This window comes from Spermophilus citellus (assembly GCF_964194105.1).
Source record: "Spermophilus citellus genome assembly, chromosome: 7".
NCBI lineage: Eukaryota > Metazoa > Chordata > Mammalia > Rodentia > Sciuridae > Spermophilus > Spermophilus citellus.
The window spans coordinates 120,427,604-120,571,782 of record NC_138188.1 but is presented as its reverse complement, the minus strand read 5'-3'; the positions used below and the strand labels follow the sequence as shown (position 1 = coordinate 120,571,782).

The window sequence follows — 144,179 nt, the reverse complement described above, 5'->3', positions numbered from 1 at the left end:
GTGGTGCTGGGGATTGAACCCAGGACCTTGTGCTGCATGTGAGTCAAACACTCTACCAGCTGATTTATATCCCCAGCCCACGTTGATATCTTTCATATGAAAAACAAAAATACAAAAGACAAACCTATATGAGGAAAAATAAGCTTACTAAGGGAAAGTATTTAGGGCCCATTCTAATCCTAAAGAAAGTTATGTTGATCATGTTTTCTAAATAATCAAATTATAGTACATGCTTTGATCTCTGTGGGGATCTACAGGGACAATGGATATGTGTGTTGGCAATGCCTCTGGATATGTATCCTTTCTGTAAATGTAATGCTGCAAACCTGAGTGTTTTTCCTATGTAGCAAGGTTTAATTTTAACATCTCAACCCTTGTCTTATTATAGTGGGTGTTTGGGCCTTCTTACTTTGTGGAATACCTAATCAAAGAGTCACCCTGTACCAGATCCCAGGCCAGTAGCTGCACACTCCAGTCCTCTGATTCTGCAGTGAGTATTCTAGAATGTCTTCATAATTTAAGATTGTGTTCACAGTCACCTCTAAGTATTTGCAACATAAATTTTACATAAAATGTTGCAAAGCATGTGCCTTTTTTATTCCCCTTAAGAACAACTGAGAAGTTAGGAATCAGGCAGGCCTAGATGCATTGATAAGGGGTTTTATTCAACTATAAGTACAATTTTCATTTTCAATATGATGCCATATTGCAAAAATTGGTCATGGGGACCATAAAATATAGATGAACTGGTGATGATCCTACTTCTACCTGAACAAATCTCCTTACATTTGGAATACACCATGGTGTTCCATTCCTTAGACCACTCTTTAAGAAAGATTAAGTCAAGTAAAAAGTCAAAGAAGCCAGGTGTGGTGGCACACACCTGTAATCCCAAAGGCTCAGAGGCTGAGACAGAGGATAGTAAGTTTAAAGCCAGCCTCAGCAAAGGCAAGGTGTTCAGCAACTCAGTGAGACCCTGTCTCTAAATAAAATACAAAATGCCCAGAGTTTAATCTCTGGTACCCTACCGAAAAAAAAAAAAAAAGTCAAAGAAAGCATATATAATGGGGAGAGCAACTTGAGGCCATCTGAGACACCACTGGTGGGAATGTACATTGGTACAATGTGTTGGAGCAAAGCTCGGCAAAATGCACCAAAAGTAATTTTCCCCTTATTCACAATAACAGCTTTATTAAGACATAATTCATGTACCATAACATTCATCCTTTTAAGGTGTACGATTCCTAGTTTTTATTATATTCACAGAGTTGTGTCACCAACACTTTATTACATTAGAATATTTTCATTAGCTTCCAAAAGAAACCCCATAGCCATTTTCACAGCTATTCCTCATTGCTGCCCCTGGCAACTGCTAATTTATTATAATATCCTACTATACCTGAAAATGTACATACTCTATGAATCTACAATTCCTCTTCTAGAAATTTGCTCTAAGGAACTAACTAGAGATATGTGAAAAGATAGAGCTGGATACTTAAACAAAAAAGTTGCATTCAATGTGGTTGTCATACAAAAAAGCTTGCTAAGATAATACAGAGGAATATTAGATAGCCATTATAAAGATAATCACAGAAGAATATCTAACACCATAAAGGGATTTTCATAATATACTGTTCAGTGACAAAATATTTATAAAATAATATGTATAATATAATACTAGTTTTGTGGAAATAATATATATAATATGAAAAAACTTTGGAAGAAAAGACATCAAATGACTTGTTGCAGGCAACAAGTATGTTTTTTTTTTTTTCTATTTTCTTTTTCTTTCTTTCTTTTTTTTTTTTTTTTTTTTTTGGCGCTGGGGACTAAAGCCAGTGGTGCTTTACCATTGAGATACATCCCCAGTCCTTTTGATTTTTTGATTTTTGGAAAGGGTCACACTAAGTTGCGTAGGGCCTCGTTTAGCTACTAAGCCTGGCCCAGAACTTGTGATCCTTCTGCCTCAACCTCCCAGGTTGCTGGGATTACAGGCATGCCACTACACCCAGTTTATTTTCTTTTGTCTGTATTCTAAATAACTATTTATTACATTTGTGATAAGAAAACAAAGTTATTTTAGTTTGCTATAAACAGAGGTTGAAGGAAACTGAGAATGGTTTTGTCTGAAAAGAGGAAATTCAAGTGAGACATACATAAAGGGCTGCTGTATGAAAGATGAAGCAGATTTTATTTAAAAGATAAAAACAAGCTTTATATAGAACTAAGACCAAGAGGTAAAATTTTATAGCCACAACTTTCTGCTCAATACAAAAAAAAATATCTAATAATCAGAGATCTGTTCATCAAGGAATACTAAATACTGAATACTGAATTTTGGAAGCAATTTGACCTAGTTTATATAATTTCTAGGGATGACAGAATTGGCTCAAAAATCTGCCATTTTATGGTAAGAGCATAAAATATTGATTGGCTGTGTGTCTTCAAAAGCCAAAAATAAGTTGATTTCCATTTATGATCATCAGTAATCTTAATACTTAACATAGTTTTGTGTTTTCTTTCTTTCAGCCCGTTGGTCTTTGCGAAGGTTCTCTGGCTCAAAGAGCATCAGAAAAATATGTCTCTGTGACTTGTGATTTATTCCCACAAGTAGGTATTTTTCATCCTAATTATCTTTTTGTGAAGAGCTGATTATTTACATTTAGTAGCCACCATCCCATCCCCTTTGATTTTCCCCAAGATCCCCGATTACCACTTCACTAAGGCTACCCTGAGGCCACACCCATGTGGTAGCTCATCAGAGACCTGTCACATTTCGTTTTAGTCACATTTATGGTCCTGCAGAATTAGGAAGACACACTCAGAAACAGGGCACTACCAGCTCAGAAGGCTTGAGCCTCTGAAGCATTAAACTCAGTTTCCCTAAGAAATCTTATTCCCAAATTCAGGGAGAAGTCATCCATGAAAACATCCCATCCCCCTCCAACAATGTTTATTGAGCTCTAAGACTGCGAGGCAGCCTGGTTGAGTTGCGACAAGCCACCGGTGCTGGTCCTGGTCTGCATTCATGAGCCGTGTGGCCTGATTCTTGCTTCCTCATCTATAGAGTGGGACTGCAACAGTGACCTCATTCAGATCCCAGAGGGACAAGTGAGAGGACTGGACAAAGGGCATTGTGTAGGGCCTGGCACAGAATATACACTAGAAGGTGCCTGCAGCTGCCCCTACGAGGAACAGAGAGAGCGCTCACCAGGGACTTTTAGCCTCTCTGGACAGTTGTTCAGCTCTGAAATCAGGAGGCTTGCAGTCAGTCCTCTACAGGCCCTGGTTCCCCTGGCCCTTTTCTGTTTTTCTTTTTTAACCCCTTCACCAGGAGACCCATCCCTCTAGCTGGTCTCCTTTTAAAATGTTCTTCCTGAAAGGTATAGACCAGCTTAGCCTGCCACCAGATGTGGCTTATGGAATTCTGCATTTAAAACATTGTTATTTCAGATTCAGTCCCCTGGGGGTGACAACGTAGAAGAGCCCCCCAAAAGAAATGCAGTCTCCTCCGAGGCTTCCTACAAAACGGCACCAACCTCTATCCAGTACCTTCCTGACCTGGATGATGAGAAGCCTGAAGATCCCCAGAGCACAGGCCTTCAGGAGGCCTTCCCAGTGCAGCTGGATCTAACCACCAATCCCCAGGGAGACACCCTGGATGTGTCCTTCCTCTTCCTAGAACCCGAGGAGAAGAAGCTGGTTGTCCTTCCTTTCCCCAAAGAAAAGCAGCACTCTGATGAGTGCCCAGGACCTGCCCAAAATAATAGTCCTCTTCTCCTCCCACCCTGAGAATCACAAAGAAGTTTCCTTGGGGATATAGTACCCTGTGTGAGATGAGAGGTGGTGGGATAGGATGGAGAAAGAACGGGTTCAGATGTAGAAAATAGCTAATAAAGTGTGGCTTCCATTTTTCTTGGTCTCAATTATTGGCTGGAAATGGAAATAATGAGACTCCCCCACTTGGGCTGCCTTGGCCTCTGGACACGGTGCTACATGGTGTGCTGCATCCTTTTCCAAAATGTGATCTTATGCCATGGACCGAGGTTTATCCTTTCAGTGTATCTGTGTGCTCAGCAACCTGTACTAAAGCTCTCCATGAGTAAAGATACTTCCCTAAGTGCAAGAGGTACATGAAACAGGCTCAGCAGCTTCCCTCTTGACCTCCCCTTACAAGACCAAGTCTAGCTGTGTATTGCTCATGCCATTTCCAACACTCAGCCTCTTTTCATCTTCCTGAAGGTCTCTGTGTCTCAACAGATGACTAAAATGGAAGAGAAATGTCCCTATGATCTGTGCAGTGCCCTATAGGAACATCAGGCCACAAGAGTTCTTATTGTCACAGATTCTTAGAACAGAAGTTGAAGGGCCCATCAATTGTAGTCTTTTTTTTTTCCATATTTAAAAAACACTGGGACAAGCTGGGCGTGGTGGTGCTGTCCTGTAATCGCAGCATCTTGGGAGGCTGAGGCAGGAGGATCACAAGTTAGAGGCCAGGACAACTTAGTGAGATCCTGTTTCAAAATAGATGAATAAAAAGGGCTGGGGATGTAGCTCAGTGGCATAGCACCCCTGGATTCAATACCCAGTACCAGAAAAACAAACACACCAAACAGTGGAACCAATTTCCCCGTAATCAGAAGTATATCTGTGTGCACACACTCACACACACACACTCAGGATATGACTTTTGACATCTTGTCAAATAATTTGCCCATATAATGATTGCCCTTCATCTTGGTGGCCATTTCTTAGAAGTGATGCACAGCCCTTGGCCTAATTTATGTAAAAGAAGTAGATAAAACTCACACCCCATTACTCTTACCTATTGCCCATAATAAGTTAGAAGTTGGGGAGCGAATGTCATGTGGGTTCAGTCAGGAAAGAGGCAGAATGGTCATCAAATAGCTCAACTGAAGATCCATCAGTGAAGGAACATTTAATGAACGCTTGTGGGCCAGGTCAGGGAAGGACAGGGGAGGCTGAGGCATGGAGAAATAGAAACCACAGGGAAGGCAGAGGAGACGTGGCTGGCTTACCCAAGCCCAGCACAAATTGGAGCTGTGGAAGAGGGGCCACCTGGCAGGAGCTACCCTGGTGGTGGTGCAGCCATTGCTGAACTCGCTGCTGATGTGTGGGAAGGAGCATGGCATCAACATGGTGCCCTCTCCCTGCCTCCCTCTCTTCTTTCAATCTTCTCTTCCCTTTGGCTCCTTGAACCCCATGGTAAACCAATAAGCTGGGGAACCTAGATTCATCATTCTCCTCAGGTCCTGACTTGGGTTCTTCTCTGGCTTGCTTCTTGCTGTTTCTCTAGTTTTTTATTCTTGCCCTTCTTTTCTTACCCTGCAAACTCCATGCAGGCTAGCTAATCCAAATGCCAGCTAATAGTTTCAAAATGCTACAAACATTATTCATTTGAGGCTTTGTATTAAAATAATCAGTGGTTTCAAATTGTCTCTGTTGAAACACCAATCTCCTATGCAGAAACCTCTGGTGTTGAGCATTTCTAGTTATGTGGAATTAAGACTTAATGCTGATGCATCTTTAAAAGTAACTTCTTAGCCAGGTAGGGGGACACATGTTTGTAATCTCAGCTAATTGGGAGGCTGAGGCAGGAAGGTCACAAGTTTAAGTCCAGCCTATGTAATTTAGGGAGATCCTGTCTCAAAATAAAATATAAAAAGACTGGGGATATAGCTTAGTAGTAGAACACTTGCGTACCATGCACAAGGCCCTGGGTTCAATTCCTCCCCTCCCCAAAACAAAACACAAACAAATAATGAGACCACTACACACCTATGAGATTGTCCAAAATACAGAACATTGACAATAACATCAAATGCTGCTGAGGATGTGAAGCAACAGGAACTTTTAGCCACTGCTGGTGGAAATGCAAATTTGTACAGCCACTTTGGAAAATAGTTTGGCAATTTCTAAAAAAAAAAAAAAAGCTAAACATGTTCTTACCATGTGATCCAGTAATCACACTCCTTAGTATTGATCCAAATGAGTTAAAAATATACATCCACAAAAACCCATACATGGATGTTTATAGCAGATCTACTCATCATTGCCAATACTTAGAGGGAACCAAAATGACCTTTAGTAGGAGAATAAATAAATACAATGTGTACATCCAGACAATGGAATATTACTTGTCACTAAAAAATATAAACAATCAAGTTATGAAAAGACATGGAGGAAATTTAAGTGCTTATTACTAAGTGAAAGAAATCAATCTAAAGACTGCCAACTGTTTGATTCCAACTATACGACACTCTGGAAAAGACAGAATTGTGAAGACAGTGAAAAAATATCAGTGGTTGACAGAAGCTAGAGGGGAGAGAGGGGAGGGAGATAAATTAATAATGGAGCACAGAGGATTTTTAAGGCAGATAAATTATTCTGCGTGATGCTATAATGGTGGATACAAACATTGCACATTTGTCAAAACCCATGCTAGGTACCCTACTGAGTGAAGAGGAAACCCTGATGCAAACTATGGACTTCCGGTGAAAATGATGTGTCATTGTAAGTTCTTTGGAGGGAACAAATGTGACCGTCTGGGTTCAGATGTTTATCATGGGGCGGGGGAGTTTGTGAGCATGGGACGAGAAAGTAAAGAGTACTTAGGAACTCGCTGTACTTTCCACTTAGTTTTGCTGCAAACCTAAACCTGCTTTAAAAAATAATGTCTATTTTTTGAAAGTAAAGTAACAAAATAATACATTAAAAATCTGACCAAAATTGACTTCTTTTTTCTTAAAAGAAGTGATTCCTATTACCAAAAAATAAAAAATAAAAACCCTGATGCTAAAAAATTATATTAACTGATCCAGTGATTCTCAAAGAAATAATCAGAGATGTACAAGGATATTTACTGTAGCACTATTTATAAAAACAAATAAATAGAAACAACATAAATGACCAAAAATGAGGAATGTTGAATATATTAATATTTATATAACTTGCAATATACCATGAACTCTGAAAATAATTTTCCTGAAGAATATTTAATGATCTTGACAAGTCCTCACAGTGTAACCTTAAAGGAAAAGACAATATTTAAGCTACATATTATAGGAAATTGTTTAAAGTCTTTCCCTAGGGAAGGGATTGTATGAAATGAAAGGGAGAGAGACTTAATTTTATTTAATAATATTGTTTGTTTTATTTTATGTGAGGTTTATGTTTAAAATTAAAAATTATATGATTAGAATAACCCAAATATTTAAGATCCTATAAAATACCCGAAACAATACTTTAAAATGTTATATAGTTTCTACTAATACCTGAAAAATTAAGTTATAAGTAAATAAATACTTAACAACAGTGAAGGAAAAAAAATCCGTATGTACAGAATAATTCCAACAACATAAAAAAATCTGTGTTGTATATATCCAAATAGAAAACATTCTATAAAGAAATTATGTTATAGTTGATTTTTCTCATGGGTAGTGGAATTTGAGATGAATTTTCTTTATACTTTTTGTACTTTTCATACTTTTTTTTGCAAAGATTGTGTATTCTATTATGAGCAAAAAAAATCTTATTAGATGAATGGATAAAAAAAATGTGGCATCTATACACAATGGAGTACTATGCAGCAATAAAAAATGACAAAATCATAGAATTTTCAGGGAAATGGATGGCACTAGAGCAGATTATGCTTAGTGAAGCTAGCCAATCCCTAAAAAACAAATACCAAATGTCTTCTTTGATATAATGAGAGCAACTATGAACAGAGCAGGGAGGAAGAGTAGGAAGAAAAGAGTAACATTAAACAGAGACATGAGATGGGAGGGAAAGGGAGAGAAAAGGAAAATTGCATGGAAATGAAGGGAGACCCTCATTGCTATACAAAATTACATATAAGAGGTTGTGAGGGGAATGGGAAAATAAACAAGGAGAGAAATGAATTACAGTAGATGGGGTAGAGAGAGAAGATGTGAGGGAAGGGGAGGGGGGATAGTAGAGGATAGGAAAGGTAGCAGAATACAACAATTACTAATAGGGCATTATGTAAAATTGTGGATGTGTAACCGACATGATTCTGCAATCTGCATTTGGGGTAAAATTGGGGGTTCATAACCCACTTCAATCTAATGTATGAAATGTGATATGTCAAGAGCTTTGTAATGTTGTGAACAACCAATAAAAAATAAATAAAAGAAAAAAAAGAATAAAAAAAAAAAAAAAAAGAGGCTGGGGATGTGGCTCAAGCGGTAGCGCACTCGCCTGGCATGTGTGCGGCCCGGGTTCGATCCTCAGCACCACATACCAACAAAGATGTTGTGTCTGCCGAGAACTAAAAAATAAATATTAAAAATTCTCTCTCTCTCTCTCTCTCTCTCTCTCTCTCTCTCTCCTCTCTCACTCTCTCTAAAAAAAAAAAAATCTTAAAAGAACGAAAGTTCTGTTAGGTGACTTTTCCTGAAAACATGGTTAAAACACCTAGAAAGTACCTAAATGCCAGAACGAGACCGTGGAGGTGAAGATCTGTGTACTTCAGTCTGCCCCAAAAGCCATCCTGTGAAGTCACCTCCACTCCTCTTCCTCTATCACATCTAAGGCCATTCTCTGGTTCTAGACCATCTGGGAAGCTTTCCCAAAGCCAATGTCAATGCCTAGAGCATTTGACAGTTCTCAGAACTGAACATACACTTTGTGCTCCCTGAGACACCTCAACCTGAAGCTTCCCTGGTTACTGGAAAGGCATCGTTAGCACTGCATGTCTTAAATATTCATTAAAGCCAGGGGAAGGGAATGCCTGGGTCCTGCAAGTACCCCCAAATCTCAGCAAAACAGTACTGTAGGAAAAGCATAAATTGTCCTTCCTTTTTCCCAGTCCCAGCATTCCCATCCCTTAATTTACTCCAGCATCTGATTTGCCCAGGCACTCCATATTGGGTGAAAGACTTGATTAAGGAGCTCAACTCATTAGAATATAAACTGTTTTTGTTTTAATCAATAATTTCCCCCTGCCCCACTGGGTTGGAGCCCTTAAGGATACCTACAGCAGATTCCATACTATTTATATCCTTCTGAGTTATACTATAGTGGTCCCATTCAGTTGTTTAAAAGCCAGTTGTTGTTCACACTAAAAGTTCAGTCTCAAACATTATCCTAAACATGTTTCTTCCACTTTAGCACTCACTAAACCAACCTGTGACCCTTGGAAGTGAAGTCTATTTTTCATATAACTCCTCCCTTTTCTTTCTTCTAATTCTTTCCTTCAATTCAGTTCTGTCTGGACGCTCAGTTATTCTCAATTTTGACTGCACACTGGAATTACTTGGGAATCTAAAAACTATCCAAACCCAGATCCATTCTGATTGAATTGTTTTGAAGAGTCCTGATCCTAGGATTCTTTTTAAACTCCTTGGGCATTTCTAATATGAAATCAAGATTGAGAACTATTACTGTAGAACCTTACTGTAGAGAAAGTACAAGGAGGAAGGGAGATGCTGTCTTCTGATTGTTCGTTGGTAGTAGGGAGGGAAGTGAAGTTGATTCCCTTTAGTCTTTTCAGAAGCTGCTGGCCTCTGCAGGTATGAAGGTTCCATAGGTAGATAGGTTTCTTTGGAGGGTTAGTGGCAGGGGGTCAAGTGTATCCCAGCCCTGTCTTCCAATGCTGAGCCCTCCCCACTATGGGACAGGTATTCAATTGCTTGACTCCTGCTCTCACCCTTCTCCTCTTGCACATGAACGAGTTCTGTTTGGCATGCTTTAAGAGCCACAGAGAATTGGGATGATATAGGAATGCTCCCCACTTCTTCCCAGGTACCCTAATAAACAGCATTAATAATAACACATAGCATCATTTATTCAGCACCTAGTCTGTGCCAAGATTTGTATTAGTTGCTTTATACGTGCTTTCTTATTTAACTATCACATAAGCCTACAAAGAAGTATTAATCCTCATTTTATTAGTGAAGAAAACTAAAAATCAGAGGAGTTTGTGAGTTAACACAGTATCACACAATAAGAAAGTGACAGAGCTAGGGTTAGAAATTTACATCTGACTCCAAGGCCACTGTCCATTAATCATGCTATTCTACCTGAAGTCAATTTCTTGTATAATGTTAACTACTAAACGTGTTACCAAGGATTCTTTTTAAAGAACTCTAGCGGTAGAGCACTTGCTTAGCATGTGGGAGGCACTGGGTTCCATTCTCAGCCCTGGAAATAAATTAGTGAATTAATTAACTAAAGATCCATTGACAACTAAAAAAAATCTACTGATTGCATTCTACTGAGTTTTAGTGCCATAATTCAAAGAGGGGCTGATGGTGGAGATTTCTGGCTGAGACTGACAGGCTGATGGAGGAAAATTACCTTAGCACAAACCTCACCACTGGGCACACACATTGGCAGTGCTTAAGGTCAAAAATAGACTTTGGATCTGCAACATACTAAAAATATCCAGATTTGGGAAGGGGAGGAGACAGGGGGGCAGGAATGAAGGTGGAATGAGTGGACATTATTACCCTAGGTACATGTATGACTGCACATATAGTGCTATACTACATCATGTATAGAGAAATGAAAAGTTGTGCTGTAATATGTACAATTTTTTAAAAATCCAGATTTGTGTAGATAATGGTTTTACTGGATCACCAGTGGCATGTCTCAGCTTTCTGTCCCCAGGATCCACTAATCATTTACAGATTGTTGACAGATATTTGAACCAGGGGTCAAAGTGAACATTCCCAGTTGCACAACAAAAATGTATAAAGTTTCATCAATTGTGTGTGTGTGTATAAATTCTCTGCTATGGTAGACCACAGCAGGGGGAGTGTAGCAAAATGAAGGTGCTCACTGCCCTACTACTTTTGATTTCACTGCAATGTTCATGTGCTGTGAGTCCCACCGACTGCAATGCTGTCGAGCCTGAGGCTGAGAAAGCTGTAGACCTTATCAATAAATGGCGACGGAATGGCTATCTTTTCCAGTTGCTGCGGGTCGCTGATGCCCACTTGGACACAGTGGTGAGAAATCGCCCATGTCAGAGCTGAGCTGGGAGACCATGCCCCAGGGCAAATGAGACTAGCTCCTCAGCACAACAAATGGCTTCAGTCAGGGTCTTCTGTTTAGTTTCTGTGGCTGCTCTAGATTGTTTATTTTTCCTTCCAACTCCACGTTTGTTATTGGAATAGATTAACTAGGGATCAATCTGTAAGCACTTAGAAGCACTATGCAAAAGGCTTCAAGAGAAAAATCAGAATTAACTGGCAGGCTTTGCCCTTGAGGAAAGAACAATCTTCTGATGCACAAAGGTAAACTGGGTAACAAAGGATGTATTTAGTGATCAAGTGCTGATTTGGAGCACTTTCAGTGAAAGGAGAGCTATTAAGATTGGGTGCGAGAAGACTTCAGTTGAATCTGAAGAATGGGTAGGATGTGAATAGGAAGAGGCCTGGAGAAAGGCATTTCAAGAGAATTCCAGGTACATCAAGGTAGACAGGGAATCAAAGAAGGAGGCCCTAAGGAGTAATTGAATAGGCTGGGCAGGGCAAGGGGTGTGATCCAGAAGTTCTCCTCGGGCTCTAGAGAGGCCAGAATTCAATGTGAAGTTGGAAAAGAGACTGAGCTTATCTTGAAGACGTTTAAACAAGACTTCACTTAGATTATATGATGATTTGAAGTAGATTTGCTGGGCTGATAGAGATTATGGAAGGCCAATGAAGTCTCCTTGCAAAATATAATAACCTACCTTCTCTTTGGTGGAGTGACTGAAATCAGAGAGGTCACTATGGACTACTACAGAGGATGAGCAGAGTAATATACCCTTTTTAAGGTGTTAGGAAAGTACTGAAGAATGCAGAGAATAGAAATCCAGGAGTTTAGCAATGTAATGATCATCAACAACAAGCAATTCATGATCAGCAAGTAATTTAATGATCATCAGTTCCATTTCAGGGTCTTTGCCACATGTGTAGGGCACAGAATGAATGGGCATGGTGCTACCTCTGAGTGGCAGTATGGGTTTGTGGCAGTGGGGTGAACAGGAGAACACAATGTGCCTGGAGAGATGTAAGAAGGTGACAGGAAAGTGAAGTAGGAAGCTATTTCATGTGTTCAGGAACGAAGAAATGATGGTCAGACCCAGGTAGTTGGAATTCAGCAAGAGAATTAAAAAAACACATGAGAACGTTTCAAAGAAAGACCATTGATGGCTTGATTTCTGTGTAGCCAAGGTAAAGCAAAGCCTATACATATTTTCTAAACTAGAACCTAAAGCAGTAAGTAATTAATAGCTTCTGACAAAGAAGAGGGAAGTTGAGAGAGGAAGCAAATCTGTAAGAGAAGAGAATTTAAGTTGAAATCAAGATCAGAAGTCCAGATTCAGGAAGAGAGCTGGGTGAGAGGACACCACCACCACAGCAGATTGCACATGGTGATATGGCGATCTCCACTTACCATTCGAGGCTTGTATTGTCAACACCTCCACCTACCCAACACTGCCCTTCAGTGACAACTTTTTAAAGTTTGGGGGCATAAGAAACCTTACAATGAGTTAAAAAGAACATTTGGAAATAACTATTTGAAGCCATTTATCCAAATAAATAGATCAAATGACATAGAGGTAGGACATCTGCAAAGACTCTGAGATAAGCAGGAATTCTGTTTAAGAAATAAAGAGATTGTTTTTATTTTAAAAACCTCCTGAGCTCCCTCATCCTACTCACCTTTTGCTTTCTTGGCATTCTTCAGGGATCTGCGACTGTCTATTATTTAGTCTTGGATGTAAAAGAATCTGACTGTTGGGTCCTCTCCAGGAACCAGGAGGACTGTACACCAGCTCATTTTAGACGGCCATCTGATATAGTAAGTATACAGGGTACCATTCTCCTCTTATCCTACTTACCTTCTATCAGCTTACACAGGGAAACCATATGTCTGGTCTAACCTGGAAAAGAGTAAGAGCAGCTTATGCCTTGAGACTCATGAAGATTATGTTTACCTTGAGTGACACCCTGTAGAGAGCCCTTCATGGGAACCCAGGGCAAGATAAGTCAACAAGGCTTGTGATTCCTTGGGATAGTGTGATCAGCTGTGAGTCCCTAGGAAAAATCATCTAATATTCCTAGACTTCAGTCTCTTCAATTGTAAAATAAGAGGAGAGTCTTGAAATAGATAGACTCAAAATCCTTTCCAGGCCTCACAATCTATGGTCAATGAAGCTATGTATCCCATCAAAATTGGTCTCATTATCAGGAATGGCAAAAGGGCTTAGTTGCAATGAGGAAGGGGGTCTTGCTGTGCACATTGGAGGTGGGTACTGATATGCCAGAATCTCTGTCACAGGTGTAAAACACAAAGATGAATAAGCACAGATAAAAGATTTCGTTTCCAAAAAAAATAAGAGGCTTAAAAACGCACCAAGGTATCTTAGTGCTTCTTCCTTCATAAATGTTTGAGATAGGGTCATAATCCATTTAAACAGTCTCTCCTTCATTTTCCTAAGGGTTTTGGGTTCTGATAGTATGCAGCACACAGGAGCAAGGTAAGAAAATGCAGGGTTTGAGACAGGCTTTGATTAAGGAAACCCCAAATACAATTTTCTCTGTGTGTGGTGCTGAGGATGGAAGCCAGGGCTTTTGTGTGTGTACAAATACAGTTTAAATGGATAGCAGGAGTATGTGGCATTCCCTTCATGTTCCCTCATAAAGGACGGTGGTATGCAATGAGTCAAAAGCCACTTTTTTTTCAATATTTATTTTTTAGATTTAGGTGGACACAATATCTTTATTTTATTTTTATGTGGTGCTTTTTAAGATTGAACCCAGTGCCTCATGCACGCTAGGTGAGCACTCTACCACTGATCCTCAATCCCAGCCCAAAACTCTCTTTTCTTTTTACAGGTGATCGGGCAATGTAAGGTAATAGTTACAAGATATTCAAAAGAATCTCAGGACCTCCGAATGAATGACTTTAACTGCACCACCAGTTCTGGTATGTTAATCTGTTAAATTGCTAAATAAATTTCCGATTAATACAGAACTCAGTCATAGAGTGGTATTTATCATATTAATACCATGATGTACATCAGAAAGGATCCCTGTTCTCATGGTCTTCATTATTACTCTCCTGAGAATAGAAGGAGGACAGTTTTCCCCTGTTACTGATACATCTTCCTTTAAAAAAAAATCAATACAAGAAAATATAGCTTTCCAAAGTGCCATATAGCAACATTGTGTAGACATAGGCTCTGGGGTCAGACTTGCTTGTGTTAGAATCCCAACCTCATCATTTACTAGTTCTGTGGTTTTTGAGGCCAAGTTATTTAACCTAAGAGTTTTCTCATTTTAAAATAGAGATAATAGTAGTAGTATCTGTTAGGATTCTTGTTAGAATCAAATAAAATGGTCTATATAATATGCTTTGTGGAACTTTTACCACTCATAAGTATTGGCTTCATATTTAAAAATTATATATTACTCTATAGTTTACAAAGTGATTGTTTATAAATAATTTCATTCACCCTCACCCAAGGCTATGAAATAAAGATTGTGTTGCTTTCTATTTTAGAGATAAAATAATTTAGGCAGAGGTTCAATGACATGGCCTCAGGCACATGGTCAAGATGTGATGAAGGCATGACTATCAACAACCATGGTGACTCTAAAGTCCATGCTCTTTATATTTGCTTTTTCAAAAAGAATTATTACAGAATGCCTTTAAAAATGCTAAATCTCAACCTGGTTCAATATAGGCCACAGTGGAGCAACTTCTACAGGAGGTTGCCTTAAAGGATTGAGCTGTATCTTCTCTCTCTGGACCAAATTTTATGTTAAGGAAGCCTCTTTCCTCCTTGGCAAAGACAGGAAGAATTAAAATATTTGCATTTTATGAATGGCAGGGCATCAGAACAGTGGTCACAATAGGGACCTGAGTGTTAGAACAAATGGAAAGAAAGACTAATGGTTTAGCTCAGCTGCTGACTGGCTGATTGATCAACAAGCTACTTAGTTTCTCCAACCCTGGATTTGCCCATGTTTTAGATGCAAGTTCCTGTTACTCTTACCACCATGAATTTATGTATCACATGGAGTCTAAACATTGACATCCTATTTCCCACTTGTAATTACAATATTGCCGTCTTCTTTCTCTAGTGTCTTCAGCACTGAGCAATAACAAAGACAGTCCTGTAATCCTGGATTTCTTTGAGGACACGGAGCAATACAGAAAACAGGCTGACAAAGCCCTTGACAAGTACAAAAGCGAGAACAGTGATTTTGCCTCTTTCAGAGTGGACCGAGTAGAGAGAGTCGCGAGAGGGGTGAGTCACCACTAGTGTCTAGCTAGAGTGTGAGGACCCAGGCACCCACCTGGCAGGCAAGAACTGTTGACAACCCTCTCCACTTGCCCCAAGTGACCAGCTGCCTTTGAAACTGTGGCAGCCTTTTGGCTATCACAAAGAACTGCTCTTCTGCAAGGGTTTTATTTTTTTCGAGAGGCAGAAAGGGAGGGTAGACATCTGAAAGAGAGAAGAGAAAATCCAAAAAGGAAAGAGGGAAGGACAAGAGCATATTAGGGTTAAGTGAATTATTCAATCATTGAATTTTAATCTTCTTATATTATGTAGAAACTGTTTAAATGGATTATGACCCTATCCCAAACATTTCTGAAGGAAAAAGCACTAAGATATCTTGGTATGTAAACCTCTCAGTATTTGGAAACAAAATTTTTTATCTGTGCTTATATGGTTATATTATGAGGCTTCGAGAAATAATCTCATAATATTTGGTGTGTTTAGGGAGCTAGACTCAAGTGCCTTCCACCCAGAGTTGTCTTGAGGAGCAGCTGGTTGATATTCGCTGTGCATTCCAAAAATGCAAAGTTAAATGGATCACGGTACATACCAACAATGGAATGCATTTAATACAATTCCAAAAATAATGTGTTGGACCCAGAGGCACTGGAAAGAGTTCAAGACATATTAATAAGACAAGCAGGTTACAGAACAATACTCAGCACATGAACCCACTGAAGTTAAATACTTAGGTCGCCATGGATACGTGGCAAAAGGCTAGAAGGAGAAATATATCAAGTGGACCATGGTGCTCACTCTGAGAAGGAGAGGCTAGGGTGCAGCAAGAGTGATTTTTCACACTACGCTTATCATGTCTGCATATTTGAACCCTTACAGTGAAATAGTGTTCACCCTATCACTTACGTGATACTTTTTCCTCCCTGTGCTATGGATGAAACCCAGAGCCTGGTGAGTGTAGGCAAAACCACTGAGTTACATCCCAGTAAAATAAAATTACAGTAACTAATGTAATTAGTTACATTAATTTTATTTTATTTTGAGATGGGGCTTCACTAAGTGGTCCAGGCTGGCCTTAAACTTGTGATCCTCCTGCCTTAGTCTTCTGAGCAACTGGGGTTACAAGCATGCACCACTTTGCCCAACTTATGTGATACATTTTTAAAAGGCAAAAACCATAAGAAAAATATCATTTATTGGTGATTTAAGCATTCCAGTGTTTTACAATACATTGGATAGTTACTGTTCTCTTTTTCTACTTTTTCTGTTCCTGAAACTATGTTGATCCTATCTGTTCTAGAGAGGAGGGGAAAGAACCAAATACTATCTGGACTTCTCTGTGAGGAACTGCTCCACACAACATTTCCCCAGACCCCCTAAAGTGAGTGAGTATAACAAATGTCTGTGAAATACTAAGTGTCATCTAGAGAGTTCTTGCTCCCTGACAGGCACTCTTCTAAGTGCTTTATACATTAACTTATTAACACACCACCCTATGGGGTAGAAATTCTTTGTCCCTGATTTGCAGATGGGGAAACGGAAGCATGGAAAAGTTAAACAAATCATGAGAAAATACCTTTATAATATACATGATATATAACTAAACCTAAAACAGGTTTTTAACATGTTAGAATTAAAAGTTTAACTAAAACTAATAACCAGCTTATATTAAGACCCCCCTACGATGTGCTCTCACTCATTCCAATGCATTGACACCCACAGGGATTGCATTTGACAAGTAAGGAGGTAACAGGTTCGACAAAGGAAGGGTCTTGCCAATGTTCACAACCCAGCTGAGACTATAATCCAGTTCTTCTCATGCCCAGTCCAGTGGGATTTTTTCCTAATTATTTACAAATTAATCTGTATTTCTACTAGAGAATCTTATTAATGATTCCTGACATTTGCTTGGTGACTCACAGTTTATAAAACACCCCTGCATATATGATTGTCTTGTGGGAACTTTGTGATAACCTACTGAGGGGAAGAAAATGCCTGCCTCCATTTCTTTGTGGCAAGTGGGCCTAGAATTTCAATCACTTACTTAAGGCACTTGGCTAGAAAGTGCACACAAGACTTTAATTCTAATTTCAAGTCCAGGATTTTGCTGAGGTTTAGTAACACATTCTCTCTCTGGCTGAAGGGAGGAGGCATTTGTTATTTCCTTTTCTGACTGCTCAAAATTTTAACCTGAATTAATTTTAGATTCCTGCTCAGTGGCTACCAGAAAAAAATGCTTCCCTCCTCTATCCAAGAAACTCAGCTATCATTGTGTGGGTAATAAAAGACCAGTGCAGAACCAAGAGAGTTGGTGATTAGAAGTTGGTGATAATATTACCCTGATTTTCTAAATCCTCTCACCATGTGAGTAGATAGCATTGTACTTGTTTATAGTCTGAGTTTCAGAAAATGTGTGTAACCTGTGACTCACACAAGTAGAAAATGGTGAAGCCAGGGTTAGCACAGACCTCTCTCCAAAACCATACTCAGAGCCTCAATACTTAATAGCTTGGTTTTTGTTTGTTTGTTTGTTTGTTTTCTAGAGAAGAATTGTCAACTTGTCTTTGTCTAGCTTTGATGGCTGAACTTAGGGGACTTTGGAGCATCGAGCTAGTCAGTTCAGCCCTCATACTTAGGATTGGGCCAGCAGACTCTTTACCTTGACAGGGTCCTTGCAAACCTGTCTTTATACTGGCTCCCTCCTTTCTAACACTTTCAAGGGACCAGTTAAAGTCATACAAATTTATCTTCTAAACCATTCCTCATTTTCTCTAGGCACTGACAACTCAGATCTTCAGGGCAGAAGTGTTGGCCTAAAGGAAAAGCAGTAATGACATGAGCAACCGCCACACACATGGGGAAGCCCCCAGTGTTTGTGACCGCTCACAGGAGAGAAGTGGCAATGAAATCCTTTGTAACCTGTACCTTCCCCAATGGTTCACTAGGAAAGATTGCTAAGTAACTGGTGGAGATGTCTGATAATATTACTACCTGATTTTTCTAAAGCTCTTCTTCCTTCTCAGTTCATAAGTCTGGGTGGGAACCCTCATACCCCTTGATAACACACACACCCACTACAGACTTCTTTCTCTTTTGTAGGTTTTTGGATTCTGCAGAGCAGATTTGTCCTATGATATAGGAGCCTCTGACTTGGAAGCCCCAGAATACCTTGAAGTAACTTGTGAAGTCTTTAACTTTGAGGTAGGTTGTCAGAGTACACTTTGTTATGAACAGTGCCAGACTAAATATTTTCACACACACAGTGTATTTCGTTCTTAGAGTTGTGTGTGTGTGTGTGTGTGTGTGTGTGTGTGTGTGTGTGTGTGTGTGAGAGAGAGAGAGAGAGAGAGAGAGAGAGAGAGAGATTGATTTGGAGAGAATAGAATAGGCCTCTGGGAAAAGGAGTAAAATTTTTGGCATGACACTGAAAAAAGTATGAATTTTTTCTCAAGAATTGGGGAGGGGCAAGATTTGGCAGAAAAGTACAATGACCAATTCAGTCAACCTTAAATGAATATAAAAATGGTCCTTATAGTTAGAACTTCCAGTGCTGAGACTTCATAATTCTTGGCTTTAATTGTTAGACGTTGAACCTAAGAGGAATTATTTGGCCTCAAGCTTATCGTGTAAAGGTATATAAAATAAGATTCAAAATGATATTTTATAACCATCCCAGAAATCTTTATGCTTTTTATGAGTGAGCACAAAAATGTTCTTCATAGTAATTTTTATATTAGCAAAAAAAATTAAAAATTAAAAAGAAAAGAAGGAAGAAGAGGAAAAAGGAATGGTAGGTTTGTTACCTCTGTATTCTTATACAGCTCCATAGACTTTTTTGAAAGTTAAAGTCTGGATGAGGAGGAAAGTAAAGAGGCAGGTGTCCATCCTGTAGAAGTAAGGATTTTATATCATCCCTCAGAACTCTGTTGAGAGTCTAAGTTTTAAGACACAAGTTTTCCAAAGGCTGGTCTACAAATGGGTGCCATTCCTTAATGTAGTTTCACCAATATATGTTAAAGTAAGAAAGCTTAAGTATAATTCAAAAATTTTTCATAATACAACATATATTCCATCCAAAAATTATTCTTTACTCTATAGTTATTTTCTGACTCCTGTTGTCAAGATATCATTCCTTTTGTGAAATAATAATGGTGTTAGTGGGCAGTTTTGTCTGCATTTTAAATGTTGATTTGGCTAGATAAAAATTGGACACCCTTTTTTAGTATCTGACTTTTTAAATTGATTTGTGAAGTCCAAAAGTTTGGAAGCCATTGCCCTAAGTCAAGCTAAACATCTAATTTCTCCTTTTGCGTTACATGATAACATACACTTTTCTGTTCTTTTACCAGGAACATAGAAACATCAGTGATGTGAGACCCCACTGGGGCCCTCCCCACCACTTTGATGGGCATGGACATTCACATCATCATCCTCAGAAGCCACATAAATTTGGATTCCGACCTCCCCCAGAAGGAAAAGATAACTCTGACAGACCACCACTTCAAGAAGGAGATTTTCCACCATTTTTGCCACCTCCAGGATCAAGATGTCATCACCCTCCTTTTGGCACCAATGAGACCCAAAGACACCCTCATAATCATAGTTCCAGTGATCAGCATCACCATGGACCCCATTCCCATGAACATGGTCCCCATGGACACAGTCCTCATGGACATGGGCCCCATAAACATGATCCCCATGGACACGGTCCTCATGGGCACGGTCCTCATGGACATGGACCCCATAAACATGGTCCCCATGGACACAGTCCTCATGGACATGGACCCCATGGACATGGTCCTCATGGAAACAGTTCTCATGGACATGGACCCCATGGACATGGGCCTCATGGACATGGGCCTCATGGCCATGGTCCCCGTGGCCATGATTTCGATGACTATGGACCCTGTGATCCACCTTCCCTTGGCCAAGGTCCCCCAGATCACCATCACCGTGGCCATGGCCCACCACATAGGCACCCAGGAAAAAGAGGCCCAGGTAAAGGACACTTTCCTTTCCATCCAAGACAAATTGGATCCATTGTTCGACTCCCTCCACTAAACATAAATGAAGTTCTTCCTCTTCCTGAAGCCAATTTCCCCAACTTCTCACTGCCAAACTGCAATAATTCCCTAAACACGAAGATTCAGCCCTTCCCTCAGTCAGCCTCTGGATCGTGTCCAGGGACGTTCAAGAGTGAGTTTCCACACCTTTCCAAGTTTTTTGCATATCGATCTCCAAAATAAAATTTAATTCTTTGATGGGCATCCTCAGAAGCCACATAAACTTGGATTCCGACAGAAGTAAATCATATTCTAAATTAGAGCCATCTGTGAAATTGCAGTTGTTTTAATCATACTTTTATACTCAGGATAGGGCAATATGTGGGTGTGGAAGGAAATGGTGCAAGAAGAGACAGATAGATGGAAAGATGAGGAAAGATTTCATGCTACAAATCAGAAGTTAATTAGGTCACTGGACACTGTATTGCTTGCAGTAAATTTCTAATTCTCAGAGTTTCCTTCTTTAGTGGATTGAACTTCTCTAACTCTAGATTGTCCATTACTACTTGTGCTATGTTTAGGCATACCAACAAGATATGTATTATTACTTAAAGGGTTATTATGAAAGTGACCCAAACTGTCTCCTAGTGGTTATTTCTATTTGTCTAAATTTCCTCTTGGAAAAATACTATCTAAGTTCAACTAAGAAGCAAATAAAGTCCCAGCTATAAATTGCAAAGGAAGGGCTGGGGATGTGGCTCAAGCGGTAGCCTGGGTTCGATCCTCAGCACCACATACCAACAAAGATGTTGTGTCCACCGAGAACTAAAAAATAAATATTAAAAAATTCTCTCTCTCTCTCTCTTTAAAAAAAAATAATAAAATAAATAAATAAATAAATTGCAAAGGAAGTTGCAGGCATGAGTCATGACCCTAAATTCACATGCACAATAAATATCACTTTATTTTCAGAACCAATTAATTTCTACTTCAGGTCACCATCCTCCTGGACTAAAGGGAAACTTAATCCCAGTCCTTCCTGGCATTTTTGCTCTGCCCCGTGATTCCCCACACAAAGTTGGTTGTCTCATATAGTGCCAGGATGTTTGGGTGGGCACAAGTAGGTCTGATTCTTGATCACTGGCTCAAGATCAAGAATCCTGGGCCCCGCTGCTGAGGCCTATTCACTACCCTGTTCACATTGCTCTCTAATCCTCTTTCTTTTTCCTTCTTTCCAAATCAGAGCTCAAGAAATTAGAAACAGGTTGATAAGACTTCAGGTTCTCTCTACTTTCCTGTCACAATGATGATTGATAATCTAAATATCTAATAGCCAACATGACACAAGACCAGATACAACAACCAATAAGAATAATTCCCAGCCATAAACAACCAGTGTGGACATACTAGTGAGGACCAGCTGAACGTTGGCTTACAGAATTGCATTCTTTCAGGCAGCATGAACATAGGATGAGCTGCTTGAATTAGGTCTTGAGAAAGGTGAAATCCAGGGATTTCAGGTCAATAGCTCAAAATGTTTTCTCCCACAGAATCATTTATTTTATAACTTCTAAGGTACTTTCACAAATATTGCTTGAGTTAATGAAAATGTTACCTGGAAAGCATAGGAATCAAAAAGCTCTCCGTTCATTTTAATTAAATTCATTTGTTATATGCAAACAGTTGCCGCAGGCAAATAGTGCTGCAAAAAAAAAAAAAAAATTATTTCTACCCCAGGGAGCATATATGCTACTAGAGGTTTTAGACAACATGCCACAGGTTGTTGCTTTTCTAGATTTTTTTATATCAAGATGGCTAAAATGGATATGTTTGTTTGCAACTATGCTATCTACATTCAAAAGTGATATTAACAGAGGCAATATAAGGTTGCTGACTCCTCAAATGCCTAAAGTCTGAACTCCTTACCCTTCTCTAGAAAAATCCTACTTTCAAACATCACCCTTCTCTTTGTAGCACCCTACCATTCTTTAAGACTTAAAGACTAGAAATATTTGTTGATCCTTTCCTTTTCTTTATCCCCAGTAAATTCTATGTCAGTACAGATTTTGCCGATTTTATTCACTAAAGTGCCTAGCTCATACTGCAGTTTCATAAATGTTTGTTTAATGAATTGATATGATATAGTAAACATTTACTATAAATCTAGAGATTTTCCATGTTTTTTTATTTTAAAAAATTTTTATACAATATAATTATACATAGTATTTGGGTTCATTTTGTCAAAATAATACATGTGAGGAATATGATTTCAATCTCTATTCCCCTCCGCTTTACCTTCCTTCCTCATGCCCCCTGTTCTCTCTTCTTTCTATTGATCCTTCTATTGATCTTCCCTTTTTTTTAGAGAGAGAGAGAGAGAGAGAGAGAGAGAGAGAGAGAGAGAGAGAGAATTTTTTAATATTTATTATTTAGTTTTTGGCGGACACAACATCTTTGTTGGTATGTGGTGCTGAGGATCGAACCCAGGCCGCACACATGCCAGGCGAGCGCGCTACCGCTTGAGCCACATCCCCAGCCCTTGATCTTCCTTTTATTCCTTTATTTTTGATTGGTATTTTATATTTGTGTGTGTGTGTGTGTGTGTGTGTGTGTGTGTGTGTAAACTTATTTTGGTGCATTTATATGTGTGTGAACCAAGATATTATTTATTTCATTCCATGTTTCTACCCCTTTCTCTTCTTTCCTCCCTCCTGTTCTCCTTCTTCTACTCTACTGATCTTATATCTTTTCGATATTCAAACTCCTTTCCTGCCACTTCTTTCCCTTATTTTCCTCTACCTTCCACACAGGAGAGAAAACATTCAGCTTTTGATTTTCTGAGTCTGTCTTATTTCACTTAACATGATTTTCAGAATTTCCATCCATTTACCACCAAGTACCTCCATGATGATCAGCCTCAAATGTTCCTTTCCAATTCATCCTGGACAGTGACTGTTGCTCATCTCCCCATCCTCCCACCTTTCAACTCCTACATTTCTGTTGCTTTCTCCTTTCTCTCAGCCTAAACTCTTACCCAAGCTCTTTTGCCTTTAATTTCCACCCCCCTCTCCCTAATAGAACCTACCTTCTGCCATTAACAAGCACTTGAAACTGGTGAGTCAGAGATTCTTAACCATTCCCTTCTAGTAATAGATATAACTAATAAGACATAATTAATTCTCAGGCCCCGACCATATGTCACCTCACTCACTTCTCAAAACAACCCCAATAAGATATTATGATTCTCTGTCAGGAGCAATGGTGCAGAATTGCAAGTTTGATGCCAGCCTCAACAACTTAGCCAGACCCAAAATAAAAAAGTTAAAAGGTTTAGAGATGTAGCTTAGTGGTAGAACACCCATGAATTCCATCTCTGGTACCACTTGTGCACGTGTGCACACATACACACACACACGCAGATGTTGTGGTTTTCTACATTTTATAGGTGAGAAAACCAAGGTGGGAATATTATGTGACCTTGACTTGCTCAGGGTCACATAGCAGTTAAGTATCAGAGCAAGACAGGAATCCAGGTTAGACATTTCCAAGCACATGTTCCTCCATCAGCACTGTAAAGCCACCATTCAGCCCATATTGACCCCATTTTTCCCACGACTCTCAGGGAGACGACATTGCCAATTTAGAGATCCAGTACGTACTAACAAAGACTCAATCTTTATCTTCTTCTTCTTTCTTTCTGCTTTTTTTTTTTACTTGAAGGCAAACATCTACTGAGTATTAAGTCATATCTTTAACCTACCCTGAGACCTTCTTTCTTTGAATATTTTCCCTCTCTTTCTTTCTTTCTTTCTTTCTTTCTTTCTTTCTTTCTTTCTTTCTTTCTTTCTTTCTAAATTTACTTTGTCTCTTACTCAAGGAAGCTTTTCCTTTATAGAACTAATACAATTGAGCAGAGAGAGGCTGGCTTGGCCAAAGGCCAGATAAGATGCCAAGAGTTTATATCCAGTCATGCTAATCTCCTAGGTAAAATTCCCAGAACTCACTTGATACCCCTGTGCTTAGGTTCCCAAGCATACAATATAATTAATAGCAGCCTGCTTCTAGGCTGATAAACATCCTGCAAAGAAATTTTATGTGAAAAGTGTCTGCAGGTTGCCCTCATTGTTGCTTTGTTTACACACCCAGTGACCTTCACAAATGGCTTTGGGAAAGTCACAAGGAAATAACAGAGCTACTTTTCTCTCCTCCTTTATTAGACCCTGCTCTAATTTGTTATGCAAACTTGTGCAATCACTGGAAAATGTGCTATGTGCTCCTATGTGCTTTTCAAAGGCAAACAGTCAGGTCAGTGACCCAAGTGTTGTAATGTTAGAGGCTGAAATTTGCTTGGATAACCGGCAGAGCTATTTGTCCTTTTGGAAGAGAGCAAATAGTGTATGGCAGAAGGGCCCCAAGTGTTGAGGTCCCAAGTGTTGAGGTAGAGAGAGAAGAGAACAGAGGAAACAAGAGACTGGAGACTGTTAAAATCAACATCCAAGTTGGCTCCCAATTCTAAGGGAAACCATCTCTCAGATTCTACAGGGAGACTGTTGAATCATGAAACTAATAACCATCCTTTTCCTCTGCTCCAGGCTGCTAGCAAGTTTATCCCAGGAATCTGTCACTGAGGAAATTGATTGTGATGATGAGGATGTATTTAAGGCTGTGGATGCTGCTCTGAAGAATTATAACAATAAGATACAAAGTGGCAACCAGTTTGTGTTGTACCGTGTGACTGAGGTCAATAAGACGGTAAGTTATGTTTTACCTTGAAGTCACTTGGGATTTGTGCAATCACTCAGAGCCCAGTTCTCTCTCTCTCTCTCTCTCTCTCTCTCTCTCTGTCACACACACACACACACACACACACACACACACACACACATACACACACACACACACACACTATACAACACCACCACAACCACCACCAATAACAGTTGCCAAAGACTGATAATCAGTTGGAAAAGACCAGAGCTACTTGGTGTTTTTTTTCTCTCTCTCCTAGTATATGGGGAGAGAAAAAAAAAAAAAAAAAAAAACAGCAAGTAGGGGTAGAGAGCAGGGTATGGCTAGTCCTTGGGCATACCTAGCCATACCCTGCTCTCTACCCCTCACAACCTCAGGAAGGCAGAGCCAGGGGTAGAAGGCAAGGTATGGCTAGTCCTTGGGCAAACAAAGTTGGCTTTTTGGATAGAAAAAGTAGTATCCTAGTGGTATATAATACCAGAGACCAAGGAAGCTGAGGCAGGAGGATCACAAGTTTGAGGCCAGTCTCAACAACTTAGTAAGATGCTGTCTCAAAATAAAAGATAAAAAAGGCTGGGGTTGTAGTTCCATAGTGAAGTGCCCCTGGATTGAATCTTCAATACCAGTGGGGCGGGAGCAGGGGAGCAGTATACTAGAAAGAAAAATGGAGAAAGGTTAAAGGGGCTACAGGAGAATCCAAGAACTCAGTGAGCCTGCAGAAAGAGGATTGATTCACTAGGTGTCTGGCCTGAGGATACAATCTAAAGACCTCTAAACCTTAAATGAGAGGGGGTTCTCTGTGCGGTGTATTTAAGAGGAGTCAGGAGTGAGATTAGCATGGTTCTACCGCATTAGGCAAAATATCTGCCATGATGTCTTTGTGGCTGAGTGCACCAAGGTTAATAGTAATGTTTGGGTTGACTTTTAATATACTTTTATCTCTGCCCTGATGAACTCAGGTAGGAGAAAATGCTGTCAGGATGTATAAGTTCAAGGGTATACAAATCTTTCAAGAGTTAGTTTAAATTTCACTATAAAAGACTATTTCTCTGGATTAGTTAGGCAAATGTTTTACTTCAGTATAAATAAACTACCACCCTGTGACATCAGGAGGATAAAGGAGAAAACCCTAGGCGACATGGTTTTTTATTTTATCATTTTTTTGGAAAGCAAAATCGAGTCATTTTGTTTCACAACCTAGTATGTTTGTGTAAGGAATTCTGTTTCCTGCTGCTTGCAAGCAACAATTCATTGGTAGTGCCTTCATCAACTAATTTTGTGGCAAATTTGGACTTTATGCTAAAATGTCCATATAATCCTATTTTATCTTTACTTTGCCATGTGGGTACAGCTCCTATCACCACCTACTCTTCAGCAGGAAGAAATCTTGGAGATAATGGTTTTTTTTTTGTTTTGTTTTGTTTTGTTTTGTTTTGTTTGTTTTTTTGAGAGAGAGAGAGAGAGAGAGAGAGAGAGAGAGAGAGAATTTTTAATATTTATTTTTTAGTTCTTGGCGGACACAACATCTTTGTTGGTATGTGGTGCTGAGGATCGAACCCAGGCCGCACACATGCCAGGCAAGCGCACTACCGCTTGAGCCACATCCCCAGCCCCGAGATAATGTTGTTTGACTCCATCATCTCCCAGATACAGATACTGTGACCAGGCAGGCTTAGAGGACACTACCCTGGGCTCTAGGGGACTAAGGAGGTGTGGCTAGCTCTGCCTTCCTGAGGTTATGAGGCGGTCTGAGACATGCCCTGTCTTCTGGGAGACCTCCTGCTCTTAGCTGCAACATGAGTGGTTGGACAACATCGACTCCTGGGCCCCTTGGTGCTCTGACATGCCAGAGTTCTGTATCTGAAAACTCATCTAATTCACCTCTGCACATTAAAATTCATTGTATGACATCTTAGAAAAATTATGTTTCCCCAAAAAAGGAATGAAGCACTGATATAGTTCACGACATCACTCATCCTTTCAGGCTAAGGATTCTTTTTTTTTTTTCCAGTGATAGAAAAATCTTTATTTTTTAAATTTATTTTTTATTACTTCTAATCAGTTATACATGACAGCAGAAAGCTTTTCCATTCATTGTACACAAATGGAGTACAACTTTTCATTTCTCTGGTTGTACATGATGCAGAGTTGCACCACATGTACACAAGGTAATGATGTTTGTCTCATTCCACCGTCTTTCCTGCCTGCCCCCTCCCCATCCCTCCCTCCCCTTGGCCCAATCAAAGTTCTTCCATTCTCCCTACACTCACCCTCATTATGGGTCAGCATCCACTTATAAGAGAGAACATTCAGCCTTTGGTTTTTTGGGATTGGCTTACTTTGCATAGCATGATATTTTTCCAACTCCATCCATTTACCTGCAAATTTCATGATTTTATTCTCTTTTAATGCTGAGTAATTTTCCATTGTGTATATATACTACAGTTTCTTTATCTATTCATCTATCGGAGGGCATCTAGGTTGGTTCCACAGTTTAGCTATTGTGAATTGTGCAGCTATAAACATTGAAGTGGCTGCTTTACCATAGTATGCTATTTTTTAAGTCTTTAGGATATACACTGAAGAGTGGGAAAGCTAGGTCAAATGGTGGTTCCATTCCAAGTTTTCTAAGGAATCGTCATACTGCTTTCCAGATTGGCTGCACCAATTTGCAGTCCCACCAACATGTTTGAGTGTGTCTTTTCTCCAACATCCTCATCAATAATTATTGTTGTTTGTATTCTTGATAACTGCCATTCTGACTGGTGTGAGATGAAATCTTAAGAGTAGTTTTGATTTGTATTTCTCTAATTACTAGAGATATTGAACATTTTTTCATATATTTGATGATTGATTGTATATCCTCTTCTGAGAAGTGTCTTTCAGCTCCTTAGCCCATTTATTGATTGGGTTGTTTGTTTGTTTGTTTGTTTGGCGTTAAGCTTTTTGAGTTCTTCATATATACAGGTTAAGGATTCTTAGCATTCTTTCAAGGCTTTGAAGACATTATGAAAAGTGAAAGAAGAACCACATGTTATGTGATTCCACTGATACGAAATATCTTCAATAAGCAAATATGGACAGACAGAAAGTAGATTATTGACTTCCAGGGAGATGGAGAGAGGAAGAATAGGAAGTAACTGTTAATAACTAAGAACAGGTGCAGGGTTTCTTTTGCAGGGGAGATCAAATGGTCTAAGATGGATTAAGGCAATTGTTGTAAATACATTAAAAAACATTGAATTGTACTGTTTAGGTGGATGAATTATATGACGTGATTTTATCTCAAAAAAGCTGCTTTAAAAAATGTGCTGGGGGGAAGGAGGAAAAAATAGAAAATAAAGTAAATAAACTCTAAAATCATGCATTATTAATCCTACCACACAGAAATAATTATTAATAATTTTTAATTTAAATATCTCTCATTCTTTAGAATTATCAAATGTATGTTTATTAGGAAAAAAGTCAGAAAACTTAGAAATGTTTGCTTAAAGAAGAAAGTAAAAGATAATTATAATCCAACTGAGAGACAAATATTTTAATGGATTGCTACATATCTTTCCCAGCTTTTTCAAAGACATATGTACATGTAAATTAGTTTTCACCAAAAAAAAAATAAGCTAACGTTTTTGTAAATATAATATGAATTTTCCTCTGTGGAAATATTTATAAAGATGTAAGTATTTATATTTTTAGTGAATGTGTGGATCTCATTGAATCAAATCAGATCAAGGCCAATATTAATAACTATCTCAGAACCCACTCAGATTATTCTTGGTGGGCCAGCTGTATGAACTCCATGATATGTGGTTGCTCTTTTCAGGTTGGCTCTGAAACATTTTATTCCCTCAAGTATCAAATCAAGGAGGGTGATTGTCCTGTTCAAAATGGCAAAACCTGGCAGGATTGTGACTACAAGGGAGCGGAGGAAGCTGTGAGTATGTAGGTGATTCCCAACATGAAAACATAAAAATTGTACGTATTCATGGGCGACCGTGTGCTGTTCTGATGCTGTATCCATTATGTAATGTTTAAATCAGGTTAAACATATCTACCTCCTCAAACATGCATGCTTTTCTTTATGGTGACAATATTCAAAATCCTTTCTTCTAATCTTTTGAAATCCACAGTTCATAACTATTACCTACAGTCACCCTCCTGTGCAACGGCACATCAGAACTTCTTGCTCTCACTGATCGAAATTCAGTACCCACTGACCAACCTTTCCCCACTCCCCCACCCTCCATCCCCCTCCACACCCGGCACTGCTCTCCTCAGCCTCCAGTAAACACTGTTCTACCCTCAACTTCTATGAGATAAAAATTTTTTTTTATATTCCACATATGAGTGAGGTCACATGGTCCCTGCCTTTCTGTGCTTGGCTTATTTCACTAGCATAATGATCCTCAGCTCCATCCACATTGTTGCAAATGATAAATCTACCTTTTTAAATGACTGAATTAAAAAGGTATTCTCTTGTGTATATGTACCAGGTGTTGTTCTGTATCCATTTATCAGTTGTGGATGTCTCACTGGGACTATTAATATTATTGAGCCTGTTTTTGAGGGAGGCACACAAACCTTCAAATTTGTAGAAAAGTCAGATTCTTAATTAATATCTGGGCTCTTCTTTTTTTTTAGATTTTTTTTTTTAGTTATCTTATTTATTTATTTATATGTGGTGCTAAGAATCAAACCCAGTGCCTCACACATGCGAGGCAAGCATTCTGCCATTGAGCCACAACCCCAGCCCAATATCTGTGTTCTTGCATAGATAGAAAAATCATGGATAAGCCTTCCCATGAGAAGGAGATCCTAGTGATTACCCAGGACTTGGGGGTCAGACCTCAGAGAGATAGCAGATCAACATTTGGGCTGAGCTCAAGGTCCAATGAGAGAAGAATGCAGGTACTTCATCTACTTGGGCCTGTGTACAAATCTTGACTTCGCCTTCAAGTACCTGGGTGGTGGCAGGAAAGCTACTTGACCTCTCTGATTTGATGTTCTCCCCTATAAAGAAATGATATTGACCTCATTGTATTGTTGGAAGATGAAATAAGACAAATTATGAAAAGGACCTTGTTAAGAAAGGCTATCCTTAAAAGGGGGGATTAGAAAATGAAACAAAACAAATAAACATACTAAAATCACCCATAACTAACCAAACACCTACCACATGCCTGGTGCACCACAGAAGTTATTTTATCTTAAGGAAAGTTGGAATTACTGTCTGCCTGAGAAGCAAGTCTCTCTTTTCACAGTCCAGGATTTCCCCTCTTTGATATCAGAATATTGTCATACTCTGTGCATTTTGAACATGACAGTCACCTGTAGTTATAAAATGTCTCAGGATGGTGGTGCTGTTCTGCCCCCTCATTGAGCATTCTGGTAGTCAGGGCTAATGAGCTGCCCTGCCCACCTCCTGAGCTGTGGGGATGAAGATGTGCTTTATCCTAATAGAATAATGTCTGGTGCTTAGGGTAAGTCCAATGGGTGTGACTGAAAAATGACAGGACAGAAAAATAACAAAAAAATTCTGTTCAACAAGAAGTGGAAAGCCGCCAAAGTGCTCATGGTGTGGTGGGCCTCCGAGGGTCACCTTATTGTGAGTTTGCACACTTCCTCTTCACAACAAGTGTGGCAGAGCTCCTATGAAATGGGTAAACTGAGACTCTGAGGGGCAAAGAGACTTGTCAGAGGGAACAGTGAGCAAGTGGCAGATGCCAAGGTCCTTGCTCTTTCTCATAGGTCAATTTGAACCTTTTGCAAATGGTGTTAATCCACTGAAATTGAGAGGTAAAGCAAGCAGAGAGTTTAGCAGGAGGTTCTAAGGCTCTGTGAATATCTTGGTGAAAAAGAAGTGTCTCTGAGGCTCTTAAAAGCCTCCCCATTCATATTGCCTCTCCTCTGACACATCATGAATATCAGTGGGCTATAAAACACAATCACTAGGCTACAAAAGGAAAAAAATGCTCATTCTCATGTCTTAAAACTCTGTTAGAAAAAAAAAACTTCGCAAGTTTTTTTTAATTTTTATTTTTAAAGACAGACATATTTAGTAACAGTACTGGGTGGACTTCTCTGTAGAAAAGATTGGGGTAAATGGTCTCTATCTTTTCTTTTAGGCCAGAGGAGAATGCACAGCAACCGTGGGGCAGAGGGAGAGTACGAAATTGTCCGTGGCTACCCAGATCTGCCAGATTATTCCAGGTAGTTGATATATCTGGTGACACTGCCCAGAGGAGATTAGCCATTTCTATGTATCTGGAACACAACCCAGGCCAGGTGACTGTCCCCTCCCAGAAGGTGGCAGTTGCAATGACATTTGCAATGCTTAGGAGCGTAGCTATATGGGTGGGTGGAGCTGCAGAGCCCTGATGTTGGGCCATCATATGCCAATCATCATGCCAGACCCATTCCAACTCTATTCCTCACCTGTCACTTTGGATCAGGTGTGTGGGGGTGGGGGAGGGGGTCCCCTGCTAAAAGGGCGGGAAGACAGACCTGCCCTCAACTGTAGGCAGTATCCCAGAATAAGGCAAGCAGAGGCTCTGAGGTTGGTGCTGCCTGGAACTTTCAGAGATCTTTGTCACCTATTTCACTGTCACTTGGGAGATAGCAGTGCTTCCTGCTGCACAGGAGCTCTGTGAGACTGAAAGGAGACAGGAGGCCTGAAGGCGCCATGTCTAGCTATATTGATAATTATTAATGATAATCTGGACAAAAATAATAATTAATATCTATTGGGCACTCGTGTTCCAGGCATGGTTCTAGGCATTTCACGTGCATGAACTTATTTAATCCTCAGAGCAACTCTTTGAGGTAGATATTAACATCACCATTTTTCAGGTGAGGAAACAGAAAGAGCAGTTAAATAACTTGCCCAGGATCCCACAGATAGGAAGTAATGGAGTTGGTAGAATAGAACATCAATAAATGAAATTGCTTAAGAACATAATTATGGAGCAACTTGTCAACAAGTAAGACCACTATTAGCCTTTTGCTAATGTGGCAGAGGTACCAAGTATCTCCATAGATATGTGTCAGGAAAATATTAACTGGGCAAATATGCAACTTCTCATTGCAGAAGTTATATTGTATTGGGATAATAGGCAAAGTTAGAAATCTAGAGGGGACTGCTGGGTGTGCTGGTGCATGCCTGTAATCCCAGCAACTCAGAGGCTAAAGTGGGAGGATTGCAAGTTTGAGGCTAACCTCAGCAGTTTAGCAAGACCCTGAGACCCTGTCTCACAATAAAAGATCAAAAGAGCTGGAGATGTAGCTCAGTGGTATAACACCCTGGATTCAACTCCCCAATACCAAAAAAAAAAAAAAAAAAAAAAAAAAAAAAAAAAAAAAAGGAAAGGAAAGGAAGAAAGAAAAACTAGATAGGGTGGGAAATTATTTGGTCACCCAGAAAAGCTGAGTGTACTTCTTTCTCTATTCTTCTCACCCTCAAAAAGCTATCCTTCTCTTCTCTCCCTCCCACTCAATCTTCTGAATAAAAACGGGTTGGAGACAAGGCAAACTGCTGGTCTTGTCTCTATCTCCTCTTCTACCTTCTGTGTTTGTCTCATCTCTCTATATATCTTTTTTTTTAATAATAATTAGTGATTCTCTCATTTTCCCCACTGATTTCCTCTCCAGTTTTGTTGTTGTTGTTGTTTGGGGGTATTGGGAGTTGAATCCAAGTGGTTCTACCACTAAACTACACCTCTATCCCTTTTGATCTTTTATTGTGAGACAGGGTCTTAGGGTCTTGCTAAGCTTCTGAGGTTATCCTCAAACTTGCAATCCTCCCGCCTTAGCCTCTGAGTTGCTGGGATTATTTATTGAGAGAAATCCAAGAAAGAGGTGTGAGGACAGTCATGTTGAAAAGCTAACCACTGAGGGGCGGCACTGTCCACCACGGCTGGCCTCCTGCCTGTGTTAGGTTCTTCCATACCCACTGGGTGAGGAAGCCTCAGGCTCTCAGGGGGTGACCCTGCCAAGTGCGACTCTCCTTCTGCAGCTATGTCCCCCTTTCCGGGTTAGGGCTGCCTGTGGTGAAATTTACTTGATAATTTAATACAGGCTCTTTTTCAAATATCTCACACCATTTATCAGAAACCCTTCTGCAATTCCCCATTCTTACAGCACACTCTTCTTCAGGCACTTCTGGAGGTCTCTGATGCCCTGGACTTATGTGGAGAATGTTGAATATGTGCATTTTCCTGGGGGAGGGGGCCATAATTTTCATCATCCACCATGGAGTCTGTGTCTCTTTGAATATAGTTGAATATGAAGGCAGTTGGGTACCCTGACCTAGGGAATGAGAACCCGGCTCAGCAGCCCAAGTCGTCTCTACCGACTGTTCCCAAAGCTCTGGTAACATGTGTATGCCACATTCCACGCTACTGTGCCACAACTATCCTGTTTCCTTGGGAGCCTCTCCTCCCTTCTCTTAGGCCCTCAGACCTGATGGTGACACCTCAGGTCACCCCCACCTGCCTTAGTTCAGGCATCTTCACTTTTTTCTTAGAGACCTCCTTGACCTCACTCTGGGTCTTTACAAGCTCTTGCTGAATCATATTGAAAGGATCTGTCTACACTTCTGTCTCTCCCATCCTTCATAAAAGTGACCATTACTAACACATGGAGGTCTCCCTACAGCCCAGCTTAGCGCTGGGCCTATCATAGCAGGTGCAGACCAGCCTCAAAGGAAAGGGTGTGATACCTTTGCCCCTTCACACGTGCACCATCCCAGTCACCTTGACTAACAAGAAAGCTCTTGGCCTTCAGCACTCTTCATATAAAAACACAGCCAGGCAGCCACATGTATTCCTTCCCCCAGTGGTTTCTTTTAGGTGATACATGAAATCCTAAACATAAATATCTAAGAAATTTTTAACAATATGTGTAACATAAAAATTTTTAAATGAATCTGTATTTGCACTGGCTCTTTTTCTCTTAGAGCAAAGAGCACATTTGTCAGATTGAATTGATATGAAACACCTTAAACTCTGAGTTAGGCTTCTGCTTTCATTATCACTGAAAAATAAGCAATATATCTGCAATGTTTTAATTTTTAATAAAAGGATATATTCATGTGTAATTTTTGTAATTTAAAAATACTTTTAATAAATGTAAGGGCTGGAGATATAGTTCAGTGGTAGAGCACTTGCCTATCATACATAGGGCTTTGAATTCAATCCCTAAGAACTGTCAAAAAAATAAATAAACTAATTAATTAATTTAATTCAATACATTAAAAATAATTTTGCATGATATTATATAGATAAGATGTTTCTGAGTGAATGATAGTCCCCTCCAAGCTAAAAAGCAGTTTTATATTCTTGTTTTTCCTTCTGCATAGAGAGTTTACTGCAAAATTTGTTAGAGCTTTCTAAATTATATTCTTGGCTGGGTGAAGTAGCACATACCTGTAATTCCAGTGACTCAGGAGGTTGAGGCAGGAGAATTGGAAGTTCAAAGCCAGCCTCAGCAGTTTAGTAAGATCCTGTCTCAGAATTTCAAAAATAAATTTAAAAGTTGGAGATGGAGCTCAGTAGTAAAGTGCCCCTGGGTTTAATCCCCAGTACTGGAGGAGAAAAAAATCAAAGAATTAAATTTAAATAAATGATTAATGAATGAATGAAGTATCTTCTTGGTTTAGGACAAGACAATGTATCAGATGCTGGTTTTGATAGCTAACACTGCCTTTTTGCCTTCTCTCCGTTCAGCTGAGGGCCCTGTGGTGACAGCTCAGTACACCTGCCGGGGCTGTGTGCATCCCATATCAACTGAGAGCCCTGACCTGGAGCCCATTTTGAAACATGCCATTCAACATTTTAACAACAACACGAAGCATTCCCACCTCTTTGCTCTTGGAGAAGTAAAAAGAGCCCAAAGACAGGTTTGTTTTGAAATTTTTCATGTCACATGATGTAGATCTTTACTTTCAGGGTTTAGATTTCTTAGATTTTTACTTTCAGGGTTTCATCACCTGAAATAAATCATTGGTGGAAGGACAACATAAGATTGTGGCTGTGTTTTCATGTAAAGAGCACCAAAGGCAAAGAGTGGGGAGTGTAATATGCAAAGGAAAATGGGTAGCTAATAACTCATCCTTCCTTTCAAACTGTTTTAATGAGCAAGTAGTCATCACTACATATTTTTCCCAGAGAAAGAGAAATGGAAAAGTCATTCTGGCTTTAGAGTTTAAAAATCCATATCTTAAAAAGGCTGGCTGATTGTTTTTTTTATGTTGCCCCTAAATTACATTTCCATATCATCATGGAGAAAGCAGTAAATACCTAATAATCTCTATTTTTTTTTTTTATTGGTTCAGTTCACCAAGTCTTTTCTGCTAATTCACTGGGACCCTTGCTTTTCAGATGCTTATGAGTGATTCATTTTGGTCAGTAAAATTCTCTGAATTTAAGACACCTATGACTTGCCTGGAGGCAAGACACACTTTTTACTCAATTCTGTCCATATACAACTATCAGGGTGGGGCCAGCCCAGAATAAAGAAGGAAAATTCCACTACCTGGTATTCTCAGAACCTATAAAGGCCACTCCCCCTCTAAAGTTTTCTTATCTAGAAGAGAGAGCATTATTGTTTCACAAAATTTACTAAAACTTTTTTTAATGCAGACTGGCAGAGGAAGTATTGCTAGGTTTTATTAAAGGAAATGTAGCAAGTTCATCTATTATTGCTTTTCATTTGTAGATGTGCATGAGAGTGTGTGTGTAAATGTGTGTGTTGTGTGTGTGTGTGTGTGTGTGTGTGTGTTTAAGTGTTTTGTTTGAGTCTCAGGGTACTCTATATTTACTCAGTAACGACTTTTGTCAGGTAAGAGTAATAGTTTTCTTGAGCACTTATGCTATGCAGTACTTTAAATTTCTCATAACTTTTATATCTCACTGTGAATAGTATTTAAATTTTATTTTAAACTCTTATCTCCAAATTATTGCAGGTGGTGGCTGGATGGAACTATGGAATTACCTACTCAATTGTTCAAACTAATTGTCTCAAAAAGGATTTTCTACTCTTAACTCCAGACTGCAAGTCCCTTTCCGATGGTGTGAGTGAGCAAAAGTCTAATTATAAAGTTCTTCAATTTTGTTTACCGTATTCAGGGGCATAGACACTATCAAGGCTATGTGAGAAGATTATCCCTAAAACGTAAATGACATTTAGCAATTCATAGTTACATTCACTCAGTATCCCTGAAGTGAACAATAACCTAACCTTTGATAAGGGTCAAATTTGCCCCATCAAAGAATCTGCATATCTAGCAATTAAGTATAGAGTATACCGTATTTCACCACATAATCGTTGCACTCTAATTTTCAGTCCAAAAATTGGTGCATAACGTTTCATCCGTAAAGATCGCAAGGTATACTTTTGTTCTCCAGACGCTTAAAAGGAAAACGGAGCAGCATTGCTATTGCGGGTGGTACGCGAATGAGCGTTTTGTCTTGCGCTCAGCAAGCGCTGAGCCTAGAATTCTCAGCCCCCGCGCGCTATCTATGTGTTTCCAAAAGACAATTCGCGGGATTTCTTTAGAGCGCTGCGGTGTTAACGGTATTGTCAGTCAACCTATTGAAGAGCCATAGCCACAAGGGAAGGCTGCTGGCGAGGCTGCCACAGGACTTGGCAAGCCTTGCATCTCGCGGTGATAGCTAAACCGTACAGTTCGTCTGTCAGCAATAAGTCAACGTCCGAAGCATTTCTTTCTGATTGTGGGTAAATATAAAAAAAAAATTCTTCCTGCTTCAAACTGAAAGTGATTATAGTCGCTGTGGAGCACAGAAACAGACCGTAGAAAGAGTTTTCCGTGAACGAAAAGTTGAACAACAATAAAAACAAACAACAAACAAAACGACTTCTCATAAGATCAGCAAAAAATTGGGGGCATAAAATCTGCGACGATTGCGAGGGGAAATACGGTAACCAAAGACTAGGAAAGGCCCTAAACAAATGATGAAATTGCTAGGTTTATCTTTGTTATGTCTCCACACTTTCCTGTCTTCTGGGGAGACCTGAAGGGCACTGAATTCAAATGCGTTCTCCAGCTCCACACAGGACAGTTCCTGACTTCAAACTTTTCTCTGCTGGTTTTCTCACCTTCCCTCTTCTACCTTTGTCTTTTAATAAGCACATTCTGAGTCTCTATCCCTTAGTGGCCTTTTATAGGATGATATCTTGTCATCCCAACCACAAAATGTAAAAATGGTGTTGGCAATCTTTGGTGAGTGTTAAAATGGCTAAAGGCATCTTTCCCCAGGGATATTTTCATTGTAGCAGAAGACTGTCTTTAACCAAGGAATTGCTGCAAGTCCTTTAATCTACTTCTAAAATTCTATTAGATGGGGGCGGGGAGGTGGGGAGGGAGGGAGGATGGAAAGTCCAGACCACAGGATGTTAATTTTGGTGGTGTTTTTAATAGGATAATGTTGGGAATGAATTATATATGCAGCATTAGGAAATGGTTAAGTAAATGGCAGTATAAATATAGAGTAGAATACTGTTTATAGAGTTTTTAGTAGAATAATAGAATGGTCACAATATATTCAGTGAAAAAAAAATCAGGTTACAGAACTATACATACAGATTTACACTGTTACAGATCTGGGGCTTTCTGAGAAGCTGAGGCAGCATGAAGACACCCTCTTCAAATCTCAGTTCTTGAGATCAAGTCAGAAAGATTTCAGGCATGTTTCTCAGAGTAATAGGAATGAGTTTATTGAAGGGTTAGGGAAAAGGAAAGTGGACACTCTCAAGGGAGTGAGTCCTCTCAGAGAGGAGGGGGACAATGTGCCTCTCTTGCACTCCAGTTTTATTGGGCATCCCATAAAAGTTTCCGTAGAGTTCCACCCAGGTCTACTTCTTGACTTTCAACTAATAGCAAGGTGACGTCAGACTTTCTGGTCTCCACTGTCATGGCAACTTTAGTTCACTTTGGCCCATGGTGACCAGTTCTAATTGGATTCCTTAAAGAAGAAAAAAAAAACAGCATATATACACATACATACATATACATATATGTATATGTATGTACATACATATATATTTAGTTGTAAATAGACACAATACCTTTATTTTATTTATTTATTTTTATGTGGTGCTGAGGATTGAACCTAGTGACTCACACATGCTAGGCAAGCACTCTACCACTGAGGTACGACCTGGCCCCTAATTGAATTCTTAACCATACATTCTTACAAATTTTATGGTTAGAAGGAACTATCCTTATCTCCCAGAGTTTCAGGATCTGGTCACAAAAGTTTCCTTTCGGGTAATTTGGGTTCCTTTTGTCAACATTGTTTTGGGCCTTGTTTATTTCTCCTGCAGTGAACAAGTAGTTTGCTGAGGAATGTGACATACCCTTTCCATTGAGGCCCCTGCGGGGATGCAGGTTAATTGCTTCTTGGAAGGAAAGCAGGTGGGGTCAGCATAGTAGGCTCATTTTATAGAATTATTCTCTTCATCTTGTGTTCCCACCATTCACATCTGTCTATCCCCTAACAAATTCATCCAAATATATAAACTAAAAGTAAAGGTGAATATAAAAAGTGATAAAGCCTTCTGCATTTTATGCTTAGTTAGCTATTTGAGGTCGTATAGATCTAAATGTTATGTAGCATGTTATTTCTTTGCAACACAAAGAAATTCAAGTGTTGGATGATGTTACAAAGCCAGTCAGGTTTTTGTTATAACTTCTTTGAGACTCCACTTCCTTATTTGTAAGGTAGGAGATGGTAACAGCAACTATCTCACAGAATTTTTATAATAATTAAAGGAAATGAAATATAAAAGAAATAGTTTGCCCACAATTGCTAAGACTGAAGACCTTGGCCAGGTGTAGTGGCATATACCTCTAAATCCCAGCAGCTGGGGACGCTAAGGTAGGAGGATTGCAAGTCCAAAGCCAGCCTCAGCAACTTATCAAGGCCTTAAGTAACTTAGTGAGACCCTGTCTCTAAATAAAACACAAAAAGGGATAGGGATGTGGCTCAGTGATTAAGTGCCCCTGGATTCAATCCCTGGTACCAAAAAAAAAAAAAAAAAAAAAAAAAAGGAGAGATTGAAGACCTTGGTATTCAAGGTATATTTCACGGACTAGTGTCTTGAATCCTGACATATACTGAATCAGAATTTGCAATGTTAACAAGATTCTCTGATGATTTTTGTATATATTAAAGTTTTAAAGGCAGTGATTAAAGAGGTTTTATAGTAGTTCTCAAGCCACACAGTTTATTAGAATCACCTGGTTACCTTTTAAAAACACTTATTTTGGGGCATTCCCCCAGATTTACTGAGTTAATTGGTGTAGGGTGGGTCTCTGGGGTTAGGATGATATGAAAGCTTCTCAGTGAATTAGATGCATTGACAGAATCAAGAACTATTGGGCTCCTCCCAGCATCCTCCTCCCCATCTCAAATGACACTTACTATATATGTGTTCCTTTATTGGAAATATACTTATTATTAAAAAAAAACTTTGTGACTATATAGAGACATAGGAAAAATAATATTGAACTATAATGCCAAAGACCCAAAGATATCTTAGTGTATTTTCCTCTCAGTGGGAAATAATTATGAACAATTTTTAGTGATTTTTCCTCTTAATAGTTATGATTGTTTTACATGGTATTTTTTTCACACAAGAATTTTTCCATGTCATTAAAATTCTTGATAAAATTATTTTAAACACCTGTGTAATATTCTAATGAAGACGCTTTAAATTATTTTTTAAATCATTCTACTTTTGAATATTTGGGTTATTTCCATATTTCATTATAATTAACAGTTCACCAAAACTTTTCAAAGCAAAACTATTTCTGTATTTGGTATTTTTATCTTCAGAATAAAGCCCCAGTTTTATGTATGGTATAAATCATATAAGAGTATTTAAATCAATCCCTCTCTCTCTCTCTCTCAACACACACACACACACACACACACACACACACACACACACACGTTAACTGTTTACTAAAAATGCATCAATTTACATTCTGTCTATAATGCACAGTAGTATTCAGTACTATTTTTTTAAAGATGGCTAATTTCATAGATTAAAATATTTTCAGTTTAAATTTCCTCAATCAACAATACAGTTACTATGCATTTATTTATCCATAATATCTTCATACGTGTTAGAAGTTTATGGAGTGAGCTTATGAATTATCATCTATATCCTTTGCCCATTTCTCTTTGAAATGAATTTGATTAAACTGGAAAAGAGCATTTATATATTAAAGGTATCAGTGCTTTGCCACATTGTCTCAGTTTATACCATTCAGTTTTCATTATAGTATTTCTGACTCAAAATAACTTTTGTTCATAGGTAACCAAATCTACCAATATTTTCCTTTCAAAATCTTCCATTACTTGCCCAGCAGATACTTCATTTTTTCCCTAGTTTGTATGTGCTCAATATTTTTAAAACATAGCTTTTAAATCTATCTGGAATTAATTTTGATATATATTATGAGCTATTTAAATTTAATTTTTCAAAAGAACAAGAAAACTTCTCAACATTCTTCTCTCCTACATAAATTTGTGGCAACTTTTATCCTATAATGGTTTCCTATGAAAGATCTGATCTTTATTTTTATACCTATACTTTCATGTTTTAATAGCCATGACATCATATTAAGTTTAAACATGTGATTATTATTCTAATGTTTGTATTAAACCAACCTTTCAATAAATTTGCAAGAAAAACTCATTGATTGGAATTGCTTTGCTTTCTTTCCTAAATTAATTTAAGGAGAATCAGCATATATATTATATCTCATCTTTTTACTCAAGAAATTGTTACATCTTTCGATTTAGTCAAGTTTTATTGTCTACTTATAAAGTTATGTGATTTTCTTTATATAAAGCCAGAACATTTCTCAACAAAATTATTCCTAGGTTTTATTTTTGTTTTTGCTTGATTTGGTTTGGTTATTGCTGTTAAGAATTAAATCCCATTGTTTCTCTTTTTATTTTCTTCTTTTCTTAATAAGTAGTGTTTATGTATAAATTATCATTTTCAACTCTAATAGCTTTTTATTGATTCATTTGATTGTTCTGGGTATATAAGTATATATTTTGCAAATAATAACTTTCATCTCCTTTTTTCTTTCTTTCTTTTTTTAAAAAAACTGGGGATTGAACCCAGAGGCTCTTAAGCCACATCCCTAACCCATTTTTATTTTTTGAGATAGAGTCTCACTAAGTTGCTGAGGCTGGCTTTGAACTTGCAACCCTCCTTTCCCAGCTTCCCCAGCTGTTGGGAATACAGGCCAGAATCACTGAGGTTTATCATGTCTTTTTTAATGACTTTTTTTGGGGGGAGCGGTGGGGAGGGACAGTAGTGTCTCATTGAATTCAACTTACCTTCCATAAATATTTTTTGAAATGACACTCACCACATAGTTATTTTTTTCCCTGATTTTACTGGAAAAGAAAATTTAGAATTTTCTAAAATTTTTATCATTATGTATGCTATTTACTGTGAGTTCCATATTGACATTCTTTATCATGTTAAGGAAGCATCCTTATATTTCTGCTCTTTAAAGAGTTCTTAAAAAAAAAAAAAAAGGAATTGGTGTCAAACTTAGCAAATGCTGAAGTTGTAGCTCAGTGGTAGAACAATCGCCCAGCATTTATAGGGCCCTTGGATTCAGTCCTAGCACTACACAAAGGAAAAAGGAAAAAAAGGAAAAGGAAAAAAGATTCCAAGTAAGTTAAAAATAAAATCATGTATTACAGCTTCAAGGATCATATATTTTTATAAAAAGAATAAAGTTTTAAAATAAGGAATAAACAAAGCTATATCAGGTAAATGTAAAAAAACAAGGAAAATTCAAGGTGACAATGATTCATCAATGTTGTAATTATACTTACATGGTTATCGTTGTCTATGATAAATATTCTTGTCATTTATTTCATCTTTTCTCTTATTTATGTAGGGGATATGTTTGTTGATGTTATCGATTATATTATCTATTTCTTATTTTTTCTTTTGCAGTTATACTATGTTTTATTCCTTGCCCCCACCCCCAGCATTGATTTGGAAAACAGATATCTTTTAAAATGTTACTAGTTGTTTAAAGATTTTAATTTTGCTTTTTAAAAACCAGGATGTGGGTGAATGTACAGATAGTGCGTATGTGGATCCTCAGCTAAGAATTGTTTCCTTCTTACAGAACTGCAACATTCATTCAGGTGAGAGATAACACGTGTTGCCACCCAATAATGAAATAGTGGCCCTGGACAACTGGCTGAGTCTTTTCATATAGACCATGCTTTTGTTCTCACGACATCATGCAGAAGTCTCTGTAGCCTATGGGCCTTTCTGAGAAGTTCTCATCCCTCCCCTGCCCAGGGTGCTGCACCTGCTGCAGCTGAGACTGTCCTGCAAGTGGCCAGAAGGGAATGTGGTGAGAGAAGGGAAAGTTTCTGCTTTCTGGGCAAAACTGGCCTGCAGGTACCATGCCAGCTGGTCTTGCTTATGTACAAGTCGTTCTAAAATCTGGTGTTGTAAATTCAAGATTACTGTCTTGTTTTAACCACTCAGGATAAAATCCTTCTAACTGAAGTTGTGATTCTTTTTGCATGTTATAATGGAGAAAAGAGAGATAGTGTGAGTTTATGGTCAACTCAGTATTTCTTTCCAAAAGAATTGGCTTTCCTTATATTTGGGAAATAGTTGTATACATTCCATGATGAAAAGCATTCCAGAAGCTTCCTGTTCATCAGAGCCACAAGACTTGAAATTTTCCCATTGGAGAGTCACCCCTATAAATTAGACATCGGTTTTTATAGTTTCCATCAAATATGCAAAAAATCAGGAAAAGTGTAGCATACTGATTGAGTCACTGACACCCTCCAGTTGCATATGTTTACCTAAACACACTGGGCTCTGAGGAGGGGAACAAAGAGGTAGGAAAATGAAGGTCATACTGAAAATATTCCCTGACTCGTCCCTGAACCCGAGCTACCATGTGGCCCTCTATAAATTAGGATGCTAGGTCTCATGTGGGAGAAGTACTAGGCTAGGCTGCTTCTCCAGTGCACAGGCTGACTTAAAGTCTCATTCTTTCAGGAGAGGATCTTGTAAAACCACATCCCAAGATTTGTCCCGGCTGCCCCTTCGAAATACCTCTCGACAGCCCTGAGCTGGCAGAAGCACTTACTCATTCCATTACAAAGCTTAATGCAGAAAATAACGAAACTTTCTACTTCAAGATTGACACTGTGAAAAGAGCTTCAGCACAGGTCTGTAAATTATGCTTAAAAATGGGGATGTTATAGTCTGTGCAAATTGCTTGCTACTTGTACCACTGATCTTGGCTCTGGATTGGGAAACAGTTTATTTAATAATGGAATATGGTAAGATTTGAATTGTGAACCCAACTTCTCTGCATGTTTCATGTGTGATTTTAGGTCTCTTAAAACATTCTGTTTATTGGGCTGGGGTTGTGGCTCAGTGGTAGAGTGCTTGCCTAGCATGAGTGAGGCCCTGGGTTCGATCCTCAGCACCACATATAAATTAAAAAAATAAACGTATGTGTCCAACCAAAAAATAAAAAAAAAATTCTGTTTACTATGTATAAATGACTAGGGTAAATATAAGATAATGTATGTCAAATCACTTTTCAAATTCTAACATGCTGTCCAAATACCAGCAACTATATTATAATTAATAAAAGTCAGGATTTTTATTCTATGGCTTATAGAATTATAGAACACAGTGCCTTGGGCTCAGCCATATCAGTCAATCGGTCTTTGACTGGACCATCCACACTGTCTTACCTCCATGCTGTTTCTCTCACTGTCCCCTCTGCCTGAGGTGCCCTTCCCACTTACAGGTGCACAGTTGGGTTCATCTCCAATTTCATGCCTTGTCAGTAGAGGATAAGGGTTGTCCTCATCTGGAGTCAAAAGACAGCTGTATCACAGCATCTGCCACTGGCATCCTGGATGACCCCAGGGTAATTCAAATAATCTTTGTGGCCCCATATGTGAAATGAGTAGCTAAATTAGAAAAGCCCAAATCCCTACCAGCTCCAACAGTCTATGCCTGTCATGTGCATGGACAGATTCCTATTGCAGACTCAAAGCTGGCTTGCCTAATTACAAGCTAAAGAAAAGTAATCAAACTAGAATCAAGTTGCAGCCAGGCAACATGATCTTCATAGTCCAGTGAGGAAATTCTCACTTAAAAGCTCATACTTTGGGCTCAAATTGAATTTCTAGAAATATAAAATATAAGTCTTTATATACAATGGTATTTACTGAAGTTTTAATTCTAAGATCAAATAATGGTAAGCTGCCCAAATGACCAATAATACAAAAATGATTACACAATGCCTGGTATATTCCTACAATGGAGCATTAAACAGCAATGGGGGCAGGGGCAGAAGTGGAGGTTTCTTGGTAGCAGGGATTGAACCCAGGGGAGCTTAACCATGTGGCTGAGAGTGAGCCAGGGTATCACTAAATTCTTAGGGCCTCACTGAATTGCTGAGGGTGGCTCTTAACTCGAAATCCTCCTGCTTCAGCCTCCTAAACTGGAGTTACAGGCATGAGCCACATCATCCAGCATTGAGCAGCAATTTAAAAGTGTCTTTGTGATGAGTGCTTGATGTAGACAATGTCTGATTATAATAGTCAATGATGAAAAAAAGGCCATAAAGTTGAATATACATTGTTCTCAATTATGTTATAAAAAAAACCACAGAAAGCAATACTGAGGAGACATGCTTCAGACTGTTTGTTAGTGGTGGGGGGGCTGGGGTTGTGGCTCAGTGGGAGAGTACTTGCCTCGCACGTGTGAAGCACTGAGTTCAATCCTCAGCACCACATAAAATAAATAAATAAAATAAAATAAAGGTATCGTGTCCATCCACAACTAAAAAAACATATATTAAAATAAAAACAGTGGTGGGGTTTTGGCGAGGGCATAATGGGCTATTTACTTTAACTTTCTAATTTCTTATGTTAGTTTTTTAATCTAAATAAGTAACCAGACTTTATTAACATAATCATAACTGACACTTAGATCTATGACTCAGGTGCTCTACCACCCACTCTGCGACCTCGCCGCCATGTAACACCCCTATGCCTACTTGAAGAGATGCTTATTCATGCTACAAACTCTTGAACTTTACATGTTCACTCTTGTGTGAAATCCTCTTCTGTGGTTGTTTTTTTTTTGTACCATGGATTGAACCCAGGGGTGTTTAACCACTGAGCCACTGAGCCACATCCCTTGACCCTTTATATTTTTATTTTGAGACAGGATCTCACTAAGTTGCATAGGGCCTTACTAAGTTGCTGAGGATGGCTTTGAGCTCAAGATCCTCCTGCCTCAACCTCCTGAGCCGATGGGAAAATTGGTGTGCACCACCATACCCCTTTAAATCTCCTTATTCTTACTGTCACAGGAGTCATCTGCCATATATTATATGTTAGAGGTTTGCTGTCAAGAGAGAATGACTCATTCTCAAACATGAATATCTCATGCCTGAGGAGTTACAGTTCTCTCTGTAGATTAACTTAACATTCTAGTATGAGTGTCTGTTTACACTAAGGATACCAGGGGCACCGAAGCAGTAATGCTGTGAACCAAAAGGAGTCACATGCCCCTTCAGTTAGTTGTCAAATCAATCTGAATACACAGGAAAAATTTCAAACCCCCTTGTAACAGACGAATCTGCACTGATTTTTTTACATTTCAAAAGAGCAATTTGACTGCTTACACATGGTCACTTAAGGCAGCCTTAGTGCTGGAAATAAATTAACATTTGAGGATTTGCTGAAAACTGTTCACCAAGTGACCAATTTGACAAGTTGCTGGGGATATGTTTTGTAGTTTTAGTCTTGTCTTGGCTTTGCATGTTTAGTTCTGTTTGGATGCACATCCATTCCAAATCGGATTGATATTTCAGATACCAAACACTTTGTAAATCTTCTATTTTCACATTACTGAGTGAAATTTCTGACCTGTATGTCTACTTTGCCCTGCCCCCTTTCCTGCTGGCCTGAGGCTGTGGGTGCTCTGCCAGATGAATAAATGTCAGAAATCTGTGTCTGATTCTTTGAGGGTTTTTCCTAGGAATATCAAGGAATATGTATATAATGAGATTGTTTGTGCAAGTTGTGAAATCACCAAACTACTTGCAAGTATGACAATTTACATTCACACAACCTGGGTATAAAACAATGGTTAGGGATCTTGATTTTAATTCTATTCTTATCAGCAGTGATTGGGGCTGCCTGTTTCCCACACCTAACACACACCAGGTATCATCAATGTTTTTATCCTTGTGAACACAAGAAATTAAAATTGATGTTGCACTGCTTTTCAAATGTGCATGTTACTGGTCATCAATAAAATTAAATTTTTTTCAGGCTTAATAAGCATTTTAACTTTTTATCTGAAATACCTGCTCAAGTCCTTTGTTCATTTTTTTAGAATTGGGATTTATATGTATACAAATATCATCTAACATAATTTTCCTACTTTGCTTTTTTACATTGCTTGTTGGGATTTATGAGACTCTGTTTTTATTTTTGTCTCATCAAATTTAAACAGTTCCCCCTTACTTTAGGAATATGTATTCTATTTTTCACCGACAAAGACCTTTCTCATTCTGAGTTCTAATGAGTATATATTTATAATATTCTAGTTATTTTCTTTAAGTTTTTAAATTTACTTGGGATTCATGTTGCTATTTGGTTTTCTGTACTTAAAAAAATAGTTGGGCAGGATGAGTTTAATCTGGAAAGACTTTTGATAAAAATGATACCTGATAATGATGGTGAAGTGATTCTGATTTTGTCGCCCTAGAATGGAAGACAGTACTAACTTAACCATACTTGCCCAACAAAACTATGGCAAAAAATATAGAGGAATTTAGTTCTTCCTATGACTGTGCTCCATCTATCATCACACATTTCTCCATGCTTTTAAACAGCATAAAGAGATAAAGAAGGCTTGTAGTGTGCTTTTACAAATGTAAGATTACACTACTCCTCTGTAACTTCCTTTTTTTTTTTTTTTTTTTAAATAATGACTCTCCCTCAAGGTCAACAGATACAGATGCCTTGCATTCTTTTTAAATGCTGCATAATATTACACACACATACTACATTTAAAACACTTAAAATCTATAATTAAATACTAAATAATTTGCTCAAGAAATTTGGCTATAAAATGCTTAATGGAAAAGAGTATTATGGGGGCTGGGGTTGTGGCTCAGTGGTAGAGTACAAGACTTGCACATGTGAGGCACTGGGTTTGATCCTCAGCACCACATTAAAAATAAATAAATAAAGGTATTGTGTCCATCTACAACTAAAAAAAATTATTTAAAAAAAATAGAAAAGAGCATTATGCAGTGCTTAAAACTGTTGTTAGAGATGGAAATCCTAATTTTAAACAACTGTGAGAAGCCAGCATGATGGCATACACCTGTAATCTCAGCTACTAGGGAGACTGAGGTAGGAGGATTGCAAATTCAAGGTCAGTGTCACAACTTAGCCAGACCTTGTCTCAAAATTAAAAATTAAAATTAAAATAGAAAATTAAAAGAGCTTGTGATTGAGGCCCTGATACTGGTTGAAATCCCAGTACCTGAAGAAAAAAGAGAGAGAGAGAGAGAGAGATTTCAAATATTTTTTAACTAATTTCATAATTTAATCCACATAATTTCTATAGTGCTAACTCAGCATTCCATTGATTCAAGATTTGGCAAGGGAAAAAAAACTTGAAGGACAACAAGTAATGTTTGATTAAAATATAATTATAACCTGCTTACCTCCATTTAGAAAAGGAAATGGAACAGCCAAATAGTTTAAAAAATATTTTTAGTTGTAGATGGACACAATATTTTATTTTTATATGGTGCTGAGAATCAATCCCAGTGTCTCACACATGCCAGGCAAGCACTCTACCACTGAGCCACAACCCCAGCCCACCAAATAGTTTTAATATGCATACAAACTAAAACTTTTATTATGAAATGTTTGTACTTTTTTCGGTACAACTCTTCAAGTTGGTCAATATGTAATTAAAATTTCAAGGTCCTCTCTTAAAATTCCTTAGGGTAAAAAATATAATTTATTTTACAAATATTTATTAAGCATGAATTTGGGGCTAATTACTTTTCCAGGTGGTGGCTGGGAAGAAATTTTTTATTGAGTTCACAGCCAGGGAAACCACATGCTCCAAGGAAGATAATACAGAGTTGACTGAAAGTTGTGAGATCAAAAATCCTGGTGTGAGTAGTAATGCTTTTTCACTACTTGATGTTTTAAGTAGCCCTTATTTAAATGTCTTATGAATAACACTTGTCTCTCTTTGGGCTTCTGTTTTCATTAACAGCAAAGTCTAAGCTGCAATGCTGAAGTTTATGTGATACCTTGGGAGCAAAAAGTTTACCCTACCATCAACTGTCAAGTGCTAGGAATGGTATGATTCTGATTGCCATCCATCATCTGCATTAGCTCAGGGTCAATTCTGCTCATTCTGAAAAGCCATATTGGGGGTAGAAAATGAACCATTACTGAAATGAACTGGGGGACTATCTTTTTTAAATAGTTTGGAGAAATCTCACATTTCTTATGACTAGAAAAAAAGAGCAGCAATCCCCTTGATCACTTCACACACACTGTAGGCATCCCCTGGAAGCTTTTGTGAGCTGGTAATGAGATGCAGTCCCTGCTGTGAGGCGCTAATACTGGATACTCACCTGGGGCAGATGCAGCACTGGGCTATGTTCTGTTTTCATCCAAGGAGCTTTGAGATGCAGACTCTCACACTCATTCCATATTTACTGAATCAGAACCTGCAATTGAACAAGACACTCCCCACCAAGGGATTTATACACGTGATTCAAATCTGAAAAACATTAGTTTGCATCATATTCTTAAGTCTTAAAAGAACTCTGGGAAGTAAGTAGCGCTTTCCCCACTGTTAAGGATGAGACATTAAAAATTAGAAGACTGAGGTCCCAAAGTGACATTTTAAGTGCTTCCTCTGTTCCTGAATTTTCACACACATTATCCATTAGTGTTCCTATAACCTTCTGAGGCAGTTACTTTTATTATTCTGTTTTTGCAGAAAAGTGAAGCTAGTGGCACTTGGAATCAAGTGTGGGTCAAATCAGAGCCCAAGCCCATATTATGCAGCTGATTACTAGAGGGTCTGGCTTGATTCCAAAGCTCATCTCTTTTACTACCAAACACTGCCTTCAACCATCACTTTCTCACAGGTAGTAAAAGTCTAGGTAGAAATAGCCTGTAAATCCATATCTTTCATCACAAGTTGCCTCTTTCCCCTGTTCTGAGGCAGGTTCCTGTCATACGTGTGTATATGTATAGTCTAACACAACAGACACTGCATTACAAGCTTGTGAACATATCCTAATGTGTCTCAGTCCAATAAAGTGGCTGTGGGTATATGCTCCCTAATATACCTAGTTTATAAAGACACTTAGGGCCTTTTAAGATAAAAGCAGTAATGGTGGTAATACAAATAGCATCAATTAATAAATATTGTGTAATGGATGTACATAATTATAAGCTTAGGAGATAATCTAGAGGTCATGTAGTTCAACCACCTGGCTTTTCCAGATGAATAAAAACCTCTCCATATTTTAGAGTATAATTAAGAACAATACTCAAATGTCCACAAATTTCAAGATCAATCAAAAGAGGAAAAGTTGTTATTCATCCTTTCTGGAAGATTAATATAGTATTTAAAATCTGATGAAGACCTGCTCCATTGTGAATCAAGATAGTAATGCCAGATCTCAGTCTCTTTTTCACTGATAGTGTGGCTTTTGCACTAATGTGTTCATTTTAATATTTCCTATTTAGATGACATTGAGGAGAAGGCCTCCAGGTTTTTCACCTTTCCGAGCAGTACCAGGAGAAAAAAAAGAAGGAGGAACAATTGTAAGTCTACCCTACACTTCCATGGCACCTGTGCAAGATGAAGAACAGGATCCAGAAAAAGAGGAAGGACCCACTCATGGGCATGGGTGGGGCAGTGAAAAGAAAATTAAACCTGGGCTTGGCCATGGTCATAAACATGAGCATAAGCAAGGCCATGGGCACAAAAGGGGACATGGGGTTGGCCATGATCCTCCAAAGCAAAATGCCCTTGGCCATGGTCAACAACAACAGCATGGCCTTGATCATGGATATCAACCCAAACTTGACTTTGATCTTGAACATGGCCTTGACCATGGACATCAAATAGGACATGACCTAGCCCATGGACATAAACATAAGCTTAAGCATGGTCATGGTCATGAAAAACATAAAAACAAAGACAAAAACAATGGAAAGCTCAATGACCAGAGACCAGAGCATTTGGCAAGCTTTCCTGAAGTTAGTACTACATCTTCTACACAGACAGAGGAGAAGACGGAAGGGCCAACGCCCATCCATTCCCTAACCCAGCCAGGTGTAGCAGTTACCTTTTCTGACTTTCAGGACTCAGATCTCCTTGAAGCAGTGACACCTCCCATGCCACCAACTCCCACAGAGAATTATGATGATTTGATCCCTGATATCCAAATAAAACCAAATAGCTTTTTATTTGAGCTAATACCTGATTTTCCGGAAACAAACTCCCCCAAATGTCCTGGACGTCCCTGGAAGCCAATTAATGGAAATAATCCAGTCATGGAAATGAAAGAATTTCATGATTTCGATCTCTCTGATGCTCTTTGATAATTTATGCAGCCATGGGTATTTTTTTAACACCTCATCATCCCCTCCCTGCATTGTCCAAATATAAATATCCTAATATGAGGCACCAAAACCCATAAAGCTTCAAAACAGCCTAGAGAGAAGTAGTGAGACTCTCAATGGAGACACCATCGGTCTGGAAGAATTGTATAAAACTGTGTACCAGAGTTCTAAATCCTTTTTGAGTCTTCCTCACAAGTTTTCTAAATTGGCAAAGAAAATGGACCAATGTGCCTTATTACCTACTGCCATTTACTTTTCATGAATGCATACCTCAAATGTACTTTATCAATTTTCATACTAAAACTTGCCATTCTGAGCAAACTGATACCTGGTCCCTGAGTGTGTATGAAAATAAGGAAAGTCTAAGAAACTGAATGCTGAACTTTTTAATGGTGTAAAATTAAGTTAAACTAGACGCAGTAGATTACAAATCTGTAATCCCAGTGGCTTGGGAGGCTGAGACAGGAGGATCACAAGTTCAAAGCCAGCCTCAGCAATTTAGCAAGGCCCTAGGCAACTCAGCATGACCCTGTCTCAAGATAAAGTATAAAAAAGGGTTGGGGATGTGACTCAGTGGTAAAGCCCCCCTGGGGTTCAATCCCTGGTACCAAAAAAATAAAAATTAAAAATAAAATTAAGGTAAAACTTCTAGATATCAAACAGGGATGGCAAGAAAGAGAGACAGGTTAGCCAACGGGAAGGAAAGGGAAAATTAAATAAATTGACTTTCTCTTTCCACATTGTGTTAGTTCTATCAGATACAGACTCCCACTTGATCAAGTTATTCTGATAATTCCTTTTCTGGGTGCAGGTGTTTCTCATAAGTCAATCATTTCTGTTTACACATTAACTATTACTTGCAACAGGGTTTAAGTAGTTTTGCTTATTTTTTTTTTCTAAGGTTAAATTGAGTAATCTTTAGTTTTCAAAAGTTCTGAGTTTGATAAAGATGTAAAGCAGAGGAAATAATATCAAAGCAGTTTACTAAGCAAACTTTATTTTTATAATTGACAAGGGAATATCATAGAATGTGATGCACACTTTGTTCAGAAATTTTGAGGAAATTCCTCTTTAGCCTCACTTTAAAATAATATAATCTTTGTGCTATGATATTGAAAACTATTGACATTTGAAAAAGAGAATATGATGGCCTTTCATTGTATATGATGGCTTTTCATTGCAGGAAGCCTTACATTTTATAACCTGTGTTGTACTTTTGCCTACAGAAACAAGATAAGGCTTTAAACAGCCACACTTGCCTATGAATACATGTGCTGCTGCTATTAAAATTTATTGAGCTCTGGATTTTTATTTCATTTTAAATATTGTTTGTGCTTTGAAATAAAGAATCAATGATACCAGGAAAAAGTTTCACCTTGTCAACTGACTACTTCCAGTTTTTTAAAAATTGAACCAAATATCAGATTAACCAAGTTTTACTATACTTACAGAGGCACCTAATGTCCTGCGAGTATATGGGCCGACCCCCAAAGACAGGGACAGAGCCAACACCTGAGAGTGAGGTCTCTTGACCAGTGGGCAGAATCTTCACGCCTGGCACAATAGCCCCAACCACCTCTGTCAGCAGCTTTGAGTGGAAGGACAAGAAGAAACATGAGATAAATTTTAAATATAGAAGAATGTTATGTTATCATTCTGTTCCTGGGAGAAATAAAAATCAGAGTTGATTAATTGACAGTGGTTTCCTTTCAGCTATAGCCATTCTATAGCAAATTCCAGCTGGTCACCAGTGCTGCAGCTCTGCTATGGGAGCTCGCAATCCAATTCTGGAATATTCTCTCTAACCAAGCCGAGAATCCTTAAATGGATCCTCCTTACCACCACCAAGACTATCATGGGACTTAAGTGAAGGATTAGTGGGTTGTGTTTCTACCAATAATCTCAGCTCTCTCTCTCTCTCTCTCTCTCTCTCTCTCTGCCTTGCCTTCTTCACCCTTCTCCTGATTTCCAGGTGAAAGCTAGAAATAGATTTGTTTACTATTTTTATAATTTGGACAGTTAGCAAAAGATAAAAAAAAACTTTTGTATTCATATGAAGTCTATCATCTTCTCATTATAACCTCCAAAAAGTTTAAATAAAATTTGAAATTATATTTCTGAGCCAGATAAAGGAGAAAATAGAAAAAAAAACAACAAAGTAAAACATGATAGAGATTTTATATTTTCTTTAATGAAAACATTTACTGAATACCTAGTATAGTCTTCCACTGTGGTTGACCATATACTTTTGTTGTGTAACTTAATCTTTGCAACTCACCCTGAGGCCCGATGGTCATCTGTCTTTCATAGTGAGGAAATTGCAGTTGTTTACTGTATCCTGCCCAGGGTCACACAGTTAATAAATGTCTGAGATGGCACTCAAACTCAGACCTTTTGGACTCCATTATGCCATGTCATCCTGGGGCTTTATTATCAATGTTATCATTATAAAAAAAAAACACACCAAGATAATTTTCTGATTCTGAACTGCTCACTATTTCAACCCCTGCCCCCCCCCAAAAAAAATTGTTATTAAATATCTCATAGCTGATGCTATAATGAGTACTGTTCAGGATAAACTCAGTAACACCACTTCCTAAGAAGAAGAAAATTAAAATTGAAAAGACATAATCCTTTCCTTCAAAGAGCTTGCAACTCTCTTGGGAAGACAAGACAAAAACTTATGATACAGAGACTTAATCCAAGCCATGATCATTTGTGGAGCAGTAAGCAGACCTGAGCAATGTGAGAAGAAGATGTCAAAGAGGTGGAGAGACAAACTTGGAAAGGCAGAATGAAGCCCATTGGGTTTACAGTAAAGTAGGCAGTAAAGTCCCTGTCATAGTTCCTGACATGCTCAAAAAGTATTTAAGACCAACTATCTAGAAGGTTCTGGGTAAAAATGAGTCAGCATAAGATGAGACTGCTCCAACTATCTCCAGACTATCACATTTTAACAGATGGACAACTTCTCAGGGATGACATATAAAGCCTCTAGTTGTCTATGCAACACGAAGTACTATACTTCTCCTTGATGCCTTTGTTAGATAATGTAAACATGAGTTCCCTATGACCTAGCACCTAACTTTCTTGCTTTTTTAAAAATTTATTTTACAGCGCTGGGGATGGAACCTATATATGCATATATGCGTGCTAGGCAAGCATTCAACTGCTGAGCTACATCCCCAACCCCAACCTCTTCCACTTTTAAAATGTCTGCACTCTTCCCAACTCAGGAGTGAAAGGCACACCCCAGATGTATGACCCTGGCTCTGGAACCACATAGCTTCATCTATTTATGCTTCTCTTCAGTGCAGGAATTCCCCTGGTTCAGTCCAACTCATGTTCTCTACAAAGCCTGGGCCTAACTTCTCAAGCAGAAGGCCTTTGCCAGCTTTTTACCTCACCCTTTTTTTCCTGCTAAGCCTGAAATACTTAACTCATAGGAGGACACATACCTGGGGGCTCCGTGCCAGCCTTACCCATACATCCCATCCACTGTATCTTGACCTTGTGGAAGAGGCCCCATCTCTCCGATGCTCCTCTGAGAAGGCTTGAGAGGACCCAGGGGTTACAGTGACAACCCACTCAAACCTTAGTGGTTTTTCCCCTGTGGAAGTTTTGAAGATCAGAAAGCAAAATACCATCTCAATGTCTCGCAAAAAATTCTTTGGTTAAAGTATTTAAGGTTGTCCCTCCAGCCTTTACAAGAATCTCCATTTTGAACACCATTCTGTCTTTTGCAAGACTTTGATAGGAAGTATTTCTCTGTATATTCACATTGGAAGCAGGACAGCAAGATGGTGAAGAACCAGGGCTCTGTAGTGAGACAACCCAAGTCCCAAAGCTGGCAATTTAATTACCTTTTCAAAGCTCAAGTTTCCTCATCAAAAATATTAGGTTAATAATATACTCACCTCATAGGCATGTTATAATGACTAAAAAGGAGAAATTCTTATAATTGTCATAATGCTTAGCACATGATAAACCCCCTGGGAAATATTTTGTCAGAAAAGGAGATGCAGGTGACACAGCATATGTCCCTTTGTGCCTTTGCAGGTAAACTCAGGATTCAAATATTGTCATCAACTCATAACAAGTGGTTGGAAATATTTTCTCCCTCACTTCCACTTCCTTAGAATAACCCAGGAAGCTCCAGGGTTTGTCTGTGTTCAAAGCTCTGGGAATAGTCCTGGATATCAGTATTTTTTAACTATTGCTCACTTAGTTCTAATGAATCCAGGTGTGAAGCTAATGGTTTAGGCCCTCCCTATTTTCTTTAAATCTAATTATTGAGTTTTATATTGTTCTACTTGATCAGCACTTTCACATTTTGGAGGAAATAGGAAGGAAGGTTATGAAACTCATGAAAAATGGATGGAGGGCTGGGGTTGTGGCTCAGTGGCAGAGCACTTGCATCACATAAAAATAAACAAACAAAATAAAGATATTGAAAAAAATGTTTTTAAATGGATGGAAGGATGGATGGATGGGTGGGTGACTATTGTATGCATTAGGATTATCACAATAAGAATAGCAGGTATAAGATGGTTATAAATGGCATTTCAAAGATATATAATAAAAACAAACAGAAACAAAAATAAATTAATTATTGAGTTTGAAGAATGAAGGACAGTAATGAATAAATCTAAGTGACAAGTTTTCTAGTGTAGGTGCCTTAAGAGAATGGTAAGACCACTAACACAATCGAGGAAACTGAGAGTTAGTTGATCTGTGCTTTCTGGTAACTCATAAAGAAACATACCAGGGCTGGGGCTGTAGCTCAGCTGGCAGGGCATTTGCCTTGCATGTGTGAGGCACTGGGTTAGATCCTCAGCACCACAAAAAAATAAATAAATAAAATAAAGGTACTATGATTGTCTACAACTAAAAAAATATTTAAAAGAAAGAAAGAAAGAAAGAAAGAAAGAAAGAAACATACCAACCTGCTGGGTGTGGTGGCACATGCCTACAATCCTAGGCACTTGGGAGGCTGAGTCAGGAGGATCACAAGTCCAAGGCCAGTCTGGACGCCTTAGCCAAGCCCTGGCTTAAAAATGTAAAAAAGACTGAGGAGGCAACTGAGTGGTAAAGTGCCCAGGGGTTCAATCCCCTGTTACCACCCCACCCCCGCAAAAAAAAGAAAAGGAAAAGAAACACCTACCACATTTTAACAGCTGACTGAAGTCAATATGCAAATGAAATGAAAAACACTATTACTGCCCAGTTCAAATTGATCAGAGCCAAATGGACAGGGTCATTTCATTTACTTTGATATTTGTGACACTTGTCACACAAACAGGGTAGTGTCATTAGGCACTCTTGGACTAAGCTTATAGAAAATGTGGGAAATGTCAATTACATATCATATCAAAAAGAACAGAAAGTAATTATTCTCTGAAAGTCATCATAACTTCGGTTTCTACTACTGAATAAGAAATGACCCTAGCAAAGGTTTTGGTTCTAGCAACTGCCATTCTGTCTTCTCTAATGCAGCAATTACAGATGGCACCATCTCTAGTGGTATTTAATATTCTCATTAGAAATGGATGGAATGGTAGTTCTTGAGGGAAAAACAGTGCCAGCTTCTTATCAAGTACTATTTACTGGCTGGGTGATATTACATTGTGCCTACTTGCCCAAGCAGGAATTAAGTTTTCAAGAAGCCCCTTTACTATCTGTTTCTAAGCTAGAATTACCCAAAGGAGAAGTGTGTGAGAAATTTGTAAGATGGTATGAAGCAGTGGCCATTGTTCTCTGAGTGTCACCAGGCAAGATGCAGGGAAAGATGGCTGACTGATCAAGGGATTGCAGCCTGTCTTCTCTTTCCTGCTTTGCAGCCGCCGCTCTCCCTGTTGCCCACCAGCCTGGCCTATTGCCACACTAGACCCACCAGGGGCAAGAGCCTTCCACAGATTTCTTTAATAGCTCCCCTGCCCAGTCCTTCTGGCAGATGGCTGTGCATGTCCAGGTTTGATTTGTCCAACATCACAATGCTTTCAGAAGACTGATTAGTAACTTCACTCTAATCCTTTAACTTCCCTTCTCTGCGCTTCACTATTTTAGTTCCTCCCGTCTGGGGAGAAGAAATATTGCCAGAAGAGGGTCTGGAGGAGTTCCAAGGGAGAGGGAGAAATCCAACTCAGGACCAGCAGGGTCTTTAGCTTGTGTGATGGAAAAGAATTTCTGCAAGTGTCACTCAGAGGCATAGACAGAAGTTTATTTAGGAAAGCACCTACATGTTCTAGGGAGAATGTGGGCGAGAGAGAGAGAGAGAGAGATATGTTTCGGGAGCTCCCAGCTCTTTTTTAAAAAGAGAATTTGGTAAAAAAGTGGGTATGGGAAAGTACATAAGGATGTAGGGATATCATCAGCCTGGTGATTACAAAAGGATTTATGGTGATCTGGTATTTCTCAGGATCCTAGTGTGATGGAGTCTCCATTATTGGATCAGTAGACAACACTGGAAAGTCCTCTAAATTATAGACTTCTTAAAGTGTCATCTCTCTCTTGGCTTACTTGATTTATTGAAGGGCTAATTAACAATGCACAAGGTAGATATACAGATTTCCCAGGAATTTGGGAGTGATAGGCTTGGGAGAACTGACTTGGGGGAATGACAGGCCTGGAAAAGTATGTGGAACTTCTGAACTCAGACTTTATTTCCTTGTCCTTCCTTTAGGTCTACCTATATTTATGTCTTCTATCCTGCCTCTCCCACAATGCAGATCAACTTCCTATTGCAAATTCCCTAGGCCATAGTACTCATGGGGTTCTGCTTCTGTGATCCAATCTTCACAGAGTAGAATATGTTCTTAGCATGCACCAAGCTCTGGGTTCAATCCCCAACACCAAAACAAAACAAAATCAATCTTGACTATCACCCTAAACTTTCCCCCTTACCATTGTACACATTCTATTCTGTTGCTTTCAAATACCGAATCAGATCCAGTAATGCATGTGCAATTGAACATGTCCTAAGGAATAGTTAAAGGCTGATCCAACCCTCAAGGAGATCCCAGGTAAGTGGGAGACACAAGCATATAAAAATACATATAATGAGCACAATTACAATGATAGAGCTCTGTTTAAGCTGCAGTCAGAGGACAGAGAAATCTGAGAAGCTGTAAGATGCTGAGAGGTCAAGGAACCATCTCACACATCATCATATTCCCAGGGCTCAGGCACAGTGTCCAACAGAAAATTAGTGTTCAATAAATATTCTGGAACTGATTAACTAAACTGATTTTGTGTGTGGCACAATGTAGAGCCCCAGGCATTCAGCATAGTAAAAGGTAAACACAGTGTATGCTTTTTCTCAGTTTACAATTGAGTGCAGCTATTCACAAATTTTAGTACACATCAGAACCTCCTGGAAGGCTTATTAAAACCCATTTCCAGAGTTTCTCATTCAGCAGGTCTGTGATGGGTCTCTAGAAGTGGCATTTCTAATTGCTTCTAGAAGTATCTTGTGCTGCTGCACTGGGGACCATACTTTCAGAATCACTGGGAAAATGCAGTGTTTCTCAATCCTGGCTATATATTAGAATCACTTGGGCAATTTATCTTTTTAAAAAATACTTACAAGCATCAGTCCACACCTACTAAATCAGATTTTAAAAGATCTGTAGGTAGTTTTAACATACAGGTCAAGACTGAGACCACAGATATGACAAATAATGATCTCGGAGTTATCATTAATTGCTTGTTTCCTATATACCAGGTATGGCCTGAAGATCTAATACATATTATCACCTCTTTGAACCCCATTTTGCAGGTGAGAAAGATGAGGCTCAGAGAAATGGGATAAGCTGGCAAGATCACATAAGCAAGTGTTAGTAGTGAATCAGAACTCACTGACAAGAGCTCATGTTCATAGTTGCCAGATGACAGTGCAATATGAACCTCACAGAAACAGTGTCCCTGATTTGAATATTGAATAATGAATTGTTCTCTAGTTAGGCAAAGGGGCAAAGCATTTCAGGTATAAACCCTGAGTTCCCCATCTCTGCAGGCATTATTATGGGAAGGATTTCTGAGCTAGTTAGGAGGACAGGAGGAGATGACCTTGGTGGCCCACACTCTTCTGAGAGTCAAGAATTCTATAATGAAGAAATCTAGAACCTGGGGCTGCTTCATTTGTAGAGACCTAAAGAGACCAAGAGGATAAATACTCAATCAGAATTGCCCTGAAAGAATAATACGCTTATGTGTTTTTACTGTATTTAATTCCTCTTTTTTGAACATGTACTACTGCTTGGTCCTGAAATCTTCTCCATCCTCAAACAACTTTATGTTAGTTATTTAAGGTCTATAAATATTAGTAAGTAAAAGCCAGGAAAAAGTAGGACTGAAGTCATTTTTATTTAAATATTCTTTTAAATGTTAAAATTCATTACTAATTTTTCTTGGGGCTGGAGTTGTGGCTGGGTGGTAAGTGGTTGCCTGGCACATGTGAGGCACTGGGTTCAATCCTCAGCACCACATAAAAATAAATGAATAAAATTATCATGTCCATATACAACTAAAAAAAAATTTTTTTTTAAATTTTTTTCTAGGGGCTGGGGATGTGGCTCAAGCGGTAGCTCGCTCGCCTGGCATGCGTGCAGCCTGGGTTCGATCCTCAGCACCACATACAAAGATGTTGTGTCCGCTGAAAACTAAAAAATAAAATAAATATTTAAAAAAAATTTTAAATAAATAAATAAATAATTTTTTTCTAGGTAACTGATCAATGTCTATTTTTGCTTTTATATACTATTTTTATGATATTTGCCTTAATGTTTAATGTGAAAAATAGAAAATACAGAATAATGAGAAGATAATAAAAACTATTGTAAGCTCACCAACCAGAGGAAAGAACTGTTGAAATTTTGACGATATCCCACTCTGCTGGATTACTGGCGCCAGCTACTGCGCACTGGCGGATTCCTTCGGTGGGTCCTGTCTTTGAGCCCCAGGCTGGGGACACGCTCTACCAGCCAGACAGCACCCCCGAGGGACACCTGTGTCCACAGCAGCTGCTACTGAAAATATTTGGAAACTCTGTGAATACATCAAAAACCACAACCAGTATCCTTTGGAAGAGTGTTATGCTGTCTTCATATCAAATGAGAGGAAGATGATACCTGCCTGGAAACAGCAGGTGAGACCTGGAAATGGATTGGTGATCTGGGAAATTTAGAGTGATCCGTGCAGAATGCTATCTGAAGAACTTTGCTTCTGACCAATCTCACATGAAAGACTCCACTGGGAACTGGAGAGATCCTCCTTCACCCTACCCCTGCATTGAAACTGGAGACTCCAAAATGAACTTGAATGATTTCATCAGCATGGATCCTAAAGTAGGAAGGGGCGCTGTCTACAGGCTGTCTAAATTTGTACCTCGGTTTAACAGTAACTACTGAATTTGACATCAGGATGTGGAACTGTGCAAAAATTCTAGGACATGGACAAGCCATTCTTTCATTTAGAACAGCAAACATTATGGTACAGTTGGCTTGGAGTTACATTTTTCTCTTGATTCAATTGAGGGAAAACAGAATGAGCACAAATATCAGTGAACTGAACAAAACCTTTTTTGGGCTGAGGTTGTAGCTCACTGGTAGAACGTGTGCTTAGCATATGTGAGACTCTGGATTCCATCCCCAGCAACTCAGAAATATAAAATAAAATGCAATCTTTAAAAAAAATATATGTCAAGTTGAAACTTGATGTAGCATGTAATTGCTAGGTTATTCCTGTGGATTATTTGCTAAAACACATGATGACTTATGTGGGTGATTGCTCTTGTTAAGATAGAGGTGTGGATTTGGAGGCAGCTCCGTTTGTCTGTTCTGGGTGTTTCCTGTCTCTCTGGCTACACTAAGCTTCTTATGGGAAGAGCCATGCCTGCGGCTGGGGAAATCTCTGATGCCCATAGAAGGTGCCCATAAAATATTTCTAGAGATGGTTCTGCTGCCTGGGAAGGGATAATACTGTGAGCTGAATCAGTAGTAACTATTAGTCTTTTTGGACTATGATGTTGTTAAAAAGGTTGAAGTTCTCTTAGGCTGAGTGATATTTTGGCCTATTTGTAAATTGTTTTAAATAAAATAGATTTAAAACTAGTTTTGTTTTGAAGATTTTTGTGTTGCTCTTGGTGATCCAAAACACCTAAGAATGTCTTAATCATAGATGAGAACCATTGCTTTAAAACCACATTGATCATGTCTGCCTTCTTGAAGATGCCTTGGAAATGTGGCTTTAATTGTAAAATCCCAAATAAAAGGTATTTGTAATTACAAAAAAAAGGAAAGAAAGAAAGAAAGGAAGGAAGGAAAAAAGAAAGAAAGAAAGAAAGAAAGAAAGAAAGAAAGAAAGAAAGAAATTTTGATGATAGCTTTCCAGAAAGATCTTTTCCAAAAGTATTCAGGCATTTGTTTTCCAGAAAAAGAATCATACTACAGAGACACACTATAGAGACAAAAGAATCATACTATAGATACAATATGTATTGTCTATTTTTCTCTCTCTTGCTACCTATATATGTAGACATATAACACATATATCTCAATATATCATGATCATTTTTGTATCTTTAGATTTGATTCCCATAAATTATTATATACTTATAATAAATATCTGAATGCCATTCAATAATGATATACTGCTGAAAACACTCAGGAAGAAAATTTAGTAAGTACTGTTGCTGTGGTTGTGGTAATCTCTGAGCCATGATGAGTATAGATCCATAAAATGGGTGGAGCCCCATATATCACTAGTAGCAAACTCACAGAGGGACCCAGGATTCTTACTTTATGAATAATGTTCCAACTTTTTGTTGTTGTTGTTGTGGGGATTGATTGAACTCAGAGATGCTTAACCACTAAGTCACATCCCCAGTCCTTTTTAAAATTTTTATTTGAGACAGGGTCGTGCTAAATTCCTTAGGGCCTCCCTATGTTGCCAAGAGGGTGGCCTTGAACTTGGAATCCTCCTGTCTCAGCCTCCCCAGTTGCTGGGATTATGGGGTGCATCACTGCTCCTAGCATGTTAACCACTTTTGAGAGGTGATTCAGCTTAATTTCGTAATTCCTAGTCAGGTGAATGCAGACTCTGTGAGCCTGGAGCCCCTGTAGAGTGTTTTTCCTCACCTCTAGTAAAATGGGAAATGGAGTCTCTCCTCCAAGAGGCTAACTTCCTTCCCAGCTCATTTCTCTCCTTTGCAGGGAACTGCTGCCCCCCAGAGGATAAATGCATAAGTGAAGGTATTTATGAGGGCTATGGCCCCTGGGAAAATGCTTTTTCTTCTTTAATGAGAGTATTTCCCTCCTTTCTGTACCGTGTTCTTGCAGGACTTTTGTGTAATTTCAGTTTACCTAAGAGTTTTCTAATTTCTTTTATTATCTGTCTCTAATTTTTGCCCCTGGAAAGCCCATATGTACCCAGAAAGCTCCAGGACCTCAGAAGGGACTCCAGCCTTTCTAAAATCTTTACTAGTAAAAGCTTTCTATTCCAGGAAAACTAGGGTTGAAATGTCACCAATGACAGAGAATGGAAGAGGTCTTTGAAATACAGTATAACTCAACTTCAGGAGGAAATTAGAAAATAAAGCTCAGTAAAGTGTCACAAATGTACTTGGGGTATAGGGATATAGCTCAGTGCTAGAGCATTTGACTAGCATGCCCAAGGCCCTGAGTTCAATCCCCAGTATGCAAATAAATAAATAGAATGCAACTGGGCTTCTATAATTAGATTCAAAAAACCACTACAACTCTATGTGAATCTAAGAGAAATGATCTTAAAGATTATCAAGAAAAGTGGGACATTAAGCCATAAAGCCTGACAGAAGAAGGCAAATACTTTGCTGCCACACTGTCCACAGGTGCCCAGCAGTAAAATTATACTTATGGAAATGCAGCAAATAGATTAAAGTTAGTCTTCAGAAGACTGAGACTTAAAAAGGGGTTTTTACTGGGAAAGATGACTTCAAAGTGGAAAAGTTGAAGTTTACATGAGAGCTTATATTTGACCAAAACAAAATTAAAACAATTATGATATAAAGATAACTCGATTATTAATAAAAAATAAAATGTTTTTTTTTATGTTCTAATACATGCACTCTCAAAAACATTTTTTTTTAAGATGAAAAAGGAAAAACTTAACTTTCATTGAATGACCTAGTATACTTCTTCAGTTACAAATTAAAGACTGGAGGAAGGCATGATAACATGAAACCAACAATTAGTAAATCATAAAAAGCCAAAGAAAGAGGAGGAAGAGAGGGAGAAGAATAAGAAAGGGAGGGAGGGAGAGAAGAAGGGAGGGAGGGAGGAAGGAGGGAAGGAAGGGAGGGAGTGAGGGACCTGGGAAGTAGTTCAGTGTTAGAGCACCTACCTAGCATGCCCAAATCCCTGGTTTTAATCCCCAACACTGCAGAGGAAAAAAAAAATTAAAAAGCAGGAGGGAAGAGCCAGCCAAATGGCCAAGGATTTTGGATAAACTGAATTAAAGTATTCAGAAATACTGCCCAGGTTAAAGAAGTGAGTAGCATTTCTGGGGAGAGGAGTTGGAGGGGAAGGGAAATGAAGAAGACTTCTCTTTCACAGTGTATCTGTCAGATCAGGAGAGGCCGGCAGCCACCAAAGGAGGCAGATTTTAAAAGGGCTGCTGAACGAGGCTTTATTGAGATATCACTCGGGGTGGAACTCCTTCAGACTGACTGGACAGGAGAAGAGTCTGAGGAGCAACCACGTGGAAGCTTGACTGGACTGGACTTTTATGGGGCCTACAGCAGGAAGGGAAGGGCTTGGGACAGGAAAAGGGGTTTTTAGGGTCCCTTGTCCCATTGGAGTTGGTCAGGGGAGCTGGCTGAACTCCAGGATTGGCCAGGGGTTCCTGCTGATTGACAGGCATTAGTCCGGAGATCTCGCTGATTGACATGTGTTTCCGCCAGCGCCTTATTGACGTTCCTTTCCCGAGCCGGCTGCTTTGTCCTAAGTCGCCACCAAGTCACCCACGACCGACCTAACAGTATCCTTTATTCTTTTGCATTTTGTACAGTGTATTTTTTGCATATTCAAAAGTGAAAAATAAAATAATCCCCTTCCAAATTACAAGCTCACATATTTGACCCATGAGTTATACTTCTTACAGATTCATCTGCGCATGTGCAAATGATGTGGGTACAGAGTCGTTCTGGGCAGTGCTGTAGGAGCAAAGGATGGGCGTATCTGAACCAAGTAGGTTTGAAAACATGCTGTCTTCAGTAAGTTAATATGTTAAGACATATTGTATTCATGGAGAGAGATCAATACTTGTGAATTTTCTTACTTAAGCCAGTGAAGAATTTTTGGCTCTTCCCCCCACTCTTTTTTTGTTTGTTACTGTCACCAAAAGCTCAGTCCTTTTTTTCTAATAGCGAGGACATGGTTTTGAGAAAAAGGAAAAGAAGAGTTTTTTTTGCATTGTCTCTACCCCTTCAGTTGCTGGAATTACAGGCATGTGCCATAATGCCCAACCACAAGGTTTTGATAGAAAAAAAAATCTGTGAATTATCTATTTAATGAAAAGGTTGGAATTCCATTCCTGGGTCTATTATCAAAAGCAATGGTTCTCTAAGTGCGGTCCTCAGACCAGTAGCCTCAGCATTATCTAGGAACTTGTTAGACATTCAAATTCCAAGCCATCCATGTTTTAATAGAATTGGGTAGTTTTGAAGCCTGGAGTTTAAGAATCTCTGATTAAAAGAATTGTTTTGATGACTAAAGAGAAATAAAGAGAAAGAAGGAGAGACTAACAAGAGAAAGGAGGGGCTGGAGGTGTGGCTCAGTGGGAGAGAACCCCAGTATGTGCAAACCCTGGGTTTTTACCCCAGCTCTTCAGGAGAAAGGAAAATCCCCAAGATAGCAATCAGCCTGTGAGTTAACAGGAAGATCTTGTTTCAGAGCTTACTTGTTTGCTTCTTTAAAAAACATTAGATTGTGCTTTGTTTCTCCTAAGTACAAGCCCACCTTTGTGATTCAAGGTTTATCCTTGACTTGTCTGTCTTTGACCAGAGTGAAATGGTTCCAAAGACCAAGAAACAATTCTAGTAGAGCTCCCATATTGAAAACCTCCTCTGCCAGAAGCCAATTGATCACTGTCCTATTAGGAAAAAAGTACAGTATAGGCAATTCTCTCTTTGCATGGTTTTTTTAAAAATTTGTTTTAATTAGTTATACATGACAGTACAATGATCTTGACATATCATACATTTGAATCAGATGGGATATAATTTCTCATTTTTCTGAGTGTACAGGTTGCAGAATCACATTGGTCTTGCAGTCACATATAACCACAGCAATAATAATGTCTATTTTATTCTGCTGTCCTTCCATTTCCCCTGCATGGTTCTTAAATGCACAGATTTCAGTTAAGATAATCTAGTTAAAAATAACACCAGTCCCCAACATCATTCTGTGACATGGTGCAAATTTCAGTTACTACGTAAAATTGTTGTCAAAAACTGAGTCCTTGTGAAAGACCTAAGCAACCTCATTTTACTTGGGACCTCATTTTGCTTTGAAACTTAACCCCTGATCTACTGCAGTCCTAAAGTCAGGAAATACCACATGCCCCTTGCAACACCCTCATGGTTTAAACCAGTCATTTTAAGTGAACTAACCAATAATCCTTTCCAGATTCTTTCCCACCACTTGATATGCTAATCATGTTTTAGAGTTGTTATTTGATTTTCCCAAGGAATGTGATGATTTGCTAAGAGATGCTATGATGTATGTGAAGTCCCTGCCTTCCCCAAAGAGTGTATAAAACTGCTGCAAACCCTGGGCTTGGGGCCTCTCAGCATCACCAGTTGCTGTGTGTGCACAGGGGACTGAGCTAGCTCGCAATAAATGCCTCTTTGCTGCTTACATTGATCTTGGTCTCTGGTGGTCTTTTGGGGGTCCCAAATTCGAGCATAACACTTGTTCCCAATGCCAATCCAGTAATGAGAACACGGTTTTGAGAAAAAAAAAATCTTGTAACAGTGGTCCACTATATTCTCTGAATATAACCCTTGCTGCTTTGCCATGGCAACTTATTTTTAAAATGGACATGTTTCTTTCTCTTCCTCTCTCCTGCTCCTCCCTAATCTCTTCCCCCTACCTAATCTCAGGAGAAACAGGGTTACCTTTCTTCCCCAACCTTGACAAGAGTTAATTGTCCTTGAGGAAACACCCACCATATGAAGGAAGTAATCCAGACTTTGGGGATGGTACCAGAAGATCTCAGAAATATCTCCCAAATTAACAAGTGAGTTACAACTCCAACAGAGAACACATGGAATGTAGCCTTTGAATCACCTGTTTAAAAGCCCCCTGTTCCTGCTGGTGGGCAGAATCACAGCCTCTGGGACAGGAGTCCCCTGTGTTTCTCCTTGCTAGTGAAAGGAAAGTGAGGAACGAGAGACAGGTAAGCAAGAAATGAAAGATGGAGACCAGGCAGAGATCCACACAAGAGCTTATTTGTCAGAGCTGACAACTAAAGGCCAACTCTCTATAGGAGAGAGAGGCAAAACAGGCTTGGGTTCTGGGACTTTTAGGGGAGAAGCTCAGGAATCAGAGCCCGGTGGGTCCTAATGTGAGTGGTGAAGGGCAGGGTTGGTGTGCCTTTCTCAGAAAGGCCCTTGGGCGGGGAAAGTGAAGCTTTTTCCTTAAAATGGCGGCTGTCATTTAAGACGGCCACCTAGATGCTAAGCAAGGACTTAACAGCTAGCAAAGCAATAAAACTCTTGCCAAAAGCTTGGTCCTTGTCCCCGATGCCAATCCGATAATGAGGACATGGTTTTGAGAAAAAGGAAAAAAGAAGGTTTAATTGAGACCCTGTCTCAAAATAAAAAATGAAAAGGACTGTGGATGTGGCTTAGTGTTAAAGCTTCCCTGGATTCAGTCCCCAATACCAAAATAATAATAATAATAATAATAATAATAATAATAATAGGTGGGAGAGGTGGGAGGGTTAGAGTAAAAGAGATGACAAAGACAGAGGCATAGTAATGTGGCCTCCAGAAGGAACAACGCTCTGCTGACTGCTTCATTTACAGTTTTATGGGATCCATTTCTATGTTTGATCTGTACAACTGTTTAGGTTGTTGTTTTTAGGCACTAAGTTAGTGGTAGTTGCAGCAGTGATAGAATACTAATGCAAGCATGAAGGCATTGGGCTTCACGTATGGGGGATCCAAAGGTGAATCAAACTGAATCTCTCGTCTTGAGATGTGTACACTGTGGTTGAAGAAATGAAATACATATTCTAAACTATAAACTAGCACATATGTGTAACACCATGGCTATGGGAGTCCAAGGAAGAACTTACTTTATTTGTGGGGTAATCAGGGAGGGCATAGTGGAGGAGGAGTGTAGTGAGAGGGCAAAATTGCGACGTATACAGTTGAGGGGAGAAATAAAGAATGTCCACGTGCTGCTTCTGCCCCTTTGAATGCTTTCTTCATTCAAATTACTCAATACAGTTTATACTCTATAGGTTCATAATCAAGAATACGACAATCCCTAATGCTAGGCACTGCAATAGACATAATCAATTCACAGCAAACAATTCTAGATTAATTAACCCACGGCAAACAATTCTAGATTAATTCTAAGCACTGCAAAACACTTAATCATGATAGGCTAATGACAGGCATTTCCTCTGCTTGCTAAGTTCAGAAGTCTTAAGCCTTAGGCTTTAGGTCCAGCAGATGCACACTTACTCAGACTGCGGTGACCAGGTCAGGAACCAAGGCAAGCTTTTCCTGGTGTGGAGTGAACGACCGGTTGAGGAGGGGGTCATAAGGAGGAGTTGCGGCTCTCATCAGGGTCCAGATGAGGTGGTAGAGTTTGAGAGCGGTGAGGATCACGCAGAGGCTCAGGAACAACAAGTGATGGAATTACAGGTCCTCATCAGGCTCTCCACTCAAGTGCATCCTTGTTTCGGCTGGCTGAATCCCTGTTCATTTGCTCTATCATTTAAACTAAATTGGGGGGTTTTTTGACTCCCCCTTTTAGTGCTTATCAATTACCACTGGATTTAGCAGTGGTATCATTTACCCTGAGGTCAGAAACATCTGGTCTGGTGGTCTCCACCCTGATTTCTCATCTTTCCCTCTTATCAGAGGAGGACAGCTTGGTAGGGCTTCACACTCTTTATCAAGGTGAGGAGAAGTAACTTGTTTGAAGCCCTTGGGGAGGGATCTGTAGATGTGCCTGCTGAAACTGCAGGTTAAAGTTTAAGCTGGTGGTTTTAAAATGGAGTTGCTTAGGCTCAGGCCTAAGGCTATCCGAACAAGGAGGTTTTTGAGCTTCTTTTAAAAGGGTGATTTTTTGGGGGTAATATTTATTTTTTAGTTGTAGTTGAACACAATACCTTTATTTTATTTATTTTTATGTGGTGCTGAGGATTGAACCCAGGACCTCGCATGTGCTAGGCGAGCACTCCACCGCTGAGCCACAACCAGCCCCTTAAGAGAGTAAGTTTTAAGAGAGAAAAGGAATGAGAAAAGTGACACACTTTTACAAATTAAATCACATGACAAATTATTTTAAATAAGTTTATTATTAGTTATTTGTTAAAGGAAACACACTACCCCTGTAATAAAAAACAATTACACATTAACATATCCTTTGTACTAAGCAAGATATGTTTAGATTTGCCTGAATGTAAAGAAAGACACCCTAGGGATGGGGTTATCACTCGGTGGTGGAGCACTTGCCTAGCATGTGTGAGGCATGCTATAAATAAATAAAATAAAGATCCATTAACCACTAAAAAATATTTTTTAAAAAAGAATGACATCTAGAAATGATTATCTTAAAAATTATAAGTGTAATATATATTTATAGTACTATATATAGTATATATACTTATATACTATATATATAGTTTATATATATATATATATATATATACTTATATACTATATATATAGTATATATATATATATATATATATATATATATATATATATATATAAACTGAACAGTACTTGCCAGTAAAAAGTAGATTTTTCCCCTCTTCCATTTGTACTCCCTTTAAATAAAGATATTTAGAGGATATTTTTGTTGTAGAAAAGTTTAAAATAACTATATATAATACATGGTTCCTATGTGTATATCTATCCATTTTAAACCACAGATAGAATCTTATTAACAATAATTTCTTGAGCTAGATTTTTTTTTGAGGTGCTAGGGATTGAACTCAGGGCCTTGGGTACACTGGGCAAATGATCTATCACTGATCTTCATCTCAACCCTTAACTAGCTTTTTTTTTTTTTAAATATATACCTTTATTTTATTTATTTATGTTTATATGGTGCTGAGGATTGAACCTAGGGCCTCACACATTCTAGGCGAGTGCTCTACCCCTGAGCCACAACCCCATCCCCTTAACTAGCTTTTTACATTTACAGTATCTTTAAAATCTTTCCATTTTGGTACACATAGATCTGGTTACCTCACTGCCGTTGTTACAGTTTTTTTCACTAATGCCATTATGTTACACCGGGATCTAATCCACCATGATACCTTTAGCAATCATTCTTTTTTTTTTAATTAAATCATTTATTTTGAGAAAATGTTAGATTGACATGCAAGCATAATAAATAATATAAAGAGCTAGTGCTCCTTAGCCTGTTCTACTGATGGTAACTCTTGGTAAAGCTGCAGTATAGTGTTATAACCAGGATGTAGTTAAGTCAGAGTATCCCGTCAATCATGAGGATCTTCAGGTTGCCCTTTTATAGCCACACCCACTTTTCTTCTACCATCATCCCTCCCCCACTCCTGGCCACCAGTAAACTGTTTTCCATTTTATCTTTATAATTTTATCTTTTCAAGAATGCCAGATAGGGAGAGTGCAGTGGCACACACCTGTAATCCTAGCAGCTAGGGAGGCTGACACAGGAGAATTGTGAGTTCAAAGCCAGCCTCAACAAAGGACAGGGGAGGCAGTAAGCAACTCAGTGAGACCCTGTCTCTAAATAAAATACAAAATAGGGCTGGGGATGTGGCTCAGTGGTCAACTGCCCCTGAGTTTAATCCCCTGTACCAAACAAGCAAACAAACAAACAAAAGAATGCCATATAGAATAATGCAGTATGTAACCTTCTGGGATTCTTTCATTCAGCATGATGGTTTCAACATTCATCCAGGTTGTTGTAATATGTCAATGAACATATTCTCCTTTTTTATTACTAAGTAGCATTCTATGGTGTGGATACAGCACAGTTTAAGCACACAACTGTTGATAAATATCTGGATTGTTTTCAGCTTTTGGCTATTTATAAATAAATCTTCTATGATCATTCATGTATGAGTCTGTGTGTGAACATAAATTTTCATTTCTCTCAGCTAAATGCCCAGAAGTGATATTGCTGGATTGTACCCTATGATGTTTGCATGTTTAGTTTTATTTTTAAACTACCCAATTGTTTTCCAGAGTGGTTGTACCATTTCACATTTCCACAGCCCTGTATGAGATCCAATTTCTCTGCATTCTTGCCAGAATTTGGTATTGTCACTTCTTAAATTTAAGCCATTCTAAGTTGTGTAGAGATAAGCTCACATTTTTCAAAATTTGTGTTTTGCAAATGGCTACTATTAAACATCTTTCCACGTGCTTGTTTGCCATCTGTATATTCTCTTGAGTGAAATCTTTTTTACTTTTGTTGTATGAGGATTTTTTGCTTTACTGTTAGTTATTGAGAGCTTTTATATATTTGTGGTTTGCAAATACCTTCTCCCAATCTGTGACTTGTCTTTTAATCCTTAATTTAACTGGGTCTTTCAAAGGCCAAGGTATTTCTGCACCGATGTTGCACCTTGGCTGCTGACTGGGCCGTTGGCGTGTGCTTGGTGCCCCACAGTGATCAGCGGGGCCAGCAGGGCTAGCTGGACCAGAGGCCGGGCGCGGTTCTCCCAAGCGCCAGCTTCCCCGCAGGTTCCATCACGGTCGGTTAGGCAGAGTGTCCCCGGCAGCACGGACTCGGTGCTCCAGGTCGCCCCCTACTTTCCCACCACTGGCTGGGAAGCTGCGCTGTACTGCATGGTGGTGGAGGGGAACCTGAAGGGCGGGAAGAAAAGGTGTAAATGATGGAGAAGATGGAAGAAGAACACGAGAAAGGAAGAAAAAAGAGATGGAGGAGGAAAATGTCATCAGAGGCTGCCAAGAAGCAAATTCTGAAGTTGCAGGAGCTTTAGGTCTGACAGAGAAGTACCTTTTTTTTTCCAGCTCAAGAAAGTTTCCATGAGGAAACTTGTATACAAAGGAAGCAGAGCACCCTAAACACTGTGACATCAGCTGTGTCCCAGCTGATGCTGACTATTCTTACCTGAACTCACCTCCTCTGCATGCAGGGAGTGCTGTAGGGCACAAGCTGCCCAGGATAGCTGACAGCCAAACAGATGTTCCCACCCCAATTGCTTACATCCTGTATTCCCTGGGCTCAGCTTTTGCAGGGACCCCAGAGCATGGGCAAGTCTGGCAGTCCTGGTGGTGTCACTGGGGCTCTCAGCACTCTCCTTGTCTTGGGCGAGGTGGCCTGCCAATGACTCTGACCAGTCTATAGTTCTGGTGAGCATGGCTGAGCAGCTCAGTATTTCCTGGCAGTACCTATCTCAGCCACAGTCACAGACTATGTCCTGCTAGGTCACTTTCCTCCCCACAGGGTTCCTCTAGCCTTGTAGTACTCTATTCCTTGAAAAACAGATGGAACATGCTAAATACAAAAGTGACTTTTCTGGTTTCTCCTTCCTGTGTCCCTATATCCCCAGGCTCTTCACCTGGCCCTGGACTCCTTACCTACCTCCAGCTCCCCATGCAGGTGTGACCAGCATACATTTTGGACTTTGCACCTACCAAGTAACCTGGCCCTCAGCTCAGCTTCATCCAGCACAGCCAGAACCTCAATTATCTTTAATCTCAGTCCCCAACACACACCATGGTTGTGGGTCCCCACTCTATGTGTCCCAATCCCAGGTCATTAAGATCTACCTAGCATTGGTGGGGGGGGGGGAGAGAAAGGGAGAAGAGTGAATAAGCAAAGGTTTTTCATTTTAAGGATGAATACAGTTAACTTTTTCTATTTCTCATTTGTTTCAAGTGTGTGAATAATTAGTCATTGAAGCATTTTATTTTTTTTCATGGTTGCTTTACAGTCTTGATCTGACAATTTTAACATCTCTAGGATGGCATCTATTATCTTTTTCAATCAGGTTGAGACCTTCCTGATTGTTTGCATAGTGATTTTTCTATTGAAACCTGGATGCTCTTATATTGCTATGTGACTCTAGGGTGTTTTTTTTTTTCTCTCTCTCTCAGTATATTGCTTTTTTAAGACAGTTAACCTAGAACCATATGTTGGAGGGGGGAGAATTTCATTCTAATAGATTATTAGACTAAGACATTTAAAAATAATTTTTATGGTAAAAATAAAATTTTGCATAACATATATATTTTTTTAAGATGGAGTTTGCTAAATTCTCAAACTCTAGATCCTCCTGCTTTTCTCTAACAAGTAGTTGGAATTATAGGCATGCATCATAAAAGTTTTAACTATTTGTAAGTGGGCAATTCAGATGTATTAAGTATATTCACAATATAGTGCAAATATGCACACCTATCCATCTACAAACCTTTTTCCCCAAACTGAAACTCTGTACCCATTATGACTCCTTGTCCTCCCCTCACCCCACCATTTTACTGTTTGTATGCTCACCTAAGCAGAATCATACAATTTTTGTCCTTTTGTATCTGTCTTGTGTCGGTTAGCATGATGTCCCCAAAAGTTCTAAAAAAGACTGTGCCCTGCTATATTGTAGCATATATCAGTATTTCTTTCCTCTTTAAGATTGAATAATATTCCTTTATGTGTATAAAACACATTTTATTTATTTTTGATCCATCAATGGATGTTTCAGCTGTTTCCATTTTTTTGTATATTTTAAATAATGCTGCTTTAAACATTGGTGTACAAACCTGGTTGAGGCCTTGCATTCAATTCTTTTGAGGATACACTCACATATAGAATTGGTGGATCATAGGGTATCCTCTGTTTAATATTTTCCACAGTGGATACACCATTTTACATTTCCAACAGCAATGAATTAGGTTTTCAATTTTCCAACTTCCAGACCAATAATTGCTATTTTCCCACACCAATAATGTTATTATTTGTGTGTGTGTGTGTGTGTGTGTGTGTTTTATGTTTTTCTGTGCTAGGAAAGTGCTCTGCTAAGATGTACACTCTAGCTTCTTGTTATTATTTTTATATCCCCCCCCCAATGGATACAAAGTGGAATTGATAGTGGTTTTGATTTGCATTTCTCTTACAATCCGTAATATTATCTTTTCAATTGCTTATTAGAGCTTAATTAATTCTGTTTCAGCTAGTTCTCTGACAAGGCTCTGGTTTGGAAGGAAAGCACCCCTCTCCATTGCCAAGAGGTGGCACCCCCCTCACACACTTCAGAGGGGATGCTTCTTGTTATTGACAGGCTGGTATTGGGGCTTCGCTGCCACTGTATGATGTTTAAGTCCTGATTTTCCATCAGGCGTCCTCTAATACCACACCATTTGAATGGGAAGGAGCAACTTAGTTATTGCCAGGTATCCCAGAAGTCCAGGCTCCGCTGTGGTCTCCTCCAACAATGTGGAGGTGGTGGTAGTTATGATACTGATGACAGGATACTTCATTACAGCCTTCCCACTTGGCCTTTGCTGTCATGGCCATGGGTAGGACCCAGTTTCTTTTGTGGTGTTAAGACTGAAATAATGTGATATGCCTAAAACTGTTCTTCCTAGGATGCCTCTTTACTGGTTGGTTGGATAGAGATAGCTGATTTTTGTTGGGAGTTTTTCTTGTCTGTGCCTATTGGTTTTTCTGGGTTGCTGGCTGCTTCTGTTTCAATCTGGGATGTAAAAAAAAAAAAAAAAAAAGAGAGAAGAAGAAGAAGAAGAAGAAGAAGAAACTGCAGAAACTTACCACCAACTCAGTCTCAAGGTTCCTAGCCAGTTTATCTTTTGTATGCCTCTCAGAGTCTTTTTGTGTTTGCTTTATATACTATCTAGCCTTTTAAATTGTACTTAGGAGGAAGAATAGGGAAAAAATATATCCATTCCATTTTCTAAAAGCAAAAGAGGACCACATTGTTTTTAATGGCTAATATGTGTGTATACCATTTATTAATCAATGTCATTTTGATACATACTTAGGTTGTTTCCATTAAAATAATGAGGAACCAGGCCCAGTGGCACATGTCTATAATCCCAGCACTCAGGAGGCTGAGGGTGGAGGGAGCATTTGAGCTTAGGAGGTCAAGACCAGCCTGGGCAATATGACGAGACCCACCTCAAAATAAATACAATACAATACAATACAATTATGAAGAAAGAAACATCCTTGTTAACTGTGGGGATGGTGAAATGGAGGAGCTGGATTCTGGTTTCTTGTGTTAGTAATGCATAGCTTAAGATTACTAACTTGAATACTTGGGGAAATTAATATGTGCATTTTAATTCTTCATATTGCCAAAATATCATAAAAATGTTACACAAATTAAAACTCCCACCATAGAATAGAAGTACATTTGTTTTCCCACTGAGTCTTAACAAATTTTCTGCTCTTTGGTCTTCTGATTGACAATTGTTCTCTTAAATTGTTTTGATGTGCTTATTTTCCTTTCTCAATTGGATCCAAGTTGAGAATTCTGTCCTTTTTCTTGATGCCTGCAAGGACCCAACGTGGTGCCATATACTAATGGTTGTTTTTGTTGATGGGTTTAGCAGTTCAAATAAAAGAGTAGAGCTGACAATACAGAACTCTACTAGAGTTTGATGACATCAAAACAAAACACAACATTGCAAGGTTTAAAGCAGGATTTTTCAAAGTGTGGATTAACCTGAATGAAAATCACAAGGGGGTACTGGGAAATCTAACATTATGTGCTGTGCCTCCTGATGGGATGGATTGAGGACATTTCACAACTTATACATAGCACACTTGTCAAAAAATGTAGAAATGTAATCTAATAATGAGGGAGAAATCAGAAAGATTAAAAATGTGGTACATTCTAAAACAAAGAATAATGAATTGTCCTGGAATCTAAAAAAATGTCAAAGTCATAAAACACAGGGAAAAGGTAGGAGATACTCTTCCAGATTAAAAGAGGCTAAAGAGACAGGACCATTAAATATGTGTGATCCTTGATTTGATCCTAGATTGAAAACATAAGAAACTATAGTATGTCATTGGAACATTTAAGAAATTTTGAATTTAGACAGATTTTAGATATATTCTTATATCAATAGTACACTTCTTGGGTATAATGGTATTTTTATAGTTTTATGAAAGGAGAATAATTTTATTTTAAGATGTAAAGGATGTCTGGCTGAAGAATTAGGAGTGAAGTGTCACTGCATCTGTGACTTTAAACATAATTAGAACAAAGAAAGCAAATGTGATAAACTCTTAACAATTGGTAATTGTGACATGCATTTGACATCCATTGCTTTATTCTGGCAATTCTTTAGTAGATTTAAACATTTTCAGAATCAAAAAGCTGGCCCCACATCAGACCAAATCTAATGAATCTGTGTGGGAGATCAGAGTCAACAGGTATCTGCATTTCAAATAGAACTTGAGTTTATAATTAGAGCACTTCCCTAACAAGCTCAAAGTACTGGGTTCAATCCCCAGTACAAAAAAAAAAAAAAAAAAAAAAAAGATATAAAGAAAAAGTGTCGATTCTGCAATCTGTATTTGGGGTGAAAAAGGGAGTTCAAAACACAATTTGAGTCAAATGTATGAAAGATGATATATCATGAGCTATGTAATGCTTTAAATAATCAATAAAAAAAAGTGTCTGGTCTGCTCTTATAGAACCTTGAAACTACATCAGTTTTTATGCACACCACATTTTGTGTATGTACGGTGCTGGGAATCAAAACCAGAGCCTCATGAATGCTAAGCATGTCCCTTTCCCTTGAGCTACACCCATAACACAGGTTTATATTTCTTGATTTGAAATACAGAATGTACTTTTATTGAATCTCTATCTAAGGGTAGGAAAATATGCATTTTGGTTACACAGTAGAATTTGATAACCTTGGAAAAATGGATTCAAAGTTAGACCTTATAAAGTTCAATAGTTCCTTCCATGATCCTTTTCAGTTTTCTCCATTTTCTTCAATTTTATTACCTTTACCTATTTTAATGCCAGTGGTTTTATAAGTTATGAAGAACATGGCAGTGAGTGCCTCCTTCCAAATTGCTTCAGGGATGCTGCCTACCTACAGGCCTACCTACAGGCAGAATCTATCCTCTCATTTCCTCCAGCAACTAAAGAATAAAAAAGCCCTAACTATCACTCCTGTCCTGCTTGAGGCAATTCTTTTCAAACACTAAAATTACAGATGTAGGAGTAGAAGGTTTATGCAGTTTCCTTACTAAATAATAAAGAACATTAATAAGTAATAATTAGATCCAAAACATATACATTAACAAACTTTTTATATATATCAATAAATTACCAACATACTGTTGTGTGGCTATCGCTTAAAATCCACTGATGGACTTAATGTAAGAATCTCAAGATAGCACACAAATGCTTCCTGAATGATGAGACTATATGGTATTTCATTAGGAAGATGTCACTACCAACAGAACATATTCATTAAAGGTTTTGCTATTGTTTTTCCATGTAGTACTGACAAATTTGTACCAATTCCATGCTTCCTTTGGTGAATATCAGCTCATAGCTGCTAGCTGGGATTGTAACTGTCAGGTGAGGTTACTGAAGAGCAAGGCTAAATTGGATGGCTCATACAGGAAATGTGACTTTTAGCATTATTTGTGGTCTCACAGGTGCCAGGCTGGGTAAGAAGCATCTATAGTTGACTTTTAGAAGGCAATCTAATTTTAGATCCCTGGTAAAGAGAAACATTTTCTTTAATTTCAGAGTGTGAATGCTCTTTGTAGATCTGCAGAACGTTGTTAAAGCATATGCTTTGATCATTAATTCACTTATTACCTAATGTTCCTTATTATTTAGTAAGCACATGCAAATATGATAAGCACAGCACTCATTAGGAATACATTGTGGGGTTACAGATATTGTAGATCTGAGTTTCTGACTACATTATTCTTTTTTATCTTGAAACTTCATCAGTGCTTGTAACCTAAAGGTTAGCCCTTTGATCATTTCCTCTTAAAAGACTTTGGAAAATCCTTCACAGTATCTGGTAATGCTAGTCCTAAAGAAAATACTCAACAAATAGGTGTTAATTGCTGATTGGTAAAATCAAGTGATCATGGGCTGAAATCAAACTAAAACTCAAGTGAGACTAAACAGTTGGTGCCCTTTCTGATTTAGTATTTTCCTCACTTTCTTAGATTTCAGGGTATTGGTTTTTTTAGTAGTTTTTGAATGAGACAATAAGGTTCTCTGACCACCATCCTTCTCAAGAAATGTCTGGCATTACCTCAAATCTGGATTTGAATATTACAGAACATCACAAAGAATGAGAAGCAGCATCTTTAGACCAACAGCCAGGTCCACTTTGTCATTTTGGTATTAATTTTTGTTACAGTTCCTGGCAATTTTCAAGTAAACACATTATTTTTTAAAATTAAAATGTTATTTAGAGCCAGATCTCCTGTATAATATAGGAAATTGAATCAGTTGCTTCAGTAATTAGACTTTGTTTTCTGAATTAACGTGAAAACGTTCTCTTTTGAGTAGTCATGATGCACTCAGGATTGTTTTAAACTTCAATGATCAAACATTTTTATTCTTAATAAGGGGCTTGTGTTCAGGCTAAATGAAAATCTTTGAGACTTAAGAAGCCATAAAGTTTAGATAAGCAGCAAGATTTGTATTGCTCTGAATTTCAGTTAATCAACATTTCACTACACATAAGCAATTAAAACTCAAAGCCTTAAAAAAAAAAAAAAAAAAAAAAAAAGGAACCCAAACTTATTTGGTCCCAAAGTGGCATGGAATTATATCTGCCAGAAGTATTAAAATTTCTGCTTACTTGGTTCTAAACCTCTACCCATCTGCCAAAGTTAATAATGACTTTATCAGGCTTTCCTTACACCACCTGTTATGTTAAGATCATTAGCATTATTTTGAAAAGACCAGAAGCAACAAGAGGCGAACAGAGTTGTTACTCGGAGACATCTGTAAATGGCAATAGATTTTTTTTTTTAAATTTTCTTTTTGTTGCTCTGCAAAATGAACCGGCAAACCGGATTTTCTGGCATGTGCTGGGTGGCCGACATTTTCCCTAGCAGGGGTCTCACACTTTCTAGATCTAAATGGATGTTAAATGATGGGGTTAAACGCCAGGTGGCTCTTTACCGTCAAATTAAATAGTGGTGAGAAGAGGCGGAATAACCTGATTCTCCTCCAGTCTACAACACGGAGATGCCAGTCCCTCCGTTACCTCACCCCCGGCTGCGACCTCGGAGCGGGGCCCGCGGGCGCCCGGCCGCGAGCTAACCGCGCGCCGCAGGCTTCCGCCTCCCGGGCGGGCCCCAGCTCCCCGGCCCGCCTCTGCGTCGGGGACGCGGAAACCCCGTAGGAGCAGGGCGGGCGGGGAGCGGTGTTTGTATCCCTGCTGCAATATTCTTCCGCCGCGAAGTAAAGAGTTCCAGCCCTCCTCTCGATCCTAGGATTTCCAACGATCCTGCAATGTCGAAAAACTATGAAATCTGTATTTTCTCATCGACTCGCTTAGAATTTCACCTGAGGTAATGACCCCAGGATCACAATTTTGCGGCTACCGATGGGAGACAAGTAAATTCCTCCGCAAGAAACGGGTTCCGGCCACGAGCCTATAAAAAACCGGTGGCGCGGTGCGGCTGTCTTTTCAGTCGGGCGCTGAGTGGTTCTTCGGATCATGTCTGGTGGCTCCGCGGATTATAACAGGTATGGCGCCTTTCCGGTGGTGTTGTTGAATAGTGAAGGTTACGTAGCGTCAGAGATTGTAGTGGATGGCTTGGAGGCACGAAACTCCAGGTACATCGGCGTTTCCTTGGGGTACTATGCCCCTGTGTGCCCTTCGAGAAGCTTCCATAATGGGTTGGGTCCCGAGATGCGGGTAGAGAGAGCGAGGGCCCGGAAACGGAGTGTGAAGGGGGTCTTTTTTGACAAAGGCATTAGAGAAAAGTGGCTGCTTCCCCTCCCAGTGCAGCAAGGTATACATTTTAGTTTTAAAGCCATGGCGCAGCCCTCGTTCTGTGTAGTGTAACCCAGTCCCAAAGCTTTATTTGCGGCCAATGGCCCGATTTGGGGGTCCAAGGCTGTAGCTGAGGACGGTGGGTCGCTGCGGCGCGCACCCCATGGCCCGAAGGCAGTGGGGCCTGGGCCTGCAGCTGGAGCGCCGGCGAACCGTTGGCATAGCCCTTTGCAGGCCCCTCCGCCGGCGTCAATCACCCCGGCTTGCGCAGAGTTAGGGGCGGAGCTCCTCGCGTGAAGCTCTCGCGAGACGCTCCGCTGCCGAAAGGGGAGCATTTGGCGCTCTGGCCTAAGGGGAAGGGGGCTGATTAGTATTTGTGGGCCTGATTTTACAGTTGTCCACAGCCCTGAACTTTGGGGAAGGCCCACGGTTCCTAATGTGCCCTGCAGCATCTGCTACACGTGTAGGGAGGGCAGTGACAAAGTATGGCTTGGGAAAGGGATGTTGCCTAACTGCGGTGTTTTTGTCAGCAGAGAACATGGAGGCCCAGAGGGAATGGACCCCGATGGTGTCATCGAGGTAAGAAATGGGTGTGGATTCTTGAAGGTCTTGAAAGGTGAGTGTCTTCATCTTACTTAATTGTTTTGTAATTTTTTTAACTTAACAGAGCAACTGGAATGAGATTGTTGATAACTTTGATGATATGAATTTAAAGGAGTCTCTTCTTCGGGGCATCTATGCTTATGGTTTTGAGAAGCCTTCAGCTATTCAACAGAGAGCTATTATTCCCTGTATTAAAGGTAAAAGAAAACTCTTGGCATTTTAAAAATGAATTCACTGTTCTACCTTAATGTGGACCATAAAAAAGGGAAAAGTAACCTCTGGGGGACTACTAGCACCTATTTGTATTCCTTAAAAGTGAAATGATGGCAAACATCTTTCGGGACTGACCTGAAATGAAGAGAATACTCATTGCTGATCACTTGAATATTGGGCATAAATCATGTTCCAACTGGAATACATGGTGTGAAGTAGAAGTGACGATTTGATGTGGGATCGGTAAATATGTATCCTACTTTTTTTAGGGTATGATGTGATTGCTCAAGCTCAGTCAGGTACTGGCAAGACAGCCACATTTGCTATTTCCATCCTGCAACAGTTGGAGATTGAGTTCAAGGAGACCCAAGCACTAGTATTGGCCCCCACCAGAGAACTGGCTCAACAGGTATTGATAGTGTAGTTCAAAAAAACTGCTTGCGTGTTGCATAGGTTTCAGGTTTCACAACTGTGAAGAATTTAAAACAGCTTAAATTGGTCCTTTCAGAGCCCTCCTTTTTTAATTGTCCATGCATGCAGGGAGTTTTTGTTCAAAGTTAAGCAGGAAATGTGTGTGTAGGTATGTTTTACTAGGGTTGTATACCAAAAGATTGTGAATCCAAACTTTCTGTTTAGGGTGAACTAGATTTGTACCTGTTTTTTAATTTGAATGCAGTTGTGCAACATGAAAACTGCAGTGACATGTTACCATTTGACTGTCTCAGTAGTTTGTGATGCATCTGTTGCATGCTATGCTTTCAAAGCTCACTGCTGTATTGGCTTTGAAGTAAACCTTTCTAATAAAGCTGTAGGCTTTATTAAGGTTCAGGCACCATACCCTGTGGGAGAAATCGATATTTTGCCCTAGCTGTAATTACATTCATTACTTGATTCACTGTTTACACCTTACACAGTGAAGAATAATGTAGGAAATGTTACTTAATTACTTGATATCTGGGTCAGCAGGATCCAACTTATGACAGGGCACAAGACAGACATGAAAAGAATTGTACCTTGAAGTAGTTAGGTCAATCTGCATTTTAAGCTTGGAAGTAGTTCTGTGCTATGCATGCATACAAGCTGTTGACAGACCAAAAACTTGCCATTATGCTTTGGAAGTTAGTCACGGTATATACTTTTACAGGACAATGATTAATTTAAAAAATTTTTTTAGATCCAAAAGGTGATTTTGGCACTTGGAGACTATATGGGAGCAACTTGTCATGCCTGCATTGGTGGAACAAATGTTCGAAATGAAATGCAAAAACTGCAGGCTGAAGCACCACATATTGTTGTTGGCACACCAGGGAGAGTGTTTGATATGTTAAACAGAAGATATCTTTGTAAGTATTATCTTAATATGGTTTATTTTTACTATTAGACTCAAATTCATTAATGGAGAAATGATGCAGTATGGCTTTGTTATTAACAGCTCCAAAATGGATCAAAATGTTTGTTTTGGATGAAGCAGATGAAATGTTGAGCCGAGGGTTTAAGGATCAAATCTATGAGATTTTCCAAAAATTAAATACAAGTATTCAGGTAAGCTTTATTTCACTCTTCAGAGGTTTTGTTTAAGGCAGGTACAGTTACAATATAACTGAAGTGTTTTATTGTCGTTCCCCCTGCTTAAAGCATTTGATACATTACTATCTCTGTCTAGTTCATTCCATGATAAGACGGAGACGCTTGGTGTCAAACATTATTCTATTTTTTGTTGTTCTTTTTGTGCTATCTTATTTCTGTGACATTTTTTTTCCCCTCTCAAGGTTGTGTTGCTTTCTGCCACAATGCCAACAGATGTGTTGGAAGTGACCAAAAAATTTATGAGAGATCCAATTCGAATTCTGGTGAAGAAGGAAGAATTGACCCTTGAAGGAATCAAACAATTTTACATTAATGTTGAAAGAGAGGTAATTTTGTCTAATTGTTACGAGAGATTTTTACCTTCTTGTATAAGCACTGTGCTAAAATTGCAGAAGCTAGGATCATATCTTGGTTTTTGCAATAATGCTAGCAGAGTACACACAAGAAGAAAATTAACTGCACTGGATCCTAAAAAGACTGGGGTGGACCTCTTTCTTAATGTCCAGTGTCCTTTGTCTTAAGATTTGGTGCAACATATATTACACAGACTTATGGAAAGAATTTCTAATGAACAGTAGAAATCTAAATTTTTTTTTTTCTTCTTTGAAATGCTTTAGGAGTGGAAGTTGGACACACTTTGTGACTTGTACGAGACACTGACCATTACGCAGGCTGTGATTTTTCTCAATACAAGGCGCAAAGTGGATTGGCTCACTGAAAAAATGCATGCCAGGGACTTCACAGTTTCTGCTCTGGTAAGAGATGTTCTTAGTAATCTAAAGATTGAATATTTATTTAAGCAGGATTCAGACTACAATATAGCTGTTAAGTGCTGTGTTGTCGTTCCCCCTGCTCAAAATAAAGTTGTTTCTTACCTATACCTGTCTGCTATACCCCTATAGCAGCCAGGGACGCTTGGTCTCATACATGTTCATAAAATTAAATGTTGACCTGACTGGTGATTCTTGAATTAAGGTTTTTTTCATTTGCAGCATGGTGACATGGACCAGAAAGAGAGAGATGTTATCATGAGGGAATTCCGATCAGGGTCAAGCCGAGTTCTGATCACTACTGACTTGTTGGTAAGTATGTATGTACTTTACTGTTTTTTTAAGTAATATACCAAGAGTTAATATGTTTGGGAAGGTTTTTTAAATAGCCTTTACCAGATTGGGCTGTTTGGGAGAAAAATAAAAGACCACGCTCCACAGTGGGCTATACCACTTTGTATAGTTCATTACTATTTTGTGGCCTACATTATAGGCATCTCCCAGTGTTTTTGAATAGGACTCTGAAATATACACTTTTTATTTCAGGCTCGTGGGATTGATGTGCAACAAGTGTCTTTGGTTATAAACTATGATCTACCTACCAATCGTGAAAACTATATTCACAGGTGAGAACATCTTGACTTTGTATATTGGTGAAATAAATTCATATTTCTCTTTTTATATGAAAGGCAGTGTCATCAGGGAATAGTCAGTAAAGACAGTTACATAGATGTAATTTACATTGTACTTGGGAAGATTGGTCAGAACAAAGAGTGGGAAAACTTGTAATCTTTGGCCCAGGTTGTGCACATACAATACTGATCAGGTTGCTTTAGATCTGTTGGTTGTCTTAGCGTATGTTTGAGCTTTATTTTTAGTGATGCTCTTTGTCCTTGTGCTTTTTCTTGGTGATTCTATAATTGGGATTTTTTCTTGGTGTCGCCTGGTAGCAATTTGAGTGATCCCTGGTTTAGTTATAGTGGCTTTATCCCTAAATAAATTGAATTGTACTTTGTTATATGATGTAAAAAAAGACTTTTTAAAAAATACAGGAGTCGATAGCAGCAGTTGATGACGAGATGGCGCTCAGAAACGGCGTTGACGTAATTTAGGACGTGGAATCATAAGCGAAACAGCACACTGTTTGAATAAAGAGCGAGTCGGTATTTATATTTGTTTTTCTTTTGTCATGATTATTTGATATTTTAAGTTGCTCCAGCCAAGGCATTTTGTATGTTAGCATTTGTTAGGGAGCATTAGGTGGTTGTATTGTCTGGTTTCTATAGGAAGGTAGAGAGCTGTTTTGGAGGTAAACACGTTTGAGTAATTTTGAGTATAACGTGTGAAACTGAGCAAAAAAAAAAGCAGTGATAAGTTTGGGTTACCATACCAAAATTAGTTTTCCCACTGGAAAAAAAGTTGTGAGTTTTAGAAAATAGTTAACCTTGCAGCATTTGTATTTACAGTTTACAGTTCCAGAAGTGCGTCGAAATGGATTATATAACTGTTCTCTTTGTTTTATTCCTGGTGTGTACATCTGTCCCAGGCTGACAACTGCTCTTGGCTGGCCCACTTTGGTATGGGCTTTAATTTCACTACCCCAAACACAATACTTGTCATCTGCTTTATAATAATGCTCAAGACGCCTGATAAAATCTCATTTTGCAGCCAGACAAGCCTTGAATCCTTTTGGCACTAACTGCAAAGGAAGATTTTTTTCTCTAGATATTGATTTAGCAGCTAGTGCTCCAATTAGAAGCACGATAACCTTGATAAGTAAACAGCAGCTGATGGTTAACAAGTGGATCCTCATGTTCAGTAGTTCATAAAAGTATGCAAGAAGTAATTTTCTGATTGCTGATTTCTTTCTCTTATACAGAATTGGCAGAGGGGGTCGATTTGGGAGGAAAGGTGTGGCTATAAACTTTGTTACTGAAGAAGACAAGAGGATTCTTCGTGACATTGAGACTTTCTACAATACTACAGTGGAGGAAATGCCCATGAATGTGGCTGACCTTATTTAATTCCTGGGATGAGAGATATTTGAATGCAGTGCTCGCTGTTGCTGAATAGGCGATCACAACGTGCATTGTGCTTCTTTGGGAATATTTGAATCTTGTCTCAATGCTCATAACGGATCAGAAATACAGATTTTGATAGCAAAGCGACATTAGTCGTGAGCTCTTGTGAGGAGAGTCATCGGCTTTATCCTCTTTAGAGTTAGACTGTTGGGGTGGGTATAAAAGATGGGGTCTGTAAAATCTTTCTTTCTTAGAAATTTATTTCCTAGTTCTGTAGAAATGGTTGTATTAGATGTTCTCTATCATTTAATAATATACTTGTGGACTAAAAGATATAAGTGCTGTATAAAATCAGCCAATTATGTTAAACTAGCATATCTGCCTTTATTGTGTTTGTCATTAGCCTGAATAGAAAGGCCTTTAAAATTGATTTTTTTTTTTTAGAAAGCATTTGAATGCATTTTGTTTGGTATTGTATTTATTCAATAAAGTATTTAATTAGTGCTAAGTGTGAACTGGACCCTGTTGCTAAGCCCCAGCAAGCAATCATATCCTAGGTAGGGTGAAACCCCCAGTAAAATTGCCATATTGCACATGTCTTAATGAAGTTTGAATGTTAAATAAATTGTATATTCACTTTAAAGATGCTCTGGCCATTTTGTTTTCTCTCAACATTTTATTTACAAAAAGTCACTTTATTGACTTCAACAGTTCTGAGTCAATTGCTGCATCAGGGTTGCACACAGGCCAATCAATTGCAGGTGTTCATCAGCGCCATCTGCTAAGCATTTGTCAACTTCCTATAAGAAATAAAAGTTGGTAAACAAACTATCCTCAGATAAATCATCTAGGGTAATCATGGTATGTACTCACCGCAAGCTTTTCTGTAATGATGGACTTCTGTTTGTCAGAAAGGTTATCATTTTCTACAACCACATCATGGAGTTGATTTATAAGTTGAGTGGCTGCATGACCCTCATCTATCAATTCCTGTGTACAGAAAAAATTGTTGGGGTAAAATTTAAGTGATCTTTACCCTAAGTTTGGTAACTGGTTTTACCTTCACTACAGCTTCCAGTTTATCAAAGGAGCCACTCTGACATGCAGCAAATATTCCATCAATTGCCTCAGCTGGTATAACCTAAAATGTATAAAAAAGATCATTTCAGTATAGATTTCATACTTAGAATGGTGAGGTGGTCTATGTTTGCAAAAGGAGTTATCCTCATCTTCCCAACTCTGAACTCCTTCCTGTGAAGAAGAAAGTTGGAACAAGAACAGCAGTAATTCTGGTCAGTGGGTGAGTGAGACTACCCACCCTTTTCCTGATCCTTAAGGGCCTCAGGGAAAGCACTTTTCTGAAAAAATGGGAATGATGTTTTGAATGTAATCACTGAGGTGAGTTTTGATAATGATTTCAAATGTTGAAATATACCTTTTGTTTGTAGGTTTTGCCCTGTATCCATGGATTTACCCAACTGCAGATGGAAATATTTGAAAACTTTGCATGTGCCCTAAATTTCCCTAAATAATATAAAAACTAGCACAAAGGCGAACACAATTGATTACATGTGAATATTACATCATTTGCATAAAGGATTTGAATGAACATTCTTGGATTTTTTTGTGGGGGAAGGGCTGTTCTGGACTCAATCCCCCACAGATTTAAGGGATAACAGGGTGCTTTAACAGAATACCTAATGTGCCTAATGCTATACCTTTTATACTGAAAAATCGAATAATGTACTTGATGAACTGAAAAATCAGTGTTACCTCTTCTAGTATCTGGTACCCAGTTTATTCCCATGTTACGTTTTCTAGTGTACATAATAGCACCATAAATATCTGGGCAAAATTTTCAAACCGCCACAAATAAAACAGCTATAATGAATTTATCTAGTTTCTTACCCCAGCAATGTCTGTGATCACTTTTTCCATGATTTCCTTTCCACCTGTTAATCGAGTAGCACTTTGAAGAAATGTAATGGCTTTCCTTAAGTCTCCCTCTGATACTTTAACTAGATAAGCTATTCCCTGAAAAGAAAATAGGGGGGGGGGTTTAAATTTTTTTTTTTTTTTTTTTTTTGTGTGTGTATGTGTGTAGTGGGGATTCAATCAAGAGGCTCTTTATCCCTGAGCTCCATCTCCAGCCCTTTTTCATTGTTGAGATAGGGTCTCACAAAGTTGCCCAGACTGGCTGGCTTTGAAGTTGAGATCCTCCTGCCTCAGCCTCCCTAGTTGGTGGGATTAAACTATGATGATCAGTTAGAGCCTTTTGATTTTAATGAAAATGAAAACATTCCATATTTATCCTATTTCCTGGATCACAGAAAATAAGCAAAGGAAATTCAAATTATGGTTGAATTCTGAATAAGGACCTTATCACTTGAAGTGTATTATTAGACTATTGCAGTATTTGTATTGTATATGTGACCTCAGTTTTGGGTGTCTGAAAGAAATTAGCTTAAATAATTTAACAGTAGTAAACCTTTAACTCCTAGACATTCCAACTGTTGCTCATCTAGCTTCAGTTTGCCTGAAAAATATAGTAGGGTCAAAGTGATAAATTTCTTTCCAGACCTCTTCATGGACATTCATCAAAGGAATTACTTACCTCATTACTAATTTTGACATTTTCCTTCTCAGCAATGTCTAGTAATCGCTGCTGTTGAGTTTTATCTGATAAAGGCTTGAAGCGGAATTTTGAACATCTAGAGGTCAAGGGTTCAATTATTCTACAAAAGGAGAGGAAAAAAAAGAAAAACATTAAGAACAAATCAAGATGGAATGTTAATGCAGTCTTTAAATAAAAATAAAACTGCCTTACAAGTGGTATGAACAAGTATATTTGAAGTGATATGCTGATTAATCTGATCCATTACATATTGTACATATGCAGAAAAATGTCACATTAGCCCATAAATATGTTCACTTTCTATGTGTCAATTAAAAAAATAGACTGGCCAGGCATGATGGTGCATGCCTGTAATCCCAGAGGCTGGGGCGGCTGAGATGGGAGGATCACTGGTTCAAAGCCAGCCTAAGCAACCTCAAGACCTTGAGGCGCTAAGCAACTCAGTGAGACCCTGTCTCTTGAGTGTCCCCGAGTTCAATCCCCAGTACCAAAATAAATAAGACTGCCTAGCATCTACAGGGAAACATACATACCTACTAATATAGTTACAGATGAGACAGAAACGTGTGGTTTTAGATTCTTTCTCCATAGTTCGTCTTAAAGCTGCCTGAGCAGCTGAGGTCATGGAATCAGCTTCATCCAAAATTACAATCTTAAAAGGAGGACATGGCTTCCCACTAAATTGGAGAAACACATAGGAATCAGATTTTAGCATGTATTGCTTTTAACAGCTTTGCTGAGATATACACACACTTCACCCAATTAAAGTATATAATGTTTTTTAGTATATAGTAGTTCCCAGTGGATGTCTGAAATTGGAGTATTAGTCCATACACACCATGTTTTTTTCCCCTATGCTTACATAGCTATGGTGAAGTTTAATAGGCATCATAAGAGATCAGTAGTATTTAGCAACACATTTCTTTTCAGACCTCTTTATGGGTATTCATGAGGCCAGCCAATAAAATGAAATAATTTTATCAAATCAATATATATTTAGTGATTGCCAGCATCACTCTTTTTGTGTTTGGAGGGTATTACGTAAAAACCAGTGTTACTTGATTGAACACAAGTTCCATGATATTGTGACAGTTCTGATAACCAAGATGGCGTCTGAGTGACTAATAGGTGGAATGAATGCACATACAACGTGGACATGACATGCTGTATAAAGGAATGAATGATTCATGTACCAGGCAGGACAGAATTGAGATTTCATCACACACACTACTTGATGGCTTATAGTTTGAAAATTGTTTATTTCTAGAATTTTCCATGTAACATTTTCAGATCACAATTGACCACAGGTAACTCAAATTACAGAAAGTCAAAACAGTGTGCAGTGGGGGCATTACCATGTTCACGAATTGTACAACCATTACCACAGTCTAAATTTACAATATTTTTTACACCCCCAAAAATCTTGTATCCATTAGGAGTCACTCTTCTCGTCCCCAAAATCTGCCAGCTCTAGGCAATCACTCTTGTACTTTCTGAACTATTTATCCATTAATCATTTGGACATTTGGGTTTTCATGTTTTGGTTATTAGGAATAATGTTATGGATTTTATTCACATTTTTGAGCAGTCATGCATATTCATTTTTTTTATGGGTTATGTACCTGGGGTAGAACTGCTGGGTCACATGATAATTCTGCCTAACTTTTAGAGGAACTGCCAAACTGTTTTCCAAGAGACTTTATTTTACATTCCATCTAGCAATGTATGAAGTTTACAATTTCTCCACATCTTTGTCAACAACTTATTCTCAATTTAGAATAATTTTAGCCAGCTAGTAGGTATAAAGTAGGATTTCATCATGGTTTTGATTTTCATTTGCTTAATGATGTTGAAGAGCATTGTTTTCACATTTTTAAAAAATATTTATTTACTTGCAGATGAAAACACAATATATTTATTTTTATGTGGTGCTGAGGCTCGAACCCAGTGCCTCACACAAGCAAGGCAAGCACTTTACCACCGGGCCACAGCCCCAGCCCCTGTTTTCATATCTTAAAGGCCATTTGTATAGCTTTTTTTTTTTTTAATTGAGAAATTGTATTTGGATTCCTTTACCCATTTTTTAGTTGGGTTATTACTGTTATTTGGCATTGTGAACTGAACTAAGAGCTATATTCTGTTTTTTTGTTTTGTTTTGTTTTGTTTTAATTTTGTTTTGAGATGAAGGTCCTGCTAAGTTGCTTAGGCTGGCCTCAAACCAGTAATTTCCCTGCCTCATGATCCTGAGTTGCGCTGGGCTATTACTGAGTTTTAAGAATTCTTTATCTATATTAGTCATTTATTGAGATAGAGTTGAAAGAAAAAAAAATAGTCATTCACTTTCTACAAATTTTAAAGTGTTCTGATGTAAAATTTAACTCTGCCACCTAAGCTCTGTGTGCTTCAGGCATGAAAGTCATATTTTAATTACCAATAGTGTTTCTTTTCACTCTAAAACTATCCCAGTTGAAAGAAATTTTGTGGTAACTCAAGCTATGAAATATACACTAAACTAGAGTTTATCTGACAAGGGAGGTAACTTGTTTTCTAACATAATTATAAAAATTAAAGAAGCTGAAAATTTGGCAGCAACATTTATTGTCTTAGTCCATTTTGTGTTGCTACAAAAAGCAAAACCCTGGGCAATTTATAAAGAAAATACATTTATTTCTGTCAGTTCTGGAGGCTAGGAAGCCCACAATTGAGGGACTGTATGTATCTGTTGAGGGCTGTCTTGTTATAACATGGCAGAAAGCATCAAATGGCAAGACAGAGGCTGCTTACGCGATCTCGCTTCCTCTTATAAAGCCACTGATGTTATCATGGGAGCCCTGCCCTCTCATCTATTCTCCTAATTATTTTCCAACATTTCACCTCCAAGTACCATTAACATTAGAATTTGAAGATTGTTTCAACATATAAACTTTTGAGGGGCATATGCAGACCATAGCCTACATTTAAAACAAAATTACATGCCATGGAGAAGGTAAGGGAAGTTTACTTACTCTGAACGACTTCCTGACACAGTTAATTGAGCAAAATTTTTCACCTTCTCTCGAACTACTTGTATTCCACGTTCATCAGATGCATTTAACTCAAGAACTCTTAATCGAAATAGTTCAGGCCTATTTAAATACGAAACAAATAAATATACAATAAATATGAAATATTAACACTGCAAATAAATATGAACATAAATATGTTCATAAATATGAACACTGTAGACGATTCAAGTAACCTAGGCCTATCGCATTTTAACATTTAAACATTGCAATAGTTTAAAATCCACCTAGTATACAAAATACATAGAAGGTATGTGAGCAAGTCTGTGTTCTTTCTTTTGCAGAGTCATGTAGTTAACATGTTAGCTTTATTCATGCATTAAAAAAAACGCTACATAAGAAAATATGTAAAATTTTAGTCCTCTTGATATAGTATAATAATTATTTTGCTATGTTATAAGAACCAATGTAACCTGGGCGTGGTGGCACATGCAGCTTGGGAGGCTAAGGCAGAAGGATCAAGAGTTAATAAAGCCAGCCTCACCAAAAGTGAGGTGCTAAACAACTCAGTGAGACTCTGTTTCTAAATAAAATTCAAAATAGGGCTGGGGATATGGCTCAGTGGTCAGGTACCCCAGAGTTTAATCCCCGGTACCGAGGAAAAAAAAAAAGAACCATTGTAAATGTTATTTTAATGGTTATATGATAATTCCTTACTGGATTTACTTAACATACTTAACTGTTAGAATTCTTGATACTTGAGCACTTTTCAAATCATTTCCAGAGCGTAGCTTATTATAAGGAAAGTCACTGGATTAAAACATGAACAGGTTTTTTTTTTTTTCCCCTCTCTGTGTGTGTGTGTAGCTTGAGATCAAACCCAGGGCCTTGTACATGCTGGACAAGTGTTCTACCATTGAACTATATACACCCTCAGCCTTAACATGAACAGTTGCCCCCCGCCCCAGTACTGGGGACTGAACTCAGGACCCGGTGCATGCTAGGCAAGTACTCTCCACTGAGCTACCTCCCTAGCTCTGGCATGAACAGTTAGATGAGTTTTTAAAAAATTACTGAAAGTAATATATGCTTACTATGGAGAAATCAAAAGAAAATAAAAATACCTGGCATGCCCTGTCAAACCACTGGTCTGAAACTACCCTCTGGTCTTTTCTCTACATATATTTTAAATTAAAACAAACAAACAAAACCCAACAACAACAAAAACAAGACTGGCTAGAGGTATAGCTCAGTGGTAGAGTGTGTACTTAGCATGTATGAAGAACTGAGCTCAATCTTAAACACCACCCCTGCATCCCACAAGAGATTTAGTTTTGTTTTTATTTTTCCCAATTGAAGCACTAAGTAACACAGTGAGACCCTGTCTTTAAATAAAATACAAAATAGGGCTCGGGATGTGGCTCAGTGGTTGAATGTCCCTGAGTTCAATTCCCAGTACCCCCCCACCCCCCAAAAAATCTGAGAAACAAAAGTTGCTGTCTAAGCTGGGTGTGATGGGGCATCCTTGTATTCCAAGCTACTAGGGAAGCTGAGGCAGGAGGATCCCCAGTTTGAGGCCAGCCTGGGCAACTTAGCGAGACCCTACCTCAATATAAAAAAATATAAGAAAGTCCGGGCAGTGGTAGAGCATCCCTGGGTTGAATCCTCAGTAATGGAAAAAGAAAGTTGTCATCTAATAAATCTAAGGCTATAGCAGCTTCTTCTTTTGTCTTCCCTTACACTGTGACACAATTATCCTTTCATGTTTGGTGTTTCAGAGTCAACTGATTATTTTCATATGTAGGATTTCTCATGTACCCCATGGCTATAGGCCTAATAAAAAATTCTGGGTAAATTCAAGACAGCCTTTGTTATGTTTGTGCATGTTTCACTGATATTTAGATGCAGGCCACTATCAATACACATTTTGTATATGTATTACATAAGGTAAAAAATATGTGAGAACTGCGAGGGACCGCTTTTTATTGAGATACTCATTTATTAGACAAATTGCTCAAAACTACAAGGCATCTTAAATAGCTGATATCTGAGCTCATTGTTTCACAGCAACAGGAAGTGGCTTTGAAATTATTACCGTAGTACAATATGTACTACAGTTAATTTTATGTAGTTAGAATTAATTACTACATCTTGACATTTGTTTACATTTCTGACTTTGAATAACATTATATACAAATTGTGTCCGTACACATAAGTTTTGACACATTTTTAAATTTAGATTTGTGTATATTTTATGGTAGTAATGACAAAATAGACTGTTAATGACATTTTATGCATTTGTGACATGCCCTTTTCTTAAAATTTTCAATATTTACAGATTACATGATTCTTCAAGTTTTTCCAAATTTTTTCAAATCTTCAAAAAAAGCTACTATAATTATACCTATATAGTTCAAATCCATGTGGTTGAAGAGTCAACTGTCCATCTATTAACTCCTCTAGAAGAGTCAACCAAGGAAGAGGAATCGAAGAAATGTCACAGGGAGACTTTTCTGGTGTACTTGGAATTAAACTCCATCAACTACCACTTACTCTGCTTACACTCAGGAGGCTTGAGGGCAGAAGCTCGACTGGCTGGCCACTAAAGGCAGGGACTAAGAAATCCAGATCAGGGGCAACTCAAGAGGGGGTGATGCAGAAAATAATAGCAGTTTCTATCTCAAAGATACAGATGAAGCATTACAAGGGTGCTTGTAATTAATGACCAGGGACAGGGTGGTCCTCTGGGCTCTAAAATCATAACAAAAAAGTTATAGAAAATAATTTAAAGAAAAAAAATCACAAGCTCCCTATGTTGTAGTACATTCAAATGTTTGAACAAAGTTCAGAATGCAGGCTACAAAAGATGTAGGTAGCTAATTTACTGGGGAGGAGGGGATGAATTGGGATTAATAAAAGTTCAGAAATAAAAATAAACCCAAGAACCTCACAGAAACTAAATGAAAATTTTTAGAGAAAAGTAGTACCAAAGATTTTTGGTGTCAAATTTTTAAAAAGGTGAGAGATTGTTTGATTAAATTCAGCTTACCCAAAGAGTTCTCTAGCAGCTGCCAAAATGGTGGATGTCTTCCCAGTTCCAGGTGGCCCATAAAACAAGAGATTAGGTAGCTGTGGAAATTAAATTTTAACTTTTATCAATCGTATTCGGCACAAATAGATGAAATGATGACTGCAAATGTCTGTGGAACAGTTTAGTGATCTCCCTAGTAGATACATGTGCATAGCTATTAAGATTCCTTAATCTAACTGGTGTCATAGTACTAACAGTTCTAAATACTGCTTTTTCATATACTATCACTTTTTTCCCCAAAGTATCTTTCTAATCTCTTAAATTGAACCAATATCTATGCTTCTTGTATTTATGACCTACTTATGTCTGAAGGGAATCTCAGGCTTTTGATTTCTTTGTTCAAGATTGGGTGAGATTTTATATAAAGATGTAGCTGTTTCAAAGGGGAAAGAGATCAAAAGGGTAATGGGATTTGGCCAATACTGAGGAAAAAGGCATACAAGAGCTTTGAATGAGAACAAAAATATTTAAACAACAACAAAAAACCCCAAACATCTATAAAGCCCTAGACACTACACCACATCATGACTGTGTACCCTGTAGGGATACCCACAAGAAAGGGAGAATTCATTAGAAGAAAGGGTAAAATGAAATGACTAGCTATCTTCTTTTATACCTTTAATCTAGCTAGTTTGGCTCCTATTAACTAGGCAACTGATCTGTGGTAAAGATTAATAAATGTATTACATTTTAATGAGCTCCATTCTAAAACCATGCATTCCTTTTGGGTGTACCAGAGATTGAAACCAGGATCAATTAATCACTGAGCCACATTCCCAGCCCTTTTTTATGTCAGAGTCTCGCTAAATCCTTAGGATCTCATTAAGTTACTGGGGTTGGACTTCAATTTGCAATCCTCCTGCTTCAGCCTTGAAAGTTGCTGGAATTACAGGCATGAGCCACAGTGCCCAGCTGAAACTATACATTCTTCAGTAAGTCCTCTAAGGTAAGGAAATCATTACATACAGGACACTATAAAGTAGTTTATTTGCTTTCATTTTTGCCTGACCACCCTGTCCATTAATTCTTCACCAAATTAAATATCACTGTGCTTGTTATTTAAACCTTATCACTGGCTTCACACTCTACTTAGGAAGAAACCACAAAGGGCTCGGGATATGGCTCAGAGGTTAAATGCTTGCCTAGCATGTGAAAGGCCCTGGGTTCAATCCTCAGCACAGCCCGCCTCAGTTCCCTGGCAAAAAAGGGAAAAAAACAGACAAAAATCCACAAGCTGCTTACCATGACCTGTAAGGACTTATATGACCTGCCCATCACCCTCACCTTCCGGGCTCCAGCTTTAATGGCTTCCAATTGCTAAGTATTTTCAGGCCTGGCAATATACTGTTCCCATGACCTAGAATCTGACTTTACTCTTTTTTGCCTGGCAAACTCCTAATGCATTACAAGTTGGACATCTTCCCTCACCATCCAATCTAAAGTGGGTCTCCTCTCTTATTTGCTCACTTGTTTTTGTTGCATTTATTTCAGTTTACATTTATTTATGGTTATTTAATTGATGGTTTTAATTGTAAAATACCTGTCTAACTCCTTAGATGGTTTTCTCAAAAAGACCAAGAACCTTATTTGTCCCAGTCACTTCTGTATCCTTAGCATCTACTATAGTATTCAGTACAGTGAATACTATTACAGTGTTTACCAAATAAACCAAAAACCAACATACAGGTAAATATACTAATTAAAAGACTACTGATTGGGGGCTGCGGTTGTGGCTCAGTGGTAGGCCACTTGCCTAGTCTATGTGAGGCACTGGGTTCTATTCTCAGCGCCACATATAAATAATGAATAAAATAAAGGTCCATCAACAATTAAAAGAAAGATTAAAAAAAAGACTATTAATTGGTAACATATACCTTAAGATACAAACTATGAGGCTCTATTTAAAAAATAAAAAAAAATTAAAATATTCCTAGATTCCTTAGTTTTTAAGGTTATACCTGTTATTTTGATTCATGCATACCTCAACATTTGTAATGATTCATCCAAGTAATTAACTTATAACATACAATAATTTAAATTCTTTAAAACAGTAGAATTATTAAACCTTATATAATAGTCTGATATATGTGGTACATTTAAGAACTGTGGAATATCACATCTTAAAACTGATTTTTTTTTGGGGGGGTGGGGGTGGGAACCAGGGATTGAACCCAGGGATGTTTAACCATTGAGCCACATCCCCACATCTCCTGCATTTTTAATTTTTTATGTGAGACAGGATCTCACCAAGTTGCTTAGGGCCTTGCTAAGTTGCTGAAGCTAGCTTTGAACTTGCCATCTTCCTGCCTGAGCCTCTTGAGCTGTTACTACTATGTACTGTGTACTACTATGCCTGGCATAAAACTGATTTTGGAAAAAAAAATTATTATAATTCTACCTTTGAAAGTAAATGAAGAAAGTATTTTTCTTTACTATTTAGAATTTGAAAAATTATTTTTTGTTTTGTTTTGTAAAATTGAATTTGAAAAGAAGCATTTTGGGTTTTTTTGTGGTACTGAGGATTGAATCCAGGGCCTTGTACTGTTCATGCTAGGCAAGTATTCTACCACTGAGTTATATCCCCAGTCCACAAAATATTAAAAAAGGGGTCACAGAACAAAGACCTTTATTCAATCTCAAGTCAAAAATTAAATCATAATCCTATAACATTTATTTAAAGAGCTGAAAATACTAGTAATTAAACTGGACCTATCTTGTGATGCAATTAAAATTATACCACTGTGAAATTAATTGTGAACCAAAACAAACAGTTAAAGAAAAGCTTTTAAATAGTTTTGTAACTGTAACTTCTTTCCAAAGGTGTACTGTAATACAGATTTAATGTCCATAATCTAAATTTCAGGCTCCAAAATCCAATCATTTTGAGTGTCAACATGATGCTACAAGTGTTTAGTTACCCTAAATACATTATTTTTTTCACTATCAGTGGAATGTCATTTTTTAAAAACTGTTGTGATGTATGAATAAATGTAGAAAATGATTGCTTATCAGCAGTATCTAAATTCAGAGTCAGGAATGACAGTGAAACCAAACAACCACACACTGTCTATGTGGGTGGATGAGATGGTAACACTGTTGTTTCCTGATGGTTCAATGCACACAAACTTTGTTTCATACATGATAATTATTAAAGGTATTACATAAAATTACTTTTAGGGTTATGTGTATATGAAACATAAATAAATTTTGTATTTAGACTTGGATTCTATCCCTAAGAGATTTCATTAGGTTTAAGACAAATATTCCAAAATTTGAAAAAAAATTCAAAATCTAAAACATTTCTGGTTCCAAACATCTTGGATAAGGTATATTCAACCCACAGGGTAATTATAAGAGAACTATGGAAGCAAAAACCAAAGAACTTCATATTAAAAGCAGCCAGGTTTAAGGAAGCATATCTTGATTAACAAAACAAGCAATCCAACCATATCCTACTTTCATCTGTGACTTTCTTCATTGAGTTAAGTACTTGGGCACATCTTTATATACAATCTGAAATTTCTAATTCTTTACATGGGTTTATTTTGTCTCTGAATAATCTAAATGACAGGTTACTCAAAGATTATTTTATCCTATACATTACAGCTGGAGACAGAGAGCTTAAGCAGAATTAAATGCTCGATGATTTTATTTTTAATTTTTGGAACTGGGGATTAAACCTGTGGCACTCTATCACTGAACTAAGTCCCCAAATCTTTTTTATTTTTTGTTTTGAGGCAGGGTCTTGCTACAAGGCTTTGAACTTGCAATTCTCTTACCTCAGCCTCCCAAGTAGTTAGGATTACAGGCATGCAGCTTTAATGATTTTCTTATGCTGTAGTTCAAGCCAAATCGTAAAGTTTGAAAAAGTCTGGCTCTTTATAACACATAACATTATCTATCATTACCTTATTTATTTGGCTTGCTTATTGTCTCTTCTCACCAAAATAAAAGCTCATGAAAAAAGAAGCCCAGTCTGTTTTGTTCATGGTCTTTACTTACTTGAATACTGTTTAGCAACGCTACATATGACTGAACAGAAGATACTGTTATGGTTTATATCTTATATCACTCCCAAAGATGGTATACTGGAGGCTTGGTTGCCAGCCTGGGGCACTACTGGGAGGCAGTAGAATCTTTAGGAGGTGGAGCCTAGTGATAGGAAGTTAGGTCACTGGGAGCATACCTTGAAGGGAACATAGGGATCCCAGCCCCTTTTCTTGTAGCTTTCTGGCCACCATGAGGTAAGCAGCCTCCTTAGCCATGTACTTCCACCATGACATACTGTGCAGCCACAGGCCCAGAGCAATGTGGTCAAGCAACCATGGACTGAAATCTCTAAAACTGTGAGCCAAACTAAACCATTCCTCCTGTAAATTGTTTATTTTAGGTATTTTTAACACAGCAATGGAAAGCTGCCTTATACAGATGCTTAATGAGCATTTGTTTAACTAACTGTACAGTTATCAAGGCGTTGCTATACAGACTCGTATCTAATGAAAGCAAAAGGTTATAAACAAAGGAAGAGGGTGAATAAATTAATTCTTAAATTTCCCAATGACATTATTTTTTGTTTTGAGGCAGGGTCATCATCTGGTACTCACATCAGCTCCTTCTAAAGATTTTTTCAACACTGCAACTACTTCTTCTTGGAAAGCAACTTCATCTACACATTTTGGGCGACTGAGGGGATGGAAGGAAAAAAAGTTATTTAGCATTGGTAGCCACAGAAAAGTCTCAAGTGTTTCTTCTTTTAAAATACTGATAATAATTCTCATATATTGGGAATGAATTGGAAGAAGGTAGAAACCTCATTTGTATTTACCTTAAGTAATATATACTACAGAAGTAAAATAATTTTTTATCTCCCATCTGCTTGCAACAAGAATTAAGCAATGGGATTTTATTTTATATGCCACAAATGCCAACTGGATAAAAATTAAACGCTTGCCTAGAAAGTGTTATATTTTGACAAGATAAGATTATGAAGCTGATCTGAAAAGGGAGAACTATTTAATAATCTAAAGAAAGATAACTATGTTGGTTACATATATATACTTTAAAATGTGAATTGGCTAATGCCATTTTTTTCTTATTATCTAACTGTACCAAAAGGGCTAACAAAAACCAAGTTTAACCAATGTGAAGTATAAATTTCATCCTAAGTCATTAATTAGTGATCTTAAGAGAAGCTAGAACAAAGTTATATATTCCCATCCCTGAGTAGACTTTGTGTTTAGTTAAGTAATCAAGTTTTTGATCCACATTTTCCTAATTAATAAGATTAATGCTAGGCAGGAATCATACCTCTATATATTACAAACCAGTGTCTCATGTTCAAATACTGCAAGGATTAGGCAGACAATGAGAGTGAAGAAAGCAGATGTACAGCAAGAAAAAAGATAATAAGGACTATGGCAAATTAAGGAACATATGACCTTCCCAAAATGAGAAGCAATACACAAGTCCATTTAATTGTCATTGAGATCTTGCAGCCAATGCTGCCTGATCTCCTGAGAAGCTGAAAATATAGATTTTTCCCACTAATAATTTTTTGAATAAAAAAAAAATCTAGATTTTTGGGCTGAGTGTGTAGCTTAGTGGTAGAGTGCTTGCCTAGCATGTGGCATGCTGGGTTCATTCCTCAGTATTGACAATTAAAAAAAAAATCTTAAAAATCTAGATTTTTTATAAGGAATGTTGGTACCAAACAAAACATATGAGTACCTTACTTGGCCAATAAATAATTTGCAGACCCTTAATAACTGAGGCTATATCAATCCATTCAATGGTTACAATGACTTCTTATAATATCATTTACTGATCTTATAAGAAAATTAAAATGCCATTTCAAGGGTTTTGATGCCAAAAATGTATAAACAAAATTAGACAATTTCCACCTACTAGTAATAAAAAAGGAACATTTAGATTATTTGGATTTAAGTAGAATTCCTGACAGCCAGTTTGCAAAAACTGTTTTTTTCATTTCTGTATCCCAGCCCCCCAAACTATAAACTTTAGCTATCAAGATTTACCAAATAAGGGAATTAAACTAGGTCACTGTAAGGTATCTTTCAATACCAAGTTTCTGTGATTTATATAATTGGGTGATTTTCAAGAACAGCATCAAAACAAAATGAACTAAATCCCCCTTACATTTTTTAAAAAAAGAAATCAGAACGGATTGCAGCAGTAATTTATTAGCTATTTCCACAAAAATATAAGTGTTCTTACTATTTTTCCACCCATGGAACATGTTTGACTTTCTTGTTCTCACCACTGCTCCCTGCAGTGGCAGCTACTCCTCGATCCTTGGTTAATGGTGGTTTAGTACTGATAGATGTGCCTTTTAGAAATGCCTGCATGGTTACTTCACCCTGATGAAGTGCAAGACAATAAATAAATAAATAAATAAATAAATAAATAAAATAAGGCTTTCTTGAAATCATTAAGAGAAAGTTCAGCCTGAAAGCACAATTACCTTGTGCAAAGGCATTCATAAATACTTATTGTAAGGACATCACCCCATGCCCCAGGATGCTCTGAATGCATTGTATTGAAGGTTACAAGGGTCACAAAAGAGGCCAAAGTTCTTAAGGAACTTAGAATGTATTTATAATGAAAAAGTTACAGAACAAATACAAATTGCGTATCAGAAAAAATTTTAAGAATTCCAAATGCATTGATAAATATGACACCACTAATAGTTAAATTGTATATGGACCTCTACAGTTTCTTCAATTTCAATTATGGGTGAGATCTAGCTACACCCTGAAATGGACTCTGCAATTAGAAGTGCTGGGACCACAAATGATAACCTTAACTGCTACTACAGCCTAGAGCTCCACTCAATGATCTATTTCATTGGCAAAGCCGGTGTCCAACTTAAGAAGCCCCCCCTCCCACCTCTGCCACGCCCATGGGGTAGGAAGAGTGGGGGACTCTTGTTAAAATGAAAATAGTTGTTTCTCTGTTAACATGTTCAATTGAAGAACCCAATACAGAAAAGCATGAGAAATCTAAAAAATTCAAATAAAGTCCCTTATACAGAAGATAGCTACTAACATTTGGGTAAACATTCTGCCAGGGTGTTTTGGGGGGGGGGAGGGGGACCAAACAAAACACATCATTAGCCTGCCTGAAAATCCTTAGCATTAGTGGCAACTCTTTTTTTTTTTTTCCCCACTGCTATATGCCCTCCGTGTTTAGAACCGTGCCTGGCACCTGACAGATGCTCCATAACATTTGATGAATTAATTACCACCCACAAGACGGGATTTTCCCTTCTGCAAAAGGAGCTAAGGCCTATCCCATAAGACAGCTGAGTTAAGAAAGAAAACTGCGAACTCTCAGCTCTGCATGGCACTGACTATACATTCAATAAAATAAATTATTAATATCTGTAAGCGCCCAAGGGTCTTAACGTCATTAGACTATTCCATCCCTGCTACGGGCTGCTAAAAATAATATGGCCCAAAGCTGGGCTCTAAGAGATGCTTACACCGAACCCCCGTCTCGCTAAGGGATGCGGGCGTGGGTGGGTATGCGAGATGGAAGACCACACAGGGGCATTACGGGACGGGCAGGGAAGGCAAGCTCCACATTTCACCCGCTGGTCACCTGCAAACCCTGTTTCCCGCGCGGGAACCGCAGAGCCTGTGTCTTTCAGCCTCTCCTCACCAAAGCGAGTGGACTGCCTGCTCGTTCTGGGATCTTCCGGAATGAGAAAAAGACGAGGTGGTGGCAAAGTCTCAGCTCTGTTCCTAATTCAGACAATAACGGGACCCGAAGACTTGCAGTAGGTGCAGTCTCTACAGTCGCCTCGGTTCCCGCCACGGAACGGCCGCGAAGGGGAGGGCGGGAGTATGCGCGCAGGACACGCGTCACTTCCGGCGGGGCTCACGCCGCGCGTTGAGAGCCCTTTGCGGATTGACGCTTTAAGGCGCATCTTTAAGGCGACAGACGTTTCGAGAGGCGTAGACTGGCACGGGCATAACTAAGGAGATGCGAATGAAATTTCACCCCGTCCTTGGCACCCGCTCAAGACCTCCGGAAACGACACTTTAGCGCGACTGTCTCCAAATTAGTGGGTTCCGCGGACACGACGCTCTGGCGGGAAAGCGGCGCGCGGGCCGAGGGCCTGTAAACTTCATTTGTAGTCGTGGGGCATCTCGCCGGCGTTTCTGCGACGACACAGTTCGATTTGCAGCCTACTTATCCCAAAGGACTGGGGTTGGGGAGCGAGGAGTCGATCTTTCAGCAGAAGAGGACACACTGTGGATCGTGTCCTCTGGTCCTTCTTGTTCATAGATCAAACCATTTCCCTTAAGGGCAGAGACATTTGAAGAAGGTGCGTATCTTGGCCTCTTGAAGGTACGTGTAGTATGTGCCTCTTGGAGAGGAGGAGGATCCCCGAATGAGGGGTCCTCCTCATTCCATGTCCATGCAGCCATGGACATCTAATTCCTGAACCCTGATCAGAAGTCTAGTAGCACACGTTTAATGAAAGCTAAACGATTGATAATAATGTCAGCTCCTCCAGGGTTCGTGCACTGTGGGCTCCAGGCAGGTATTTGAGATAAACCACCTTTATCTTTTCCAAATACTGGGTTTGAAAGACCCCAGCCCCATAACCTGAGGCCTTGTTGTGAAAGTAAAAAGTATGCAATAAACAGGCACAAGTATTGGATGAGCTTACCACATAACCGGCTGAGAAAGAGCACTGCACCCATATCTCAGGACATGCTTGAGCAAACAGGAACAGATAAGCAGGAACAGAAAGAATGGAATGTAACCCTGTGGGTTTTGTGGGTTTTCCGAGAACATATAGTGAAAAACAAGTTTACCCTAATGCTGGATTCAAAAGAACCAATGAGATACCTGTTAGTGTGCTAGGCGGGAAACAGCTCCCCTCACCCTATAAAAGAACTGTACCCCAAAGCCCGGTGTGCCAGTACACCAAAGCTTCGGCTGAGGTTTTGCTGTGCACCCGCAGGCGCCTGTGTATTAATAAACTTCTTGCCTTTTGCTTTTGCAGCCAGTGTGAAGTGTAGTTTTCTTTTGGACGGGGGATCTGAGGGTCTTTCATTTGGAGGTCCCACTGAGATACCCCCCCTTCCCCTCCGCCCAGATCCCTGTCTGGAGGAACTCTTGGCATCACTGGGAGGTAAGCTGGCCAGCTTGAGCTATTGTGTATTGTGTCGCATCATGTCTATGTCTGTGGGGTGGTGCAGCGTCTGTACGATTACGCGTGATCGCTCTGTATTCTGAGGCAGCTTGAGAAGGAGTTGACGAACTCGGACTTCTCCCCTGCCACCCTGGGAGACGTCTCAGGGGTCAGAGGGGTCCACTTTTTTGGGACCCCCGGTGTATCCGAAGGATACACTGTTCTTGTGACTGAAGGGGGAGTGCCTACTCCCCTTAAGCCATCAGATACTTTTGCTTTGTGTCAAAAACGCGCAGCGCTCTTTCTGTTCAGTCTTCTTTTTGTGTCTGTCCTCTTGGCTCTTTATTTCCTCCTTCCAACTGAAATTAACATGGGACAATCTATAACAACTCCCTTGAGCCTCACCCTTGACCATTGGCACGATGTCCGAAATCGGGCAAACAACCAATCGGTAGAAATTAAAAAAAAAAAAAAATGGGTGACACTCTGTACCACTGAATGGCCAACATTCGACCTTGGCTGGCCCAAAGAAGGGACTTTTAACCTTGATCTTATTTCGCAGGTGAAATCTCGAGTCTTCACCCAAGGTCCTCGAGGACACCCTGACCAAATACCTTATATTGTCACTTGGGAAGACTTAGCCTTCGACCCACCTCCTTGGGTTGCCCCTTTCTCTCTGCCTAAACTCCCCCCCCCACTCTCTCCCCGAAGCTACACCTTCACCTTCTGCCCCACTCACTCCAATACCCGCTCCCCCTCTCAAGACCTCCAAACTCTACCCTATCCTAAATAAATCTGAGACTTCAGTTTCATTAGGAACAAAACCGAAGAAGGTCCTGCCTCCAGGAGATTCACCCCTAATAGACCTGCTGACTGAAGAACCTCCACCCTATCAGCCCCAGCCTTTGCCAGCCCCTGATCCCATCCAGGAGTCTTCAGAGGAAAAAGAAAAAGATCATGAAGACCCAACTACCAAGGCCCCTTCGGGTCCTTCCCCCATGGTGGGAAGGCTCCGAGGACGCCAGGAACTCCCCACCTTCAGAGATTCCTCTAACATTTTTCCCTTACGGCAAACAGGGGGCCCCCACGGCCAATATCAGTACTGGCCTTTTTCTGCTTCTGATCTTTACAACTGGAAAATTCACAACCCCTCCTTTTCTGATGACCCTGTTGCCCTAACTTCTCTGATTGAATCTATCCTAGTGACCCATCAGCCAACCTGGGATGATTGTCAGCAGCTTTTGCAGATTCTCCTCACTTCCGAGGAGAAACAAAAAGTCCTTTTAGAGGCTCGTAAAAATGTGCCAGTGGATGACGGGCGTCCAACCCAGCTTCCAAATTTGATTAATGAAGCCTTTCCCTTAACCCGACCAGACTGGGATTATGCCACTGATGCAGGTAGGGACCACCTACGTCTCTATCGCCAGTTACTCATAGCGGGTCTCCATGGAGCAGGGCGACGGCCCACCAATTTGGCTCAGGTAAGACAGACTAATCAGGGGACGGAAGAAACCCCGACTGCATTCTTAGAGAGACTAAAAGAAGCCTATAGGAGATACACGCCCTTTGATCCCGATAGTGAGGAACAAAAAGGAAATGTTTCTATGGCTTTCATTTGGCAGTCTGCTCCAGATATTAGAACTAAGTTGCAAAGATTAGATAACCTACAGGATTATACACTAGCAGAATTACTAAAGGAAGCTGAAAAGATTTTTAATAAGAGAGAAACCCCTGAAGAACGAGAAGAGAGATATAGAAAAATGCAGGAAGAGAGAGATCTTAAGCTTAGAGAGGAATTAGATAAGAGGGAAAAAGAAAAAGACCGGAGGCGTAACAGAGAGTTGAGTAAGATCCTGGCCACTGTAGTTCAGACAGGACAACAAAAGGATAGAGCAGGCAAGGAAAGGGAACGAGGCAGACCCTGTGTAGACCGAGATCAATGTGCCTATTGCAAGGAGAAAGGGCATTGGGTCAAAGACTGTCCAAAACGACCCCCAAGAAGAAATGCAAACCAAGCTCCTCAACTACTGGCTTTAGATGAGGACTAGGGAAGTCAGGGCCAGGAGCTCCCCCCTGAGCCCCGGGTAACCTTACAAGTAGGGGGGCAACCTGTGACCTTCCTAGTAGACACTGGAGCCCAACACTCGGTGCTGACCAGATCATCAGGGCCCATGAGCCAAAAGACGACATGGGTCCAAGGAGCAACCGGGAGCAAGCCGTACCGATGGACCACCAAACGAGAAGTACATCTGGCCACAGGTAAAGTCTCTCACTCGTTTTTATACGTACCTGATTGCCCTTATCCACTACTAGGAAGAGACCTATTGACCAAATTAAAAGCCCAAATTTATTTCGAGAATGGGAGTGCCTCTATTACCGGGCCAAATCGGACTCCTTTACATGTGCTAACTATTAAATTAGAAGATGAATACAGACTCTTTGACAAATCTCCTGAGTCCAACATGAAAATGGACTATTGGCTCAAATCCTACCCAGAGGCCTGGGCTGAAACTGGAGGAATGGGAATGGCTAAACAACAACCTCCCATAGTCATCCACCTAAAAACAACGGCTGTTCCAATAAGTATCAAGCAGTATCCGATGTCCAGGGAAGCATACTTAGGCATTAAGCCTCACATCAAGTGCCTGATAGACCAAGGCATTTTGACCCCTTGCCAGTCACCCTGGAATACTCCACTATTACCCGTTAAGAAGCCAGGGACAAATGACTACCGACCTGTTCAGGACCTACGAGAAATTAACAAAAGTGTAGAAGATATTCACCCCACAGTGCCTAACCCTTACAACCTCCTCAGTACACTGCCCCCGACCCATATTTGGTATACTGTTTTGGATTTGAAAGATGCTTTCTTCTGTCTGAGACTAAGTCCCCAGAGCCAGGCTCTATTTGCTTTCGAATGGAGGGACCCAGAAGAAGGGATCTCTGGACAGCTGACTTGGACTCGGTTGCCGCAGGGCTTTAAGAACAGCCCGACGCTCTTCGATGAGGCTCTACATCAGGATCTAGCTGATTTCCAGATAAGACACCCTTCCTTGATTATGCTTCAGTATGTAGATGACCTCCTACTGGCTGCCACTACAAAAGAAGACTGCTACACAGGTACTGGGGCACTATTACAAACTTTGGGACAACTAGGATATAGAGCATCAGCTAAAAAGGCACAAATTTGTCAGACACGGGTCACTTACCTTGGCTATGAACTCCATGATGGGCAAAGATGGCTAACAGCTGCTAGGAAGGAGACAATCTCGAGCATACCAACCCCCCAGAACCCCAAACAACTACGGGAATTTCTGGGTACCGCAGGGTTCTGTAGACTTTGGATCCCAGGATTTGCTGAGATAGCAGCTCCTTTGTACCCACTGACTAAGCAGAATAATCCATTCACCTGGGCTGAAAAGCAACAAAAGGCATTCGACCATATTAAGTTAGCCCTTCTATCTGCTCCTGCCTTGGGCTTACCAGATGTCACTAAGCCTTTTGACTTATTCGTAGATGAGAAGCAAGGCTATGCCAAAGGGGTTTTAACCCAAAAGCTGGGACCCTGGAGACGTCCTATAGCCTACCTATCAAAGAAATTAGACCCTGTGGCATCCGGATGGCCACCATGCCTTCGGATGATAGCAGCAGTGGCCATCCTAATCAAGGACGCCACCAAATTGACTTTGGGACAGCCTCTGACTCTATTAACCCCTCACGCCATTGAGACAACAATTCGCCAGCTGCCTGATCGCTGGATGTCAAACGCCCGGCTTACCCATTACCAGTCTCTACTATTGGATACAGACCGAATCCAGTTTGGCCCCATGGTCACTCTCAACCCTGCCACCCTCCTGCCGCTGCCAGGGGAAACAAATCCCCACAACTGTCAGCAGATCCTTGCAGAAACACACGGAACCCGACCAGACCTTACGGATCAACCACTGAAAGATGCTGATATGGTCTGGTATACGGATGGGAGTAGTTATCTGCTCAACGGAGAACGGCGAGCAGGAGCGGCCATCACCACCGAGACGAAGGTAATATGGACAAGTGCATTACCAGGTGGGACATCAGCTCAGCGGGCAGAACTAATTGCCTTAACACAGGCACTAAAAATGGCGGAAGGAAAGAAACTGAATGTGTACACTGATAGTAGGTATGCATTCGCCACTGCTCACATCCATGGGGAAATATACAGGCGTCGAGGGCTATTAACTTCAGATGGAAAAGAAATTAAAAACAAGACTGAAATACTGGCCCTGCTGAAGGCCCTATTTTTGCCAAAGAAACTAAGCATCATGCATTGTCCTGGCCACCAGAAAGGAAACACTCCAGAAGCAAGAGGGAACAGACTGGCGGACGAATCTGCCAGGAAAGCGGCTTTAGGGCCACAGCTTCTGGTAATGACCTCATCACTTCACCAGGCGGACCCATCACTAGAAAAAGGTGACTGGGTCTATGAGGACAAAGATTTAGACATTATACAACAATTAGACGCCACTTATAACCCTATTGACAACACCTGGGAATACCAGGGAAAGACTATAATGCCCCATAAGAATGCCAAAGAACTGATAAAATCATTACATGGATTGACACATCTCGGGGCCATGAAAATGAAAGAACTCTTAAACCGAGGAGAAGGAACTCTGTATCTCCCGAATAGAGACCGACTCTTACAGCAAGTGGCAGAAAATTGCCAGGCATGCGCCCAAGTAAATGCTGGAAAGATTAAAGTTGGGACAGGAGTCCGAGTTAAAGGGCACAAACCTGGAACTCATTGGGAAATAGATTTTACTGAAATTAAACCTGGTATGTATGGGTACAAATATCTCTTAGTTTTTGTTGATACTTTTTCCGGATGGGTAGAAGCCTTCCCCACCCGGCATGAAACCGCCAAAGTTGTCGCTAAGAAGTTACTAGAAGAAATTTTTCCAAGGTATGGAGTACCCGGAGCAATAGGGTCGGACAATGGGGCTGCCTTCGTCTCCCATAAGTCAGTTGGTGGCCAGATCATTGGGGATCAATTGGAAATTACATTGTGCATATAGACCCCAAAGCTCAGGACAGGTAGAAAGAATGAATAGAACCATCAAGGAGACTTTAACTAAATTAACGCTTGAAACTGGCACTAGAGACTGGGTGCAGCTCCTACCCTTGGCCTTATATAGGGCCCGAAATACCCCAGGCCCCCAAGGACTAACCCCCTTTGAGATCTTATATGGGGCTCCACCACCTGCTGTAAACTTTTATGAAACTGAAATTTCTGCTTTACTTACCCCGTCCGTGCAGGCTCACTTACGCGTACTGCAACTGGTCCAGAACGAGGTCTGGAAGCCTTTGGCAGCAGCATATAAGGAAGAACTCAAAACTCCCTCGTTGCCACATCCCTTAAAAATTGGAGACACTGTCTAGGTACGCAGACACCAGAGCAGAAACCTCGAACCGCGGTGGAAAGGACCTTATACCATCCTGCTGACCACCCCCACTGCAATCAAGGTAGACGGTATTGCTGCCTGGATCCATGCATCTCATGTGAAAAGTGCGCACCCACAAGACCCGACGACCACATCTTAGGATTCAGGATGGAAGCTGCAACGTACTCCGAATCCACTAAAGATAAGACTTACCCGCTGCTAATTTTCCTTGCTCTTTGTTTTGCTTCCCCTGTCTTAGGTAACAACCCCCATGTCCCCATGAAATTGACCTGGCAGGTGTTCTCCCAGACCGGGGAAATAATTTGGTCAGTTACGGCAACTCATACCGCCGGCACTTGGTGGCCCACCCTGACCCCAGATTTCTGCCAACTAGCCGCTGGACTAGATACCTGGGACATTCCTGACAGGTCATATGACCAACTCCAGACCTATATGGCCCCAAGGCCTCAGCAAGGTACCAATCATGGATGCTCCACCCAGGTTGCTAGGTGTCGACTAGCCCAAACAGACTTTTATGTTTGCCCTAAGGATGGTAGAGATAGATCCCAGGCATATAGGTGCGGGGGATATGAGACATACTTCTGTTCCTCCTGGGGCTGCGAAACCACAGGAGATGCATATTGGAACCCCACTTCAAGCTGGGACCTAATACAAGTGGCCAAAAATTTCACTACCCCTGACTCAGACGGCCATACTTGCTATCAGAGGAATTCACAGTTTCAGGCAGGTCAGTCGCTACCCCTAAAGATAAAATTTACAAAGAAGGGTAGGGAAACGATTGATCCTTGGCTTGCCGGGAGGACATGGGGGCTCAGATGGTACTTGCCTGGGAATGACCGGGGTGTGACTTTCAAGATCAGGTTATCCCAGGCTCCGGCCACGATTAGCGCAGTAGGACCCAACTCCATACTCGGAGACCAAAGGGCCCCATCACTGCCCAAACGGCCCAAAGTCCCTATAAAACCTCCCCCCAGCAGGTCACCCATGCCACAAGCAATAACTATGAGCTACCAAACCTCCAGCTATTCCCTTGAGCCCACTCACCCTGGAACTGGAGACCGCCTTCTAAATCTGATTCAAGGAGCATATCATGCCCTTAATGCCACTAACCCTAACCGCACCCAAGAATCTGAACAGACAGAGCAATGGATATAAGATTCTATCCATGATACAGAAAAAGGGGGGAATGAAAGACCCCAGCCCCATAACCTGAGGCCTTGTTGTGAAAGTAAAAAGTATGCAATAAACAGGCATAAGTACCGGATGAGCTTACCACATAACCGGCTGAGAAAGAGCACTGCACCCATATCTCAGGACATGCTTGAGCAAACAGGAACAGATAAGCAGGAACAGAAAGAATGGAATGTAACCCTGTGGGTTTTGTGGGTTTTCCGAGAACATATAGTGAAAAACAAGTTTACCCTAATGCTGGATTCAAAAGAACCAATGAGATACCTGTTAGTGTGCTAGGCGGGAAACAGCTCCCCTCACCCTATAAAAGAACTGTACCCCAAAGCCCGGTGTGCCAGTACACCAAAGCTTCGGCTGAGGTTTTGCTGTGCACCCGCAGGCGCCTGTGTATTAATAAACTTCTTGCCTCTTGCTTTTGCAGCCAGTGTGACGTGTAGTTTTCTTTTGGACGGGGGATCTGAGGGTCTTTCAGGTTTATCCCTGAATTGTACAGTAATCTTATTGAAATCTGATCCTTCTCAATGCTGCTGCCTCCACAGACCTTTACTAATTAAAACTGTAAGGTTTGATTGGCGCGATGGCTTAGGCTTGTAATCCCAGCTGCTCTGGAGGCTGAGTCAGGAGGTTCGAGAGTTCAAAGTCAGCCTCAGCAATCCAGAGGCGTTAAGCAACTCAGCGAAACCCTGTGTCTAAATAAAATACATAATAGGGCTGGGGATGTGGCTCAGTGGTTGAGTGCCCCTGAGTTCAATCCCCAGTGTCAAAAAAAAAAAAGAAACAAAACAAAACAAAAACTAAAAAGTTGACACGGGTTTTCTGTTAGTGGACATGGAAAACCCAAACGCTGTAATAGGTGCTGACAATACAACAGGGAACAAGCTGGAAGATGCCTGCAAGTGGCTTTATGGACTAAAGTATTAGACAATGTGATGTGTTATGCAGAGGACCTAGTGAGGGAGGGTGAAAGGGGGAACATGCAACCCAGGCCCTAATCTAATCAAAGGGTTAACCAGATTTAACTAAGGGTATTTTATGCTACTTTGTATCTTCCACAGGTCCTATTATAATCCCTGGATAGTATAAAGCACACAGGTGCTTTATCTGGTCATTGCTTTACATTATTCTGATTAAACTGTACACTTAATGTTTATAGACATTTTATTGCATGTAAATTAGACCTCAGTAAAGTTGATAAGACAGATCTGTGAAAATAATGTGTGTCCATTCACTACTTGAACAAACACCATGACTGCACAGAGGAGGTATTGTAATCCCATTTTACAGATAAGGAAGCAGTAGTCTTGTCCATTTGAACTGTTATAACAAAATAGACTAGGTGACTTATAAACAATAAAAATCTAATTCTAGAGACTGGGGAGTCCCAAGGTCAAGGCATGGAGATTCAGTGTTGGGTCAAGGCTTGCTTCCTCATAAACAGCCAGTCTTCTCACTTTAACCTCACATGGTGGAATTAACTCCTTCTGGCCTCCTTTAAAGGGCACTACTTCTTGTCAGGCAAGATGGCACACACTTGTAACCCAATTTGTAATTCCAGCAGCCCTAGAGGCTGAGGCAGGAGGATCCCGAGTTGAAAGCCAGCCTGAGCAACTTAGTAAGGCCCTAAGCAACTCAGGAAGACCCTGTCACCAAATAAAATACAAAAAAGGACTGAGGATAAGGCTCAGTGATTAAGTACCTCTGGGTTCACTCCTTGGTATCCCCTTCACACACACACACACACACACACACACACACACACACACACACCAAAAAGATTAAACAATTCATGAGGTCTTCACCCTCATGACCTAATCACCTCCCTAAGCCCCCATGTCTTAAATCATCATCTTTGAAGGTATTATTTCAACATGTAGACTTAGGGGTAATAAACATTCAAATCACATCAAAGGTTAATAGCAAATAGGTGGCAAAGATAGAATCCACATGTAGGACTGCCTGCTTGACTATTATAGAGTTGGGGCTTGTAATCAGTCACTGGGCAGGTCCAGAGTTGGCAGAAGGGTGAATATGTTAAGTAGGAAAAAAAATGCTAAATGATTTCTGTGGGAACGATAGCCAGTGTCTCTTTGCAGGGTTCTTTCTGCCCAGGGGAATCCAAGCCACCCTAAAACTAACAATCTCAGATAATTAATTAGCAACAAAACACAAACACACAGAAATATATTTACTTAATGTAAAGCCCCTGAGAGATCTAGTCCCCATGGGTTCTGGAACAAGACAAAGGGAAAATGGCTCGGGTAGTTTATTTAAGGAGTACATCAAAGACCTGGATAAGGTTTCAAGAGCTGAGTCTTTGTTGGGGATATCTTGCAGTCAGCAGGTGGATTGACATCTTGGCAGGTCACACCCATCTCAGGTGCTGTGTGGGCCACAGCAGAGTGGGATAGAGATTCACATTGTCCCTGGGCAGTTGACCAGAGGAAATGTCCACTGGTTATTCCCAGACACCAGATGTCTCTTTCTACGAGGCTTCCATCTGTGGTGACCCACATGCAACCCATGAATGGCTTGTGACAAAATGATAACCTGTTTCAGCAATTTGTTTAGAAAAAGTGCCACCATCCTCCAGGCACATTCAGCTTTTGATGGGGTGAACTTAGTAAATAAGAGGTTGGGCTAGATTTCAATCTCTACTTGCTTCTTCAGGTGACCATTCTATTCTTGTACACAACTATAGGCAGTATCCTAGACTAGGGAGTTCATAAATTTATGTGCACACCAAGCATTGTCATTAGAACAAGAGTTACCTATATAAATATACATCTTTTGTATTAATACATTCACAGGTGCTTAAAACAGTCCATAGTTTATAATAGCTTTTATTATTTGTTTTTAATAGATATTCATTCAGTTACTGTTATTGCATTACTATTAAGTGGAAATTTGTGAAGTTTTTTAATGTAAAAGAGGGTTTTGAGTATGTTGCCCTTTGGAACAGACAAGACAGAACCATACCTGGATTAAGTTTTATGGGGTCACTAGAAAAGGAAAGCACTAAGGTGGTAAATAGAAAAAAAATGTTTTTTGGGAGTGGGAAGGATTAACAATAGCATTTTAAAACCAGGGAGTACAGATGGAGTGGATGCTCTGGTGTGTCTCCTTTCAGGACTGAGATACTACCTAAGTTGCTGGGAGTATGACAACTGACAGTTCTTAGCTGAATCATTCTCCAGCAACTATCCTCAGCCAAACTAAGCCACTTTATCTGAGTTGCCAATCTTCCCTGGGGGCAACCCACCTCCTAAGACCAGTTAGAGGGGTAGAAGCGCTTAGCTCCTTTTTCTTAAGGCAGCACTCTTTATACAGGTTATTTCAACCCGCATCACCAAACAGTTTCTTCTGCCTACTTCTGCTTCCTTCAGCCCTCTCAGGTTTTGTTTTTGAGAGTACCAGGAAATAAAAAATTATGCATGCAAATATCAATATCTGTTTCCTAAGGAATTTAATCCAGAAGCAGTTCTAGAAAAAGGCTCTGTAGTTGCTTAGCATGTGTAAGGTCCTGAGTTTTATCCACAGTGTGCACACACACCTGCAAACAAATACACAGGGTTTAAACTGGAATTTTGAAGCCAGATTACCTGCCAGCCGCTGGTATGTGAACTCCAGAACCCCATCACTGGTGGTCGAGGAGCACTGACAGCTCCTGGCATGCTGTGGAAATTGTTCAAACTTTCATCAGTGGCAAACTGAATTGTGGTGCTGTGGGAGGGTCTGCAGCAGATGAAGGATCTTAGGGATTTGGGGAAATAGTAATTGTAACAGTTTTGGAATGTGATAGTCATTTGGGAAGGGTGTGATTAATTCATTAAAGATAATGAAAGACTGAGGGTGATTAATTGCCAATATAAGATGAAATATGAAAGCCAGAGGTCCTATTTAGTAGCATATAAAATGATTCACATATCCTGCAGCCAGAGGGTAAAGAAATCTGAGCCAAATTGTGTTTGGAAACACAATTATATGAGTGACAGCGCCCCAGAGAAGGTTAAATTCTCAAACCCAGCAACTCTGGTACACCAAGGTCAAGACCTGATTGAGGAAAAAAAACTAGGATACTGAGACTTGAAAGGAGGCTATTTGGATTGATGGACTTGACAATCTCAAATGTCCAGATTCTCCTGACTTCTGTACACCTATAGAAGCAGCCCATCAACCCTGTTACATACAGGCTGGTGCTCCTCTTTTAGGGATGTGTGTGGACATTTGATGATAAGGAGGCTTTCACCTTGTACAACACACATTTCCCCTCACTTCCCATTGGTTTACCTTCTCCATTCTTCCACCACTGAAGGGGAGGGAATTATCCACAGTGTGGATAGCTGGAGGTAGGGTCATGGGGACAATCTTAGAGTCTAGAGTCAGCCTGCCACAGAATGCATGGAAGATTCTTCATGAGCATCTGACAGAGGAGGAAAATGCTAAATTTGATTCATGGATGATCCAGTTGGTATGTGGGTGCAAGGCAAAAATGGGCAGTTGCTATACTACAGCCTAACTTAGGACTGCACTGAGGGAATATCCTCTTAATGGCAAAGCATCAGGCAGAAGTGATGGCAGATAGAGACTCAAAGGAGGTGGTTGAGTAGCTTGGCCTGTTCATCAGGGATGTGATAGGGAAAGGATGGGAAGAATGGCAATGAAGGTGTTTGGAGAAGAGGTGTGTGGACCAAGGCAGTGAGAATGAGGTCTGAACATCTTTATAACTGCATTAATGCCCAGCAGAGAGCATTCCTGGTGGGGGAGGCACTAATCAGCCAATCAAATAAAATGATTTCTGTTGTTCTCAGCCAGTCAGCCTCTGCCCTCAGCTGTCCTCATGTTGGCACAATAAACTTCTGAACAGAGTAGCCATGGTGGCAGAGACAGAGGCTATACATGAGTCTAAAAGCATGGGTGTTCTAGTTACTGCAGTGTACAACCTGCTCTGTACAGAAACCAAAGGTCAGCACTCCTCTGGCCCCATGCCTATTCCTCAAGGATATCGATCAACCTTTCCCCACAAATAAAGAAAGTATCACTTGTTTATCCCAGGAATAAAATTCTGCTCTCTAGATTATTCTAAAAATCCTTACTCCCTAAAGTAATGTTTCTTAAAGGATGGTTTAGGGCTATTGCATCAGGACTACTTGAGAGGTTTGTCCAGTCCTCGTCTGGACCTGCAGAATCAAAATCTCTTTAAGTTTTCTGTTTGGGAATATGTATTTGTGGAACATGGAGGTTTTTGGTTAGTAGCTGCTATGGTTTAAATGTTTTTGTTCCCTCCAACACTCATGTTGGAAACTATTACCAGTGTAATCAGTCCCAAATATAGAAATTTAATCCCTAGTAATCCCAGGATTAATGCTGCAGTGAAAAAGGCTTCTGGGAGTGGTTTATGCTCTCTTGTGTGCTTGCCCTACCACCTTCCACCATGTGATAACTCAGCAAGAAGATCCTCCCCAGAGGCTGGCACCTCAATCTTGGACTTTCTTTCAGAAACGTGAGCTAAAATACCTAGTCTTGTTATTTTGTTATTGCAGCAGCACAAAACAGAATAAGGAAATGACCTTTTACTACACTACTCAATATTCTAAACTTCTCCTAGAAACTAATTCAGTTGTGATGAGATGAGGAGTGAAAATATATATTAGGAGCATCAAAATTGAAGTCACTTTGCCATATCAGTAGGACAGATCCACTATTCAGTTTCCAATATCAAATCACATTTACACGGTCTCAAACAAACCTGGCAGTATACTGTAGGTGACAGAATGAAAAGCATATGGTTTAGATAAGAAGGAGAAATGCCCACATAATAAAACATTGGAACTGAAAAGCCCCACAGGTGTCCCAGTCCCTTTCTTTCACAGCAAACTGAGGATCAATTTCACACAACTTGTCTGCTGCTGAGCCAGATCTCCTGAGCCTGGAGCACCAGACAGGGTCTAATGAAATGTCACCATGAGTAACGTCATAAGGTCTCTAAGAACTTGAAGAGGGCCCATAGTGGACTGTGTGAGTGAGTGGGAGGCAGGTCCTTGAGGACCTGTGAGGAGATGAGACTCTCAGGGGCAGGATAGAGACTCATGGGCACCAGGGGCAGTGCAGAAGGGTGGTACCCAAGTTCCAAGTTCAGGAATGTCAAGAACATCAGCACCTTGTATATGTCCAGCACTTCACAAAGCTCTGACATATAAATATTATCACACTACAGCACTTTTCATCCTTTGGGATTCTTAGGCATAAGGTACCGGGGGGACACGACTGAGAAGGACACTGAGAGCCAGTGAAGGATTGGAGACAGCCCAGCAGAAGGGCATCATGTCCAGAGGGTGTTATGGAGTGAGCTAGGGTTGGGGCAGGGAAGAGGAGAGTTGTAACCAGTACATGAGGCCCTGTAGCTAGAGAGGCAGAGGAGGGAGGCAGGCCCTGTGGTTTGGGACATCTTCATATGTGGCATGACCACTTGTGATAGAGGGGTAGGGGACTGTGGGGAAAGCCCACAGGGGCAGGCAGCACTCAGTTGGGTTACAGAACAAGGCCCCAGTCCTGGCAGAAATCAAGGCCACAGTTCAGTTCTAGCAACTGGGCAACATTCTTTGGTCACATGCCCAGGTGCCCCAGGGTCCTTCAAAGACCATGGAGCTGCCTCTAAGCAAGCATATGCAGTGGTGATTTGAGTCCTGGCTTGAGAGATTCATCAATAGAGTGGGGGAAAAAATCAAGAGAGGGAGGTAGGCCTCAATATCAGACTGAGAACTTTGCTTTTTATATTGTAGGCAACAGGGAGCCACTATAAGGTATGTTCACAGGGAGTGTCATTCTTATAGCTAGGATGACACCATGTCTGAGGTTTCCCCCACAAACCTTATTGTTGACTTATCACTCTTCTATTGGTAGAAAAATGGGCAATTTGTTGGGCACACTGATATTGCTGGACTCAGAAATAGTGCAGCTAGCTATTGAGACATGGAGGGACCCAGAATCAAGGTGTGCAGGGAGCCCAGCAGGATAGGTGGGAGAAGCAGGGGAAGAAGCCAGGACCATGCAAATTGGACTGCAGAAACATTTTCTAAATGTTGGGGGTAGAAGTGGAGAGAAGGGGATGAGAAATCTCAAATCTCAAATGTACATTTAAATACATAGTTGTAGTATTTTTATGTGTGTCGCTTTCCTTGACTAAACACTCAGGATCACTGCAGGTGAACTGGGCTGCACGAAATAATCACACAAGAGATAGAGATACATTTTTCTTTGGGGTCCTGTGTCGGCTCCTCTGACTTAAGGGTCCACAGAAAGAGAAAGTGAGCACATGCTGAACCCTTTTATTGAGGAGAAGCCATTCAAATGAGGCAAGATATCAGGTTTCAGGGGGTTGAGTCTAGCTTCATGATTTTTGCTGTCAGCAGGTTGACTGACATCTAGGAAGGCCACGCCCAAAGCAAGGGCAAGACAAGGGGACACAAAAAGGGCATTTCCATGGAACATTCTATCCCAAACAGGGCAATGGGTAGTATTACAAAGGAATAGGTGAGTTTAGCTCTATCCATGGGGTAACACACCTACATGTGAAGACACGCCCTCAAACTTCTTAGACTGGGGCAATGTCCAGGTTACGAGATGTAGTGACCAATCAAAGCCTCTCCGCTCCAGGATGAAAGTCATGAATCATTCAGAGCGGCTCCCCACATATGTGTGTGGTGGACTTATTCCTTTAATACTTGCTGACTAGATTGTGTGTATATGTAAAATAAACTAAAATTGGCTTCAATATGATTAATGATTTTTCTTTCCACTCGAAATAAGCTTCTGTATGAAACATGCAAATTTTTTTCTTTAGAAGAGATACAAAAAAGAAATATCAAATGTTTTGAGAGTTCATGTTGATAATTGATTTTCTTAGCTTACTTTCAAGGTGCTTTTTAAAAAATTTTTATGAGAAAGTTTCCAAGTCCCTCTTGGTGATTATTATTAACTCTGATTCTTCTTGGTCCTAGACTGGTTTAAAAAGGAAATACATACTTCAGAGATACAGGAATCTAAATGTACAAGTTTTAACTCTGGCTCACAGACAAAAATTTTCAAAAGGTCTGGATCCAGTTTAGTAATCTGTATCATTTCAGAGAGATATAGGTGCTAAAGGGGCAGATTACGTAGCAATTAGCCCTTAACACCCACAAAGTGGCTACCGCAGAAGCAGCAGCACAACTGTTAGGAGGTCCTGTACCTCAAAGCTCAAATCTAATTCTGTCTCTTGGGATAAGTTATCTTAACTCAATGTGTCTTGAATTATTATTATTATTATTATTATTATTATTATTATTATTATTATTTTGCAATGCTGGGGATTGAACCCAGGGCCTCATGCATGTTAGGAAAGTACTCTACCACTGAGCTATATCCCCAGCTCCAAATTCTTGCTTTGTATTTTCTTTTTTTTTCTTTTTTTCTTTTTTTTAAAGAGAGAGTGAAAGAGGAGAGAGAGAGAGAGAGAGAGAGAGAGAGAGAGAGAGAGAGAGAGAGAGAATTTTTAAAATATTTATTATTTTTTAGTTCTCGGCGGACACAACATCTTTGTTGGTATGTGGTGCTGAGGATCGAACCCGGGCCGCACGCATGCCAGGCGAGCGCGCTACCGCTTGAGCCACATCCCCAGCCCGATTTGTATTTTCTTTACAAAGTGAAGGTGGCGCTTTATAGTCTCTCTGTGAGGATTAAATGAAATGCAGTTGTAAGCACAGCTCAGAGTGAACTTTCACTCATGTTAGCACAATGGTACCATCCAAATCCCTCCAAAGGGTGTGATTACTACTCAGGCCTGAAGACAGGGAATCAGAAATTAAGAAAACTTCAGCTCTCTCAGTCAAAATGAGCCTGTTGTGCTAGAAGTGGCCATTTTAAATCTTTTTTACCCCCCATGTCTTATACATGTACTTAGGGTAATGATGTCTAACTCATTCCACCATCATTCCTCCCTTTTGCCTCCTCCTTTCCCCTCCCTCCCCTTTGCCCTAAAGATCTTTCATTCCTCCCATGACCCCCCCAGCCCCCCAGTCGCCATTATGTGTCAGCATCCTCATGTCAAAGAAAACATTCAGCCTTTGGTTTTGGGGGATTGGCTTGCTTCACTTAGCATTACATTCTCCAGCTTCATCCATTTACCTGCAATGCCATGATTTTATTCTCTTTTAATGCTGAATAATGTTCCATTGTGTATGTATACCAAAGTTTCCCTATTCATTCATCTATTGAAGGGCATCTAGGTTGGTTCCATAATTTAGTTATTGTGAATTGTGCTGCTATAAACATTGATGCCATTTAAAACTTTTTGGGAGAACTGGGGCCTCACCAACAACTTCCAGAGTAGTTTCATTCTGCCATCTAGTGGACACAAAGGGCAAAGTCAGATTTGGAGCAAAATTGTTTTTGTCGTGATCTTGTACATCTGTAATTTACCAAAAAAGTATTTCCTGATTAGTACATGTTGAACTTTCTACCAAGTCCACTTATTAATAGACTCCACTTTTTAAGGAAAGCAACCATCCATTATCTTAAACACTAAGCGCAAAACTAATTTTTCTAAGACATTTGTATTTACAAACTATGAATTTCAAAGATTGTCTGAGGAGGGAGGAGAGAATGCTCTGGAGTAGTCATCATCACAAACCTTCCCACTGCCATTATCCATCTATACAGAGCACTCTTCACATTTATTGGACACATAGATCAGAGTAGCCAGAGTCTCTGAGGGCGATGTCTTCCTGAAAACACTGGGTGAAATCATTGAGAGAATAAAAGCAATCCATTAAAATTAAAAATGTTAGCATGACCAAGATGAATATTTGTTAAGGCCTATTGCTTGAATTAGTTGTTTTGCTGGTGTATTTCCTTTGTTTTTATTTCTAAGAGCACCCCTGGGTGTCCATTAGGATTTCCATTTTGTGTAGGATGAAGACATTCACAGCTAAATCCCCCTGGAAAGGTAATAATCGCAGCATGCTCAAAGTGGCTAGTGATCTCCTGAGGCTATTTGTTACTCTTTTACCATTAACAATAATACTAGCAGATGATATTTACTGAGCTTCTATGATGTGGCAAACACTTGCTCTTGAACATTTTATTAATCTTTCCATTAGTTCTCCAAAATAGACATAGTTGCTTTTGCTTTAGAAATAAAAATGGATGCCTGTGACTCTCCTTGAGCAAATCTCAACTGTGCCCAGTGCCTGGTGATGAATAATCATTGTCTGGTCAGCTAACTCTTGGGAGTCAGTTTTCTTTCTTGAAAAATGAGAATATTTTAAACTGGAGGATATTCCCTAAGGCTCTATTGATTTTAAGAATTCCTCTGCTAGATGAGAGGATATTGTCCTTTTGTTCAAGTAGCCCAGGATACAATGGAAGTGACAGAGCTAAGTGCACACAGAGTGGGGTGAAGTTTCTGTGAAGGGACAACATGGCAGGCATCTGTGGGACTTTCTGCCACCTCCCAATGAACACTTTCTCCACTCTGTCCTGTCCTGTCTCTGTTCTTCCTTTCCTTTGCCCTTGCCACTCCCCTCTTGCTTTTCTTTCTTTCTTTCTTTCTTTCTTTCTTTCTTTCTTTCTTTCTTTCTTTCTTTCTCTCTCTCTCTCTCTCTCTCTCTCTCTCTCTCTCTCTCTCTCTCTTTCTTTCTTTCTTTCTTTCTTTTCTTTCTCCTTCTGTCTGATCCTAAAATGGTGCTTTGCTAACCATGGATTATATAACATGTTAGCAGGTCATACAATTGACTCAGGGATCTGGAACATAATTTAAAAAATGAAATAGCAGAATGCAAACCATTAAAAGGCATCACTCATGCTGAAGACAATACTGTGTAAGACTTGTTTTAATACAGGCATAACTTATTTCAGAATTGTGTGTGTTCATGCTGGGGACCGAATCCAGGTCCTCCAGCATGCTAAGCACATGCTCTACCACTGAGCTACACCCCAACCCCATTTTATTGTGCTTTGACTTACTGTACTTTGTAGGTAACTGCATTTTTAAAACAAATTTAAGGTCTGTGGCACAGGGCATCTAGCAAGTCTGTTGGAACCAGTTTTCCAACAGCATGTGCTCACTTCATGTCTCTGTGTCAGATTTTGGCAACTTTTGCATTATTTCAAGTTTTAAAATTTTTATTGTAGTTGTTATGGTGATCTGTGATTGTTGATCTTTGAGGTTATTACTCTGTTTTTGGCACCAAGAACTGTGCCTATGCATGATAAACCTTGTGAGTGTTGTGATTGCTCTACCAACCAGTCGTTTCCCTGGCTCTCTCCCTCTCCTTGGGACTCTCCGTTCCCTGAGACAGTAATATTGAAATTAGGCCAACCAACCCAGCAATGTGCCTCTAAGTGTTCAACTGAATGAAAGAGAGCACATCTCTCACCTCAAATCAAAATCCAAAAATGATTAGGCCTAGTGAGGAAGGCATGTAGACCAAAGAGAAGAGTGGATCCAAACTAGGCCTCTTGCACTAAAGCCAAATTATAAATGTAACAAAAAATTCTTGAAGGAAGTCAAAGTGCTCCTCCAGTGAACACATGAAGGATATACAGTGAAACCATTTTATTGCTGATTTGGAGAAACCTGGAGCATTTGGATAGATGATCAAATCAGCCACAATGTTCCAAAACCTAATTAGCTAAATTAGCCAAAGCCTAATCCAGAGCAAGATCCTCCCTAATCCCCCTTCAAATGAATGAAAGTTGAGAGAAGTGAGAAGCTGCAGAAGAAAAATTTGAAGTTTAGAGTTTGGCTTATGAAGTTTAAGGAAAGAAGCCATCTACATGACGTGACGTGACATGACAGCAGTGTAAGATGAAGCAGCAGGAACAGATGGAGGAACAGCAAGTCACCCAGAAGTTGAGCCAAGAGCATTGGCAAAGGTGGCTCTGGTAAGCAACACATTTTCAGTGTAGATGAAGCAGTCTTATGCTGGAAAAAGAGGCCATCTAGGAAATTCATAGCTACAGAGTAGAAGTCAATGCCTGGCTTCAAAGCTTCAAAGGACAGACTGACTCTAGTTAGGTGCTCTAGTGTAGATGGTGACTTGAAGCTGAAGCCAATGCTCATTCACCATTCTGAAATCCCAGAGACCTTAAGAATTAGTTCAGTGGCACATATATGTAATCCCAGTGACTCAGGAAGCTGAAGCAGGAGGATTTCAAGTTCAAGGCCAGCCTCAGCAACTGAGACCCTAGCAATTTAGTGAGATCCTGTCTCAAAATTAAAAATAAAAAGGGCTGGGAATTTGGATCAGTGATTGAGCACCCCTGGGTTCAAACCCCAGTACAAAAAAAAATTACACTAAACCTATTCAGCCTGTGCTCTAGAAATGGAATAATAAAGGTTGATGGCACATGTCTTTACAAGATGGTTTACTTAGTATTTTAAACCAATTGTTGAGATCTGTATGTAGCTCAGAAATAAAGATTCATTTCAAAATATTACTGCTCTCTGACTGTTGTGGCATGTTCAAAGCCAGCCTCAGTAACTTCCCAAAGCCCTAAGTAACTGAAGAGACCCTGTTTCTAAATAAAATATAGGAGATGTGGCTCAGTGGTTAAGCAATCCCTGGTACCCCCCCCCAAAAAAAAATTACTGTTCATTGACAATGTACCCGTGCATCTCAAAGCTCTGGAGATTAATGTTTTCATGCCTGCTAATTCAACATCAATTCTGCAGCTTCAATTGCTGATTCAATCTGAGAGAAGTAAGTCAAGCTGCTTTTGGAGTATTAGGTGGAATTTCTAGAGGGTTTCTAGGAGGCACTGCCTGGCTGTGTTCCATGTTCCTCATACGGTTCTTCTGACCTTCTCTGGGGAGGGTCTGGCCCCAGATGTAGCTTGGGGTGGGGTTTCCTCTGAGCAAAAGGAAGGAAGCCTCCACTGCCTCACTGCCTGCTCAGGTAACTGTTCCCCCACCACCAGTTGCAGGATCCTTCTGCTCTGTTCCTGTTTGCCCAGAATGTCTCCCTCTGCAGTCTTGCTCACCTTTCATGGCCTGCTCAAAGCCCTTCCCTTGATTCTCATCTGAATAGAAAGTGTCTTGCACTTTCACTCCTAGAGATGTTACTTTGCTGACCCTAAGCCTGAGGCTGCCCTTTATGCAGATGCTCAGATCCCTGACCTGACATCTGAGCAGTATGGGGACAGAGACCACTTATATTTAGAGTGGAGATAGAGAGCAGGAATGTAGAATCCAGCTGCAGAACTTGGCCAAGTGACTATACTATCTTATCTGTTTCCCCATCCATAATTGGGGTTAAGACCCCTATCAGGTTGTTGTGAGGATTAAATTTTGAGAAACACCTAACATCCACCAGGCACAGTATTTGGTATTTGGTAGTGGATGCTGTTCCCCACAGTGTCTAACAGGCCCAGGATATTAACAGGTGTGCATAGATGCCAGAGATTATCTAATCAAGTCATGTAGACAGAGGCAGGATGCACCTGTGTGTTCCTCTGATTTTCTCTCATATTTTCTATACCAGGGATGGGATGAAGTGGTGTTCTACCACTGAACAACATCCCCAAGTCTTTAATTTTTTTATTTTTTTAAATTTTGAGACAGGGTCTCACTAAGTTGCTGAGACTGACCTTGAATTGTTGTGATACTCCTGTCTCAACCTCCAGAGCACACTGGGATTACAGATGTGTGCTACTGTGTCCAGTCAGAAATGAACATTAATTAGACACAAGAAAAGGAAGCAAAGAAAGAGGGATGGTAAGAAAGTTGTCAAATAAAAAAAAAATGGTGGTTTCCTTGGAGGAACAGGGAGGTAGGACTATGAACACCATGTGGGCATTTTTTCTCAGTTACAGCATTTCAGAACTACAAAAGCAACCTGGAGACCACAGAGGGACCACCCCCATCCCACCACCCATCCCTGCCCTACCAAAGCCCAGGTGAGCAGTATGGGACCTTGGGGAGAAGGTGCCTGAGATTTGGACAAGAAGTGTAAGCCAATCTGTTGCCAGGGCTTCTCTGACTTTCTTCTTGGCATTTCAGGGTACCGAGCAGCACCCAGGGGCGCGCTGGGGTGTCCCCTGGCCTGCCGGTTCCTGCGGGGGAGACGACGGGTGTCCAGGCGCAGGCAGTGCAGGCGGTCGCAGCAAGCCCGAGACCCTCCTCCACGGAGAACTGACCCTCGTCGCAGGCTTCTTTCGCTCCGTGGCCGCCAGTGCAGTCTGCATCCCGGGGAGGGGCTGATGTGATGGGGACGAACGCAGCGCGCTCCTTCAGCAGAAAGCAGCCAGCGGGCCTCGGCGCCTCGGGTCTGCAGCCCCTGGAGGGGAGCCCAAAGCTGAGCGCCCCGGGGGTCCCAGCTCAGGGGCCCGAGAACCTAGGGACAGCTGCACGCGCCTACACCGGCGCGCGGGTTCCTGGGGTTCCGCCGAGTCCAGCAGGTGCCAGAGCCTGCGCGGGGCTGCTGTCACTCGCCAGTGGGCGATACCTGTTTTATGCGGCACTTAGTGCCCAGATGGCTTAGTTTCAGAGATAATGACTCCAGGTTAACCGCTGAGAGACTTAGATTTGTTGGTTTAAATATTGGCTTTAGAGCTTCGTGTATTTGCTTTTAATTTTATTTTCATTTAAGTGTAGCTCTTTTGTTTTCCAGTAACTTAATTTTATAGTCCTCAGTTACTTTTTTTTTTTTTAAAGGAGGAAATCCTCCCTTATTCCATTTTTTAAAATTTTTTTTTTAGAGAGAGTGAGAGAGGAGAGAGAGAGAGAGAGAATTTTTAATTTTTTTAGTTCTCGGCGGACACAACATCTTTGTTGGTATGTGGTGCTGAGGATCGAACCCGGGTCGCACGCATGCCAGGCGAGCACGCTACCGCTTGAGCCACATCCCCAGCCCCAGTCCTCAGTTACTTTTTAAAAACTTTTTCAAGTTTGTTTTCAGTTATTTGTAATTACTTCATTTTGAGGGATACATACTTGTGAATCAAAGAGCTTTAGAATGGTTTACTTCTAATTATTTCTTATGAGACTTGGATTATTTATTTTTCATAGTCTATTTCATTTGTAGTTTTGAGTTAATTTTTGTTTTTGTCTGTTTGATTTTGAGGTTATTTGATTCTGAGTTATTTGCAGCATGACTTTTTAGTTATTGTAGTTTTGAGTTATTTTTACACTTACTTAGTTTTGAATTATTTAGCTTTTGGTTGCTTATTTTTAAAGTTATTTCCAGGTATTTAATATTTGAGCTTTTTCTTTTCAGAATAGGTTGAATAGGCTTCAACCTATTCAGCTTTTGAGTTATCTTCAGAGTTATCAATTATCAGCTATTTACTTTTTTGCTTATTACTTTTTTCCTGTTCTTTATTTTTTACTTACTTAGTTTTAAGGTATATTTATTTTCAGAATTGCTTTGTTTTGGGATTACAATTTTCCTTGATATCTGCGGAGGATTGATTGCAGATTTCCTGTGCATACCCAAATCTGTGGATACTCAAGTTCCTTATGAAAAATAGTGTAGTTTTGCATATATCCCATGCATATCCTCCTATATACTTTAAATCATCTCTAGATTATGTATAATACTCAACACAATATAAATGCTATATAAATAGTGGTTATGCTGTACTGTTCAGAGAATAATGGCAATAAGAATTCTGTGTATGTTTAGTCCAGACACAATTTGAAATGTTTTCTCTCTGCAATTGGCTGACTCCTCAGAGGAATATGGAATATGGAAGGTCAACTGTACTATCTATCAGTCAAGTTCCAACAACTGACAGAGACACCATACTGATTATTTCAACACATTATTAAATATATTATTTAATATATTATTAATAATATATTATTATATTATTTAACCTGCTATTGAGGTGCAACAAGGAAATATTGATGTATCATGAAGATTTCAATTGTAAGAAGCAGCTATTGCTCCAAGAGCTAAGAGCAAAGGACAGATGTTGGAATTATCAAAATCCAGAGTTTGTGGAGGTGGCTCATGGCTGGCACTAGTCCTCTGAGGAGGTGCTAATTATGGCACAGGTGGCTCAGGACTCAGGGTCTGAGGTCCTGGAGTTGCATGCAGAGCTCCACAGAGGAACATGGCTAGCAGAAAAGGGCAAGGAGTTAGTTATATGATTGTTGGAAAAATGGCCACCTTGATCCACTGGTGCTGCCGGAGCTCGATGTGGCACTCAGAGTAGAGATGCTACCAGGGGAAGGTTGGCAGTATACTGAAGGAGTTCATTCCCCTCCTCTCCCCCACCCTTCAAAGCAGAGAATAGAAGGGTGGGCTGAAAGCTGGGAAATCAGAGCTTGCAACCAGCATTCTTGCAGTTACCTAGTTTTGGGTAAGCTTTGGATTTAGTTTGTTTCGTAATAATTAGGGATGGTTTGATTTTAAGTTTTCCCTGGACACAGGATCTAGCTGAGTATTCAGTCCTCCGATTGTTTCTGGAATGGAGTGGGTCAACTAATTGAGAGCAGTGTCTCTTGGGAGTCTCAAGAAAACTACTTTAGAAATCAAGAAAACAAAAATAATGTATCTCTCTTTGTTCTTAAAGAAACCCTTTGAGTAGGCGATTAAGAGAGAGAAAGAAAAGATTAAGGGACGTGTTGTTTAGGTAGCGGCTCCTTGGAATAATTGTCCATCTAAGGTTCTACTTTGAACTTTTCAGAAAGTGAAACAATGTTGTGGGTCCACATGCTACTGCCCTCTAACAACAAAACATCTTTCCTGATGATAGAGTATGTTTCAAAAAATCAGAAAATTAATAATTTGTGATTGCTCAGAGGGGGATGGGATCAAACCCTCCCCACTTGCTAAAAATAATTCCAAAGACCAGACTGAGAATGCCACATATGGAACAAGAGGGTATGAAAAAAATTATTAATCATGAAATAAGGCTTTCGGGGCAGGGCGGGGGGCAGCACAGGTTCCCAAGCTAAAGGGAGCGGTGAGTAGTTTGGGCTCTGAATTTTACTGTGGTCAGCCCTGAGCCTAGGTGGGGATGCCATGAATAGGCTGGGATTGGGCTGGGGATGTGGCTCAAGCGGTAGCGCGCTCGCCTGGCATGCGTGCGACCCGGGTTCGATCCTCAGCACCACATACCAACAAGGATGTTGTGTCCGCCGAGAACTAAAAAATAAATATTAAGAAATTCTCTCTCTCTCTCTCTCTCTCTCTCTCTCTCTCTCTCTCACTCTCTCTTTAAAAAAAAAAAAAAAGAATAGGCTGGGATTTGTGTGACTTCAACTTCCTCAGTGGATCTAAGCTCTTTGATGAATCTATAAAAATGTTCATACTTGATTGCACTGGCAAAGGACAAAGTACCAGAACCTGACTTCCCAGGAGGAGACTTTCAGCAGATCACACATTATAGATGGGAGACAAGAGGAGCCTTTGCAGTCCCAGTCATTGTTGGATGTCCTCGGCACTGTCCCCAGGTGCTCTACCCACTCTGTCCTTCCAGTGTACATGTGTCCTCTTCTCCAGGGCCTTGCTCACAGTAGCCACCCAGAGATAGTTGCTGATTGGATTATGGTTGTGGGACATTTTATTTTATTTTATTTTATTGGTGGTAAAACCCTCTGAAAGTACGAAGGAAAAAAAAAGAAAAAGACAACTCTTCTGTGGGTAAAACTTCTGTCATGGTTTCACTTGTTTGGATAAGGAGAAATTCAGAAAAATGAGATGCAAGTTTCCTAAAACTTTTGCAAGAATTGTTCATATCCTTCATGATTTTATAATATGGCCTATTGTTCCCTAGAGGAAACCTGGTAACAGGCTTTAGCTGAAGTGGTTGGACTAAAGGAAGCCCTAATTCTGTACAATTTGGTGTTCTGAGTGTACACTAAATTCTAACTGTGCATTGTGCAATATTTAGACCAAAGAGAAATCATCCAAAATAGCATTTCCAGAGTGTTTTTCAGAATCAGCAAGAAAATGCAAGAGATCAGCCAGTCGCGGTGGTGCACGCCTGTAATCCCAGAGGCTCAGGAGGCTAAGGCAAGGGGATCAGCGCAAGTTCAAAACCAGCCTCAACAATGGCAAGGCACTAAGCAACTCAGCAAGACTCTGTCTCTACATAAAATACAAAATAGGGTTGGGGATGTGGCTCAGTGGTTGAGTGCCTCTGTGCTCAATCCCTTGTACCAAAAAACAAAACAAAACAACAATGCAAGAGATCAGCAATCTTCTCCCTTAAGCTGTTGCATGAGAACAACAACAACAACAACAACATCTGTCTAGGCTCAGAGAAATCTTATAGGAAAGAAGACTGCATACTTTTTCTTTTCTTGTCCTTTGTGGTACTGGCAATTGAACCCAGGCCTCACACATACTAGGCAAAGTTTCTCCACAACTGAGCTACACCACAAGCCCTACTTTTTTTTTTAACCCAATCATTTCTCAAACTTTTTCACTGCAGAACTCATTCCTTTGTATAATACCACCTGCCCTGTGTATTACTAAGCTGCTCTAACAAAAAGACCCAATGACATAATGACTTAAACAATGTTTCTATTTCATGCAGCATCCAGGGTAGAGACCAAGACTGCTTCAAACAGTTACTCAAGATTTACCCAAGTTTCTTCATCTGGGTTCTCATTGTCCCTCAGAACAATTTCTTTATCAGTGTGGTTAAAACTCTGTCACAGCCATATCTATGTCCACAAGTGGGGAAAATAGACGAATGGATCACATGTCCGGTACTTTATGACTCAACTCAGAAGTGGCACACATCACATTCTTTCACATTCATTGGTAAAAACTTAGTCATATGGTCACTTCTAGCTTCAAGGAGGAGTGGGAATTGTAGTTCCTAATGACAGACCATTTCCATCTTATTTCTTATAGCTACATGTATTAATATGTGCAGTAGTCGCCCCACCAGCCTGCAGCACAGCAGGGGCTAGAATCCAGAGGCTCCAACTCTTAGTCCAGAGCTCTCATCACCACATTAGCCTCTCTGAGCTTGGCCAACATGTGTGTGAAGTCCTTCTCTTCAATAGCTCCCTGTCATCGTGAGGATGGAAAGGTTTTTTAAAATTTATTTTTTATTAGTTCTAATCAGTTACACATGACAACAGAAAGCTTTTCCACTCATTGTACAAAATTGGAGCACAACTTTTCACTCCTCTGGTTGTACACTATGTAGAGTCGCACCATATGTGCAGTAATACATGTACTTAGGGTAATGTTGTTCCTCTTGATCCACCAACTTTCCTACTGCCATACCTCCTCCTTCCCAGTTCCAAGATTATTCTTTAAAATATGAGCCGGCAAGGTGGTGCACACCTGTAATTCCAACTACTTCAGAGGTAGAGGCAGGAAGATTGAAAGTTCCATATCAGCCTCAGCAATTTAGCAAGGCCCTAAGAAACTTAGCCAGACCCTGTCTGAAAACAAAACAAAACAAAACAAACAAACAAACAAAGTGCTAGGAATGTAGCTCAAATAACCCCTGGGTTCAATTTTCAGTACCAAATAAATAAATAAAACATGTCTCTGTATAAAATGTTCATGATTTTATTTTTTAATTCTTTCATTTGACAAATCTGTAATTATTTTGTTTTTCAAAGGACAGAATTCCTTTAAAAATTTGGGGATGTAGCTCATCCCAAATTACTGGGATGCAGCTCACTGGTAGAGTCTCAGCTACTGGGAAGACTGAGGCAGGAGGATCCTTTGAGCCCAGGAGTTCAAGGCCAACCTGGGCAACATAGTGAGACCCCCCATCTCAAAAAAGAAAAAAAGAAAAGCTGTTTATTTTAAAGAACAACTTTGAAACTGGGAGCATCTTTTCAGGCAAGACACAAAATTTAGGATCCCAAAAGGAAAATGTTAATAATTAGACTGCATTGTCACAAAAATATTTGTATAAAACATTTTTAAAGTGGATAGATTCAAGTTTCAAATCATATAACAAAGGATTGATTTTCATGCTGTACAAAGAACTTTTAAAAATTATTAGGGACAATTGAACAGCAAAGAAACATAGTTCACAAGAAAACAAATGCATGTAACCAACAAATATATAAAAAGCAGTTTGCACTCATAGATGATAGAAAAATACAAATTAAAATGAGACTTTTTATAAAACCTATTAGAATATTATATATTTAAATATTTAACAGTACTGAGTATTGACAAGAATATAGGAGAACAGATACTTTCATGCCATGTTGAGAGGAATATAAATCAATATTGGATTTGGGAGATTTGATTTATAATAACTATATAAACTTAAATTGTGCCTATCCCTTGATCCTGCAATTCCATTGCTATAAATTTATCCAATTTATTCATGCAAATGGGCAAATATATATGTACACACACACACCCCTACACATACACATATATGTACATATACATAGATATGTATACATAATTTTCCAGGTTTTTAATGTACAGGTTTTTGTGTAGACATAATTTTCATTTTTATTTTTAGGATTAATTCTTTTTTGTCAACTTCTTCTTTCTCCCTTCCTCCCTCCCCTGATCCCTTTCTATACTTTATTGGTCTTCCTTCTATTTTTGTATTTATTTTTGAATTGGTACCTTATAGTTATATATAAAATTGGAATGCATTGTGATATATTCATACATGTACATAGCATAATTTGGTTAATTTATTATTAGTGTCACACATTTTCTGGGTTTTTATAATTATTTCCACACAGAGGAGTATGACTACTATTTAATTTTTTAAGAAACTGTTGAATTATTTTTCAGAGTGGGTATATCATTTTCCATTTCCATTTTTTGTGAGTGATCCATTGTGGGGAGCCATTTTCACACACTGGGTGACTCCCGGTTTGGGTCTGAGGCGCTCTGGCTGTGTTGGAGCTTTCCTGGCCCTCTCCTGATGAGAGAACCCGTCCATGTGGGGGTGTAACTGACCACTGACCCCAGGGGCCCAATCACTGACCCTGACCTTGGAGTGCGGCCCCCCCTCAACCTTCATTGGATGGAATTCTCCCCTGAATTTCTTGTTCCCAAATAAAAGGCTACTCCCTGGCGTGTTCGCTCTCTCTCTCTCCTGCTAGCCCTGAGTAATCCTTGCTGCCCTGCCGGGCGGTTAGAGGTGGGAACCAGAGAAGGGAGCCATCTCGGACCTGGCAATAGAAATAAGGTAACTGAGTCTGTGTGTTTTATTTCGATCTCTGCTAGCTAACTTTTATGCCAAGAACCTCATTAATGAAACCATTGTGCTGGCCGCATGGTGGAATCCATTTTTATGCACTCTTGACCAAATGTAGTATTCTCATTATTTCTAATTTTAAATATATTTTATATTATCTATTTTACCCACACTTTTTCTTTTAATCACCTAAAATCCAACACATAGATTAATTAAGTTTCATTCTTAGTGTTTCATATTCTCACTAGTCCACAGGGTGGACTCACTCTGCCATTTTTACAGTTGTATAATAACACAAATCTACCACTATGATATTTCTCACTATTTTTTATTTTAGCCATTCTACCAGCTATGTAGTGATAGCTCACTGTGGCTTTAAATTATATTTTCCTCAAATGATTAATTATGTTGAATAACTTTTTATGTACTTATTTGGCATTTGTTTTCTCCTTTTTTTTTTTTTTTTTTGCAGTGTCAGGGATTGAACCCAGAGCCTCACATGTGTATTAGGCAAGTGCTCTACCACTGAGCAACATACTCGGTTCAAGGAAAAAGAATTTTTCTTTCAAGCCATTTGTAGGGATTTGGAGGATGGAATGGAATCCAAGACGTCAACCTAGATCTGTGTGACTACAAAATCTACATGCTTTCAAATAGCTCAGGGATGCTGCAGGAATGCTGCAGGGTGGACTCACTCTGCCATGTGCTCCAAATTTAGTATAATTTTTCAAAATAAGGTTATTACGCTTACTTATTTCAATTAAGATTATTCTTTAAAAATTATGATTAAGCAAAAATATATAGCTAGTTATATATGGCAAATATATAGTTAAGTTTACCTTTACCATAGTTAAAGGAAACTGAGTCATCTTGCCTGTTATTCAGTATCCCAATTCACATGCTGACTTGAACAATACATGGACCCCTGGAGAAAATGGTTACATTTATGTGGTTACTTCATTCTAGATAGCAACATTTCTGTCTTGGGAAAAGAACTAGCCTCAAGGCTTTTCTGATTGAATGTTTTCCAGTTATAGTCTTTAAACCAGCATGCCTCAGAATTGCTCTTTCCACATGATGGCCTTTGTGGTAGATGGCAGATTTCCCTGAGGCCTCACAAAATAACAGGCTTTCACAATGCCACCGGCTGACAGCCAGACCCAGCACAATCTTGTGTGATTGTGGGGCTAAAGTCATTCCACCTTTGTGCAATAAAGACTGCTGAAACCAGCTGCATTCCCATAAGGGTAGAGGAAAATGCCCCCCCCCCCCACCGCTTTTTTGCCATTCCAAAGCTACCCTGAAGCACATACATGAATCTTGCTTTCTCAGACCATCAGGAGGGGGAAAGGACATGAGCTATTAGAAAGCATGTGCATTTTGTAGTCACACAGATCTAGGTTGACATCTTGGATCTGTGCCTTAAACAAGTTACTCTGGTTGAACTCTGGGTTCTTTATTTGTGAAGTGGGAGAAAAATCACAGTTATCTCCAAGAGAGTATTGAGTATGAGCACTTGCTTATTCATTGATTAGACATTCATTGTTATTTACCTTGTACTAGGTCCTGTTTTAGGGGTTGAAAGATACAGCCTTGGATAGACAAACCCCTGTTCTCATGAAATTTACATTCCTAGAAACAGTAACACAGACCAAACATAAATAAGAAAATTTAAAAATAAATTAAATAAATAAAAATAAACCAGTAATGTAACTGAGAGTTTCTACCATTTCTTTGTTTTCTCCTTGGTACAATTTACCTGCTAAAGTACATAGAACCTCATTTTTGCAGGCACCCTACGTAAAACAGTAGCCCTTGGAAAGGACCTCAAGTTTCCAATTTCTGTGTCCTAATATGATGTTTCTAGAAATATTTGCATATTAGCAGCAGTCCAAGGCTTTAGGTCAGAATTTTACTGGTGGACTTGACTTTTCTGGGGGACTCAGGGTCTGTGTTGTCAGTAGGGAGTGGTGGTTAGGGGCAGGTGACATGCCCAGCCTGTACCTGAGAACATTTTGTTTCTGAATGTCCTGTTAAAGTTGTGGCTGGCATCCAGAGCCTCTGCTCGGGTCATGATCAATTCATTAGGATTTGTGGATTGCAAGAATTAACTCTGATCCCGCCCTTCAAAAATAAAACATGAGTTGTCAAGAGAGACCAGGGTGTTGAATGTTGTCACTCCAACCTGAGCCTTATAGGAATACCTAAGTGGGGGGCAGTTTCCAGTCCTGCAGGCCGGTTCCAGTCCAGGGCTGTGTTCCCCAATAGACAGATTAATGTACTGCTCAATGTACTGGAAAATCAGGGCCCAAACACACACATAAAGTTTATTTGTGAAACTTTATTTTGAGATTTAAAACCAGAAAATCCTGAAATATGGTGTTCTAATACCAACTTTTATAGATGTTTTCTGTCATATTATATTTGATTTTCATGTAGGCCATAAACTTTGAGAATTCAGGACCTCTAAATGTTTTGAACTTGCCAAGCCCTACACCACCTGGGAACTTTCCTTCATCTCAGCTCTTAGAATTAATACACAAAGTCTTTCCTAAATTCAGGGTCCAGGTCAGAGAGTAGAGGGTGCATTCTATTTCTTACCCTCATGCCAAGCACCATCTGGCTGTTCTTCCTGCTTAAATCTTGATGTCTGAGCCACACAATCTCATATTTAATCATGCCCAATAAGCAGGAGTGTGATATAATAATTAATATCCTTGATTTATTAGTAAAAGTCTGTGGGAGAAGGAGGTCTCTTGGACAACTGAGCAATTTATTTTACTTGAGGAAGTTTCCTCTCAGATACAGAAATGTCCTGTTTTCCTGTTGTGGTCTTTACCCCTGTCCTGCTTTCTGTTGCTGTGGTAGAAGGCACAAATAAGGGTCAATGTGTGGGAACAGGAGTGTTTTGACTCAAGATCCACTTGGCTTCCTGAGTCTGCTGGGTTGCACCAGGTTCCCTAGGGTGAAGACCCAAGATGATTGCCAGGGACAAGGTGCCCATTCATTGGTCTTTGGCCCTCCCTTGGCTGGCCAATGAGAAAGGACATTTGTGAGGTGGGGACTGTCTGCCCCCATGAGTACCAGGCTCTTGAGGGAAGGCCTTCTCCTTCTCACATCCGTCCATATTGACTAAGTTGGTGGGTCTGATTCCATACCAGAGGGTAAGAGCAATTCTATTAAGTTCCAGGCTTGGGGGGCGGGAGATGACTGCCCAGCCTTAGCTGGGATGTGCCCAGGTTTTCCTGTCTGTCATAGTATAGAATTTGTTATGGGTAAAACCCAGGGGAAGGTAGAACTGGTCGAAGCAGACAGGCCTCAGAATTTTTTCTCAATTCTCCAGAACTCCAAGAGAGAAAGAATTGTTCCTTCTGGCCAAAAAGCCCAGTGCCATCTTGAATTTTCCTAATTCACTTGTGGGAGGATGTCTACTGAGAAAAAGGTTAAGGTCAGTGAATGGGAGGTCTTGTCCACAGATGGAGTCAGATTTGATAAAGGACAAGGGGTTAAATCACTTTTCAGCCTGACCAGGTACAGCAAAGGAATCAGCATGTGCAGAAGCAGCTTGGGAAAAGTTAAGTAGAGGTTTGACCTCAGACTTGAGTTTAAAATTGGCTCTGCCGCTTGATTCAGTTCAACAAAGATGGTTGGGTATGTGCTACTGGCCACACACTGGGTGGTTCATGAGATAAAAGATGAGTGTGATGTGGCCATTGTCTGTAGATTTGGGGATGTCATAGCTATGGGGATATCTTGCCAGGCAATTGAGGGTTTCAAGTGAGGTAAAGAGAAAATAGTCTGGGAAAGTTATAAGAAATCTCATTTTTGAAAGGTACTTTCTGAGAGGAGCGCCTGGATCTGCCTGATCTTTGCCAAGCCCAATCCTATTTGTCCCAGAGAGTGCTGCCTCTGAAGCTTCCTGGTGGTTTTCACCTGTAGAAGCGGTGGTCAGAGTGGGGTGGGCAAGGGTAGGGGATTTAGAAGTCAGAGCAGCCCCTCATGGATTAGAGGACACAGGTTGCCGATATGGAGATGTTCTGGCTTTTTAATCAAGCCTCATGCTTGATTCTGATTCTTTTTTTTTTTAATTTTTTTTTTTGAGAGAGAGAGAGAGAGAGAGAGAGAGGGAATTTTAATATTTACTTTTTAGTTTTCGGCAGACACAACATCTTTGTTTGTGGTGCTGAGGATCGAGCGCGCTGCCGCTTGAGCCACATCCCCAGCCCTTGATTCTGATTCTTGATTTACTCCTCCGGACTGTTAGGAGTAAGGCTTGTTCTGTCTTGACTGGTTTCGGGCAGAATATCCTAGCAGAATATGGCCAAAGGAACACAGTGGTGCCAGCTTGGCTAATGGAGCTGAGCAGTAGAAAGAAATCAAACCCTGCAGCTTCATCAGTGGCCCTCTGTTGTCACCCTTCCTTACATCTTGAGAAGTCTCAAGGAGAGACACCAGTCTTGCTTCTTGTCCTTTTTAAGGTGGTTGCAGGGACAAACTCTCTACTATCTGCTCACCAAGTCAGAGGATCAGTACTCCAGGTACTTGGCTGAGGTCAGGAGTGATGTGTTTTGGAGATCAGGAGTGTTCAATTGGGAAAACTTCTTGGGGAGGGAGACTCATCCTAAAAATGCAGTGGAAGGATGTTTTGCTTTACCAGTTGCTTGAAGGTATGAGTGAATGAGTGTATGCACATGTGTTTGTGTATGGGTGTGGCAAGCCTAGGAATACTGACATCTGTTTCAGGCTGAGTGAAAACTTTCAGACAATTCTAGGAGCCAGACAGAGTTGAGTAGGTTTATGATTCTACCATTTATCATTAGGCTTTATCATGCAAAATTGCCAATATTTTACTATTTCAAACTTTAAGAGTATCAATTTCAAGCCACTTAACCAATTGTTGTGTGATATGAAGCCAGCATTTCAACCTCTTTGAGTCTGAGGGTCTCTTATAAAGTAGAGTACAAAGCAGGAGTATGGGAGGATGACATAAAGTCAGATGATATGCCAAAGTGTTCACCAATTTCAAAGTGTTCTTGTATACCTTATCTCACATGATCCCACTTAGCAGATTGGGAAACAGAGTCTGAAGGTCAGTGGTGGATGGTTTACCAGTTTGGAAGTTGTAACAGAGATTTCTCTGAGATCATTTCTTTTATCTCTATTTCTTTATATCTAAAGTGTGGGTCAGTTTTCTTCCTTCAGGGAGCTCTTGTTAAGGTGAAAATAAATGATGTGTAAACACTCCTCGCATGGTATCTGGCTTCTGTGAGGATCTAATAAATACTTCCCTCTTCCTTCCCTGCAGTCTTCCCCTTTGAAAAGCCAGGACAGTGAATAGATGATTTCTGAGGTCACTTTGGCTCTGGATGTGAAGATTTTGTGCACTGTTCTGACTTTTCCTGCTGGAGCAGTTGGCACCAGTTTGGCAACCTCTTCCCCCATAGAGCTCTGTCTCTTGCTAGTCCCAAAGGGGATCCTGTCCTTGTATTTCACAAGATTATGCTGTTGCTATTGAAATTCCAGCAGGTCAAAGTGGAATTTCTCTTATATTTTTAACAGGAAAACGAGAGATCATACTCTGGCCCCTTAAGATCCCAAGCACATCATGATCATCTCCTTATGAATTTAAGGGGAATGAACTCATGCCTGTGTACAGTTTGCCAGGAAGATCAGGCCAGTGTGGTGATTTTGGTTTCAAATTGTACTTTTGCTCTCATTTGCTTGTTATCCTTGGATAGAAATTACTGAATCTCTCTAATTGTTGGATTTCTCTTGTGACAACCGAGTTCTATCTCCTAGCATTATGGGTGAAATGAGAAAAGAGTAGAGGAAATGGACGGGGGAGAGGAAGGAGGGAAAGGCGAAATACTGGGGAATGATATTGGCCAAATTATATTGCTATATTATGTGAATGAACATACATGTAATAACAAAACCCAACATATGTACAATTCTAATGCACCAGTAAAAGAAAATGATGGGGAGAAGGGAAATGGATATGTAAAAGTAGTCCAAAAATATTTGTTTGCTTCTCTTCTCTCACTTACTGTAGAGCACTTTATATGTTCATAAAATACTTTTTCATGCTTTCCACCAACTGGTTTTCATAACAATATTGTGAAATAGGCTAGGTAAGAATTAATATCCCACATTTATAGACAAAGCGCATGAAGTCGGAAAGGTGGGTAGGAGAAGTAAGACACCCAGAGAGTGAGGAGGAGCCTGGGGGAGAAGCCAGGTCTCCTGCTTCATAATTTGCAGGCCAGGTCTTTCCACACTATCCTCTGTCATCCCCACTCCATGGGGACGAATACTAAAGGGAAGGTATGTGACTGCAATGCTTTCCCTCCTGGACTACGTTGAAGAACTGTCTGTTATTGGGATCCAGAGGACCAGAGTTTGACTTCCAGAGCCTCTGTGTTTAATTCTGGGATCTTGGGCAAGTCATTTAACCTCTCGTTTTCCTCACTCCAAAATGGACTCAGTCATAACTGACATTTATTGAGCACTGACATGTACCAAACCAACGTTCTAGGTCATTAAATCCTCCAACAAACTTGAAAGATTATAACACATTAAGGTTAAGAACAAATACTTGGCACCTAGGTACTAAGATTGTAGAGTCTGTGCTTCTTATTCTACCCCATACTGTCTCTCAAGATGGTTGTGAGAATTAAGAGAGACATTACATGAGGTAGGGACTTTACAGGTAATATTTTCCACAGGCAAAGGATTATAAGCAGTCCTAGGATTTAGCTTTATGACCCATGTAAGTTTTTCTTTATAGGTATGATTAAGTCTTAGATTAATCCTTAGTTTCATTTAATAATGTTTTCCCCATAGAAACAGACGTTTTTGGAAATCAAAGCATAACAATTCTTTATCTAAACAAAGAATACAAATAGTTTTGTAATTTTTTTTGAAAATGAGGCATCTTTACATTGACTTTCAGTAGTTATCAACTGCTCATTTTTCATCTAGAATTAGGTTGGAATGCAGCCTTCTTCAATCAGACTCTTCTCTCAGCATCAGAAATGTCCTGATGTCCTCATTCCTTTCTCTTCCCTTTTCTGCACCTCTACCCTATGCCACCCTCAGAGGACCCAGACTGATTACATCTGTAACTGGAGAAAGCTGTCCATAACACTGAAGTGTTGGAGACAGATCATGTTCCCTTGGGTTAGGAGAACAGGATCTCAATTTTTCAGAGAAGGGGCGGAGTCAGAGAATTGTCTTTGTATTTCCTCCAAGCATTTGGGGTAGACCACCAACCCACCTTTTATCTTTAGGTGCCTCCACTAGTTTGCACAGTCTGGACTCTCTCCTCCTGTCTCCCTACGGAAAATAACAGAGCCGCACAGATCTTTCTTTCTTCATTTCTGCGGAACACAAGCATAAAGCCAAAGTTCTGAGTTTTATTGGTCAAGTTGTAAGAAGAGAGGGCAGGCATGCCAAATAGTGGGAAAGCTTAAAGACACATGAAATCTTAAGTTCAGAACAAGCACCTCCTGAAACATACAGGGGGCTTTGCTGGTCTCTTCTTGGCTTCTCCTCTAATTCACTTCTTTCTTCTAACCTTGGGACATACCAACCTTGAGCTACCTCTCATTTTGTTTCCGGCACTTTCCCAAGTCCTCCAAATTCAGTAGAGGGCGATCAAGGCACACACAGATGAGAAAAAGAGTCTTGAAGGAGATTTATGACCCCTAAGGAGAGGCAACAGTCTCTGTGGCTCTTGTTTGTCACTGTCCCTCTCCTTCTCCTATCTGCCTGCCAGTCTCATTCTCAATTCTGACTTTACTTATAAAATTATAATAGAACCTGATATTTGATAAATGATGCATCAGATCAAAAGAGAGGGAAATGTTAATTTAATTAAAGGAGATTAAATAGTTGGTCTTCAAATGAGGGAAAAATCATTGAATATCTGGGATCACAGCTTACATCAAGACAAAATCAGAGATGGATTAGAGAAGGAAACTTTCAATATATCAAATGATAGGAAAAATAGAAGAAAATCAAATATTTACCCAATCCCAACTTTGATAAGGGCTATTTAACACCTGGAAGCATAGAAAACTGTCTATAGAATTGTCTATGTAAAAACTAAACCTTCTGTATAAATATAAATTAGGATAAACAGAAGGATAATCTAACACCGGAGAAAACAGTCCCAGCATGTATGGCAAAGTGTTGATACAAAGAGCTCACACATGTTGATTCTGTAAACATTATGTTCATGATAAATTGAGTAACAAAGCTATCTGAAAAAGGAAATTAAATTAGGAAATAGACCAGGCATTGTGGCGTATGCCGGTAAATCCCAGCAGATCTGGAGGTTGGGAGTAGGCAGGAGGATCACAGGTTCAAGCCAGCTTCAACAACTTAGTGAGGCACTAAGCAACTTAGAGAGATTCTGTCTCAAAATAAAAAATAAAGAGGACTGGGGCTGTTGCTCCATGTTTAAGCGCCCCTGGGTTCAATCTCGGGTACCAAAAAAAAATTAGGAAATAGGATTTTAATAAAATGTACAACTCATTAATGACTCAAGGATGCAAAATATAGCAGTGAGATACCATTTCTTTTGCTCACTAAACTAACAACAAGAAAAAAGTGTTTTTCGTGATAATATTCAAAGCTGGTCCTTTTATATACATGCTGACATGCTACTGGATAGCAGAGTGACATCCTCAAGTATTGGAATATATATCAAGATACTTGAAAAAATGTTCATCATTCTTGGTCCAGTAACTTCTAGAAATATGTTATATTGGGATAATAATTGGAGGAAAAGTCATATACCTATGGGTGTTTAAAATAACATTTTAAAATGATATGTAATATTATTTGTTACAGAATATAAAATGACATTTTAAAGGAATTTAAACTGAAAGTTCCCCCAAATAGAATGACCAAGTATATCTTTGTCAAGTCAAATCCATTGATGGATTAGCATTCAGAAAGGGTGGTTATAAAAACTATAAAATGATAAAACAAATATAGAAGAGTAAATTTCTGTGTAAAGTATAACTTCTACTATTTAAAAATAAACTGGGAGGGGCTAGGGATATAGCTCAGTTGGTAGAATATTTGCCTTGCATGCACAGGGCCTTGGGTTCAATCCCCAGCACCGTGCGCGTGCACACACACACACACACACACACACACACAAATAAAATAAAATAAAATAAAATAATAAAAATAAACAGAAATTCTTGGTATTAGAAATTATTTTCTTTTCTGCAATTTCTAAAAAGCTTATGCAACACATATACACATGCATATATGTGTACTCACAATATAAATATATATATAAGCACACATACATACATATATGATACAGATGAAAAATGAGTTGGTTGTGCCACATGAAGAGGGCAGCATAGTGCCCCAGGTAAAAGGGTATAGAAGTGGTATTCCAGATACCATGCAAATCTGATGTAAGATTGCCAATCAGGGTCTTTCCTACATTTTTCACAGAGAAGCAATTTATTCTAAAAACAAATCTTATTCTGAAGCTTCATGTAATATAGGAGAGACCAGCAAACTCATGAAAAACAGTGAGTCTTTGGAGTAAAACAAGGACATGGAGTACATTTCATTTAGAATCAGGCCTTTGTAACTCACCACCTTATCTCACAGAGGATTTTAGTGATACTTCTGATCCAGGATCCTAGAACCTATTTCCTACCCAGCCATTCTTTCTTCTAACTCCTTGTTTAGATAAAAATGGAGAGACAAAGACCCCGGCCACCAGATGTGGCATCTAAGATCATCCAATGATGATCTCCCAGACTCTAGGAGGGGTCCAAAGTCCATAAGGGGCCTGAATAGGGCCCTCTTCTGGGAGAGGGCTATGGAGGGTTGATTCTGGGAACCGGAGGCCCTTGGACACATATCCCACTTGAGCTCTCTGCTAGGGCTCCCAGAATACACATTTTAATACACTCCACCGTCCCTCCTTCCTTTTCTCTTCTTTCTTTTTCTCTTTCTTTCTCTTCCCCTCTCTAATTCTCTCTTTTCTTTCTTTTGTTATAAAAATATTTATTTGGTTTCTGCTCTGTGTTTGCAAAATATTAGACTTGCCCAATGGTGTCTGTTTAATGGAAAAACAGGTGAGCAAAATAGGAATTATAGTAGAGTGCAAAAAGGGTAATAATAGAGGTAAGATAGGAAATTGGGGGAACAGAGGAGGAACAACCAACCCAGATGGGAGAGGGAGGACAGGAGGACTTCCTGAAGGAAGTGACATACAAACTGTGTCCTGAAGGCTAGTAGGGTTTGGAAAGTAAGGAGGGATAGGTATGTGGCCCAGGCAAAGGATCAGTGGATGTCCTCGTAGGACAACACATTTCTGGTTGTCTGATTAGTTCAAGGTGAAGCTGTGTGTATACATGTACCAAATGGCCAAACATATGACCCAGGAGAGGGGAAGAGGAAGAAAGACAAGTGTGGGGAGAAAGAAGGAGGAATAGTCACAGAAAATGAGAGAAGAGGAGGGAGCAAAGAAGAAGAAGAAGAAGAAGAAGAAGGGAGACAAGGAGAGAGAAGTTGGTTGAGTTGAGTGGACAGATCTGAGTCATCATTCTTGGAAAACTCAAGAGTGGTGATTGGCCAGCTGCCTCTTGGAGCATTCCCTGTACCTGGTCCTGTGCTCAGATATGGGGAATTTGAAGAGAGTCATCCCTGCCATCATGAACTCACACTCCTGCTGAGGAAAGGAAACTCCATACAGGGAATAATGCTAAGCATTGCAAATTTGGGGATAGAAAGAGATCAAGGTAGGTTCAAATAGTCAAGAAAATCTTGATAGTTCTTGGAGTGGACCCTGCTGAGATGGTTTAAGTGCTACACATTCCCGACTGGGGGTGCTATCGTGGGGACTGCCTCTCCCATGGCTGACAGTTTCCATGTTGATTTCAGGACTCAGGATGCTGTTGCTGCAAGCCCTTCTACTGCTATTAGGCCTGCTTAGTCATGCCCAGGATGTTACTACTGAAGGGCCAGGAGCCCTGCTTCCCATGCCCAAGGGGGCCTGTGCAGGTTGGATGGCAGGCATCCCAGGGCATCCTGGTCATAATGGAACCCCAGGCCGTGATGGAAGAGATGGCACCCCTGGTGAGAAGGGTGAGAAGGGAGATGCAGGTAAGAACAAGGTTTTTTTGTTTCCTTCATCATTCCTGGGTAGAGGAGGGCCTCCAGGGCTACATGAGAGCACTAGTTATTACTTAAGGCCTAGACACAGGAAAGATGCAGCACTTTTTTCTTATGTGACCATTAAGCAGCCTGGAATGGATTTTGAGTTGGACATCCAGGGGAGAGACAAAGTTGTACCTTTAAATCCAAATTTCCTTGACTCCGTTCCACTTGCATCTCCTTCCTTGTCCCTTTTCCCATCCTCACCCTCACTCTTATTCCCAAAATGTTCACTTTTCCTATTCTTTTCTCATTCATTCCTGTTTCTTCCAGCAGCATTCTTCCAGCAGTATTCAACTGCATACTCTCCAATGCTCTCCACAAGTTTCGGAGAACTCTTGGTTTTGTTAAGAGGATGACTCTAACGCACAAGACTCTGTTATGGGTTTCTACAAGAAAGCCAAACTGAATGTAAACAAGTGTCCAAAGTGTGGAACACAGAGAAAATATGCTCAATGAAGATCTGGATTAATATGAAATTTCTTTGAGAAGGCAGGATTTGAGTCAGACCTTGAAAGATGTGTAGGCGGAATAGAGGATAGAGGGCATCATGGACAGAGCAGATAGAGGGCAAGACTGTAATTGGTTGAGCCAGTATACTAAGGGTTAAAAGGTAGAGAGTCTATAATGGAAACTTATAGGAGATAAGATTGGAGATTTATTTGTGAGAACCCGCTGGGCTCTGGGGTATGTACAAAGAGGAGGTGACATTTCTCCTTGTTCTGTCAGGCAGGCTGTGAGTGGAGGTCCCAGGGACAGTGGTTTTAGCTGGACAAAACCTAAACAAGAGCTCCATTTCCTGTGGTCACTGAAATTGTCTCATTCTCTAGGTCTTGTTGGTCCTAAGGGTGACACTGGTGAAATTGGAGTGACTGGGGCTGAAGGTCCCCGAGGCTTTCCAGGAATCCCAGGCAGGAAAGGAGAACCTGGAGAAGGTGCTTATGTATACCGGTCAGCATTCAGTGTGGGACTGGAAACCAAGGACACTATCCCCAATGTTCCCATTCGTTTTACCAAGATCTTCTACAATCAGCAAAACCACTATGATGGCACCACTGGCAAATTCCACTGCAACATTCCTGGGCTGTACTACTTCTCCTACCATATCACAGTCTACATGAAGGATGTGAAGGTCAGCCTTTTCAAGAAGGACAAAGCTACGCTCTTCACCTATGACCAGTACCAGGACAAGAATGTGGACCAGGCCTCTGGCTCTGTGCTCCTTCATCTGGAGGTGGGCGATCAAGTCTGGCTTCAGGTGTATGGGGATGGAGAACATAATGGAGTCTATGCTGACAATGTTAATGACTCTACCTTCACAGGATTTCTTCTCTACCATGACACCAACTGATCACTACTCACTCTGAGCCTCCACCAGACCCAACAGTCAAAAAGCCAATTAAAGAACAGTCAACAGCTTTCAGCATAGCAAAGAGATTGATTTTGTTGTTCAGTATGAGAATTTTAAACATTATTGGTCCATTTACTCATTAGTTAATTAATTAGGATAGGATTTGGTTATGTGGAGAGAATGAGGTGGAATTAATTTTCACAAAAGTCATGTACTGTGTTTCTAGTCTTGAAGATGATATGATTCCTGGCCTCCAGGATCTCTTATGTAGTAGTAATAATAGAATAATAATAACAAGTACTGAGGGAGTATCACCCTGTAATGACTGCCAAGAAGTAGGTGACAATGCTATTTTGTGCCCACTGTGTCTCCTGACATTCATGCCAATCCTATAAAGTATACAGGAAAGACACTAATCTCCTCTTTTTACAGTTGGGGTCGTGAGGTTGAGAATTAAGTGGCAGAGTTAAAAATCAAACCGAGAGCCTTGGACTTTTCTTACCAGACTGTTTTCCCTTGTAGAAGAACATGGCCTCTTTGGAGTGTTGGTATGGGTCTGTTTCCCACCTCACCTAAGGATCTCTGAATTCCTCTTCATCAGGTCAAATCTACTCCCAGCAGAGCTCCCTCAGAGAAGGTGATTGGTTCTATGGTAGGTCCCATCCCAGTGGGACCACACAATGGCTTCTGAACTGCTCTGTACTTGTTCTTCTCTGTCTCTCCTCATGCTCTTCTTTCCACCTAAGAAAACTGCTTCCATCTCCAAATGTTGAATTCTTCCCAGTTCCTCAAGTCCACCTGGATAGGAGCTTCTCTAATGTGACCTCTGTTTCTTGCAAACTTTCCTTGCACACAGTACTTTCTGTGTCCCTCTGTTTTACCATCAATGAGTGTCCTGGATGTGGGAGGCATCCTCACTCAAACTAGGGGCAACTGCCTGGTAAGGGCTTCCTTCACCCATGAATCCCTTGCAGGTCCTTGATAAATGCCTGATGAAGACTGATCTCTTGAATCTCATATGTACCCAGAATTAATTCCACCTCATTCTCTTCATATAACCAAAGCTTCATCTGTAGAAATATCTTTAATTTAGGAATTCCCTGGTTTTAAGCACCAAATCCTTACTCAAATAGATAGCTTAAACTTTTCCCATCAGAGAAAGGGTGATTATGCTTTACAGAACTTAAAGAATTCTCCTTCAAAAAGATAACTTGAACCTGAAATGCAAAATGCAGGGAGGAATTTGGAAACCATTCTTTCTATGGATACTGTCAAGGCTGGGGATGACTTGGGCCTCCTGAATTTATTCTTTTTATTTTTTATTTTATTTTTTAAGAAATACAGGTGGTTGATGGTGGTTTTAGGAAAAGTAATTATAGCGTGTGTATTAATATAGGAATGGAAAACCCACTTTTGCCTACAGTTTTAAGTTCTGGATGATTCCCTTTTATATGTTGTTTTTCATTAAGTGGTTATTTTGAAAAAATAAGACAAAAAATAAGACAAAGCTTTGTTTTTTAAAGTACTTACATATCATTATTTTCTACAAATAAAATTGTTATCTAACATTAAAAGTAAAAGCACTTGCTGCATGTGAAGTTTTTATTTCTGGAGGAAGGAATGTGGTTTAAAAAGGGATGAACTTTGGGTTAGTTAGGACACAATATTGTGAATAATAGAAAACCCAAACCCAAACTAACACAAGGAAAATTAAAAAAAAAAAGTTTTTCTTTTTTGGATAGAAAATACCAGAGCTATCCTGTTTTAGATAAGGAAGCAATTGTCCCTTT

General features: G+C 39.7%; 6 protein-coding genes, 1 long non-coding RNA gene and 1 pseudogene across 16 annotated transcripts in view; 7 read left to right on the top strand and 1 right to left on the bottom strand.

The window, feature by feature from the left end:
* Positions 1–3,792, top strand: part of FETUB (fetuin B) — a gene marked incomplete at its 3' end in the record, with an annotated part of 8,528 nt that extends 4,736 nt beyond the window's left edge. Inside the window, exons 5-7 of the mRNA XM_081302067.1 lie at positions 389–490; positions 2,530–2,610; positions 3,454–3,792. Of these exons, the coding sequence (XP_081158193.1) occupies positions 389–490; positions 2,530–2,610; positions 3,454–3,792 (522 nt within the window). The remainder of the gene's footprint in view (positions 1–388; positions 491–2,529; positions 2,611–3,453) is intronic.
* A 6,987-nt stretch (positions 3,793–10,779) lies between these two features.
* Positions 10,780–20,526, top strand: HRG (histidine rich glycoprotein; the record flags this gene model as incomplete). The annotated part of the gene is given in 8 exon segments (XM_081302050.1): positions 10,780–10,798; positions 10,801–10,994; positions 12,721–12,834; positions 13,872–13,962; positions 15,123–15,289; positions 16,581–16,661; positions 18,380–18,481; positions 19,630–20,526. Coding segments are annotated over 8 exon segments (1,665 nt in total).
* Positions 20,527–24,714: 4,188 nt separating this feature from the next.
* On the top strand, positions 24,715–50,982 carry KNG1 (kininogen 1). Its single transcript, XM_081301843.1, has 10 exons — positions 24,715–25,035; positions 28,856–28,966; positions 31,158–31,242; positions 34,755–34,927; positions 35,993–36,100; positions 42,158–42,242; positions 43,123–43,295; positions 48,197–48,304; positions 48,409–48,495; positions 49,905–50,982. The coding sequence occupies exons 1-10, from the start codon at positions 24,841–24,843 to the stop codon at positions 50,763–50,765; spliced, it is 1,986 nt and encodes a 661-aa protein (XP_081157969.1). The 5' UTR covers positions 24,715–24,840; the 3' UTR covers positions 50,766–50,982.
* An 8,808-nt stretch (positions 50,983–59,790) lies between these two features.
* Positions 59,791–60,253, top strand: LOC308652814 (protein N-terminal glutamine amidohydrolase-like; annotated as a pseudogene). Its single transcript has one exon. The product of its transcript is annotated as a protein N-terminal glutamine amidohydrolase-like (transcript).
* An 18,371-nt stretch (positions 60,254–78,624) lies between these two features.
* On the top strand, positions 78,625–84,681 carry EIF4A2 (eukaryotic translation initiation factor 4A2). 5 transcript variants are annotated; one of them, XR_014023012.1, is made up of 12 exons: positions 78,632–78,734; positions 79,515–79,563; positions 79,652–79,784; positions 80,070–80,209; positions 80,975–81,143; positions 81,233–81,342; positions 81,570–81,713; positions 82,005–82,142; positions 82,380–82,469; positions 82,704–82,783; positions 83,210–83,320; positions 84,037–84,119. XR_014023012.1 is itself a non-coding variant. In XM_081301778.1 (11 exons), exons 1-11 carry the CDS (start codon positions 78,706–78,708, stop codon positions 84,179–84,181), a joined length of 1,224 nt encoding a protein of 407 aa, XP_081157904.1. In that variant the 5' UTR covers positions 78,625–78,705; the 3' UTR covers positions 84,182–84,681. The 5 variants fall into 5 exon arrangements, 4 of the variants coding, with proteins under 4 accessions (XP_081157904.1, XP_081157905.1, XP_081157903.1 ...); XM_081301778.1 differs by lacking the exon at positions 83,210–83,320 and having other exon boundaries at positions 78,625–78,734; positions 79,518–79,563; positions 84,037–84,681; XM_081301777.1 differs by lacking the exon at positions 83,210–83,320 and having other exon boundaries at positions 84,037–84,681.
* On the bottom strand, positions 84,639–100,772 carry RFC4 (replication factor C subunit 4). Of its 3 annotated transcripts, XM_081301781.1 has the most exons (11): positions 100,527–100,772; positions 99,141–99,283; positions 97,511–97,589; positions 92,865–92,944; positions 89,819–89,938; positions 87,347–87,490; positions 86,793–86,913; positions 86,087–86,212; positions 85,239–85,319; positions 85,052–85,168; positions 84,639–84,978 (listed from the first exon to the last, which is right to left on the bottom strand). In XM_081301781.1, the coding sequence occupies exons 2-11, from the start codon at positions 99,269–99,271 to the stop codon at positions 84,883–84,885; spliced, it is 1,095 nt and encodes a 364-aa protein (XP_081157907.1). In that variant the 5' UTR covers positions 99,272–99,283; positions 100,527–100,772; the 3' UTR covers positions 84,639–84,882. The 3 variants fall into 3 exon arrangements, with proteins under 3 accessions (XP_081157907.1, XP_081157909.1, XP_081157908.1); XM_081301783.1 differs by lacking the exon at positions 86,087–86,212; XM_081301782.1 differs by lacking the exon at positions 89,819–89,938.
* A 44-nt stretch (positions 100,773–100,816) lies between these two features.
* Positions 100,817–123,379, top strand: LOC308653499. The gene is made up of 3 exons (XR_014023057.1): positions 100,817–101,256; positions 122,550–122,639; positions 122,743–123,379. It is a non-coding gene; the product is annotated as an uncharacterized lncRNA (long non-coding RNA).
* A 6,348-nt stretch (positions 123,380–129,727) lies between these two features.
* ADIPOQ (adiponectin, C1Q and collagen domain containing) lies at positions 129,728–143,893 on the top strand. 3 transcript variants are annotated; one of them, XM_081301067.1, is made up of 3 exons: positions 129,728–129,833; positions 140,766–140,987; positions 141,869–143,893. In XM_081301067.1, the coding sequence occupies exons 2-3, from the start codon at positions 140,774–140,776 to the stop codon at positions 142,387–142,389; spliced, it is 735 nt and encodes a 244-aa protein (XP_081157193.1). In that variant the 5' UTR covers positions 129,728–129,833; positions 140,766–140,773; the 3' UTR covers positions 142,390–143,893. The 3 variants fall into 3 exon arrangements, with proteins under 3 accessions (XP_081157193.1, XP_081157192.1, XP_081157194.1); XM_081301066.1 differs by lacking the exon at positions 129,728–129,833 and adding an exon at positions 132,927–133,006 and having other exon boundaries at positions 141,869–143,890; XM_081301068.1 differs by lacking the exon at positions 129,728–129,833 and adding an exon at positions 133,046–133,290.
* The last annotated feature ends 286 nt before the right edge of the window (positions 143,894–144,179 follow it).

What these genes read in the sequence shown, in the direction of transcription:
- KNG1 (XM_081301843.1), top strand. Translation starts at nt 24,841, where the DNA reads ATGAAACTAATAACCATCCTTTTCCTCTGCTCCAGGCTGCTAGCAAGT. An exon ending in TGAAAAGAGCTTCAGCACAG is followed by an intron (nt 43,296 to 48,196) that starts GTCTGTAAATTA and finishes TTACTTTTCCAG; the next exon opens with GTGGTGGCTGGGAAGAAATT. An exon ending in ACTGTCAAGTGCTAGGAATG is followed by an intron (nt 48,496 to 49,904) that starts GTATGATTCTGA and finishes TTTCCTATTTAG; the next exon opens with ATGACATTGAGGAGAAGGCC.
- EIF4A2 (XM_081301777.1), top strand. Translation starts at nt 78,706, where the DNA reads ATGTCTGGTGGCTCCGCGGATTATAACAG. An exon ending in ACCCCGATGGTGTCATCGAG is followed by an intron (nt 79,564 to 79,651) that starts GTAAGAAATGGG and finishes TTAACTTAACAG; the next exon opens with AGCAACTGGAATGAGATTGT. An exon ending in ACATTAATGTTGAAAGAGAG is followed by an intron (nt 81,714 to 82,004) that starts GTAATTTTGTCT and finishes GAAATGCTTTAG; the next exon opens with GAGTGGAAGTTGGACACACT.
- RFC4 (XM_081301781.1), bottom strand. Translation starts at nt 99,271, where the DNA reads ATGCAGGCATTTCTAAAAGGCACATCTATCAGTACTAAACCACCATTA. An exon ending in GCTGCTAGAGAACTCTTTGG is followed by an intron (nt 89,939 to 92,864) that starts GTAAGCTGAATT and finishes GTATTTAAATAG; the next exon opens with GCCTGAACTATTTCGATTAA. An exon ending in AACTGGAAGCTGTAGTGAAG is followed by an intron (nt 85,169 to 85,238) that starts GTAAAACCAGTT and finishes TTCTGTACACAG; the next exon opens with GAATTGATAGATGAGGGTCA.
- ADIPOQ (XM_081301067.1), top strand. Translation starts at nt 140,774, where the DNA reads ATGCTGTTGCTGCAAGCCCTTCTACTGCTATTAGGCCTGCTTAGTCAT. An exon ending in GGGTGAGAAGGGAGATGCAG is followed by an intron (nt 140,988 to 141,868) that starts GTAAGAACAAGG and finishes CTCATTCTCTAG; the next exon opens with GTCTTGTTGGTCCTAAGGGT.